The sequence below is a fragment of the Gossypium arboreum genome, chromosome 5, assembly GCF_025698485.1.
Source record: "Gossypium arboreum isolate Shixiya-1 chromosome 5, ASM2569848v2, whole genome shotgun sequence".
NCBI lineage: Eukaryota > Viridiplantae > Streptophyta > Magnoliopsida > Malvales > Malvaceae > Gossypium > Gossypium arboreum.
Genome location: NC_069074.1, coordinates 18,526,233 through 18,669,277, shown reverse-complemented (window position 1 = coordinate 18,669,277; position 143,045 = coordinate 18,526,233). Strand labels below are relative to the sequence as shown.

Below are 143,045 nucleotides of genomic sequence, written 5' to 3'. Positions count from 1 at the left end.
CTATCGATATAATGGAGACAGGCACTCCATGTAACGACAATCTCGAGATATGTACAGTTCAGCTAGTTTATCTAAAGAATAATCCATACGTACCGGAATAAAGTGAGCTGACTTTGTTAATCGATCAACAATCACCCAAATAGCATCTTTTTCCTCGGAGACAAAGGTAGCCCGATACAAAATCCATAGTGATTCTTTCCCATTTCCATTCCGTATAGTAATTGGTGAAGTAACCTCAAGGTACCGATGTTCACTTTAACTTGTTGACATATTAAACACCTTGATACAAACTCGGAGATATCACGTTTCATTCCGACCACGGTACATCTTTTTCAGATCATTATACATTTTATTACTCCCGGATGTACAGACATGTACTCACGTGGGCCTCGCGTAGAATCTTTCAGATGAGCTCAATTCGAGGTACACATACCCTACCTCGAATAATAAACAATCATCGAACCAATCAAATTCGAATCATTACCGACTCACACTGTGCCCGTTTAACTGTAACTTCTCATCATTTTTCCGAGCTTCACATATTTCTTTGTAAAAATGTCGGTTTAGCTCTCAATTCAGCTAGGATTGAACCATCATCATCAATGATAACCGGTATTCATAGCTCGTAAAGCAAACAGAGATTTCCTACTCAAAGCATCAGCTACAACATTAGCCTTACCGGATGGTAATCAATAATCAAATCATAGTCCTTTATCGTTCAAGCCACTGCTATTGTCTCAAATTCAAATCTTTCTGTGTCATCAAATATTTCAACCTTTTATGATCAGTATAAATATGACATTTCTCACTGTACAAGTAATGCCGCCATATCTTTAGCGCAAATACAATAACAACTAATTCAAGATCATGTACTGGGTAATTTCTTTCATGTGGTTTAAGTTGTCTTGAAGCATAGGCTATTACTTTACCTTCTTGCATCAAAACACAACCTAAACTATTTAATGAGGCATCACTGTAAATAACAAATTCCTTACCCGGTTCAGGCTGCACTAATACAGGTGCTTTCGTTAATAGGTCTTTCAATCGGTTGAAACTTTGTTGACATTCATTAGTCCACTCGAACTTTACATCTTTCTGCAATAATCGAGTCATTGGAGAAGCTATCATAGAGAATCCTGTACAAATCTCCGATAATAACCCACTAAACCCAAGAAACTTCTAACTTCGGATACATTCTTGGTGGACTCCAATTGACAATAGTGAGATTTTACTTGGATCTACCCTGATGCCTTCGGCAGATACAATGTGTCCAAGAAAACCCACTTCTCGAAGCCAAAATTTACATTTACTGAATTTAGCATACAACTGCTTCTCTCGTAGAATTTGCAACACAATTCTCAAATGTTCTGCATGTTCTTCTTCATCCCGAGAATAAACCAAAATATCATCAATGAATACTACTACAAATTTGTCTAAGTACGGTCTGAATATCTGGTTCATCAAATCCATGAATACTGCAAGTGCATTAGTTAGCCCAAACGGCATAACTAGAAACTCATAATGCCCGTACCTGGTTCTAAAGGTTGTTTTTGGCACATCTGTCTCCTTTACCCGTAACTGATAATAACCTGATCGAAGATCAATCTTTGAAAACATAGTAGCACATTTCAGCTGATCAAATAAATCATCAATCCGGGGTAACGGGTACTTATTCTTTATGGTTACTTTATTAAGCTGCCGGTAGTCGATTCACAATCTCAAAGACCCATCTTTCTTTTTCACAAATAGAACCGGAGCACCCCAAGGTGAATGACTCGGTCGGACAAAACCCCTGTCAACAAGCTCTTGCAACTGTGTCTTTAACTCTTTTAATTCTATAGGAGCCATCCGGTACAGAGCTATGGAGATCGGAGTAGTTCCCGGAATCAAATCTATAGAAAATTCCACTTCTCTTTCTGGTGGCAATCCTGGTAATTCTTTTGGAAATACATCGGAAAATTCACATACCACTGGAACTGCCTGTATCTTTGACTCAGATACCTTGGTGTCGAGTACATAAGCCAAGTAAGCATCATACCCCTTTTTGACATACCTCATGCTTGCCATTATGAAATCATATCGATAACCCTCCGTCGATCGATTTAACCCGGAGCAATTCACCATTCTGACATTTTAGCACAATATATTTTTGTTTACAATTTACTACCGCATCATGCTGGGTTAACCAATCCATACCCAATATCACGTCAAATTCATCAAATGGCAATAACATCAAATTAGTCGGGAAACAATAACCTCTTACCATCAGTGGACAATTTTTACAAATTTTATCCACTAACACAGACTGGCCTAGGGGGTTCGAGACTTTAACCACAAATTCAGTAAGTTCAACAGATAAATTTTTAACAATTGCAAGTTTAACACGTATATATGAATGCGTAGAACCGGGATCAATCAATGCATAATATCGATTATCAAGTAAAGAAAATGTACCAATAATAACATCGGTGTGAAGCATCTTCTCTCGCACGAATGGCATATGTCCTAGCAGGTGCTCGTACCTCAGGCCTACCTATAGTATCTTTTGTAGCTCCTTGACTACCACTGACATTACCGGATGGTCGAGGTGGTCTGCCCCTCAAAACTAGATTACTCGGCTTCGATATATGTTCAACTTCTTTTTCAACCCTTTTTGGACAATCTCTGAGGAAATGGTCAAAAGAACCACATCGGTAACAAGCCCCACTCTTAAATCGGCATTCACCAAAATGAGCTTTATTACAGTACTGGCATCTCGGTTTAGGAGTGCCAACACTGCCAACACTGGTCACTGATGGAGTAAAAGGCCTTGGATTAGTGCGTTGAGAACCTCGCTCTTTGCTCGAATACCCAATGGCTGAAGTAGAACGATCCTGATATTTCTTCAATTTCTTTGAAGCAGAAAACTGGGATTTTCCCATCGGTTTTTTACTAAAAATTCGAGCTTCCCTCTCAGCCTGTTTCTTTTCTTTGTTCAATTTTTCTGCTTTATAAGCTCTCTCTGCCAATGTAGCAAACTCTCGAATTTCAAGAATTCCGATCAGTAACTTAATGTCTTCATTCAACCCTTCCTCGAATCGTTTGCACATTTCAGCTTCTGACTGTACCCATTCTCGAGCATATTTACTCAATCGAACAAATTCTCTTTCATATTCAGATACTGATCTATTGCCCTGTTTCAGCTCAATAAATTCTTTTCTTTTCTGGTCAAGGAACCTCTGGCTGATATATTTTTTTCTAAACTCGGTCTGAAAGAATTCCCATGTAATTTCTACTTTGAACAAGCTGAAGCTTTAGTATTCCACCAATGGTAAGTTGTATCTTTTAGCGATGAGACGGCACATTTGGACATTCTTCTGGTGTACAAGATAATTCTTTCAGAACCCGAGTAGTGTTTTCTAACCAGAATTCAGCCCGTTCGGAATCATCATCAACTGTTGCTCGAAATTCTTCGGCCCCATATTTTTGAATTTTATCTACTGGAGCTTTTCCTTTTCGATGATTCGAGACTGTACCTTGTGGGATCTCGGGAACCGGTCGAGGAGCAGGAGGGGGAGCTTGAACTTGCTGCACTACAGGGTTAGTTCTTAAGTATTGATTAAACCATTCATTCATCATTTGAAAGAAGGCTGTTTTTGCCTCCTCCCCTCGACCCTCTGTCTCAGGCCTTCTACTGCTAGTTTCTTCTCTTTGTACTAAAGCCGGAGCATGACTCCCAGCTTCCTCAGATTGAGCTCGGTCGGATGACATTACTATAAGAAAAACACATTTTAAATGGTCAGGAGATATCACACTATCAATAATAATTTAAATGGCATGTATAGCTAATCCCGAATTTGCTACATCGGTCTTAGAACCGGCTAAACCGTAGCTCTGATACCAATAAATGTAATACCCCTACCCGTATTCATTGCCGGAATAGGGTACGAGGCATTACCGGAGTTTACGAATTAAATTTTTTTTTATATTCAATATAGCCCTTTTATAAATATCTAACCTTCCTTGTAATATTAAATCGAGACCAATCCACATCAACCAAATCAATTCAACATATTTTCATGATAGATTCATGCATTTATATAAGATAACGTCATCACATATCTATAACCAGGTTTGTTAACCATACTAATGGCTAACTTTACATTCATTTCACGTTAACATTTGCTTTGTTAGCTTATACATGCCATTGATTTCCAAAATAAAGTTTCTTTATATACCGAAATCCTGAGGTTGACAGTGTGATGTGTCTCCGACCAAATCCGACCTCCGAGTTCTTAACACTACAAAACAGGGAAAAAGGAAACAGGGTAAGCACTTTGTGCTTAGTAAGCTCATGTAACAAGAATTATACTTACCTAATATTTTCAATACAATACAATAAATATCCATATATCCATTCAATGCATTATTACCCTAATATGCACAAACTCAACATTCAAGTTAGTACAATAATTTCCATGTACCAATAATATATACCATGATTGATGAGCTCATCAATATCATAATTTCCATTTCCTTGTTATTTTTTTATACTTATCCCGTTGAATTTATCGAAATTTCGATGGATTTTCAGAGGTACACATCTAGTGTACAATTCCGGGTCCGTCAATTCATATCCATGTGCGCACATTTCCATTTCAGAGAGCACACTCCTGCGAACCTCAACCTTGCAGCGGGATTACCAGTCCAGGCTAAATCCCCTGCAATATAAACTCATAGAGTATTTTCGGGATTACCAGTCAAAGCTAAATCCTCGCAACGACAATTACTCTAATGAGCTTGGATCCGAATTACCAGTCCGAGCTAAATTCAGACCCTAATTCGGATTACCCATCTGGCTAAATCCATTTTACACATATTCTTCGGAGGGCTATATCAGATAGGATCGCCTGTTCGGCTAGATCCTTTTACCGTCAATTCCTTTTCAGAGATCCATCAAATTTTCCTTTCATTCAAAGCAGGATTTCTTCCCATTTTATCAAATATATCAATGTTTCATAAATTTCCATATAATGAACATTCAAATCATATTCATATCAAAACATGCATTTCAAGCATTTAAGAATATAATTCAAGTTACACGAACTTACCTTGATACTTGTTTGTAAACAGTAAAAATCTACTAATCCCGAACTTTTCCTTTCCTCGATCTAGCTTCAGTATTTGAATCTTATAGATCTAAATAAATAAATTTAATTATAAATTTAATACATTTCATGTTCATATGCAACATTCTCTATAATTCAATTATTATTTATAGTTCATTCAAAGTTGTCTACTTGAGTTATAGTCACTAAATTATTTATAACTTGAGCTACGGAACTCCAAATTAAGATCCGTTAATTTTCCCTGAAACTAGACTCATATATATTTTTACCATAAAATTTTTAGAATTTTTGGTTTAGCCAATCAGTACAGTTTATTCTTCAAAGTCACCCCTGTTCTGTTGTCTAACAGTTCTGACCCTTTTTCACTAAAAATAAATTATCTCTTTATACAGAATTCAAATGATGTTCTCGTTTGTTTCTATTAAAAATAGACTCATTCATAATTCTATACATATAAATTTAAGTCCCTAATTATTTTTATTCAATTTTTTATAATTTTTAAAGTCAGAATAGGGGAACCAGAATTCATTCTGACCTTGTCTCACAAAATTCATTATATCTCAAAATTTACAAATCCATTGCATACAATATTTATTCTATGAGAAACTAGACTCAATAAGCTTTAATTTCATATTTTTTTCATCTTCTAATTCAATTCCTACAATTTATTATGATTTTTCAAAGTTAGTCTACTGCTGCTGTCCAAACTGTTTTAGTGCAAGCTGTTTATTACCATTTTTCCCCTAAGCTTTTAATAAATGATAATTTCGTCCCTACTCAATTAGCCTCTCAATTGAGCTGATTTTTCTAAATTAACATTTTATTCTATCACCTTAAACTAGTTTACAACCTTTAGGAATCATAATTTCAGCAATAGACTTTAATTCCAAACATTTTCACAATTAGGTCCTAAAAATCAATTTCCATTGAAATTGCCTAATAAAATCATCTCATAAACAAATTAAAGATTTAATTTCATTCTATTTCATCATAAACTTACAACACTCAACCATGGTGACTTTCAATTTCATCCATGAAATCAAAAACTAATGAATTTAATAGTAGGACCTAGTTGTAACAGTCTTAGAAACACAAAAATTACAAGAAAAAGGCAAGGATTAACTCACTTGGTGCAAAAATTATGAAATACCAGCTTAGAGAACCCTCCTATGGCATTTTTAGCTGCTGGAATTGAAGAGAAATGAAGAGAAATCTAGATATTTCCTATTTAGTCCTAGTTTATTTAGTTAATTTTGCAATATTTCAATTTTACCCTTAATTTATCAATTTTTCTGCTGATTTCATACCCTTTCCGTCCAGCCCAAATAAATTTTGGGTCTAATTGCCTTTTAAATCCTTTCTCATTAGACTCTTAAGCTATTTAATCACTCTAGCAACTTTTACACCTATTACAATTTAGTCCTTTTCATTTAATTGACTACCCAAACATTAAAATTTCCTAACGAAATTTTAATACCACATTAATAAAATTTCATAAATATTTATAAAATTATTTTTGACTCGGTTTTACGAGATAGAGGTCCCGATACCTTATTTTACCCAATTTCTTCAATAATTTCTTTTTCTAACTAATCACTAAATCGATAAAATTTTCCTATCAATATTTTCATACGATTTTCCTATCATATCAATTTTCAAGTAAAAATATTGAAATAAATTTCTCTTTAAATCGGATCTATGGTTACGAAACCATTGTTCCGATAACCTTGAATTTAGGCCATTACAAACATGCCAGTGTGCAAGCCGTGTGTCTCACACGGTCTGATCACACGCCCGTGTGCCAGGCCGTGTGGACTCAAAATGAACCTTATAGTTCAAGTTTACCAACCCTGCAAACCTTGAATAACAAGCAATTTAAAATCCAATCTTTCAACCAGTCCAAAACACATTCAAATGGCTAATTTAAACATCCAACCAATATACATTCATTGTTACTACCATTTATATCAACAAAACTTTATACTATTATGCTAATTAAACTTATATATATACATATACTCAAAATATGCATGTTCCATACTATCATCAGCATTTTATGGCAACATTCTCACTAACATACCAAAATGATTACATTTACAACCTAGGTACATGCCATTTCTCAAAATAAGATACATCACCAAGTATTTGAGTTCGGGGGTTGGTTTGGATGTTGAGACATTAGTCGCTTCTGTACCTAACCTGCACACGGAAACAAACTGTACGCTGAGTATAAACTCAGTGGTATTTCTATAAACCAATACTTAAATGATACATCTATACTTAATTCATAGATTCTAACAAATAAGTACACCATGAATTTTCAATCAATTGTCTTTATTTCATATTAACATTTATCAATAGAATCAAAACCAGTAAGATTTTCAGTTCAGTCAGTATCATTCAGTCTTTAGTACAGTAATTTACCCCTATTAATATAACTCAGACCTGGACGGATACATGGATCCAACCCACACACCAGTATATCACATAGTGCTTCATCGGCCAAAGTCGGAATAAACAGTAACAGTACGGTACAAAGTACCTCATTGGAATTAATCCAAAACAGTAATAGCAACAGTACGAGACACGAGATGTTTTATCGACTCAAGGTCGAATATCCCTGAACACTTCCAATCCTATGGTATGCCAATTACATCCAACTATCTCGACACTGTTAATAGGGTTTTTCAGTTTTTTTTTTTAAATTTAAACATTCACATTTCAAATCAGTACTATAAGATAACGATACTTACCTTATCTTCATTTTCCATACAATTTAAATAATAAATACAATAAATAACTATTAAATTCGGTTTATAGAAATACAAACCGTAATTCTTGAAGTACTCTTCGCTCACTTTCTCTTTTCCTTTCTTTGTCAATGTTTCCGATACTACATTAGCTACGAAAAATTAAACAATCAAAAATTATTAATGTACCGTTTAACATTATACAATTCAATTTCTACATAGCTTTTACCTAAATTCCAATTTAGTCCTTAAACCATAGCTACTCTTTTTCTTCAAAACAAATCCCATATTTTCATTCTAATCCATCTTTTACAAGTTTTAACACTTAACTTCCTCCATAAAACATCAATTCTACAATCTTTTAAGTTTAGTCCCTACTATAACAAAACTTGTATCTCTTTTTACAATTCAATCTTTCTCCCACTTCTAACTTGGATTTCTATCACTTTATCTCATAATTCATTTAATTGTTCAACTTAATCAACATCTAAAAATTCACTAACTTTCTAAATTTCAACATAATTCAAGTAGGGCTTTGTTCTAGGATTCTAAAAACATGAAAATCACAAGAAAAGGGACTAAATTAACTTGCCAATTAAGCTTCAAACTTCAAAACTCTAATTTTCCCATTTCTTTTTCTTTCCCTTTCTTTCTTTCCTATTCTGTTTTCAGTCTTTGTTCCTTTTTCTATTTTGTTTCTTTATTTTCTTTTATTTACTTTAACTATTATATTATATTATTATTATATTTTAGTAATTATTATTATTTACTTAAATAATAAGTAAATACATACATATATTATAAATGTATGTATAATACTTTTTACACTTGTATTTAGTTTTTACCATACATTTGTCACTTAAGGTTTAATTGCTAATTTAGTCCTTTGACTTTTTATTCTACAATTCAACTTTTACCCTTTATTCAATCTAATTCTTTCACTAAATTAACTTTAATTCAGGCTAATTTACTTAACCAAAGTCTAATTAACCATACTACTAGCTTCGTAACTATTTCTAATAAATATTTACGAATTTATTTTATAGAAATGATAACCCAAAAGTATAATTTTCTGATACTCGTAAACTTTAGATCGTTACAAGTTGAATCATCCCATTTAACTCATATATCATATTTTTTTATTATATGCTTCCAACATTAGCGTCTAAAAGAGTGTGAAAGTGGTTGCAAGATGTCATGCCCAACATTGTTGTGCCACAATGTCGAATAGGTGGTTTGGACAAGACTTGAGCTCTAGGATAGGAAATCCCCCTAAATGGTGACCCCAAAAGTCAAGCAACGAACAAATAACATGGTGGTGAGCTATAAGTGGAAGAGACCAAGGGGATAGTAATCTCATGCAACGAGATGAGGCAATGAACGGCTCAAGTGTGGGTCAGGTGTACTTGGAGAATACCTTAAAATGGCCTTGGAAAGCTAGGTAAGAAAAAGTGTTCATATTTCAAACATTTTAATATTCCCTAGGAGCAAAGCTATAAAAGCTATCATACTTTTTAAGGGTAGTGATAGGTGTCAGCTCTACACCTCCCAATCACCTTGGCTGGTTGAAGGATCTTCCTTAATGCAAATGAGCTACTTTATGTTATGTTATCTGCTATGGTGCGCGAATATCGAACAGGTGAAGCATTTGACTTCTCATTGGTTCTACCAAAAAATACTCTTTTCTATTTCAAATAAGGATTTATTTATTATATAATTTTTTAAAAATCAATCCTTGAGAAAAAAGATTTTTAAACAAGTACTTTTTACTTGCTTCTCTCTTCTCTCCTTATTTTCATATCTAAGTTAAAACCTAATTTTACTTTTCCATTAAAAAAAATTGTACAAATTTAAGTATCAAACAATAAATGGAGTCACCAACTTAAAAGCTTCCAAACTTTGTTTGTCTTATAAAAAGTCTAGAAATATCTTAGCCCATTCAACTTTCTTTGAAAAATATTGTTGAAAATATACAAACATACATCATAAAATTTGTTAAGTATTTCAGTGTGTGTGGTTTTTAAAACATACATCTAGTATATATGAGTTGGATATCAGAATCCAGGATAGAATCTATAGTGGAATCTCGAAAAATAAGTAATTTCTGTAGGGTTTTTATCTTTTTTTTTTGGTTCATTAAAGTTTTTATTAGTTGAACTTCTTGGTAGGAATTTGACATCCTATCACCATTGAATTATCATTCAGATTTTGTTGCAAAAGATACTTGTATAAGCATCATTTAGGAGTTACAATTGCTGAAACAGCATTGTTATTATTCTCAAGGGAAGGTCAATTCTTTTGCCATTTTCTCAAGGGAAGGTCAATTCTTTTGCCATTTACAATCTGTACAAGCTGCTATAGTGTTCTATGTTACCAGATTATGATTGAAGCTAATGTATCAAGATGCTTTAGGAGGACTTTTCATATGTACAAGCTGCTGCAGTGGGGAATTATCTACACAGCCAACTGATCCAGAAATCAATGCTTCAGCTTTCAATTTTGTATAGTTTTTCATGACACTGAAGATAGTTGGAGGCGAGCCTATTAAAGGAAAAGCTCATTTCCCCACTTCTTTTTCCCGTTTCCCTGATAAGAGTACAAGGCGTTAATGTTCCCTACCCCGGCCCCTATGCAACTCAACTGCGGCTATATTGTTTACTCCTTATACGATTTAAAGCACTGACTTCTTCACAACCGGCCATTGTTGAATAAAGTTTCCACTAATTTTATATGCTCTTTGGTTAATCTATGATATCTTCTTCTTCTTTAAGTGAAAAGATACAAATACTTGCTGCCAATGCCTCACTGTTTTATCGTGAGATTACTTGATTCTCTTTTATAAATATATATAAGAAAAAAAAAATTAATCACGAGTAAAATATAATAATTATTGAGATGAATGGCCATAAATTTGAAAGGATTTTTCTTCACCATTTTAAAATAAATATGAAGATACCTTAGATTCCAAAAAAAATCAAATTAAACTGAATTGAAGTGGATGAACCCAGCAACCATGCCAACATTTTAGGATAAAAGATAAATTATGGCAGCAATTTGGAAATTAAAAAGAAAATGGAAAAGTGATGAGTAGCATGGCCCACTGCTCCTATGGTCAACATTTTCAAAACAATTTGATGAAGTCATTTGAAGCTCTCTTCTATAGAAAGTATAAATAGCTATTGGTAGTCTGTCATCCCCAAAAAGAAAATATTAAATATAAAACCAAGCATGTGATTCTCATTCTAGTATAATAAGACATACATAAATTAGTGTTTGTAACTGGTGAAACATCATTAGCATAGATATTTAAATCATGAAAATGACCTACTTACATCCAACCCTTGTAAGAAAATGCAAATCCCATATGAATGACACAGTTGACAAACATGGAACATTGGAATAAAAGACAAGAAAACCAAGAGGAAAACCCTAAACCAAGCAACCAACCATTATCTTTGCTTTGAACATGGTTCTGCTTCCTCAGTCATAAATAGATTGAGAGACGGAAAGATCAACCTCCCTTTTTGCCACACTACGCCGCAAACTCTCTCTCTCTCTCAGTCTGATGCTTTCCTTCATTGCCTTGGCTCTTCTGGCTTACGCCTTACCAATCGAATGTCAAAATCTACTTAAACATAAATTGAACATAATTATCCTGGCCGGACAAAGCAACATGGCCGGTCGTGGAGGTGTAGCCAACGAAACATCGACCGGCATTGGGACATGGGACGGTGTTGTTCCTCCACAGTGTCAACCTAACCCTTCCATCTTCCGGTTGAGTGCGGACCTGGCGTGGGTCAAAGCCCGTGAGCCAATCCATGCTGACATTGACGCCAGGAAGACAGATGGGGTTGGACCTGGGATGTCTTTTGCCAATGCGGTGCTGACCAAGGACCCCAACTTTGGGGTGGTGGGGTTGGTGCCTTGTGCGGTTGGAGGGACTACTATCAGCCAATGGCAGAAAGGGGAGTTTCTTTATGAGCAGTTGGTAAAGAGAGCTGATATGGCGCAGCAGAGCGGAGGAGTTTATAGAGCAATGCTTTGGTATCAAGGCGAGGCCGATACAGTCAATGAAGAAGATGTTGAATTGTATAAAGGTAGATTGAAGACATTTTTCGACAATTTAAGTTCTGATCTGCACGCACCTTTGCTCCCAATATTCCAGGTACGTACCATTTGTTTGATTGATTTTTATTCATCAAATGTTTTTATTTTAAAACCATGAATAGATCATAATCATCTGAATATAAGCGACTTTTAAATATGTACACAAATTTGGTGGAATCGAATTGACTTAACTGGACCTTACTATTGAATCATGAGTTGTCCTTTGTCCTAGAACAAGTATTTCAGATTTAAGGTTCAAAGAACTAAGCTTTGCTGACAAAGATGGACACATTAGATTACTGGAGAGAAACCCATTATTCAAATGCTTCAAAAGATTACAACTGTACAGTCTAGTTGGGAGGCACATGTTAATTTATTTATCATTACTATTTGCCCATACTTTTGAAAGTAAAAACAGTTTACAATGTTAAATGTGTAAAAAATTTTGGGTTTTGTCATTGAAATCATCATTTTACCAAATCAAACAAAATTTTTCTTCAAAGAAATTTTCTTTTTCAATAGCCCTAAATAATGGTAAATTTAATTGGTAGGTGATTCTAGCATCAGGAGAGGGACCTTACGTTGAGGAAGTGAGAGAAGCCCAGTTAAATATAGGCCTGCCAAATGTGAAATGCGTGGACGCAAAGGGACTACCATTGGAACCAGATGACCTACATCTTACCACTCAAGCCCAAGTGAGACTTGGGGAGATGTTGGCTGACGCATACCTTCGGTTCAAGCCCAGGTCGTTGCAAAGTAACAATGTCCCAACCCCTTGTTCTAATTTTGTTCCTTTCTTTATAATAACTGCTCAATTTCTCTGGATCATTCTCACCTAGAGAGAGGGTTTTAAATATTGGAGTGTTTCTCATAGGTATAAGAGTTTAAAATTTTTTATTATATAAAACAAAATTGAAAGATTTGATGATTAAAATGATTCTAACTTCAATACTAACAGTGGTATTACGATGTGAATAACAAGTCAATTCCAGTTCAATCTTTGGCTGAAGCTTTGCCAACATTACTCAAAACAACTTGACTTATATACCAAGTTAGGTTTCGTCTAACTCCTTGATGAAAAGGTCAATTAAATCCACTTAAATAAAGGGAAGTTGATGCTGGTGGAATTATATTTTCCTTTTTCCTGGTAAGCATTGCATGTTAAAAAAGTAATAATAATATAGTTAGTCCATGGGAAATGCTCCTTCTCAAGCTCAAAGTTTTCTCAAGGTGCGAAATTGTGTCACACAACTGGTCTTTTTTTGCTTTAGGGGATAACCCCTGCTGCTTCCATGATAGCAAATATGGTATTTTTAGCCGCTGTGCTGCATCCGATGTAGTATCAGTGACTCCGGTGTTCCAATATGTCGAGCTGGGGTTTTGTTAGGGGCCACACCATGATTGCTGTTGGTATACACATAATTTGTAGTCTTGCAGATTTCTCTTTTGAGACTATAAATTTTAGTATCTGCGATATCACGTAAGTTTAAATTCCATTTCCCAATATTTGAAAATTTTAGTCTAAAACCAACTCAAACAGAAGTTGTAGGATAGATGGTTACTGGAAAACTACAAAATCAAATATTTGAAGATACTAAATATTTATTCGACATCTCAATTACATGGATGAAACCCAAAAAAGAAAACACGTGCGTGAAGCACATGACTGAAATCACGAAAAAAGCAAACCCTTTTGGGGGAACACCACAAGAAAAAATTGTAATGCAATCCTAATAATAACATTTTATTTTACCAGACACCAACCTCCATAAACCCACCCTCGGTGGCGCAGCCCCTAAACATCCCAGTGGTGTTAAACCCACAAGCCACCTCACCATTCTTCGACACAGCAATTAGGCCTGCTTTACCTTCGTTCAACCTGTTCTTTATCACATAATCCACTGCCTCATGAAGATTCAACCCTTTGTACTCCATAACCGCAGCTACATCCCTTGCCAGGGTGCTTCGGATGATTGCTTCTCCTTCCCCTGTGCACGACACCCCGCACAACTCACATGCGTAGGTCCCTGCACCTATAATGGGCGAGTCACCGATCCTTCCTGACATCTTGTTCATGAGCCCACCAGTTGAAGTGCCTGCAGCGCACCGACCCTCCTTGTCAACCACCACACACCCAACTGTCTCCGGTGCGTAGACGCTGATCGGGAGCCCGTTCATCTGCAAATGGCTGTCCACAGCTGCACCGCAGGTGCCAACTGTCGGGATACGGTAATCAAACTGCTCAAATTTCAAAACTAGAAAAGGTTAGGCATGGATAATCCCACACCAGGTGATTAGTGCGCGGCTGCATCAATCAAATTAATCAATGTCGTTTCAGGTAAAAGTAGATCAAAATCAAACGTACCAGGATTGAGTTTGCTTCTTTAGCCAACTTAAGCATCCCCACGTTATCTTCTGTGATGAAGTAATCATTGTCCACCATCTCCACGCCCTGAACAAAAGTACAAGCCATTACATTAAATTCAAATTTTATTTTATTTTTTTAAAAAAAAAGGAAACAAAGAGCCTTACGTAACTGAAGATTATAAACTCTCACATCACGTGTAGGTCATGAAAGCAGAATCAAAGATCCAAGACAATGAAGGTTTTAAACAGGTAAAAGAACAAACCTGTTTCTTGGCAAACTCTTCGGCTCCCGGGGTGGTCAAATAAGAATGCGGTGATTTCTCCATGACGAGACGGGCGAGGGAGATTGGGTTCTTAACCGTGGTTAAGCCAGAAACGGCACCGCATCTCCTTTTAGGCCCGTCCATAATGCTGGCTTCCATTTCTACTGTTCCTTTCTCCGTAAGAGCAGACCCACGCCCGGAGTTGAACAGCGGGTCTGTTTCCAGTTCTCTCACCTATCAAATCAATTTTCAAATTTTTATTAAAAAAATGAAAAACCAAATAAAAACTCCCCATTGTATCCAAAATAGTTAAAATTCGAATGATCTAAATTAAGAACAATCAACGATACGAATCAAGTTTCCAGAGCGTTTTCAATGATGTCTGCATATTCATTATTAAAAGATGTTATCTTTACTTAGTTACTATATTATGAATAGGCAAACAAGATTAAAATTGTTGTTTCTGGCGACATTGGCATTTGGTTAATGGGAAGGAAAGGAAAGGAAGGAAGAAAGCAAAATGGACATACAACAAGTTCAACGACGTCAATGGCGGGGACATTAGAGCGGAGAGCAGAGATGCCAATATCAAGGCAACGAGTGAGGAGTCTCTTAGCCTCGTCTTGTCTTTCCTTAGGGAGATTAGGGTCGACACCAGCGCCACCATGTACAGCGATAGCCCAGGCTCCCATTCTTCCCTTTTCCGCCTCTCACTCTCGCTCTCGCCTAGCGCCTCGCTTTAAGCCCTCTTCGTTAGTTGAAGTTGTCACGTGAACAAAATACTCGATCCTTCGGGCTCCTTTTATAGACTTCGTCAAATCTCCATTTCTGTTGTACTCTCTCTCTTCCTCTGAGGACACCATTGTCATTTCTTATTACACGGTAAAATTAAAATCACAGCGGTGTGACTCACGCTTTCTTCCTTAAATATTTTTGAAAAGAATTGAAGGAATATTTACGGTCGACCACTTGGCGACATTACGTACTTGCCTCTTATGTCTCACTATAGTATTATTTACTACAAATATCATTATTTTAAAATTTAAAAACTAAATAACTACTTTTTTAGTAATAATTTTTATTACTATAGATTTAAAAAACCTTAATAGTAGATTTTTTCAATGATTTTAATTTTTACCCTATTTTACAAGTTTATTATAATTAAATTTTATTTTATTTTTGTTATTTTTCCCGTTGAGTTGGTTTTAGTCGGTTATTACGTCGATTAAGATTAAACATTGTTAAAAGATTTATAATAATATAGATTAATTTAGTAAAATTTTAGATCAATTTTAAATTTATAATAGTATACATTTGAATTATAATTAAAATTTTATATATACGATTAGATATTAAAATTAAAGTTCATGTATACTTTTTAAATTTATCCCTATATGCTTCTCCAAGGGCGAAGCCAAACAACAACTAAAATAAAATTTTCATCTTTAACTTTTTTATAATTTATAAAATTTTAGATTGATATAGGATAAATTTGTACTTTTAACTCAAGAAAAGAAAATTTTTATTTAATCTTTTAAAATTATAAAAATATAGACTATTAAAATAATAAAATTATATTTTTTTCTATCATAAAATATAAAATTCAATATCCACCTCTCAAAAATTTTTATAACTTCGTACAGATTTCCCCATAGTTTTTTCTAACAGGAACAACGAATAAAAGATGTGGTTCCTAATTTCCACCTCTACATTCCACAAAACACAAACAAGATTAACTTACGAACCCAACGAAATCATTGTCTTTGGTCGATAACCTCACATGAATAGTTAGCCAACCGACAAGTGAATTTTTAGGATAGTAAGATTGTCCTCAGACCATTTTCGTAACGATTTGATTTTAAAACTGTATAAAAAATCAACTTTCAGGCTATTTTTTAAAATTAAGTTGTCAAGTCAAAATTTAGAATAGAACGAGTAGATGTCAAATATGAAATTTTAGGATAGATTATTAAATAGAACTAATTAAATAAAACGATTAAGCTAATTTATATAAAAAATACATGGACTAAATTATAAGTGAAGTAAATATGAAGGTTTAATTGAAGTCTCAGGATAGGTCCATGTATTGTCAAGTCCTTAAAAATAATTATTACACAATAAATGAAGGATCAGTGGCCAACAATGTTATGAACAGTTGGATCCCACCATTGGTTAATGTTATGGATTAATAGCCATTGATTTTCGATTGATACTTTTAGTTAATTAAAGTTAATGGGTTAATTAGTGGGAGAGAAAATTATTTAATTAGAAATTTTATTTATCTAATTAAATTAAATTAATAAATAATATTTATTTTTGGAATAAAAAATGTATAGTAAGTTGGACTAAAACTCCTCATAATACATATGAAGGATGACAACCCTAGTATATTTAACTAGAGTGTGCCACTCCCTTCTTCTAGTTAGCTTAGGAAACTAGTTTTTCTATTAAATGGATATTATTTGTATTTTACTAATTCAACCAAATTCTCCTATCTCTTATTATAAATAGATGGTACTAGTAGAGCTATTACATGAGCTTCATACAACAATTTCAAATATTTTTATTCTGCCCGAAAATAGTGATAATTTATTTTCTAAATATAAATTCTATTTTATAAGAATAACAATTCTATCGGTTTCTATTGAGAGAATTACTTTCCTATTAAATGTGATTGTTTTTGGTTCTATATTTAATTAGTGATTGTTCGAGCCCACACTCGAAGTGATTTGTAGTACGAGAATAGCGAAGAAGGTTGTCCGGTTGAAAGTTGAGAGCGTTTAGGATCCTTTTTGCACTAAGCATGAGTACTTTTCAAGAAAATTTATTGCTATAAATATTACAAACCGGCTCGATTTTTCAAAATTTTAATTTTTTACTATGATAAAAAACCATTTTTAAACTAAATTTTTGCAACACAAGTCTTGTATAGATTTAGTAGATCAGGTCAGAAGCATCCAAAACTTAATAGCTCAGCTCGGACCAAATTTGTGCTTGTTTTGTATGTATATAATTATGACATGCATCTAGGTTGAGTCTTATGGTTTAATGTATATCTTGGTGGTTTTGGTATATTTTGATAACTTGATTCATGATGTTTTAAACGATGGATTTTGATGCTTGACTAGTAGATTGTTATGCATTATTATATGTGTTTCTTTACGCTATTTACCTTGTTAGGTGGTGACTTATTGAATATGTGTTAGGATGGTATTTGAAATATGTGATTATATGATATAGTGATGAAATTTGGTATGTTTGAGTTTGTCTTAGTTAAGGTTTGAATACATAGAAACCTATATTTTAGGTCATTTTACCTCTGAGTCTTGAGGCAGTAAGAATATATCTCAAGAACTCAATAACAAAATTTACCATTTATTGCATCTCATTATGTAAAATCTCGAGACTTACCAAGTAAGTCTCGAGACAAACTCACTTAGGTCTCGGGACAAAGTGGCTTGTGTCTTTAAACAGTGGCACATTGAAGCTAAACTAGTTTTGCTTTGTTCTAGGTATGGATACAATAATCTACTGTCTTGAGACATCTAAACATCAAAACTAGATTAAGAAAACATAGGAGGTCTTTCTTGAGGTTAGTCTTGCGACAGGAAGTCTCAAGACATAAACTCTAATGTAGCAAGACACTTCAACATCAAATGAGAAATAAAATTTATAATGTCTCGAGACATGAAGGTTGTGTCTCGAGACCCTCGATAGATTTTGAGTAAATGAGTTTGGATTCAAATTCTAACTATGTTTTTGACCTTATACAACTCTTAAATGCTAATAAGATGATTGATTGGCAAATAATTAAATTATATGTGTGTGTATAATAAGTATGTTTGAGAATCTAATTTCTTGAATGCCGCATTACTTGCTAATTGAGGGTGAATTAATCTGAGTTGCTCCAACAATGTAATGTAATATTACACATTTAGATTTGGTGATCGAGTTGGGTGTGGAGTGTCACATTTAGTGGTATTAAAACTAGATCTTAGTTGATTCTTAGACTAAACTGAGCATTAAAATTGAGTCTAAAGGTACACGCCATTATAATATTAAGTCTGAGCTGAGTTTGGATGTTAATTATGTTATTGTTTATTTTACTATAGTTAAAGATGTCTAACGAATCGAAAAATGAGATAAGTGATAAAATAGAGTTGAGAGCTTCTTTTGAGTAGAGAAAGGAGACGAGAATGAACATACGATGCTTGATAATGATCAACCAAGTGCGCGACATACAACTAGAACTGTGAGACCATGACGTGAAGGTCAGTGAGATTAAGCACTCTTAACATACTATCATGGATGTTCTGCATAGGGCTGTCAGAGTTGCACCCCAATCTGCTTCTTCGATTGGAGCCCGAAAAGCTCCAATTAAATAGCCAAAAAGTATGATACCACTGAATTTAAAGGTATGAAAGGCACAGAACCCGAAATTGCTGAGTATTGCTTAGAAACAGTAGAGAGACTATTAGATTAGTTAAGAGTGCAGAACTCGAAATTGCTGAGAATTGCCTAGAAACAGTAGAGGGACTACTAGATCAGTTGGAGAATACACCGCCCGAGCGTGTCATATACACAGTTTCATTGCTTAAAGAGAAAGCTTATCAGTGTTGGCTAAGAATGATTCACCATATCCTGGTAGAACAAGTCAGTCGGACCTTTTCTAGTGATTCATCATATCTCAAAATGTTTATTTTTTCATTTATTTTAGGATAATTTGACAATTAATACAAATTTAAAGATTAAAAAGAGTGGAAAATTAAAATAAAAAACTAAAATGATATTTATTATAAAGTTGGAGGGCTAAAAAAGTTGGTATGCCTAAAAGATATATAATTTTTAACTCGAATAAAAAAATACCAACTTATTGAAACCCTGTTGTATGCCTGTACAATCATTCACGAATTAATTAAGTAGACGTCATTGGTTTTATCTCAAGTAGATCCAACTTCTTGTTCGTATTTGAAGTAAATACGACAACATAATTTACTAAAACAACACCTAAACAGAACAGAACACAAAATTATAAAGAAAAGTAATAAATAAATAAATAAAAGCAGGAGAGATAATGTATTAAAAAATTCAAAGTTGGTTTTTGGATTTTTACATGCTGAATAATGTTGTTTTTTTCCTTAATTTGAATCATGTTGAATATGCATCGTATGTATAATATATTTAACTAAGATATGTATACAATTTTGATTTTTTTTATCCAAGATAAAAGTAAAGGGTTAATATGTAAATTATCTTTTAAACTTGTCTAAAAGTATTTAGTTGATACTTGATTTTTTTTTACCGAGTTAGAATTTAAATTTGTATTCCATCACTCATATTGGTACCTCTTTACTAACACATTTAGTTTGTACTGATGCGACGTTAATGACCAATCTTACAATGACGTGTGGTAACATCTCAATATGACATGTGGTGCACATAAATTAAAAATTAAAAATCTTTTTTAAAAATATAAATTAATTTTAAAAAGTATACTTTTTTTAGACAAACTCACATGCCAATTTAATACATTTTGATAATTTTAGGAGGCAAATAATATGTTAACTCTTCAAATTTTAATGTTATTAACAAATTGAGACATATGTAAGATGAAATACAAATTTAAATAGTAATTAAATAAAAAATTTAAATATTAATTAAATACTTTTAAAGAAATTCAAGGATAACCACATACAACCCTTTAAAAAGAGCAAGGACAGAAACGGCAAGGCAATTATTAGGCTTTGTCACGGGCGTGCAGATTGTGCAACTCTGATTTTGAAGTCTGCCAACAAGAAGCCCTGGTTTTAGGTTTTAAAACTTTTAAGCTCTATTTGGTAGGATGGATTAAATAAATATTAAAGTTTCATTAATTTAATAATTAAATAATGAAAATAAGATTCTTTAAAAAATTATGAGAAGAAGATTAATGTTTGTTGAATTTAGAAATATTTATGGATCGAGTCAGATCGGGTTAATGTTTAATTTCAAAATATTCTTTAATTTTAAATCCATTTTTAAGTCAAACCGTCTAAAAAATATGTTTTATTCTTAAAATTAAAAAATATTAAAAAATATTTTAATTATTATTTTATATATTTTATAATTAAATTTTAATTTAAAATATCTTTTATTCTTTAAATTGAGTTCGGGTCATCTTGCCCCAAAGTGAAAAAACATTTATCTAAACCTAATAAATTACAACAAACATATTTGACTAAACAGACTACTCGACCTTTGAACAAGTCTTAATGAATCAAACGATAAAAAGTTAGATAATTCTTTTAAGTAATATATTAAGTTTAAGTCTTATTAACTAAAAAAATTCCTTAGCAGGGTTGATAGGGCTGGCTCCGTAAAACGTGAAATTTATTTTTAGCTTTTTAAATTTTATATAATTTTATATTAATAAATAATAAAATTATATTTTTATTTTTAAGAAAATATAAAATTTTGATTTAATTTTTTAAATATAAATATTAAATATTAAATTGATAAAGTTAAATAAAAAAAATATTGATAACTTAGTTCCGCACCAAAAGATTTTCATAGTTTTGCGCAGTGCCTAATGTTGATTAATTATAATGAATGCCAAAAGTTAGATAGAGGGTAGCTGAGCACAGGCGGCGGGCAATAAAAAGATATGAACAAAAGGCTGAGGACCCCTGTGTCTGACCGGAGATTAATTTCTAATACGAAAATACATAGAAAATCTTCATCATAATCTAGTAATGGAGTTAAGGTTGCATGGAGTATATTCATAGATTGTACGTAAATGGTTACAGGTATTGAAATTGAGGCTTTGTTTTTAAATTAGAATGCACATCGAAGCTACGGCGTAAAATTGGAGAACCCTGGCCTGGCCTGGTAGCACTGCCACTCGCCTGCATTTTGCAGTAAAAGCTGTTGGGTGACTCAAAGCACACTCAAAGTTTGCTGGATGTTTGTAGTTCACGTGCTCCATTCACTCCTCAACACTGCCCCTTCATTTCTTTACAGATTTTCTCTATAAATAAAATTGTTCTACTTCTGCTTCTGCACCTATTCCGAGAGGACAGCTGTAATTTACAAGGAGATACCTGCGTTTTGCTGCATACGGATTTCAAATGTCCAATTATTCTTAAGCTTGGTTTCATTAAGCCATGACTTCAGCCATTCAAATTAGGCTCTCATTGTTTGAGATCACAATTATTAAATTTTAAACTTCAGTTTATTGGTATAGCTCTTGAAATTAAACCTACTTCTAGCAATTTAATGTTAAATTGATTCATGTTATTAAAATGAGTGCTTCACAAATTAAATTTAAAAAAAAAAATTTATTAATGTGACGTTTGATTTCAAGAATTATAAAATTCTAAAAAGGTAAAGATAATAATATAGCTATATTATAACTCCAATCATTATATAATATTTAGCTTTAAATTGAGAGTTATTGGAATATATCAATTAAATTTGATAATTTTCTCTGTACACAACTTGATTATATCATAAGTCGATTGAGTCTTAACTCAATTGACATGTGTATTATTGTCAATGAAGGAGGACGAGGTTCAAATGCACTAAACGCATTATCCTCCTAATTATAAGTTGAGGAGAGGCTATGGATATTTATAAACATTATATAAAAAAAACAAAAACAAATACAATTAAAACCTATAATGAGATTGTTCAAAAATTTTTAATTATATGATAAGAACTCAAGATAATCAAAAGTATAACTGTCAATTGCACTTCAAATATGTAATGAGAGAATAATTGAAAAGATATAACTGTTAAAATTGTAAATATAGTTTTAAATTATTAAATTAATAAATCATATTTAAATGATTAACATTATAAATAAAAATAAATTTTATTCAAACATAATATTTTATTATAATGAGAAAATATAACTTATTTTGGTCTAAATTTAGTAAAATATTTAATTAATTAATTAAAGATATGGACCTAATTGAACATGCTAAATGCTTCAAATAGAGACCTGATTGCATAATCAAAAATTGTTAGGTATCGAATCTAAAATGAAACCATTATCCAGTTCACCAAATTCCATCTCTGGGCAGGTGTTATTATGGCAATGCACATGGACTCTGAATATGGATTGTGTTAGATGATAGTCTGTATTTTATTTTTGAAACTATTAAATCACCATCACCACATTTTTATTTATTAAATTAGATAAATAGATTATTTAATTATCATTTGAAAAATAAATGATAAAGATTGTCTTCCAAAGTCTATAAATCTATTAATATTTAAATTTCCATTTGTTGGTAAAGCTCTTGAAAATAAAAGTTGTTTTTATAGAAAAAAATATTATTAGATCAATAAAATTTAATTTGTTGGTAAATATCATTATAGATTTTGGCCAGGCTCAATGCTTAGAACTAGCTATAGCCCCTCCCGAACCCATATATAGACAAATAATATGCTTCAATAGGCTCAAACCCACATCCTCCTTCATTGATAATAATGTTCATACTAATCGAATTAAAACTTTATCGACCAATAATAGCATTCCTAATTGTCTCGATTCAGTTAATTCTTTTATCCTTTCAATTCTGAATCTTGTAAAGTATATCCCTCTCCCTCCAAATTATATACAATTAAGCACATTAAACTACACACGATGATAAATGAATTATTTAAAAGGTTACTTTTAGCTTTTAAATGAAATAATTTTACATCTCTAACCCCGTATTATTTTGATTATATATATTTTAACATTTAAACTTCACAATATTTATAATTTTTTAAAGATTGTTACAAGATGTCTTATATATATATATATATATATATATATATATATATTAGTATAGTACAATGACATGAGAATGCCCTAATCTCATATGTAAAATTTTTAACTTCATTAAGGATCAACAACATAATTGTGTTTTTATAAATATATTTATATAATTGTTTCAAATTTTAAACCATTCTTTTTGTTTTTTTTTTAATAAAGAGAATAGGTAAAGATTGTACACAGATTAAACCTAAAATTGATACTAATTGACCTATAATCCAATTGATAAATTTTGTAAACAAACTTTGTTCATCAATTAAAAACATTCGTAAATTAAATTGCTTTTCTAACAGTAACAGGCCCTGTGTGATTTGTGTAGATGCGCAGAAGACATGGTGTTTGGGTGAATGCAAAAGGTCATTTTATTGTGTGATGAGGCGACGCAGAGGCACCAAACGTGGCTATTGTGAGGAGGAAGATGCATATTCAACGAATTAAATGAATTCAAATGGAAAAGGAAAACTAACAAACAAACGTAGTGGTAGACTGCTGGCCAACACAGGCGTTAAAGTTTGATAGTGATTTGTACTTAAAATTTCATGTACAGTCGTTTGAGTTAAGTCCTAATATTTCCCTCTCCGTACTCAATAAAAATTTTCCTACCATAAATAAGATTCGGGTGGCTTAATCTTATACGTGAGATTTTTCTTTTTCCATTTTCTGTCAGGAGCTAATTCCTCTTATCAAAGAGATGTTCATGAATTTCAGAAAGATAGGGTTGCCATTCCTTCCACAAAACCTCCAATATGACGGGATTTGGTTTTAATTGAATTAGCTGATAAGTTTGATTAATTGGTTAATCATAAAAAATTTAGTTTGATTAATGAAAACCATTTTTAAAAAAATATTAGTCGTTAATTTATTTTGTTGGGTTTATTGAAATTTAATATTTGATTGTTATTTTGGTTATTGAAATTATCTTGATATATTGACATAAAGAATGATAGGTAATGGAGATGGACGGTTCACTTTACTTAGATTAAGACGTAGAGTAATCTAGTAAGATAGTTATAATATAAGAAGGAGAAGATGGAGCTAGGAGTGAGATAGTAGAGGAGGATATGTAAGTTGCTTGTCTTCAACCTTAAGTCTTGATCCTTATTTATATGCCATCCCTATGTTGAGGTGCCATGTGTAAGGTCATTATTAGTGAATCAATAATAAGTAATCAAGTGGTTTGATGTCAAAAATTTTAGATAGGGTGATACTATAGAATGACGTAAATCATGGTGTGGTGTGGCAATGAATAAGTGACATCCTTGAAATATTTGCATGTGAAAATTTACTCGCAAATGAGACCTTTCAAACTGTCCTAACGAAATACAATTTAGTTAGCACTTAATAATTTTGAAACTTCAATTAATAAAAGTTGTATTCAATCATTAGTCGTAAGGACTGATTAAACAAGTCGCAGACAAGGAGAGTAAAGCGGTCAAAAAGATGAATTTTGAGAATTTGATGGGTATCCAACACTTCACCACAATTCACGGAATCTTGAAGATGCTTTGTTTCTGTGGCTGCTTTTTTCACCCCATAATACATAGCCCACAATAGAAAAGTAAGAAAGGACAGAAGGTTGTGCGCTCCAATAGATTCGCGTCACGGGTGGCTTTTCACTCGGGATCTCCACATCTCTCGCTTGTGTACATTTAAACTTTGGGATGGCTCCATCCCATCTGCCATTACTCTTCTCTTTCTACTAATTTCGTTTCAACACTTCATTCATCTCTCAACTTTCACACTTCAGTCAATAGCAAGCTCTACTTTCTTCCCATTCGTACTAATCATTTCATTAGTCACATTGCATGATGTGGTCTTCCAACCTTTAACAAGCTGCCACACAATCACCAAAACCAAGTCTTAGACAACTGATATCAACCCTTCTTATCAATTATACTAATCAGTTACCTTATGGCCAATTGGCAATCAAATGTAAACATGTCCCATCTTTTGGCTGAGCTGGCTGTAACAAATGGTAGGGTTTGCTATGTATTCTGCAGACGACCCCATGTGGATATTAAATTGGTGGATCAAAATGGCTTCGGCTAAAAAGTTAAGCCCGCCACCATTTTGTTTCAATCAGGGCGAAAGTAAGCAGTATAGCATCTTAAAAGAGGAAATTGGTTCCGAAATTATTTTTTCTTTTAATTTCATATGAAGGAAAGTTGGTGAGTGGAAGTGTTGTTTCGGAATGCTTTATATCCTTAAGGCGTGTGAAGAGAGCTCCTCCGGTTGGCATTTGATGATGAGGATTGGTTTGCATGGAATCATCCCAACAAAAGGGAGCTAACATTTGTGCTACATCTGCTTATTGATCTCACCATTACTTGTGATAGGAAGATTTTCATCTATACCTGTAAAACTTTTGTTTTATTCTATTTTTCACATGTCATTAAAACGATTTTACGTTTATTGAGGAATATGGTAGAAATAGGATTTATTCTTTTTTTAGCCTTCTTCACATCTTATATAACAATACTTCTACTTGGGTTTTTTTAGCCTAAGTGTTTGATACGTTGTCTTTTTTCATTAACATCAGTAAACTAGTTTTAAATTATTCAAGATCTGCAGAAGGGAAATTCAAAATTTAAATAAAAAGGGTTCATTGTTTATTAAAGAAATCAGACCTTCACTATTTCTGGAAAATATTCAAAACTGATTAACGTATATAAAAACTTAATTTAATAATACATGCAGTAAACATACCCTCTTTTAGCAATGGAGAAGATACACCCCCACCCTTTCAAGGTTTGGGCTTGGCTAAGGAGAATATCTATAAAAAAAAAACAAAGGGTTCGGCCGGGTCCAATAATCAACATGCATGATTTAATTTTTTTAAATATATTTTTTTATCTACTTTCTATCATATGAGTAGCATCACAATTTTTAATTTTTATTTTCTAATACAATACTTAAAACTATCCATTGTCACTCCTCAATCCTTAAGTAAGAGGATAATACACTTTAACATACTTAAGCCTACGTTCTCTCATATTAACAATAATACCGATATCAATTAAACTAAAATTCAATAAAAAAATTTAAAATATTTTTATGATTAAGGGATGTGAATAAAAAAATATTATATAAAAGATTGAAATCAAGTTAATTTTAATATATTCAGAAAATCTTTATAAAATTGTTAATAATAAACTAACCAGTAATCACCATATGAACTTCAAATCATCCAAATGTCTCTTTAATTATTGTGGTCTTGATACATAAAATTAATTAAATAATAGCTCAATTGAAAAGAAAAGAAAACTATAAAATATCTCAATATTTTTAAATTTCAGAATATTACATGCTTAAGTAAGCTTGAATTAATGACCTCCAAGTTGTTGGAATAGGGATGTGCTAACTAAATTAATGCTAATTAAAAGAAAATATTGTTTTTTATTAAAATTCTAAAATAAAGTATAATAATAACCATTAAAGAAAGGTCCATGAATCTCGGAGCATGACAGACGGAAAACATGTCCACAATGGACCACTAAGTGTACGGGCCTGATCTAAATGGATCGGCGAGGGAACAAATATTGACAATAAATGTAATTGTTAAATATTTTTCACTAATAATATTCAATAAATTTAGTAATAATAATAAGAGAAGAATACACTTATACCATTGTAAAATATAATTTAATACTCTTTCTTTAACTTTTATTATTAATATTTTAATAATTTAATTTTATATTTAATGTTCGATTCATGCTTGTCAGGTTTCAAGTATATAAAATTTTATTAAAATATATAAATATAGACAATATTTTAAATCGATAGTAAAAAATTTGATAAATTAAAACTTAGATACATAATAAATATATTTATATTAATAAATTTAATTATTAAAATATTAATTATAATATAAAATATATAAAATCATATTAATTTTATATCGATATAATAATATAGACAATAAATTCTAGCCATATATCCATTGCCGTCTACTCGCCACCATGCATCTACCTAGCATACAAAATGACTTAAATGGACTGCTCAGTGATTGATGAATCATAATTTTGGCATTACCTGAGCTAAGATGGTGACTCCGAGAAAAAGGCCCGGCCCATCTTTACTCTTCTGTTCTATTCTGCTCTTCTCTGCTAGTGCTACCCCACGCTATTTACCAACTTTATTTCACCATTTTAGACCTACAGAATCAAAATTATAATACGAGTCACGCAAGGAATGTGTATACGCTGAGGCCGAGAGGGTTCCAATCCCCCAATCCTCTTCCCAATCAAGCTGAAATTAATGTACAATCTTATATCCCCAGTGTGGGCCTCCTCCATCGATATTAATTTATACACCGCCAATCAAGGGTCCCTCTCTGTCTATATGGTGAGGCTTAATTGGTTTTATATCAGTCATTTTTGCCAAATTACTTCATTGTATAATTTTTTTGGCTAAAGTTTCGAGGTCTCCCAATTTCAACCGTATCTGTTTCGACACACTAATGCTAGCTGGTTTGAATCACCTTTGTTTTACAATAATTTATGCAAAATAACGAAATAATGAATGAGCCGTTCACTTTAACAGTGTCTTCTGTTCTATAATATAATCGACCTATATAGTCAATTATTGACTTTAACAATGAAACAGTGGCAAATATTAATTGCAACAAACAGAGGGCCAAACCTACAATTGACAAAGGCCCTTTTACTGGACTGATAACAGCAGTAGATGTTGCTTGCATGTGCTTGCAGATTTGCAGTTTCCTCCAGTGTTCTAAAGGCCGTCCATGTCAGAATCCAATTTTTCTAAGCCTTATGGAGAAAGTCCTTTTGTTTTATTATTTGAAGGGGTGGATGCCTCTGTTTTTCTCAGAACCAAATCACAGGGCCAATAAATATTATCGGAATTAACAATGTCTAACCACAATTTGTTCCTCTTTTTTTTTTTTTTCTTTTTTTTTTTGAAGTTGCCAGACTTTAAAAAATTACTTTGACAATCTAGATTCTCCACTGCTTTGCTCACTAATACTTTTTAAACTTTTCCTTTAGTACAGTTCTATTTTCCTATTAAATTTCCAGACTTTGATCTTCATTTATTTATTGGCAAGGGAAAGTAGAATAAATGAATGCCTGTAGTGTGCAGAGTTAGCCCCACTATCACAAATATGCAATGGCCTGGAAATGAAACATAATCTTTTAGGCAGGCAAATGGCAGGGGGTATGTGTGATGAGTCAATGTCAATGGCTTCGAAGAAAGGAGATGATCAATTTACGTAACCATGGGAATGAAGCTGCTTCCCCTGTTATAAGGTTTTAAACAAAATTAATTCATTCATGCTCAATGGGTCAAAACGATGAGATTGAACTTTGGGGAGTTTAAAATGATAACAGCAAATCACAATGTCCATAAAAGAAGAGAAGATGGCACCACCAATTTTCTCCCTCTTTTTCATGACAACCAAACAATATCTTTTGATTTATTTCTTCTTCTTCCTTTTTCCCTTTAACCCTTTTTTTTTCTTTTTTGGGTCGATATTAATACACCTAAAATGATTATACCATCCAAATTTCATTAAGTAAATTGTTTCATAACTGGACACTTACTGATAATCCATAAATGTGGAGATTCTCAAAATCTTCATTTCAATTAGTTTAGTTTTCATCATTTTGTTATGGTTGTTTTTAATAAAAGAAAAAGGATAAGGAATACAGTGATCCATAAGAATTAGATTAATAGACGTCGTTATTATTAGGAGTAAGAATTAATGATACGGTCAATATGGGCGGAAATGAAGCAACTTTATATTATATACTAACCCCCTTAAAAGCTTATAAAATAATTATTAAAGCTGGGGATTGAATCTTAATTCGATTAATATCGGGATTATTATTAAAGTAGGAGAATATAGTTTTGAGTGCGTTGAAATATATTATCCTCTTATATAAAAATTAAAAATAAATTATAAATAATTCTATATATTATATAAAAAACAGATATAATAACAACTTATAATTAAATTAATGTTAAAAAACAATTATTAAATCTATATTTCCGTTTAATGCCAGATTAAGAAATTTAGTAAAATAAATAAATCTAGAGACCAAGTAAATATTGTAATATAATAAGTTGTGAATAAAGCCAAGCCATGAGTCATGATTTCCCCTTTAGTAAAAAAAAAAAAAAAGGTGGTGGGAAGGAAAGCACATGCCAACCTTCTTGCACCGTCAATTTTCCTGAAATCGTCAACAACTTTGTATTATGATCCATTTAGCCCTATAGGATTTTAACTTTGACAGGTAGTGAGGAAAATTTCTTAAATTATATGGTATTTTCTAATCAAATGCCCTACTTGTTTACTCATTTCTTTTTCAAAGTTTTCGAACATCAAATTCTTATTTAAAGTCGAACTGGATCAAATATGTAAATGAATTAAAACTCTTCTACTATTTTTTCTTCCTTTATAGCACTCAAATTCGAGACCAACTTAACTTTAAGGAACCATATCATATATATATTCATTCCCTTGTCAAAGGGTAGCTCTCATTGTCTTTGCAATGACTTAAACCAGTTTCTATCTACAACGCTACTGTGATCCATGGTAAACAAGGAGAAGCATTTTTTTAATGGGGTGGTTTAGGGTTTAGATGATAAATCAAGGCAAGAAAAGAAGAGTAATTAAAAAATCATGGTTTGAAAACGCTGTTGGCTCACTCAGTTGGACACCACTCACTCAGCAGAGTAGGGGCAAAATTCAAACGAAGATGAGCTCTTCCAACGAGGTCAAAACCCAAAATTATGGTCACAAAAAATATAACCCAAAATTTGTGGGTGGCCGACAACATGTTCCTCCCTTCACATGCAAACAAAAACTCAAGTTATGTGTACACACACTTTCAACCTCCCGCTCTTTTGGTTTTTTGATCCCCCACTCCACCCCATATTTGATTTCGCTATTGTATTTCAATATATATACGTACAAAAGTATATTATTCTGCATGTATTCCGATATATATAAATACACAATTCCCTATGTATTTCAATCATGTGTAAGACAATGTGGACGTAGTATATTATAAATGTCCCATTTTTTTTAGAAGAAAATTTCAACATTATTCCTTATAAAAGATAAAACAACAAAAAGGCCTAAAGCATTAATGCTAAGGACTCTGCATTGCTATGTTCATTTTTTTTTTTCTAAAAGAAAAAAAACAAAAGAAATTTCTTCCGGATAAAATGCAAACCATCTCTGCTTGCAAATTTCAAAACCATTCAGACTAAGCAGATGGTTTTAAGCATCAGAATCTGAAGATGAGACTCAATTGGTATAGGAAAATGCAGAGATGGTAAGCAATTTAACTTGCATCATAATACAAAAAGAAGAGCAATGTTATTATTCCAAAAGACTGTTTATGGTCTAAGGAAATTGAAGATGGAAATTTAGCGAGGAATGCTGAGAAAATCTAAAGGACCGTGGCTTAGCTTTTCCAGAAGCTGTTGTTGTTGAGTTCTGCTCTTCTTGGATTGAGGCTCGGGTGAAGAGGACACGGATGATGCCACCGCCCACGAATCGTTCGAGCTGTCGGAACTAAACCACACATCCATTACGCCATTCGGGCTGCGTGGAATGGAGCTACTAAACCTACGTTTCTTTGATAGGTTCCCTTGAACTATTGTTGTTACCAGATCTGTTATCAGCTTACAGCATTCATCTACCTTCTCCTGTTCCAAAGGAAGAATGGAGATTTAAGACTAACACTTGGCACAAGGTAGAGAATTAGAATTAGTGATGAAAGAGAATAAGTGAAGATAAAACAATACCTTATCAATTCCCAGGATGCCTAATAGCTGGTTTTCGTATTCAACTCTAAGATTAGGTTCTACGCAATCCACAACGTGCAACATTGTAGCAGTGGCCATTACAGAAGGAAGGTAGCACATAAACCTAGAGTCTGCCGATGAATTAAATGAAATATGAGAATCGCAGAAAACAGATATACAACAATGGGATTCAACTTATTTATTCTTCTACACAAAAGGCATTCGATTCAATTCTTATCTGTAGTATCTGATAGATAAAGGAGAATGGTTCATGTTTTGGTGCTAACCTGAAATAACAGAGATTAAAGTGCGGTCACATCTCCTAAGGAATTCCCAACAAAGATGGTCCTTTAATCCAAGCCTCCTTGCAATGTAATCAAGAAATGAAAGTGGGGTAACAGGGTTCATCTTCCATTGAAGGGTGGAGAGTACCAAAATCTCCATTCTTTGGATGGTTTTGGGCTCAAACACATACCTGCTCTCCTCAACCTAAACAGATCGACAGCAAAACAAGATTAATAGGCCGAACCAAATGACCAATAAATAAGAAAAAGTAAAGAAAACTCAGATAACAAAGTAACATGGATAAATACTTGCAAGTCCAGCAAGAGAGGCACTTGGGTTTCCTCCACTTTGGCAGCAAGAGAAAGACAAGCTATAGCAGCTAGTTGAGACATCCACGGCTTCTCACTTTGGAACGGAAAGGTAAGCAAGAATCTATCAAGATAGTTGACGGCAAGAACAGCGGTGAGAGCAGAGAAGGAATAGTGAGCATTGACTTTTAACATCCATTCCACAGCTTCACGGCGAGCCCCAGCTAGATTCCCATTGCTTTGAAGGCTATCATACAGTAGATTCTGCTCTTCTTTTGAAAGTAAAGAGGAAAGTTCATCGCCTTCCCAGGATAAGTCTTGGTCTAACAAAGTGGGAAAAGAGTTCGACTTATTAATCCCATGATTGTAACAACTTCCTTCTTCTTCTACTTCCACAAAGTAGCCTTCTCTGGGTTCTTCCTCCCAATTCTCTTCTAAACAATAAAGTGCATCAAAAACAAAAGAAGAGTTCAAAGCCATTGTTCACCACCAAAGAAAAGCTTTTTTCCTCTCTCTTTTTTTTTTTTTCTTTTCTAAAAATGTTTATGTTGGGTTCATTATAGAACAGATAAGAAGATGAAGAACGAGAGGCCAAAAGACAGAGCTTGAGGCATCTCTCTCTAATCTCTATCTGAAACACTAGAGGATTGGGAGGGAAGTGAGCAGTGTAAGCAAAAGGACGTGTTTTGTGGGTTTGCTCAGCTCAGCTGCAGCAAACAAAGGGTTAGTACTTGGAAAGCAGGCAGAAGTAGTTGCAATTTTCGTTTATGGATTTGTTTTTGTTTATTTAATTATTGCAAGCCTATCGGACCCAGACCTGAATCATGACATGGGCCATGCATTACATTTACTCGACACGTGACATTCCGTAACTTGTATCTCTGGACCCCAACCCAACCGATCCCTTCTCCTTCCGATGCCAATTTGGACTTTACAATTTTTCTTTTTTCATTACCAAGGGATTTATATTTGAAATTTGCCTTTTTGGCATTTATATTTGGGGAGAAAGAAAAAAAGGTGAAGGATGGAGTTGGCATTTTGTACACAAAACCCAATACATGAAAGTAACCTGTGATTGCAGTGCCCCAAACCCAAAGATACAAAGCAAAACAACTGGTGAGAGGTTTGGGGCTGGGCAACTCTAATATCTAATATCTATAATAATAGCACCGGATATTTTTTGAACCCACAAGCCTGTCATTTATTCATAACATGATTTGCGAAAATTAAAAATCTCTATTGATTCATAAATTAAATGCAGTCATTGGTTTCTTGAGAATATATTAATAAAATACTGCAAGTAAAATCTTGATGCATGCACGATGATGAGCTGGATGTGTTTTGGAACTCTCAGTGGTTGGACCTGGATACAAGATACAACTTTAGAACATCGATATTAATTAAACAATCTTTTACCACTTAATCTTCTTCCTTTACTACTCTGGTTCTGGTAAAGATGTATAGAGGGATATCATTTATGCTTGCACTGTCATACTGTTTTGTTCAGTAGAAAAAAATTATTTTATTTTTAAAAAAAATCAACAATTGGAGGATTAAAAGTTCCTTCAGGAATAAAAAATTAAGTCCCCCATTTGAAGGTTGAATGAAGGGTTGTTTTCTAATTCCAAACATGAAAATAAATATATAAATAAATCATTGTCTTATCATTAACCATGCAGCACAATTTTATTCTTGAAATAAATTGGGGTATCTCTAAAGTTGGTTCTAGCTGTTTTACACATTACTACAAGTTCTTCTGAGTAGGGTTGTAAGAGCTTTTATTTTGTACCCTGTTTTATACCCAATAATACATCTCCAAGTAGGGGGTTCCTTTTGGGCTGATTAATGCGGCCTCCATTGTAAAGTGAAAGTTACTATGCAGAGTATATATACGCATACATACATACATCCATGGTTGGAGAAAATCCACAAAAAAAAATAAAGTTTGAAATTAAAACCACAGAACAGTTCCCCATGCAATTTACTGCTCTCCAGCACAACAACTCAATTCCTTTTTACCTTTTTTGTTTTTTGTTTTGGGGGTACCAACAGTGGGTTAATTCTAGAATAATGAAGAGACCCTGTTTGCGTTTTGTTTTTGTCTTCAACTTCAAGATTCTTTTTTTAAAGAAAAACTTATTGCCTTTCAGCCATGCAAAATGGAAGGTGCGTTAAATGAAATGAAAATGGCTAATCGCAAAAAATGTATCGCACTGTGGGGGTATAGGTGAGGACGCGTGTAGGATTTTGGGGCTTGAAGCGTTGCTTTCTTTGCTTCGCTTTTACTCCTACTACACCCTCACTTTCCTTCTTTACGGGCTCGATCCCCTATAAATAAAGCTATTGAGAGGACAGCAAGTAAAAAAGAGAAATCTGTGTGTTTAGTGTAAGCAGGAGAGGTATATCTTTTTTATATGTAATTTTTTAGTAAATTCTTATAACATTCTACAAAATCAATGGAGAATTTTTAGTAAATTCTTATAACATTCTACAAAATCAATGGAGAATGTGAACAGAACTGGTGGGTGTCTTTGGTCTTCACCTCATAAATTAATATTACTTATAATATTGAAACCATCATACAGAGGTAATGTCATGATTTAATATCAATATAATATATATATGTTTATAACTAAATGTAATTATTGGTTTAATTTGTTTAAATATGTGAGTTGATATTATGTTTCTTCACTAATCAGACTTAGTTACATCTTTATACGAGAATACTAAAATTCAATTAATTTTATGTCTATCTTAACATACTAGCTTTAATATTTAATTTGGTACATGAAGTCTAATTGAGTTTTACTTCAATATTTAATTTGATATTTAAGTTTTTTTCGTATCAATTAAGTATAAATATTTTTTATCGAGCATATGTGTCAAATATTCATTTAGTCATATATTATTATTTAGTTTGAATACCAAATTAAATATTGAAACTAAACTCAAATATTAAATAGTATATTAAAATTTTAAAATCTATAAATTAACCATGAAATTTTCATAAAAATGATAAGATATCCACAAATAACTTAAAAGATTCACTAAAATTAAACGTAAGCAAAGTATAAAAACAATGGATTATATTTTTTTGTTTTTAAAATATTACGAGTGGTAATTATAATCACAAATAATACATATTTAAATAATATAATCAGAATTAAGTTATTACTATGTTAGAATAAATTAGAACATAACATGCCCACACAGAGATTAAAAAAAAAATTAAAGAAAACTCATAAAAACTAGAATATATTTGAACGTAAATCAAATTAAATTTAGACATAACTTAGAGAGTAGAACTTAAACCGAATAAAAGTTTAAGAAGAAATCTGTAAAAGTTAAGAGTAAATCTTGACTAGGATGAATATAAAATCTAAAATATTTATATAAACAAGATTCAAACATAAAAGTATGAAATCCCAATAATCCACTAGAAATAATAAGTTGTAATTATTATAAATTGCTATACGTCAATGTGTAAGTTAATAAAACTTATCTATAATAAAATTTCAAGAAGTTATTTGATTTTTCTTTGAAAGTATCAAAACACTTAATGTGATACATGCAATTTTAATTTAACTCAATTATACATAAATTTTATTTTAGTTTAATATTTTGATTCAACATTTTAAAAATAATCACATCTATTTATTATGTTAGATACATATAATTATTTATGAATAAGATATGTAAACATAAAATAGTGTTACATTCATAACTGTTTTAACTATTTATGAATATTGAATCAAATCCAAAATTCACATACACAAATGTTATAGGAATCAAGCTCCATAATTCCGTGGAGTTTTGAAATTTAGTTCTTTGATATTTATTTTCTTTTTTACATATAGTATTAATTTCCTCTGAAAAATCCTAAAAACAAAAACAGAGGGTTAAAGTAAGTAGGGAAGCCTGGTCAAAGTCGGACACGGCCGCACCAACTTGGGAATCAGAAAGTATGGCTTGAGTTGTTCTGCCATCTCACTCATATCATACACCACAGAAAGCAAAGACTTCCCTTTATTGGAACTCATGAAACCCAATAGCTTGCAGCCTTTAAGGCCACCACCAAACCTTCTGTGTAAGCGCAAGCCAGCTAATTGGATCACAAAAATATTCAGGGGCTTTTAATAGAAAGAAGATGTTCCATCATCTCTCTTCCTTGACTCGAGTGTTTAGCACATATGATTGTGCTCCCATATGTACCCTGAAAACACTATAATGGGTAAGGAAGAACCCATGTGGATTTCCTCCATCCAGCGGCCATAGGGTAGCCTGTCTGAATCTAATCATCACTTTGATACCTTAATCACGATTCAAACCATAGCTTGCACCTGCTTTTAATTGTTGATGGTAACTAGTTGTCTAAATCCCAACTTCAAATCCAAATCCTAGGAGGTGGAAACGTTCTGGTTGCAAGCAGTGACCTCCATTGCCATAAAGCTTAAGGCCAACCGCGCTAAGTGCTACTCCCCATCTAAAGTCGGTCATTTATCACTACCACCAGTGAGGTGATTCAAGGTTGTTTTAACTCTCTTCTATTATGCCAAACATACTGAGCAGCGATAGTAAAAGACCCTTGTTACCATTTGATGCAATCCATCAGAAAAAAAGAACCACTAGATCATATAGTGAAGACGAAAACAAATTCATCACTTTCATCAACCACCAAAGATGGGATTTATTTCACATCAGTGTAAGAAAAACTAGCAGGAACGTTGAAGCAATTTTCTTCTAACATGTACTCTACGTCTAGGTCTTTAATATCAAGAATCAAGATACCGCACAGTTCTTGGAAAGGGATTAAACCGTCTAACAAGCTCTTGAGACAAATTCCACACGTACAATAAAGCACTTCGAAAATCCTAGCAACGTTTATATAACAGCCAATACCTGAGGATCTCAAGAAATGCTTCTTACAAAATAATCATTTTCTTTGTCCTCATTTACAACGAACATGAGGCGTCAGTCAAGGATCATCTACCACATTGACAACTACAATTCAAGGCTTATATAAGTCGCTAATACTAATTCACAATGTCTCTACTCAAATGAAATCTTAAAACATCTCCAGTGACACCAAAACCGTACTCACACACCACTATTAACATTATGTTTTCACATTTTAGCCACTACCACGCTTAAAATGTTCTCTAATAAATCTTTCTGCATGAGATGGGTATTTATCTCGAATGTACGCTCGGAGACACTTTTGGTATGAGAAATCTATCCATCCACCATCAGTTCTAACAACAAAGAGACATCTTGAGTGTCTAAATTGAGGATGTCGATCAACCTTCAAAGGAGATTAAGCACATTATTAGTTTGCTCTAGAAAACCAACATCAATTTAAGCTAGACAATCATAGAATATCTCTACACATGAAAGGCAGCACTGCCAGGTTATTTTCATCCAACCACTAGCTACTGAAAAATAAAACGGTATTCACTTTCATTGGTAAGAAAAGCCACATTAGCAGGCAGATTAAAAAGGTTTAGATGAGCATTTCATTAGAAAAATAAAAGTTTGGACGAGCAAATTCCAAAACTTTAGATAAAGAATCAGGCTAACTAATATAGTGTTAAGAAATATTTTTGACAGTAGGACATACAAAATAATCAACTTCATTCTTTTAAGCTTAAAGTAGATATTCACTATGCAAGCTCTATATTAGCCTACAAAGAAGCCTTACTATGGAAATACTGTGAAATTTACCCAGAACACATGTTTGATTATATAGCAACACGACCAAAACACTGAAAGACCCAGCAAAAGACAATGCCGTCAGAAACTCACCATAATACAATCAAATCCACATCCAATTTTATCTTCAGAATGTGGATGATGACGAAGAAGCTTCTCTACCACAGTTTCCTCGTCTGCAACAGTTAAGCGTTCCCCATCCATATACCTAACATTAGGAAATAAATAGAAGAATCATAATGACTAAGCTGACTTAAATTTAATAGTGTCGCACTGCACAGACTGATTTACTCAACTTATTAGCTTCTACTTCTAAAAAGTATCTCAAAATCATCAGTTAGCTTTCTTTCTACCAGTGATGTAAATCACAGGTTCTAAGATAGAACATATTTTCATTAGTAATTTAGAAAAGAGAAATAGTTGATCACAATTCTCGAGAATTTTTTTCCATAAGAACCTCAGAAGATGGTTAGCATAGATTACAACGTATTCGTGTCATTTAGCAACACAAGTACATTTAGAGAGTTCGATTGTTGCTTTCCAGTCTAACCACTTCTAGTAAAATGACAAGAAAACCACAGAGAGAATTCTATTATTCTTTCCCTCTGTTAAAACATGGGTAAATAGAGGAACTCCATGCACCCAATACTTCTATTTTTTTTTTCTTTAATATATACATGGGCATCTAACAATTATGGAAATTCATAAATATAATTGGATATGATGCTTGCATATCCAACCAATACCATGTCCAATTCAGTTTTTGTCTTTTCTGTCCTCGACTATAGAGGATAACGAGGGTTATTGATGGGAGCAGCGGGGCTAGGAAGGAACATACAATGTGATAACTGATAAGGTAACATCAGAGTGCTCTTTTGTTGACACCAGTAGCTCAAGGTTTCTACTAAAACAACTCTTAAATATGACCAGGAGCAGGAAGCATAATCTAATTTAAACGTATACCATCGTCAGCGGTATAAAAAAATGATTCATATAAACTGCACTTTAAGACTTCAGAAATTCAAGTTACTTTAATTACCTTTTCCTTTCTGAACCAGAAGGCAAAACTAATTCAAACGTAATTATTCCATGCAGAAATGAAATCATATTAGTGAATAGTCGAATGCATAATCCTATTATAAAAAAATTACGTAGATGGAGTCCAAAAGTAGCGATTAAAAGCACAAGGGCTAAGACCTAAGAGACTGACCTACTAGAGTGAAGAATCTCCTTAACTAGCGAAATGATAGGTTCGATGTCTCGAAGCATCTCTTCCTCCTTATCCTTCCATTTCCTGTAATCAGGATCATCCCACCTATGGTACTTCGGTGGATCCTTCACGGTCAGCACCACACTACTCTTCTCCGAAGAGGATACCTCGTCCTGGTGCCCAGTCGGATCTGCGGCGGCGCACCAAGGACGGCACGGAGAAGAAATGATTCTGGCGGAGAGACAGTTGTACCGTTGCAGCCGAAGCCGGAGGAGCGGGATGCCTTTAAGAAGCAGAGGAGCAGCCATACGTGTGAGTGAAGTGTGGTGGAGGAACCGAGGATCACTTTACTGATCACATTTTTTACCTTTTTGGAAGGGATCGAATCGAAGCGCGCCGTTTTGAGGATGTGGGGTCGCGATTGGTTCCGTAGATATTAAATTTGGATATTGTAGTAGAAACTTTTTTTTTTTAATGAAAAAACAAATGGGTTTTATTAACAGGTCAAAACCAAAAAATAAATAAAATTATGCGTAGTTTTGGGCTTAAGTCCCAACAATCCACAAAATAGTTTCAACATAAAATGGAAAACGAAAACCTAAACTAAACTAATCTCCTTGACTATTGGTATCGCAATTTGGTACGTGGCCCTCCTTAACTCCTCATAATGTTTTAATACATTTTCATTTTTAAGACTACTTTTCCCATTTTCAAGAGGTTGAATGGCCCCTCTTGAAAGATCAATCGCCTCTCTTTTTCAGTTAAGCATTTCCTGATTCGACTAGCCTCTTTTTTGCTATTTCTGCTACTCAACCCCTACTTTCTTTCTTCTTCTTTTTCTTGTGGCATTATGATTTCCTATTCGTTATCTCTATTGCTCGACCCTTATTTCTTCTTTTTTTTTTTTTTTCTAGTGGTATCATGTCTTTCCTTTGCCGCAGTCAGATCTCTCTTGTTTGGTTACTTTTCGCAACCGGTAAAAAAAATTTTCTTTTGTAGATTGATGTTGGTTGCCAACTGACCCAACAAACTTCATCTTGTCGTTGTCATTTGGTTTCATAAAGTATTCTTACCTCCGGCAAAAAGAGTTTCTTTTTGTTGAGCGATGACGACTGCCATCAAAATTTGAACAAGAATATTTTCTCACACAGGTCTGAAAATTGAACACCCCCTAGAGGGTGCCATGGATTTGCCAGCATATTCCGCAATGCTGGGAAGTGAACCACACTAGCCTTAAGAAAACACCTGACCAGACATAGATCATGGTCCGGTTGTTGCAAGCCAGAGTTCTTGTATAGCTACCATACCTTTTCTTCCCCATCCGTGATCTAGAGTCCCGCTAGTTCCTCTTCCATGATGAGTTTTTAGGCATCAATTTGTTGCGGATTATGAAGATTGGTGCAATCGGATAATGAAGATTTGTTGCGGATTATGAAAATTTGATATATTTTTCTAAGTAATATTCTAAGTATATTTTGATACATCAATAACTTTTGGTTACTTTAACCTTAGGATTATCATTTTGTCTTTAAAAATTATTGCTACCGATCAGACAATGTTACATGAAAAAAATTTAAAATATAAAATAGCCAATTCAAAAAAAAAATCATAAATATGCAATCCTTTTCTTAAAATATTAAAATTATAAAAAATACATAAAAATAATTGTAATTTTTAAATAAAAATTTAGAAACTTTTATGTCACCCCAATCCACGAAATAGACAACAAAGCCTAAAGAACAAATTGCCCAAAAGATCCAAATTCAATAATTACTCATTGTAAAACTACACTTTAACACTTTAAGATAAATATTACAAAATAATTGTAATTTTTAGACACAACCATGCTAAACAAAGTCACTTTAACCAACAAATGTAGAGTCTTGCAAAGGTGATCCTGACACTTTAATATAAAAAACAACTCATAATTAGCAAAATTAAAAATAAAAGAATTAAGAGAATGATCAAATATAAAAAATATAAAATGATTAACAAGACTCATCTTTACTATTATTATGTTTTTAGAACTCTAACAAGCTCTTACCCCAAAAGATTCATAACTCTAACATGGAAGTATCCCTGATTGTTTTTCGTGTGTTTGTAAATTACTCTAAACCTACCTACAATCCATCTATATCCATTCCTACTTACATCTAAAAAATAAAGGTGTAAACACCTTGCAGGCAATGGATTGGACTTCCACGCTCTGCCCGCCAAGAGTTGAGACTGTTCAGTCCCTCGATGGCTCAATACTACGACGAAGCATTCATATCCTCCTAATTGTTCGGCTTCTAACAATAACCTCGATGGGGTTCTGCTACCTTTGGGTGTGGGTTCTCCATGTTCTACTTCAGCGTTAGCTAATGGGATGTTTTCGCTTGCTCCCTAACATGTTAGCGTGGAAAAAACTTGCGAAAACAGCATTTTTATGGAACTAACTCTTTGGGTTGGAGGCTTTTACCTCCTAATGGCCCATAAGATACATGTTGAGGGCAGACTTGATATTTTAGGGTGCTTCAAAAGAAAATTTTGTAATTTCACCTGCTAGAAAATGCTTTTATTTTAGTCATTTAAGCGTTAAATCTCTAATAATAGCTCACTTTATATACTACATCATGTTTAGATTATCATATTGGTCACTCAACTTTTAAGTCACTTTCATTTTGATTATCGAAAAAATATTTTTTTTATGTCTTGATCTAGGTAAAAACGGTAGAAACTAAAACAACGCATTAAAAATGTTATTTTATTGTATCTCGCTTATCCCATTATTGAAAGTTCTAATCTTTTTAGTAGTAAAATTTAAATTTCAAAACATCAAAATTAATTAAATAAATTGTTGAAAATTATCATCCCTTTATTATGTTAGTCGATTGGTTTCTATAATATTGAAATTAAATAATTTAAACTCCTAAAATTTAAAATTTTATTTTATATTTCCAAATTAAAGCCAAATCAAATAACTCATTTTTAATAATTGATATTTAAACTCAAATTTTTTAATTATATGATATTGAATTTTCTATGCTAAGCTAAAAGTAAAGAAAAATATTTGCACAAAAAAAACCAAGTAATTAATTTAATTAATTGCAATTATAATTTATTGACTTTCAACTTAGTATGGAAGGTTCAATATTATATAATCAAAAGAAATTTAAGTTCATAGACGTTATTCAACATGGGTTATTTGATGTTGATTTCGTTAATGATAATTTGAAAACATAATATAAAATTAAAATTAAGAGATTAAATTAATTAATTTCAATATTATAGTAACAAATCAATTGACATTATCAAGGAATAATAATTCAATAATTTATTTAATTGATTTTGATGTATTGATATTTAAAATTTTAATATTGGAAAAAGGATAAATAAGTACAAAATGACAAGTTTTTAATACATTATTTTAATTTCGCATTTTCACTTTAATCATTATTCTTTTTAAGCCAAATCAATACTTCAAAAATTGGTGACCAAAATGAAAGCAATCTAGAGAGCAATCTAGAGGTTAAGTGATCAACATAAAAGAGTAAACATGATGTGGATATAATTTGACGTGTATAATCAGCTATTGTTAAGGATTTAACGTTAGAATGGCTAAACTGAAAAAAACATAAAAATAGAGTGTCTAAATTGCAAAATATTAATAGATGACCAAGTTGAGCGGAGAAAATATTTAATTGCATTTGAACTTTGGGCAAGGCCATGTGTAGGCTTTAACTCGAAAATTGGCCCCCTCCTAAATTGTGAAAACCCGTATAGACTTGGAATTTTGAATTTGAAAATCAAATAAAAGAAGGATAAGATGGTATTTATCAGTTATGGAGCCATACTGGATATTCTAAATTTCCTCAATTTCTTTTAACAAAACAAGATGTATTTAGGATTAAAATTAAAAATAAATGAATAGTTGAGCAATCATCCATTAATAATTCATCGTGATAATAATATGTATGTATCTTTGAACGTGAACAAAATCAACTACACGTGAAGAAGATTAATAGAAGCTTTTGAAGATTCGTGAAATCTTTACGAAACTTGTGTATTAAATCCTAACATAATTAAGGAATTAAATTTGAATAACTTCTTAAAGCGCGGCAAGTAATTGGGAGGTGAATAATTTAATAAGAGGAGCATGGTGGTTCAATGGAAAACACTAAATTGGGTGTCACTTGTGTCGTGGTTTTAGATTATTATTTTAAAATATCTGATTTGGGATATTATTATTTTCTCTTCACTAAGATTTGTGCCCCAACCCCAATACATTACCACTAATCAATTGTTTTTAAGAGTCAGGCAATTAATTTAGGTGCAAAAGGAAGCATCACCCGTGCCCAACCTCACCCTTACAACTTGTTTTCAACCGTTGATCATCTTTTGATTTTGTTTGACCCCAAAATCAGGGGTGGGGCTCAAGAAAAGTATTTATTATGCGGATGGGAAAGGCGTATAGAAACTTAAGAGTGGAGGGTAGGAATAGGATAGGGAAGGGCTATTTTGTTCAAAAAGAAAGACGAGGCCAGCCAAAGTTCACACAAAAAGCCAAATGAAATCCCATTTTGAAGTCCGTTGGTCTGGTCGTTCCCAAGGAGAACAAAACAGATGTAGAGCCTGAAACATGGTCCTCAGTTCTCTACGGTTTCTCCCAGGATACTAGCCCTCCGCCTGTCTCTTAATCTTTTGCTTCTTTAGGGTTTACTTAATTGTTGTTGTTGTTGTTGATTTTCATAAAAAAAAAAAAAGTTGTTATTGTTGATGGGCCAATCAGTTTCGACGGCCAAACTCACGAGCCGTCGGGATTGTAACCGTAGCCAACGTTCAAAGTCGAAATCAACGGCTCTGATCGGTCAGATGCAAGCTGAGGAAGCGGAAGAGGTTGAACGAAATAGCATTGATGGGTTATCGGATATCATCTCGGTTCTACCCGACGAGTGTTTGGCTTGCATTTTCCAGTCTCTAACTCCCGGTGACCGGAAACGGTGTTCTCTTGTTTGCCGGCGTTGGTTGAGGATTGAAGGACAGAGCCGTCACCGACTCTCCCTCAACGCCCAATCAGATCTGCATCCTCTCATTCCTTTCATCTTCTCTCGCTTCGATGCTGTCACGAAACTGGCCCTGAAATGCGACCGTAGATCTGTTAGCATTGGCGACGAAGCGCTTGCTCAAATCTCGGAGCACTGCAGGAACTTGACTCGTCTTAAGCTCCGAGCATGTCGTGACTTAACCGATGCAGGGATGTTGGCGTTCGCTAAAAACTGCAAGAGTCTAAAGAAACTCTCGTGTGGATCTTGCACTTTCGGAGCTAAAGGCATGAACGCCGTGCTCGACCACTGTCCAGCTCTCGAGGAACTCTCCGTGAAACGACTTCGTGGCATCACCGACGGAGCTGCAGCTGAGCCGATAGGACCAGGGGTGGCAGCGGCATCGTTGAAATCAATTTGCTTAAAAGAGCTTTACAATGGACAGTGCTTTGGTCCGCTTATTGTTGGTGCTAAGAATCTGAGATCCTTAAAACTTTTTAGGTGCTCTGGTGATTGGGATAAGCTTTTTTCTCTTATAGTGGATCGGGTCACGGCTATAGTAGAAATTCACATGGAACGTATCCAAGTAAGCGACATAGGTCTCACGGCAATTTCCAATTGTTTAAACCTAGAAATTCTTCACCTCGTTAAGACTCCAGAGTGTACGAACGTCGGACTTGGATCTGTTGCTGAGAAATGTAGATTGTTGAGGAAGCTTCACATTGATGGATGGAAGGCCAATCGAATAGGTGACCAAGGATTAATTGCTGTCGCGAAATCTTGCCTTAATTTACAAGAATTAGTTCTTATTGGTGTTAATCCGACGAAAATAAGTTTGGAAATGTTAGCTTCGAATTGTCAGAATCTAGAACGGTTAGCTTTATGCGGTAGTGATACAGTTGGTGATGCAGAGATATCTTGTATTGCTTTGAAATGCATAGCTTTAAAGAAGCTTTGTATTAAGAGTTGCCCTGTATCAGACCATGGAATGGAAGCCCTAGCTAGTGGTTGCCCGAATTTGGTTAAAGTGAAGGTGAAGAAATGTAGAGGAGTAACTTCGGAGGGGGTGGAATGGTTAAGAACGAATAGAGGATCACTCGTAATTAATTTGGACACAGGGGAACAGTTGGATGCAACTGCCAGTGATGGTGGTGGTGCACAAGATAATGGAGTCGAATTTCCTCCAATGGTAGCCAGTCAAATTGGTGCACCTAGTATTGCTTCCAGCAGCACTGGTCGATCCACATCGCATAAGTTGTTGGGGCTTTTGAGTGGGATGAGTTTAGTGGCTTGTACTCTGAGAAGGTTTGGAAACAGTAATGGCAGTTCTCAGAGTTAATTTGGATTGGAGGAGGAGGCGTATCGAACTGTTTACATTCTTTTGCGTTTGTAGTATGGGATCCAATGTTTGAAGAAATTTAAATTCAATGATTTGTGCTGTTGATTTGAATCTTCATCTTCAGAAGTGATGTTCTTTTTTTCTTATATATTCTTTTGACGACAGCACCCTAATACATTTGTTAGATCGGTATATTTGTTTAGTTTCCGATTCTTTTTATGCATATTGACTTCACATATTATGTTTTTGAAAACTTTTGCAATTTCTGGTTTTGGCTGTATATGAATTCCAGATTGCAGAGATTATCAACTCGTATGTGTCGTATTGAACTTGCCAAATGAGAATATGTTTGTTAAATCAGAGGCCCACTGATTCATTGGTTGATCACCTCTCAAAATAAGGTGTTAACAGTATCTATTAGATGATCATTTGACTCCTGAGGAAGGGCATGCCCTGGCTGTGGGAGCTGGGTGTTTAAAAGAGAACCAACAGTGGAACTTTGTTTGAAGCCCATTTGACCGTTCCAAACACTTGGTGAACACTTATCTAGGCATAGAATTCACGCTTCAAATACTTCTCCACTCCATGTGATCTATTCTATTACTTTACCATGAAATTCATTTATGTATTGAAGGAATATAAAATATGGTTAGAGAGAGTAATTAAAAATAAATGGATGGTGATAGATGATATCAAATATTCAACATAAAATGAAAATAATACTAACCAACAGGCAAATGCAGCGTGATTCATATCAACTCCTAAAGAAAGCACATAAAAGCAGAAGAATCCCATTTACTAATATCTAAAATGAATCATCTACAAGATTTGCCAATTCATAGTGTCAACTATAAGTTGATGATATTTTCTTGGTAATACATACATCCGATGATCACCAATTGCACCAATCTTAACCTCCTCCTACTTCTGACTCTGACATGGTATCAATTTACTCTGCTTTCTTCTCCTTCGGCACTTGTGAATTCCAATAGAGAATAATTTGACTCAGGACTGCGCCATTTGTTGCAATCCCAAGTACAGAGCCCAAAAGAACTTCAAGGGAGTCAAGGGCATCAAATGCATCAAACCAACGGTGTCATGCAGTTTTTCATAACATACCATGTTTACTGATGAGTCCACATGCCCCCCAAAAACAGAAGACTAAAATGACCTACAGTTAAGTTGGTCGGGTTTCTATACTTAACCGACCTAACTGATTTATTTTTTAAAATTCCTTTTAAAATTATATTTTATATTATTAATACATTTAAAACAATTAAAAAATAATATATGCTAAGTCAGTCAGTTCAGTTATGAAATCTAATAACCGATAACCGATAACTGATTTAACCAAAGGAGAATGGAGAATAGAAGAAACAATAAATCATGGAAATGTTTTAATTAAGTGTATAAAAATCTTTCAAGAATATGCGAGTACAATAGAAAAAGGATACCCATTGTTGGTGCTTTTTCCTGGAGGCTGGTAAATACTCTCACTGCAACAGAAACACATCAAATGAGCTTTGCTTCTGCCTTGCCATTGGTTACAAAAACACTACCTCTGAGAACAATATGTACTTACCAAGCGAGCCAGCAACATTCATTAAGCATGTTAAGAAACTGAGCTCCCCAGTGCTTTTGTTCTGCTCAAAAAATAATTCATTAACAAAACTACAGAATTAGCTAAAAGGATATACAGATTGCTTAAAAGTAGAACAAAGTTACAGCTGAGGGATATGAATAAGAAAGTAAGCTGAAGTGTTGTGGAAACTGACACAAATTAGCGTGATGCAACTGTGCTACAGGAACTGATATATATGATTTCCCATCATCCTACACACTATGTTTTCAAAATGAAAACAGTAGATCACTTTGAGCAAAAATAAGCAACTACTTTTTACACGTTATAACTGTTACAGCATTTAGGTTTTGCACAATATGAAGGATGGTAAGGAATGTGGACGGAGAATTTGTTAATCTAATGGCTAAGCTACAAAATAAGAATGTAACTGAATCTTATCCATTTGATTAACAAAATTTTCATCCTCACTCATTTCCATCTTTCATACCAACCCTGAGCCCCATGATGAGCAGACAAGCATGTAAATGCAAAAACGGGAATGACAAGAATCAAAGCCTTATGCATATCAAGTGACGGTTGTAAAATATATATCAGATAAAGGTTTACAGATTCCTTCTGCCTAATTGATACGGAAATTTATGGAAAAATTTGTACAGTTCAAGAGCGGGATAAAAAATCCAATATGGAATTCAAGTTATACTTACAGAAAAGTTCTTCCATATTTGTGGCACCCTGGCAAAGAAAAATATTGCATGCTGGGATGCCTGTAGCAGGTCATATCCACATTATTAGTGTTAGCCTTGCAAAGCCATATTAAAGCTTCTAAAATCTAAATATTAAGAGATGAATATGAGCTAATAATAGTATACCCATAACCATAAGTTGATGACAGAAACAAGGTAAAGGACAAAAAGGAGCACAAGACGCTACATGTTCAACAATGTTTTCAAGATACAATATGGACTGTGAAAGATGCTACTCACATATAGAGCTTCAAAAAGAATAGGATCAATTTGGCCAGCTAAGATTGTTGGTGCTACAGCACAATATCTGAAATACCATCATGTTAAGAGAACATACATATTTCCTGCAGATTAAAAAAAAAAAAAAAACAGAAGGAAAAAGGAAAATTAACAGAGAAACAAGCAGGATACAGCAGTGCCCTGATCCAGGTCGTGATGCCCACGGGTTTTGAATAGTAGTAAATAACAGCAACTAAGATTAGGGCTGTAACAGAAGAAAAATCAGATCAAACATTTTCAAGATGCAATATTGGCATTACCGAATATAAAAGGATGCATGAAGGTGAAAAAACCCAAACAAACCAAAAAAAAAATGTTTGTTATGATGTGAAGATATGAAGTCTGCTACCATATCTTTGAAATAGAATGCTTAACAAGTTCAGGAAATATACGTATTGGTTTCAATTATAATGTACGCATGGTATATTAATTTCTCAAATTCTACTTCTAATTTATCCACAAGCATGCACATGTACCACAAGACACAAAGCAGCAGGGGAAAATGGGAGTAAGGCAACATGAAACTAGTTTGTGACAGCAAGAAATTAACATGCATGTTACACAAAACAAATCAAATCAAATCATGTTTTCATTAGCATGCACCAAATGGTATCATCCAAAGCTAACAGTGAATAAGAAACATGACTCCAGTTCCCATTATCTTTTTAAAGAGATCACCATGGATATTTAAATTCTTCTACTCGCAAGCAAAGTTCACAGTAACAACAACAGAAAAAAAGAGAGGCTAGATTTACCTTGGATCAAAAGAAATACCAATTCCCCATAAGCTGAAAAGGGTAGTCCGTTGTGAAGGCAATACGCCAAAGCAATGGTATAACCAACTACTTCAAGCTCAAAGGCTATAAGACTAAGCCCTCTAACACTTTTATGGTTCACAATTTTCAATATCTGCAACGGTTACAACCATAAGAGCATTATTAGAAGTTGAAAAGATCAAGCAACGCTTTATAAGCAAAGACAGTAACTGATCTCTGTGCAGAAAGCAGATAAGATTGGTTTATTGATCTCATTCCTACATACAAGATCACTGGTTTACATGAAAACTAAACGATCTAAACAAATTTTTAGCAGTAAAAAAAAAATCCTCGGAAAGTTTAACTAAAAAATTGATCTTTAAAAAGAAAAGGAAAAACCCAAACCGGCAAGCAGAAAGAAGAGTAAGGTAAAGAAAGGAAGGGAAAAAGAGAAAGAGACCTGAGGGAGTTTGACGGTGGTGGAAGCGGCGACGATGGCGTAGCCGAGGAGCTTGGAGATGAGAGGCAACAAACAGTCCTTGGGAGGGAAATTGCCATCTTTTAGAGATCCAATGGCGCAGCTAAGATCGATTCCTAGGTAATCCATTTCTTTTTGTTTTTGCTTCTCTCCTTCGCTATGCTTTTTCAGCCTTTCTGTTTCTTCTTTGAGTTTAATGAAGGCCGCCTTAATTAATCAATACGGAAACAGAGTAGGTATCTAGTGCGAAATCCAATGTTTGCTTTTCCTTTCATTAGTAGGAAAATAAAAGGTTAAATTCTTCTACTACTCACAGTACTATGTATAAGTTTCAGATTCAATCCCTAGTTGGATTTTATTAAAATGTGCCATAATCCTTGTACTCTTCCAAAATTTATAATTTAATCCCTATAATTTAGTCCCTTAACTTTTCAGATGATTACCAAGTGAAGTTTTTTTTAAATTTTAAAATCTCACACCAACAAATTTAACATAGTTGATAGTAATACTTAAATTTTAAAATCTAAAAATAAAGTATCTAAATTCATAAAAATAAAAATATAAGAATTAAAATTTAAAATTTGAGATATAAAATAATTTAATGGTATATTTTAATTTGGGATTTATTTTAATATACGTATTTATCAAATTTCGAGAATTTAAGTTTAATTTAAATATTCGTTAACTTAACCTTCCTTTTATTTCAAAATGTTTTGTTGTAAACATATTAACTTATGTATAATGATGTCATGTAAATCTATTATTTTCATATAATTTATCTATAAAAACATTAACTTTAAAATTATAAATAATGAAAGAGGTATACACACTTGATAATTTTTGAAATAATTATTAAATATGTAATTAGTTTTATTTTATTAAATTAAATTATCAAATAATTTTATTGGTGTATGATTTCATGAAAATTATTGTTGTTGACGTTAATTTTGTTATTTTCATGTTTTAATTAAATTTAATATAATATTCATTTCACTTCAATTTTTTTCAAAATTTAAAATTTAAATTATTTGAAAAATAATTAATATATACTTCACTTTTTTGAGTTTTTTTTGTTGACATTAAAATATTCTCTTTTCAAGTTTTAATTAAAACTAATAGAATGTTCACATTATTCATTTTAAATTTTAAATATACACTTTTTATAATTAATTAATTTTTTTAATTATTCATTTTCAAGTTTTAATTAAAAATTAATATAATATTGTCACCGGACTTGCTCTAGTAGATACTTTAAAAAATTAAAATTAATATAATATTCACTTCATTTTTTAATTTAAATATTAAATTATAAAAAAAGTATTAAATTTAAAAATTAAAATACTTGAAAAATAATTAATATATACTTCACATTTTTGAGTTATTATTATTATTGTTGACGTTAAAATCTACAAAAGCAAAATTAGAGGGAAATAAAATGTAAATCGTTTTATGACTATAATGTAATGTAATACAGTGCTTACTTAAAATATTATCTGTAACAATAATAGTATAGTAAATGTAATAGTTAAAGAATTTATATAATGTAAATTGATTATTCTATAATAAATTCAAAAATGTAGATCTTGTAAAATATATGATTTTAATAAATATTAATATAAGGATGCTATTTTAGATGAATTATTGTGGTATTAATTTATACTAATAAATGATTTCCAACTTATAGAATGCCATTAATCCTTCATTTATATATTTCTTCTTTCTCATAGTGAAGCTGCAATCCATGGGCTTTTCCAACCTCTTGTTTTAATTAAGTACTTAAGAATAATCCACATGCCTATGCTTTGCTCATTCACCAATCTATAATCACTTTGAACATTCTTTGTTTGTAAAAAATAACAATAAGCAAACTTCACGTAGGAGAAAAACCAGGAAGCTCAACATCAAGTTGAGAAAACTGCTTTTTATTATCTGGAATTGCAGACAAGCAGTGAATTCAAAGAAACCAAATTTTCAGTAACAACCGAGAGATTTTTTTGAAATACAGATTTAAAAAAGGGGAATTATTTTCATACAACGCAATGGAATTCTCCGCAGAAATCAGCACAATTACAAAGCCATTGTGGCTCAACGCAATGATTTCTCTCAGCTTTGCATGACATTAGTGAAAAAAGAGCTCAATAGGGCGGCGGAGGATAGATTGCAGTCGGAGCTGCAGCAAGCAACCATAAAAAAATGAATTCAGATAAAGCAACAGACAAAAACATGAGAATGGGATAAGTTTCAAGCTCTTGAAAATATTTTTACTTTTAGGGATTCGTAGCAGCTTAGAAAGACAAAGTGCGCAAGTATTATAGCTAACAAAAATGTACCTGGTGGATAATAAGTTGATGGCTGAGGGGGAGGTGGGTATACTTGTGGAGGATAGCTCGCAGAAGGGGCCTGTGGAGGATAACCAGCGTATGGAGATGGCTGATACGTTGCTGTACTAGGCGGAGGATATGAATTGTAAGACAATGGAGGGGTTGCATATGGCATCGTACTCGGATATAGTGCTGCTGGTGGATGACTGTATGGTAAGACCTGGGTGAAGGGGGCTGATGGTGCATATTCAGGAAACGATGGAGCTCCTTTTGTCTTGAACTTTTGGGGTTGCTACAATTGAAAACCATGGTTACATGATCAGGTTTATATTTGTGTTTGCATTATTCGATAGGATTTTACAAATATATATGGAACTTACTTGGGCATTGGGGTAGTGCATTATGAGTCTGACTTCTCCTGAATGCCTGTACCAAAAGAAATCTATCAGAGATGTGAATTTGCCATGGTTATAAACCCTATACATAAGCTTCTATTTAACCTGCCGGTTTTGCTTTGAAGAGGCCAGGTGCAATCTTCAAAACCCTGGGAAAGAACTTTGTGGAGTTGAATCCTGTGAAGTGCGCAATAACTGGTTTAAGAGTTTAGGGACTTTGTATTATTTCTGAATTAAATCAGTATAGAGTGAGGTTTACCTTCCAGTGCCAATAAGATCATCAGCAACCAGAGTGTTGCTGTTCCAAACCGCCACATTCAACTCCCTTAGCCCTTCAATGAGTGTGAAAATGAACTTCTCTTGGAAAGTAGGGTTCTTCCCTCCATCTAACAACATTCGTTAACTTACGACCTTTATTACTCGAAGCAAAATGTTGACTTTGCTGTCATATGCTTAATTAGCAAGCCGAACACCAAAGAGAGACGGATTAATTTACCTGTGCAGGTTTTGGTTCGGTACCTGGCACTCCCATATTCAAGACAAACATAAGGATCCTGCCTTGATACCCATTCTTTGTCTTCCAAGTTGTAACATCCAACAACTGCAAAGTGATATGAGAATATAAGAAGCTAATAGCAATGCCGATTGGGAAACAAGGTAAATCATATGCATCATACCTGTAACCTCTAATGGCAGGCCATGGATTCCAGAGATCGACATGAATTCTAGTATGAAACTACTGTATCCTGAACTGAACTAAACCCTGCATTTTAGTATGAAAATATAAAATGTACGACTTCCTACTACTGGTATATATATTTATAGGGGTTGGAGGAAATATCCTCATTTGGCTAAGGGTTGACGAAACTGTTTTAGTCATTCATGTTAGTTGTACTAAATATTAACCAAGGGGCGCTTTGAATTTTTCTTTTCATGGGAAAAGCCAACAACTTGCAGAAAGCGTGTAGGATAAACGAGTGCTATGAGGAGAAGCATCTCCACTGCATGAAAGATTAAAAAAAGCCTAACGTAGTAAACTTTAGTATTAATAAACCCTCAACAGGAAAGTTTTAAAAAACAAGAACACCATTGAACTAACAATTACAAATATAACCATTTAATGATTAAATCCTATTGCAAGTCGCAAAGCGGGGAAAGTCAACGGGTGAAAGGGTGCAGTAGGGGGTGATTGCTTGTTATCTTCCTCCTCCAAAGTTGACAATGAAGCGTTTCGGGTAAACTCGTTTCGGGTAAACGGGGGAAGTCAATGGCCATATTGTCAAAAACAGCATGCCAGCTCAACTCAGTTTTGTTTGTCGATTGAGGGGTGTTGCTAGGCATTAACTCGTCCAAAGCTCCCTTATCTTCAGATAAAAGTTGGCATCATTGACCAAGGAAATATATTATTATTCCTGGAGAAGAACTTATTGCACTTATCATCAATTCTAAATTAACGACTACCACAAATGTTTTTTTTTTTTCAGTCTACTACCACATATGTTAAATGATACCATTTTTAGATGATAGATATTGGGGAGATTTTAATATTTACATTTTTTGTCAATTTGGTCCTTACATTTTTTTTAGCTAAATTTGATCATTAATACCTTTTAAAAAAAATAAATTTGTTTTTTTTAACGAAAATCCTACTTAAATCTTTAAATTTTTAATGATATTGGCGTGATAACTCATGTGATAGTTCACATATACTTCATGCTGACATGACATTATTTGACTTATAAGTCACGTCAACAAATAATTTAAAATTTTTAAAAAATTAGTATGAAACACATGTAGATTGCCATGTTGGTTGTCAAGTTCATAGATTTAATATTTTAGTTAGCATTTTCAATAAAAAAAATAACAATTCAACTCTTTTCGAAAGGTTAATAGCAAAATTCAACCTTTTTTTAAAAAATGTTGTGCCAAATTTAGATCGAAAAAAAAAGAGACCAAATTAATAAAAATATGTAAACATTAAGGGCTAAATTTGACATTATGCTTAAATTTTATAGGCATAATGACTGATTTGGTCCTCCAACTTTACAAAAAAAATATTTTAACCCTTTATTTAATTTTTTGTCGCTTTTAGCCTTTAACATGAATCATTAAATCACCCAAAATAGATGGAAAAGTTAACGGATATTAATTTTATTGACATGGCACCCAGGTGGTAGCCCATGTGTATGCCACGTTAACCTTTTAAAAATTAAAATTTTTTTAATAATTTTTATTTTTTAAATAATTTGTACATTTTATTAATTTTTTAATTTTAAAATTAATTAATTACTTATTTAACAATACATGTCAACAAATTAATTTTTCCATCCATTTTAAAATAAATTGATAAGCAACATAAATCTAAAAATTAAAACAAAAAATTAAATAAAAGACTAAAATATTTTTTTAATCAAGTTAAAGGACAAATAAATCATTATATTCATATACTCTAAAAATTTCCATAGTTGTGTTAAAGTCTCAACAAAAAATCCGGGCTGGAAGTTGCCATTTGGCCTAAGTTTTATCGGATATCTGTGCGGTTTCTTTCGGAGTTCGGCCATTCTTGTCTGGGCTAAAGAAAAAGCTAGAAAAGCCCGATACTTTTCTATCACTTCTCCTCAGCCTATATTGCCATTGGTTCAAGCTAGGCTGCTGTATTTCGAGGTCATAAAGAATTAAGCGGTTACCTATAGGCCATGTTCCATGATTTCTCAACCAGACAACAATGTCCTATTTTTCTGCACAAAATTTTCATTCGATTTGACATCTCGCAGCCCCTGTTACATGATTTACTAGCTGATCTTAACTATGAGGTGACATTTATGAACCATTTATAAATTTTAGATACACTGTTATAATTCTTCTGCCCCCCCCCCCCCCCTCATCCCAGTGAAAGCAAGTTCCCGAATCAACATCGTTCTAAAGTACATCATTTAATAATCCTTATCTTGCCTTTGGTGATATTTTTTTTCTTTCAAGTACTTGTAGCTGTTATAATTGCATCCTTGTACGTAGTTTCAAGTCATTGCGGTTCTTTCTCTGTTTTGAGCTGTTGTAAATTGGAGTGGAAGTGGCTCTAGTCTTATCTACCACCCAAACGGGAGGCTCCAGGACCCTGGTAGGTTACACCATTTAATGTTCAAGTCTTTAAGAATTGAGTTTTTAATACCACTTTCAATGGAATTTCTCCATGAGAGAAGCAACTTTTGTAACTATGTGATAGGTCATTTCTTTCAAAGAAAAGAAAAAACTGCTGCATGTAGGAGAAAATAAAGCACTGTACCCCATCATGAATAGCTGGAGTTTGTTATTTGATGAAATTCGAATACTCTGCAAAGCATTGTAGATACCATAAAACTACAAATTTTGGAACTTCCCCAGCATTTAATTCTACGTTTCTACTTCTTTGCTTTAACGAATGGTCGCTTTTATTGATACCCAAAGATGCTTCTTAGGCATTGGGCACAAACACAGTTTTGTCTGGTGCTGCTGAGGTTTAGTTTCTTTATTAGTATATTATTTTGGCTCTATTTGATCATATGAAGAGGTGGACCTAGGTAGGAAATTAAGCATTCATGACATTGAAAAACTTGCAGATTTTGAGTATAATTAAAAGAAACCCAAGTCCCGGTCTATATATTTTATAAAGTCAACAAAAGATTTGGGCAGGTACGCTTTAGCTGGAATCACAACCATTTCTACAGTAGGAAATGTTATTACTTATTTTGTTATGAGTACTTAAGCTTGGCATATCCTTTACATCCTGGTGCAACCTTAAACCTGTTGAAGCTTTAAATTGTGATGGTCAATTAGTGATAGTAAGCGACTAACAAATTTTTCAGTAAAGTGTGTGGCAGGGCATAGGAACATAGAGAATGAGGTTAAGAAATAGTAAAGATCTTTTTTTTTTTTGATGGAGTCATAGTTTTGATGAGATTTAGGACAGTGGGTTTGCAACAATGAGAGGTGGGTTGTTGGACTGTTCAATCCAAAGAGATAAGGAAAGGCAAGGAAAGGAGTGATAATTGTAGGAGTGGAGTGGGCAGGGCCATGGCCCTAAATGTCCTTTTAGAAAGAGTTGGGATGTTCTTTTGCCTTACTAATTGTAGCTGTCAATCTTTTTACCTGCCCCCACCGTGCATGCCACCACCCCTATTCAACTTGATCCAAATCCTCTGCAATTATTACTTCAATTTCTGAATGAAAAACCATTAACTTCCTGTCTCACTTTGAATCACTCTCTATTGTCTTTCAACCAACATATCGCAGCAGCTATATGTAAATTACAGTGGGTAAATTTTCCTTTTTGATGGAGTGCAGCAATGTGAATGGAGTCCAGTTAAACAAGTTGATGCGCTACACCAGGACATTGCAAAAGGTGAGTGGGACGTGTTCATGAAGCATGATGTAGCACTCTCAGTAATTAAAAAGGATTGCTAGAGCCTAGAGGACCACTTTTTTTTTTTTATTTACAGAAAGTTATAATAAATAAGATTTCATTCAGATTTGTTCTTTCTTTCTTTCTTTCTTTCTTCTTCTTCTTCTTCTTTTTTTTTTTTTTTTTTGCTTTAAGACGTTGAAATTGAAAGCTTTGTTAGCGTTTTGGATCATCTGTAATAATTTACCAGAGTTTTAAGAAAATGCATGAAGTGGTTTCTTGACTGCTTTACTAGCTAATAGCTATATTGATGATGCACCATGGCTAACTAAAGGAATTTGTCTTAAGTAAAACACAAATCTTCAATCGGAAACCTGCAATATTCACTATGGTCTTTGCAGATGCCATTTTGGATGACCTTGCTGAAGATGAAGATTGAAACTTTTTCGGCTCTTAGAACTAGAGAAATACTGTAGTTATGACATATAAGAACCTGGATTCCATATATCAGAACAGTGATATTTTTTTATTGTTTGAAGATCTATTAACTTGTATCATTTTCCATCCACTGGGATGTTGGGCCAGGTTCAGGTTCAGGTTCAGGTTAATGGCCATTTAACATAGCCAGCTATGAGGTTAGAAAGTTGATAGGTCAATAATCCTGTCATTAGCATTATTGATTCATAAGACCCATCAATCAAACTTTTAGGATCAATCCAACTACAACGATGGACAAACATGTATAGTGATATCGAATATTGTTAGAATAAAAGTAGGAAAAAAAAGGACACTTTAAAGATGTTTCGAAATGCTTGTTGCTACATCACTTTCTTTAACCCTTTAAATAGATTCATACTTCATCATAGCTCTAATTTCAGGGTAAGCAAGGCTTTTATAATCAAACAAACACATTATTTTCCTTGGGGTTGTTACCAAATGAAGTGCCTTTCTCAGAAAATCAATTATAAATTTCTAAGAAGAAATGTTAAAAAGTTTTCTAGCTGTTCAGTAGCATAATCTTCACATCATTTAGACTGTGGATTTATTTTTCACCTGTTAATTTGAAAATGAACATGAACTGTAATTTTTAGCTGTGAAAAGCATTTTAAGCTTTTCAGAATCAAAATATTTGGTACAATGGGGTATATTCTTGTCTTATATATTTGTGGAACAAACATTTTCAAAATGAAATTTCAAGCTATTCGAGAACACAAATGGGGAATCTTTTTCTTTGACTTTTTTGGCACTTCAATTTGAGGCTGATAAAGCATTGAGGCTCAATCCATCTGATTGAATGTTCTTGCATTCAGTTTAATTAAATAGATCCTAAATACAAGAAAATAAAAGATAGTGGTTGGTTCCCGGGAAAATGGAAAGAAAGAAGATCCCAATTCTCATATTGCCTTCATTCCTCATATTATTATTATCAGTTGCAAACTACCGGAGTTTGCATGGTGAGATAATCCCACAAAAAAACTCTTGACATTATCATTTCCTACTCAAACAGAATTATTAAAACCAACTGTTTGATGCTGTTTCATATTTGTCCATTATGCTCTCTTAAGGAAAGACACAAAATTAAAGAAGCTTCCGTGGGGAACCTGTCTGCTCAAGAAATCCCATCCCCAAGTCCTTACCCTTAGTAGGGAGAGTGTATTAAACTCGCCAACAATTTGGTTTTGAGGGTGTTGAAACCTGTCCTTTCTCTTACATTTCAAGTATTGAATCAAACCATAAATGAAACCGGTCCCTCCATCAAAATCACTTTAATTGGAGCGTGTTGCTTACACTGAACTGTCCTGCGTTTGGAATGTGGCTATGCTTTTATTTTGTTCTTGCCTTCTATATGTGCAACTTTAACTAGGACTCTTTGTCCGCTGGCAACTCTCTTCTCTTCTTTTCTCTTCTCACTCTCTAATTTTGTGAGTGACAATGGAAGCTGGACTTCCAATGCTTAACTGTCTCTTGCAGCACACGCTACGGAGCTTGTGTTCATATTCAGATTCTTCTTCTTCTTCTTCTTCATCAAAGTGGGTTTATGCAGTGTTTTGGAGGATACTGCCTCGAAATTATCCACCACCAAAGTAAGAACTTACTAGTAAATGTCAAGTGCCAACATGTTTGATCGCTTCAGCAGAGTCTTTAATGTCGAAACCAAGTGATAACCAATTTGTCTAACGTTCACTAGGTAATCAAATTGCTCTCTTGCAGGTGGGATTATGGAGGGAGTGCACTTGATCGTTCCAAAGGAAACAAAAGAAACTGGTCAACTCAGTTATTTTTCTCTTTTTTGTTGTACAAGCCATGTTTGATTTTTGTTCAATTTTAAACTCTTGAATGGCTTTGTGTTATAGGATTCTTGTATGGGAAGATGGGTTTTGTGATTTCCATGAATGTGAGCGTGCTGGAAGTGGTTATGTAAAGGGAAGGTTTGGAGCTGATATTTTCTTCAAAATGTCACATGAAGTTTATAACTATGGAGAAGGGTGAGAATTACTTTAATTATCGTTAAAATTCCTTATAGAAATTTGAAGACCTGAATGGTGAAGTTAATGGCACCTTGATTACAGATTAGTAGGGAAAATTGCAGCAGATAACAGTCACAAATGGGTGCATAAAGAAATCCCAAATGAAAATGATCCAGGCTTCATCTCCTCCTGGAATATGTCTATTGAACCTGTAAGATAACACGTCTACTAGTTTCTTTTGTCCTCATAAGTGAATGTACTTTTTCTTGTAATCTGATTTACCAGTTTCTTTTTTTATCCTTTATGCAGCAGCCAAAGGCATGGACATCACAGTTCAATTCAGGCATTCAGGTTGGTAACTACAGAAAGTAAACAATGTGAAAAGAGAATTCTAACTGTAAGAACCGCTGCCGTAGTTCCATTCAAAAGCTCATTAAAGTTTCTGTTGATTTACAGACAATTGCCATCATTTCTGTCAGAGAAGGGATCATTCAACTTGGTTCATTGGACAAGGTCTCCCTTTCTTTTTCCCTTTTTTTTCTTTGGATATATTATTTTTGGCTTTTAAGTCAGTCAATGAGTGATGGGGTTTTTCAGATGGTGGAAGATCTTAATCTGGTGATCAGCGTACAGAGGAAATTCAGCTATCTCCAGAGTATACCTGGTGTATTCGCCATTCAAAGACCATACTTGCCGATTCAACATCCGTACGCCCTTAAACCAAATAACCAGATGCCTGAACACCATGAAACAACAACCATCTGTCATGATGACAAACGCCAGTTTGGCGGAACAAAAAGATTGATCGAAGAAAGACCCGAGGATTCTCCAATCAAGTCCATCAACTTAGGTTGGAACAGCCCACAAAATGGCATTATAGGACCACCCTTTTGGTCAATTCCACCCCTTCTTCCTACTGTGTCTTGCAGTCTTGGAGCTTTGTTATCCAAGCTGCCTTCTGTCATCCCATCTTATAGCGTTAGCGAACCTCCTGAAATAAACATCATCAACCAGACCAACAATACAAACCAAAGAGGAAAGGCCGATAATGGAGGTTCGTTAGGTGAAGTTCCCATTGCTGAGACAAAAATAGAAGCTTCAAATCAATTGGAAGCTGCTGATGAGGAGAAGCCAAGAACTGTAAAAGCTAATTTAGTGCTACAAGATGATGCTGTAGTAGAACTAGGATTTGGACCTCTCAAAGACTGATGAGGAAAAAACATTCTAAAGCTTTAAGTAATTAGGATAATCAACTATATTACTATCAAAAGATATGATTGGTCTTCTTTTTGCTCACTTAGCTGTTTTTGCACCCCTTTCATGTGCCCATGTCTATAAAATATTAGAAATACTTAATAAAATGTAATAAGCTGGCTGATTATATTGTATAGACTTACCAACTAACTCAGTATGATTTTCCATTAGTTTACTACTAAAAACAACCCTTATACACACGAATGTGCAGTTGCAGGGTCAGGGTGATGAAGTTGATGATAATGGTGTTTATCCAAGCAAACCGAGATTTAAGAAGCAGAAGAAGAAGAAAAGAGAGGAACGAAAAGCAAGGAAGTGATATGAAAGAAGTTAAACAAAACAAGATTGAGCTTTTAGATCTAAAAAGCGAGCTTAGGAGTTAATATAATTTTCCGAACGTATAGCTTTCGATTGTGTGCTTTCATAATCAAGACAGATATTATATGGGTTATGCCAATTGCTGAAGGCAACGCCTCTCACAATAAGGGCATGGGTGGGGTTCAGCCACAATGGTCTAATCCTTGTCCCTTCCAGCAATGGTCCCCTAGAAATATCAAATGACGATGGATAATTGAGTTGGGGTTGGAATTGAGTTGTGTACGACATTTGGTGTCTGGCCCCTCCTCCCACCCGACACAGTGGATGGTCCCCAATCCCCTTTGCTTTTTCAATATTTTGGGTCTTATTATATAACTCTTAGGAAAAATGAGTTGTGATTTATGTTGCAAAGGGTCCCTTTTTAGTAGGTAAGATAGTAACTTAGTCTTAAAACACCATTATTTTGAGTCAAGAAAAACGTTCAGAGATTGCCTCCACTAATTGCAGACTACATTTTTTGAGGTTTTGCTAGCAGCCCTCTTAATCTTCGATTCCATTTGTGTGATAAAATGGAAGAGTTGAAATGACCTCCTCGCTTGATTAAAGGGCTGTACCATCATCTACAATGGAGACAAGTTGATTGTGAGGATTCTAGCTATAGTTGATTGTGCTCTAGGCTTTAGATTTTTATTTTTATTTTTATGTTGGTTGGCATTTGATTTTGTCCTTTTATCAACACGGTTGTGAAATTGGAATGTTCATGTTCATGATGTCCTTGTTCAGAGTTCAGACCTTTTCTGAGTCTGCAGCAAATGTGAACAATCAGTTACAATAATTTTCTTCAAGCTTGCACTGTTTGGTCTGGAAAACAGTAAGGTCAAGATCAGAATGTTTTAGAGGTGCTACCTGTAAAAAAAAATGCTTTTTGACCTGTTAACTTTTAGTTATGTCATGTTCTTTCTGTTGTTCTGTTTTATGAAGTTGCCAATTTGGCAAATTAATTTCTGTAACCGAAGATTACTCCCAGATTACAGTGTCAAAAATTAGAGAGAAAATTGTTTGAATTTTGGTTTATATATTATTGACATTTAAAGTTGTTTTATGAAAAAGATGAACTATAAAAGAGAAAGGAATGAAAACTTTTTATTAGTGCAGGTTGTGTGAACAAAGATCATACAATAATAATTTTAAGAGTCCAACGATTTAAATTAAAATTTTCAGATAATTTAATAACTATCTTGTAACTTGAATACAATTTATCTAAAAAAGAAAAAAGCCAATTACAGTATAAAAGCACAAAACCGAAAAAAATATAACAAAGCCCAAGGTTTGGCCCAACCATAACTAGTCTCAAAAGACTAACACTAGCTGCTGCCAGTCGACGCCGCCGTCACAGTATAGAGGAGATGGAGAGGGCTTCGGTAAAAAGTGAAAGGTTACCGCAATTGGCCAAACGGCATGCATGCCATTGTGAAGCCCGAAAAAGACGTCCAAATCGCCACAATGCCGACAAGGAAACCAAACATTGGCAATATAGCCCACCAGAAGAACGTCTGATTCAGTGACACTAATGCTGGTCGAGATGCGAGACCGGCAAGGTCCTGGGAGGCACCGAAATCGAACCAGCATGAGAACAAAGGCTTCAACGAAAACAGAGACAAGATCCAAGAAATTCCTATTCGAAAAAAGGAGACCAGCTCCGAAGAATTGTGGAAGACCACGAGGAGGCCCGGAGCCACGCCTCCCACCATTCCAGCAGCCAAAGCCCACAAGGAAAAAGAGAAGGGGCCTCAGTTTTTCTACGAAAAAAAGGAAAAGGGAAAAAAAAAAAAAGAGTCGGCTTGCCAAAGAAAACTTGAGAGAAGGCAGAACTTTGTAGAGAGATTGTTTGCATTGAACAAATTCTGAAGGACTGATCTTGAGTTCTTAATGTCATTACCTTTTTATAAGATGAAAAAACACAGCCTCACCTAAATATAAATTGCAGTACTTATTGCAACATAGGCGACATTGATCATGCATAAATATATTCAATGCTTCAATTGTAAGAATTATCAGTTACTTTCTCAAAGGAATACCGGTAGAACTAATGCGATCTACCGGTATCATTAAAGAACCTGCATTATACGAAACAATTGATTGAATGTGACAAGCAATTTGAGGACAAAAGTAATAAGCTTTGTTCTACTCCATGTTTCGAGGCACTATACCCTGCTCAGCCTCTAATTGTCCTCAACTTATCAATCTATACTATTATGTTATTGAAATAAAAGGATTCAACAAATTATGAGGTATGCCCTGCAACCAGGGTTCCCAATGCTGTCATATCTTCCACTTCAAATTTAAAATCATGCAGGACTATCAAAATATTGAAATGATAATGAACTAACCATAAGAGCAGGATAAGATTGACAGATCAATTCTTGCAAGTTATTGCTGAATGACATGATATACAGAAAACAATAGAAATTGGCAATGTTCTGTCTGTTTCAGAAATGCAGCATGGATTAATTAGGAAGCTATATACATAGTTGGCATCTGCGCAACATTTATAAACCATCCATCTGCCGAAATGAGAATGAAAGGAAGGATTGCAGTATGACAAAACAAAGGAGATCGGTCAAGCACTGTTCCCTTCTCCCTGTAATATCATTTTCTGCATAAAATCCCAGGCTTCTCCTTAAGCATTGTTCTTTACGCCAACACTTCCATGGGCCCAGAAAGGCGTAGCAGGAGTGCGCCTCAGTGCCTTCACTGCCATTGGGTTACCCTTGCTCTGCAAAACGAATTCAAGCAAGCAACAAAAACATTAATGACTTATAGGCCAAAAACAAATGATCATATGCTATTCAAACAACAAAATGCAGCAAAATCATCCTTTCATCATACCATCAAGCAGGTGCCTTCATTTAAGTTGCAGATAGGATAGTCATGAGGACAGCAGCTGTAGTGGTCGTCACAGCAAGTGGCAGCCTCAAGTGGGCAGCACCCCCAAGCAAAGCAGTAGCCATAGTACTCGTAGACACAGCAGCAGGTATTGCTTTCAGGACAGCTGTAATAATTATCGCAAACAGTAGGAGGCTTTATTGGAGATGGAGGAGAGGGGCCAGGATTAGGGGGATTTTGACCATTTTTTATAGGATAAGAGGCCTCAATTGCAATTCCACATTTGCCTGTTGCTGTATTGGCTAGATTTCTTTCCATCCTGATATAACCTTCCTCTCCCCATTGATTACCCCATGAGTTCCTTACGATCCAGTAATCTTTACCATTCTCTGTGCCATATCCGACAGCAACCACACCATGGTCTAGTTGTGTCCCACATAGTCCGTTAAAAATACCCTACATTAAAAGAACAGTAGAATACATTATTCAAACCCCATTTTCAAAGACATAATTGCTTTGTGATCAATTATGAAATTAACTAAATAGTCACTCAGGCTTGACAAAGTCAAGAGTAATTAGCCACAAAGCATTCGATATTGTAATCCTTGGTTTCAATAAGTGACAAGCTGGTGACGAAAAACAACATCAACTAGAGAAGATCATCATTTCTAGGTTTCATTAAGTATGACCGAATGCAAAATGGGGATCATGGGTGTTAATCTAAACATATGGCCTTTGCAGTAACTGGTAATTTTGAAGGACATTATTCTTACCGATGCATACAACTGGAAAGCCCTGCCTCCAGCTTCAATGGCAACGCTAACCGGTTGACTCGCAAGTGCCTTTTTCAATGCGCCCTCATTATTTTGTGGAACATCTTCATAAGAGTCAATTGTAACAACCTTGGCAATTTTCTGCAGGTGTAGAAAAAAAGACATGAGGAAGGGAAAGATAAATATATAGTTTGCAATCATATCCCTTCCGGATGAAACACCATCTTTGTTCCCTTTAGAACCTGAAACTAAATACCTACCTGCCGGTAGGAGTCACATCTGCCATCGTGACCTGTGTAAGGGTAATCTTCTTCAGTGTCAATACCACCATTCTTGATAATGAACTCAAAGGCATAATCCATGAGCCCTCCATTGCATCCTTCATTGTAGGATGTATCACAATCCACCAACTCCTGCTCGGAGAGTGATATGAGATCACCTGTAACGATCTGGTTTATCCCTTCCACCGCTCCAACAGTTGAGAAGGCCCAGCAACTCCCTGCATTCAAAACCGGATGGTCAGTAAATACATCTTACCAAAACATTTATGAGCAATTTAACATATACGAAATTCTCTCAATTAGAATACACTGGATTCAATTATTTCATATTTATGTACAAACTACAAACATCCAGCCAACTTATCCAAACACGATTGCTCTTCCATGACTTCAGTTTTCAGGATGGAGTAGGCCCTGAGCCTTCATGTGGACTGATCTGTTCGATCATGTCTTTTTCAGTTTTTACAGTTTCCTCGAAAGTACAACTGACACAAATAATTTCCAGTCGACAAATAAAAGGTAATAAAGATCAAAACACAAAACGATACTTGGTGTAGTTTTCATTAAACAAACAAAAATCCATCAAAGACAAAAAATAAGAATAGCATTGACCCAACTAAAATTAATGATCTGGTAATTAAAACAAAGTTCAATACTCAAAACCCAATAGGAGTTAAAGAACACGTACCGCAACTTCCCTGATCTTTGACAGGAACCACTGCCCCCTTCTCCCTCCAATCAATGGATGCCGGCAATTCCTCACCCACACGTGGCGCGTAACGATTACTCTTCTTGGAAACTTTGTTGCTGGATTTCTTAGTTCCCAAGTACATGGCTCGGTACTCATCGTTGGTCAGATCAGCGAACCGGTTCAACCCAACTTTAAAACTGTGGCTCTCATTGGCGTTATGTTCATCGATGAACCTAAGATTGTCCTTAAAAATCTTGAACCTCCTCTCTTTCTCGCCCAAGCCGTTGTACGCTTTTCCATGCTTCACAAGCCACTCCTCGTACATGACCATAACCTCGTCGTCTGTTCTCCAACTGGACTTGGACTTGTCGGGATGGCCTTCATCGTAGGATATGATCGACATGTCGAGAGCTGATGATAAAGTGAACATCATCAGCAAGAGCATCGCCATAGTAGATCGCTGTAAACCCATGTCTCTGATAAAAAGGTAAAAGAGAGGATTTTGAATGTGTGGGGAGAAGAAAGGGCAATGATGAAGGATTTATAAAGGAATGAACTTGGTAAACTCAATATAAAAATCTAAATAGAAAAGAAATACCCCAACAGGATTAGTTGGGCACTAATTTTATTTATTTGTTTATTGAGAAACGGAAGGGGGAGTGACAAGGTAGAACAGCACATCAAAGAAGCATGTGGATGAGTTAGAAACGTGATGGGTTTGAGAAAAAGACACCAGCCCACGGAAGTAGGAGCTCTTGTAATAAAATCCTGAAAGCTGCTTTGACGGAAAATTCTAAAAACAGCTGTTTTTTTAACACAAAAATTTATAATAAATATAATTAAAAAAACGTTTTTACATGATTCGTATAATATTTATGTAATAGAATAATGTTTCATATAATTATAGTATTTCATGTGATTACATTTTAAAAAAAAAAAAAAAAAACTTTTTTTGAAATGCTCGTCGTAATACTTCTGCTGCTATAACTGCGGTAAGAACATTATTTTTAACCTTGGAATGGTAATTGGCAAACTAAATGGTTCGGGTGGGAGTATTGGGCCGGGCCTTTTCTTAGTTGGTATAACCCAATACGCAAAGTTGGAGTGTTTGGAAGGGATGAGTGACTTTTGGTTTCGGCTTTAGTATTTGCGTCAATAGTTTCGGAGAGTTTGCGTCAATAATTTCGGCTCTCTGCCTCTCCATTTCCACATTTCGCTTTCAAATACAAATAGCTTCTCCCTTAAATAATAATAAGTTGTCAGTACCTATATTTTGATAAAATTAGATATTTATTTTTAAATTTATTAATTTAACATATTTTTTTATCAATTATATATTATATCATATTAAATCAATCTAATCAACATGTAAAATTGATAACTTTTGATAAAAAAATGTAAAAATATTAATAACTAGATTATATTTTTAAATTCAAAAGAAAAAAGTCTTAAGATTTGAAGCATAAAACTAAATCTAAATTTTAACAAAAGGACAAGGATTCTTTCCTTTCTTTTGTAAAAAATGTGAAGAGGAAATTCCTTTTCCAGAAAATCTGAATATGTAATTATTTAATAGAATTTTTCTCAAGTTTAAAAAAACTAAAGCTATTCCTAAGATTCATTGAATCTGTCTAAAACCATAGATATCAAGGATTAATTTTTATCACATTAATTTTTTTTAATTATAAAAGGAGGCAACTAATACTTACTTGAATCTAGATAATACTTAAAATGATGAACGTGTTAATATACGAATTATTTTCTCACATGATATTGGTTACTTCAAAAATGTGCTTATCTGAAATTTCTACCTAATAATTTTTTCATAATAACTTATAATTCTTGTGACAATGACATATTTTTGTCAACGACTAAATATCCACTATTTTAACCTAATTAACAATTTCAAAATATACAACTGGTTTTCCAACTTAACCAGAAAAATAAAAATTAATCTGCCAAGTTTCCTTCTCGTTTAAGCAACTTTTTGTAATGTCAAAAAAGGATAATGACAAAAAACTCCCTTATACTTTAATAAAATTTTATCAATTTCAATTTTTTATTTTTTGAGTTAATTTTAGCTCTCAATTTTTTAAAAACAGTTGCATTTGACAATAAACCATTTAAAAAGAAGTAATCGTTATTTTTTAACGAAAATATTGACTAAAATATTAAAATTTTAAACTTGGTATCATGCATGAAGTCCACATATATTTCATGTTAATTTTAAATTTTTTTATATTATTTATATCCTATCAAGTGTATTCCTGCCACGCAGCTCTCACAAAAATTGTAATTACGTGATGAAACCCTTAACCCAAGCATTTAGTATGTAAAAGCTTTAAATTAATGTGTCATGTAAGATAAATAATGTCATTTTAGTACAAAATACACATGAATTATCACACATGTTATCACGCTAATATTATTAAAATTAATATCTTAACTATTATTTCCGTTAAAAGAAAGCGATGACTTTTTAAAAATAATTAATAACTAAATTTAGTTAAAAATAAAAATTAAATTGATAAAAATAAATATTAAAGATTAAACTTATCCATTGGCAGAGGTAGGTGCTTATAGGCGGACCCTTTAAAATGAAAAAATTTTAATTTAGGCCCTTTATAATTTATAATTTTAAAATTAGTAATGATAAAATTATACTTTAACCCTAAAATGATAATAATTTAATTTAATCCTTTAAAAATTATAAATATGTAAAATATTAAAATAACAAAATTACATTTTTACTATCCAATTTAATTTGGCTCCCAAACCGAACTAATCATTATACCTTAATATAATTAGAATTATCAATTCTTTAATTTGAGATTAATCAACGTTAAATTTAGAAGAAGGTGATTAATCAAACTTTCACACGTAATTTCTTACATTCCTTTAAAAAAAATCAAAACTTTTAGTTTTCTTTTTCTCTAAGAAATTTGTCACACGTGCCAACTTACTTTTCTGATGTAGCCGACTACTTCCACGAAAGCACATGCGAATATTGATATTATTATAAAATCAAATATGCATTTTTGTTCAATATAATAATTTTAAAAGCAGTTTTTCTTAAATCAATTTTTTAAACAGTTTTCAAGTTACCATCTTAGAAAAATAAAAATAAAAGGCTTAAATACTCATTTGGCCCTGAATTTAATACATTCTCTCAATTTAATATTTATAGTTTTTTTATCCTAACTTGGTACCTAACTATTTTTCCATTCACTATTTTAATACTTTTTAGTTTTGCTTTTGAGGATTAAGGCTCAATCAAACTAATCGAGTTAAAATTCAATCGTCAAAAACAATATATTTTTAAGTTTTAATTTTGAGGATTATGGCTTTGAAAATTTCTGAATTAGTCCTTTGAAAACTAATTTGAATGGGAGATTAAGAAGGGATTTCGAAAATCAGGTTTTAATTTGTCTTTGAAATGTTTTCCTAAAAATTTGTTTTAGGGTTTGATTTTTGAAAACCAGTAAGGAAAAAATATTTGAATTTTATTTTTAATAAAAATTGAAGAATTTTATTTTAGAAAGAAAAATCAAGATTGATTTTCCGTGCTTTTTTAATTTAAAAGTTTATGTTTTATTTTATTTATTTGAAAAATTATTACTTACATTTTTTTAGATAACTTTAAATATTTTTAGCTGATGATGTCATTATTGTTATGTGTTGCAGTTGTAAAATGAGAGGTATCAAAATTTAACAGTGTTATAAAAAAATTAAAACGGTAAAAAAATCAAATAGACAAAAAACTATAAAGATTGAGTTGAGATAATATGTCAAATTCATGGGGAAAAAATAGTCTCTATTCTTTAAAAATAGTAATTTTGTCATCAATTATTGTATCTAACATAAATATATATTTGCAACATATTAACTAATCTACAAATGCTTTTTTTAGATATGCTTATGAAAGAAGTTGAAACATTGTTTCTGAGTTTTAAACAAAAGAATGTTTAAATGTAAACAAAAACTCTTCCTGCTAAAGTAAATAAAAATTAATTGAGTTTTTAATCGAAAGTTATTCATTAATTTAATCTTTGAAATATAATTTTCATCGAAATTTATAACAGATCGTTAAGCGGCAATGTGGCAATCGAATTAATAATTGACATGAAAAATTAATGACGTAGAGGTTAATGTGACATTAAATTATTTAATTATTTTATAAAGATTTAATTTTTAATTATTTAAAATTAAAACTTATTAAAATATTTTTGATATAAAAATATTATAAAAATTTATGATTTTGAAAAACTATAAAACTTGAAAAATATTTTTAAAAACAAAATTTATTTATGAAAATGAATTCAATATTTTAAAATTAACATGAAAAATTGGCAACTAAATCAAATCAAGCCCGACAGTGAGGATTGAAATAATCTAAAAAAATTCTCAAGATGCCAACAACGAATGACATGTTGTATAAGCTTTTATCTCCTTAGACCTACCAATAATGTCGATAAGGATATGGGCAAATAAGACCAAGACTTTATTTTTATGGCTAATGTGCCTTTGAACAATGATGATATATATAATACATTAACCATGCTTAAATATTATCGCATACTGCTAGGCAGTGGTCGGTATTTAATAATTTGCTTTCAGACATCATCATATAAATGAATTTACTTATCAACCCCCCTCCTTTTTAAAATACAGTAAGATAATTTTATTTAACATTAAAAATTATTTCATTAGTTTAAAATTAAACATATTAAATTACATTAATTTGTTTTTTCACGGAATCCGTTTATTATTATTTCGGGACAAATCAGAGAACATCATATAGTGAAAGATAAGATAATAGTAAAGAGGAGATTCCCCAACCAGCTCCAAATGCAATGCATGGTAGTCCAATTGGATAAAGGATTCCGTAAAGCTGATGATAATAATAATAGAAGTGGTGAGTGAATCTGATGCAATCAAGGAGAAGATATTTTCTGGGTTCAACCTCCATACTTCCAGCCAGTTGGCCCATGTGCTGACATATATGGGCAAGGATCTCCCCAGGGAGCTCTTTATGTCTTTTGCAAGATCTCTTTTCTTTTTTGTTTGTTTGGACTTTGATTTTTTTTTTTTCCCTTGTTGTTTATGTTTCAACATCTTATTGGTGGAAAGATGGCGTTACGGAGTTTTGTTGCCTCTCGGACTTTTTAAGTCTTAAAATTTGAAACTTGTTGATTCCGTTTCACATTTAAAGAAAAATAAACTAATACAAACTTTACTTCCTTCCCCATCTTAGTTCATTGCATAAGGCATGTTGAAATTAGTAACGGCGTGAACCCAATTAAAGAAACAAAAAGTCCATCCAACCAGCCTCTCAAATTTCCCATTTGCCCATACCAAAATCCTTGGGAATAATTTGTTAAACCATGCATAAACTGGCAGATTGTCAGTCAACAAAACTTTAAAATATTGACTTACGCAACTAGAGGTGCAAAAGTCGAATCATATCAATTAAAACGATTTTAATTGCATTGGTTAAGAGATGGGGTAAAACCAAAGTTCCTTATCTCGTCCCAACAAGTAATTTCGCCTGTCTGGTTTGTACTGAATTATCTTCATTTAGTACTGGTTAACTAAATATGGGGTTGAATCGAATCTCTTTGGATAAAAATGGACGGGTGAGTGGTGACACTTCTGCATTTGTTAGGTCATCTATGATCTAACCCCAGTCTTCAAGCGGAAGTCAGGTTGAGTGCTCTATTGCAATTGAGATTTGATCTGTGCATCATAGTTTGATTTCAGCTGTTGCTAGATGGTTCTCAAACGTGGGTTTCGCTGCCAATTATTCTTTGAATGCATTCAAGATTTTGGGAAATTCAATGCAAGTTGGGGGTGCGTATAACATGGATGCTGTTCTACGCCTTGCTTCTGCTGCATCTTCAGTTCCTTACATTTCTGCATCAAAGAGATCGGGTAAAACGATTAAATTAAGTTGAGTTCAGTTTTGGAAAATACGCTTTAACTGATTTTCAAATATGATATTATATTTTTATTTTAAAATAAATAAACCCAACCTATTACTGAAACCCAATGCTCAAAAACAATGAAATATATATATCTTTTGTTTCAAAAACAATTTTCATATTTTATTTTTAAAAATTAAAAACACCATTGATAAATAAGAATAAAAATCATTTTCAATAATTAAAACATGTTTAGTATTTATTTATTTTATAGAAACATAAGAAATAAAACACAATTTATATATTTGTTCTCGTTCCCATCACTTAGAGTTGTTCAAATAGTCGGTTTAGTTAATATCTAAATCAAATTATTATTAATTGAATTACTCAAAATGTAAAAAATTTTAACCGTTAATCGAATGAAGTATTTCATTTAATTCAACCGATTAATCGAATTAATGAAATTTATATGTTTTTGTCTTTTGGTTAAAATACATTACTAATGTTAATTACAAATATATAAATGATATTAATTTATTATATATAAATAAAATACTTATAAATAATAATTAAAGAATCTATGTAGTTAATTTCTTATGGTAAAATTATATTTTAATATATTTAATTTAATGTCCTTAATAATTATTTTACTTTCTCATTATTATTTATCTTATTGCCCACCGCCGTTATGTTTGCATCCAAACGCATATATTATAAATATTTTAATCTTCCCGCTACAATATTCATACTCATAACTCTATACAGTAACAAATCTCACCATATTCAATTTCATCATTTGAAGGGGTTAATATCTACTAAGTTACTTTTATCACCATTCAAATGTGTAGGACTCATATATCTACTAATTTCTCCATCCAATATTTTGACTACATTTGGGCATTGTTGCTATTGTATATTATTTTTTTGTTAAATTTTGTTACTAGTCCTTATACATTGCGTTAGTTTTGGATTTAGTTCATAAACTTTAATTTAATCATTTTTAGTCTATATATTTTTTGAATTAGTCAAATTTAGTCCTTATATTTTTAAAAGTTTGAAACTTTAGTCCTAATCCACATGATAGCAGTTAAATTCAATTGGTTAAATTCTACTATTAATCTTGTGCTATGCATAAAATTAAAGATTTAATTCATGCATTCTAATTGGGTCATTCTTAACCCTTATGCTTTATTAATTTTAAATTTTAATCCTTATGCAAATGGTAACATTTAAATACATTAACTGAATCTTTTTATAAATAATATGTAGAAATAATAAGTTGACATCGCATCACACATACATTTCTGTATTAAAATTTAAAAATAGCATAACCGAACTTAAAATTTTAATAACTACGGGTTATAATTTTAAATTTTAAATGTTACAAGTATGTAAAAAATAGAATAACTTATGCATATTATTAGTATAATGATTAATAGCAAAATTTAACATTTTTAAAATATTTTTCTCTAGTCCCTAGAATTCGCAGCACTTAGGGTTGGGGATTGGCATTTGGTTTTTCTTGTTATTTCTTTGTTCATTTTGGATACAAATTCTGTTTCTAAATGGGCTACTTTGACTGCTTCCAGATTAGGTTATGGGCTCTTAGCTTCTTTCCATTGTCCTTCGTTTTCTTTGTTTTTCAGGTGTTGAGAAACTACATCTATCGATCTAAAGAAGAAAAACCGTAATGCATTCCATTTTCAACTATGCATACTAATTTTAAGGTAAACTATTAAAATAGTTTTTTTTTATCAAGTTAGATTCTAGTCACTTATATTTGAGATATTATGGTTAGTACTTACGTTATCGTGTTGTAACATTTTAGCCATTGAGTCGCTAATTGTGTTGTTAACAGTATTAACGATATACTGACGTGGCACGTTAAATCATCATTTCAAATAAAATTTTTAGATTAAATTATACAATTAGTCCTTATATTTTTTCGTTTTGAGTAATTTATTTTTTTTCCTTTTTTGTTCTTTTAAACTTTCTTTTTCTTTTCTCTTTATTTTGGTTTTTTTATTAAAATAACTCAAAAATTTAATTAATTATCAAAATAACCCATTTTTTTAATTAAACACGAAAATGACCTGAAATCTACAGTAAAAGTAGGTGGAGCCAAATGATTTGGCGCCACCAACATGCCACGTCAGCTTCCATGAAAAAAAAAATTTTTAGTGGAGCCATGTAGAATGACGTCACCTGTATAAATACCAGTGAAATACTAAAATTTCTGAAAATATGAGATACTTTAAAAAAATTTACCATTTTCTGGTGAAGCCAACTAATTTGGTGCCACCAGATTCGCTCACACCTACCCTGCTGTTACTTTCTTTTCTTTTCTTTTCTTTTTTTACTTTTGTTACTTTCATCTTATTGTTTCTTTATTTTTTTTTGAAGTTTTTCTTTTTATTTTATCTTTATTTTATTTATTTATTTTATTAATTTTAAAAACTTGAAATGTATATGATAACATGTTAATTTCCATATTTTTGTGTTTAATTTGGTTTATTTTTGAACTGAAATCTACTAATTAAGTGCTTTTATGATTTAATCTTGTCAGGAATGCAATTAGTCAAGAACAAGCTAAAAATGGCCAATTTAAAAGACAATCATTGAAATGGGATCAAATCAAAAAGGTGGAGGAAGCCAAGAACACATCAAATATTTTAACTTTGTAAAAGCCAAAAATAGGAAAATCTTATTTTATTTATTTTTATTTTTATTTTATATTAAATTAGTTTAGACTAAATTTTGTAAACCCCATATATATATATAAATAAGGGCTTTATGTTCTTAAAAAATCATCCATTAATTCTGTATTCCTACTTCAAATTGGAATAGAATTGTTCTTCTCTTTTCTTTCAAGTGGATGTGAGCTACTGCCATTTTCATTTGAATTTTGCTTGCTTTTATAAAATTGGGCTAATTGCCTTCCAAGTTCTTTTCATTCCCCAAATTCCTCAATTATCATCAACCTACCTTTCTAAACATACAAAGCATGATTAATTGCATGCTTGACTAAATTTCATATTAGGTTTAGGCCGGTGTTCTTTCCGGTCGGGAATCTGAGATACGAATTCGTGCTAGAATTCGTCTAATCGGTATTCATTCTTTTCCTAAGTATCGGGATTGACAACTCATCCCTTAAGGTTAACTAGATTACAAGTCAAAAAGTGCACGTTGGGTTGAAGTCGTGTTAGATGACAGTTGGAGAAACGAGTCGGTCGTGTTGTATTGTAATGACCTAAAATTCACGGGCACCGGAAAAGTGAGTATAGGGCCTCCGTCTTAGTGAAATAAGTTCAAAAATAATTATTAAAAAAAAATATTTATGAGCCTAGGGGTGTGTCTAATTAGGATTTAATTAGGTGAAATTAGCTTAATTTAGAATAATTAGCAAAAAGAACTAAATTGAAAAATGGGTAAAAGTTTAATTCTAAAGTAATAGAAAATAAAAAGGATCAAAATGGCAATTAAGCCATTTACATAAATTGAGGCGGCATATTGAAATAAAATCAAAGATTTTATTTAGGTTTTATATATATATATATATATATATTATAATGATTATTATTATAATTAATAATATATTATAAATAAATTAAATAGAAGACAATTGTATGGTAATAAAATATACATGTGTAAGAATTGTATTGGTACATTTGTAATTTAAATACTAAATTACTTATAATTTAAGTAAAAAGATATTTGTTTATTAAATAATTAAATTATTAAATTATGAGATTTTTTGTTTAAGAAACAAATTAAATAATGACAATTGTAATAAAATTATTGGTACAAATGTAAAATTAAATATGTATCTAATTGTAATATTAGTATTTGTTATTAAAATAGATATTTATTAAATTAATTAAATATAAAATATAACATAAAAGAATTAAAGAAACATAACAAAAGAAACAGAGAAGAAACGAAACAGGGAGAAAGAAGGAGAAAAGAAAGGAAAGAAAGGAAATAGGGAAATAGGGATTTTAAAGCTTAGAAGTTTAATAGGTAAGTCAATTTAGCCCTTTTACTTAATTTTGATGTTTTAAAAGCTTTAGAACAAAGTTTTGATGAAATTAAGTTGATATTTTGAAAGTTATTAGATTTCTAAATATTGTTCATGTTGAATAAAAAGATGAATTAGGGTTAAATTGATAGGAATTCAAGTTAGAAATGAAATAAGGATTGAATTGCAAAGTAAGCTATAAGTTTTGTGTTTTAGGGACTAAATTGAGGAAAATTCGGAATTAAGAAAATATGTTGAAAATTTAATAGTTAAATTTGAGTTTAAATGAAATTTGAATAGGAATAAGGTGTGAATTGGTGTTATAAATTTGGTTATTAACATTTTACATCAAAACAGTTTTGGGAAGTAGCTGACTTTGAAAATTCACTAAAAATTTTATAAATTGAACTAGAGGATGAAAAAAATATGGAATTAAAGCTTATTGAGTCTAGTTTCTTATAGTAGAAACAGTGTAAGCAATTAATTGATGAATCAAGAGATATTTGAAGTTTTGTAATACTGGTTCGGGGTGATTTCGAGATGCCCTGTTTTAACTTTGGAAAATCATTAAAAATTGTACAAAAATTATTATGGAGTGTAATTTATATATTGAACTCCTTAATGAATCTAGTTTCAAAATAAATAAACAAGAACCTTATTCGAGTTCTGTACAATGAGATAATTTATTTTTAGTAGAGAGAGGTCAGAACTGTCAAATGAAATAACAGGGGAGTATTTAATGAATAAACTGTACTAAATGGCTAGACCAAAAATTCTGGAAATTTTATGGTTAGAAGATATATGAGTCTAGTTTTAAGGAAAATTTACGGATATTAATTTTGAGTTTCGTAGCTCAAGATATAAATAATTTAGTAACAATAACTCAAGTAGACAGCTTAATGGTGAAATTATATATATACATTAAAAATGGTTAAATTTGCATGTTTAGGCTCATGAATTAAATTGAATCATGTTGTATTGATGATTATAAATTATTATTTTCGTAGCCAACAAAGAACCTGAAGCATCAGCATCGAAAGGAAAGGAGAAAGTCATCGAGGACTAAAACGGGAGAATTACGGTGTGTATTACTATAATTCGAATTTTAATTATTATTGATTGCTGAAATTTTAATTGTTATGTATGGTAAATAAGACTTGAGGTAAGTATGTGAAATTGAAATTAGAAAAAGTAAAATAATACCCTATTAACTTGTCGGACTAGATTCGATACAAATGGCATGCCATTGGATTTGTGATGTGATGAAGAGATTGTAGTTCGGCCGAGAAGATGTTTCTGTTATTATATACTTCGGTTTATCTGAATAGGCATTTAATGCCTTATTGGTGTGTTTGGGAAGATATATTATACCGGTGTGTTATGGAGGATTTACAATATTCCGGGTGTGTTTGGGCTGGATATTCTGGTGTGTTTGGGTGGAAATCCGCGTATCTATCATAGTCCTAGTTTTGTTAATAGGGTAAATAATTGAAATGAAATTTTGAAAATGAGATTATTTGTTTTAGTACTATTGAAAAGTACGAGAAAGAATGTATGAACTAAATTATGAATTGAGTTAGTATGAGAAAAATGAATTATGAATTTAAGATTTTATGAAGTAAAATAAATATATATAAAAGTAGTTTAAATAATTATAAAATTTATGGTTGATGTTTGTAATTTATTAATATTAAATAGTCTTGATTTATAGTAATACCACTGAGTATATTCATACTCAGCGTACGGTTGTCTCCGTGCGCAGGTTAGTAGAAGTCAAGTATTCCGGCTCAGCATCCAGAACAATCCCGACTCCAACACAAACTTGGTAATGTATATTTTTCTTTTGGGTAAAGTGGCATGTACATAGGTGTTGTTTAGTCACCTAAATATGTATATTGTTTTGAGTAGTGAAGGATGAATTATAAGATTTAGATGGTTAAATGAAATAGTAAGAAAAGTACATGATAATTTGATACAGGAACATTAAGTTATTAAATGAATGAAGTTTTTAATCAATTTTAAAAAAAAAAAAATTGGAATACGCGAACAAGTTACGTTCTTCTTTTAATACGTGTTGAACTTCGAAAGTCCAAGATAGTGACTTAATTATTATATTATACTATGAAAGTTATATTAATTGTAAATTATTCGTAAGTTGTCTGATATGTCCGGTAATGCCTCATAACCTCGTTCCGGCGACGGTTTGGGGTTAGGGGGTGTTACATGTATTCAAATCTTTGAGAACAAATAGAGGAAGAAGTGATCGAATTTAAACGACCCACGTGGTAGATGCCGTTAATTTGAGTTGGGTTCTTCAGAATGCAAGGCTGCCAGATCTTGAACAGGGAACATGTGTATCTCGGTTAGATAATCGGTAAGGGTTGGTTTGCAGGTTGTACCGGAACCAGCTACGTGAGGAAAAATTGGTGGTTAAGACGTTCTTAATTGCTAAAATTCACTTATCGTTTAAAGGAGAAGAAAAATTTTCAAGGATCGATTCTTGATACGAAATTTACCAAGTCTAAGGCTAAGGCTTGTTTTATATGTTTACACAAGTCTTAATTTATTTCCAGTTTACATTTATTTTTAATAGTAGTCAATCATTTATTTAAGCTGACTAGATTATTTACTTTCTTAAATATTTTTAATAGCACTACTTTGCTCAACGTGTTTTGATTACATGAAACCGGTCTCTGTTTAGTTATTATTATTCTTTTTAACTATTTTATTGTATTAAATTAATCTCTACGTGTTAGTTATAATTTTTTAATTTTAGTACACATTCATAAATTTGTATATTAATTTTTAATTTTATTACAAATTCATAGATTTATACACTTAATATATATTTTAATAGGGTTTAGGAAATATATTTAAAATTTTAAAAACTTAAAAAAATTAAATATATTAAAAATGTTAAGTATAACCAATTTTAAAATTTTAATATATTTAATATATTTTAAAAATTAAATATATTAAAAATGTTAAGTATAACCAATTTTAAAATTTTAATATATTCAATATATTTTTAAAAATATATTTTAAAATGTTAATATATTTAATTTTTTAATAGGAAAGGAGAAAAAGATTTTTAATATATTTAAAATTTTTAAAAATTAAAAAATTAAATATATTAAAATTTAAAATGATAAAAGAAAATGTTGAGTATAACCAATTATAAATTTTAATAACTGAATATACTTAAATATATTAAAATCCGTGAGCATTGAAAAAGTACATTATCGTGCCCTCGCCTTAGTAAACCGAGTCCGTAAATATTTATTAGGAATATTTTTTAGTCTAGTTGTGTGTCTAAATTTGCTTTAATTAAGTGAATTTAGCTTAATTTAAAGTAATTGGGAAAAAGAATCAAATTGAATAAAGAGTGAAAGTCTAATTATAGATTAAAAGAAAGTAAAAGGGCTAAAATGGCAATTAAGCCATTTAGCATAAGTTGCAACAAATATGTTAAAATCTAAGATATTTTAGATTTTAATTATGTAAATATATATAATTTAATTATAAAATATATTATTAAATTAATTAATTATAAATATCATATTATGAATTAAATTAAATTAAAGCCAAGTATACGATGAAAAAAATATACAAATGTAATAATAGTATGCATACATTTGTAAGATATTTATTTAATTATTTTTATTTAAGTAAATAGATATTTATTATTTATCATTATTATTATTATTCTATTAAATTATAATTTATATTATTAAATTATTATTATTATTATTATTAAAATAAAATAAAATAAAGACAAATGTATGGTGATTAAATTATACAAGTTTAATGCATATATTTATACATTTGTAATATATTTGTTTAATTACTTTTTATTTAAGTAAAAGATTTTTATTATATTAAAATATTAAATTATATAAAATAAGGACAATTGGATGGTGATGATAATAGGCAAGTGTAAAATATATGTGTGTCCTATTGTAATATATATATATATATATATATATATATTTGTTATTAAATAAGATATTTATTATAATTATTGTTATTATTATTAAGTTAATAAAATAAAATAATAAAAGAAATGAAATAAAATAAAGAAACAAAACAAAGTAAAGAAGAAATAGAATAGCTATTCGAAAACGGAGCAGGGAAAGGAGAAAAAGAAAAGAAAGAAAAATAGAAGGAAAGACTAGAGTTTTAAGGTTTGAAGTTTTAATAGGTAAGTCAATTAAGCCATTTTCTTTTAATTTTGATGTTTTAAAAGCTCTAGAATAAAGTTTTGTTGAATTTAAGTTGAAATTTTGAAAGTTAATAGATTTTTTAGTAGGGTTTATGTTGAACAAATGATGGAATTGGGGAGTTTATTTGTTAGAAATTTTGATTAGAATTGAATAAAGGATTGAATTGTAAACTAAGCTATAAGTTTTGAGTTTTAGGGATTAACTTGAAATAAAATTGAAATTATGAAAATATGATAAAAATTAAATAGTTAAATGTGAGTTTGGCAAGAAATTGAGTAGCAAAAAGGTATGACTTGAGAAAGAAAAATATATAGGTTTAGTTAGGATTAAATTTGAAATTAAAGTAAAAGTTAGATAAAAATTTCAGCAATTAAATTGTGTTGTGTTAATGATTGTGAAATTATTTTAATTGTTTGTAGCTAATATCGAGCCTGAAGCATCAGCCCAAAAAGGAAAAGAAAAGATTGTCGAGGATTAAATCCGAAGAGAATTCTGGTTTGTATCACTATAATTCAAACTTTATCATTATTATGTGTTTAATTTACTAATTATGTGTGGTAAGTATTTTAATGTAAGTGTTTAGTAAAATGATAAATTTTTGATTGGGTACTGAAATTGAGATTGATACTGAACTGAATATTGTTTTGAATACTGAATTGAATTGTGAAGTTACTGAATATTGTTATGTGTACTGCATTGAACTGTGAAATTACTGAAGTAATGAATTACTGCAATACTGTGAAACTGATTGAAATAAGGAATTATATTTGATACCGAACTTAGATGGAAATTGTACTGAAAAGTGAATTATATACCCTATTAACTAATCGGGCTAGTCGGATATAGTTGGCATGCCATAGGATATGGAAGAGTACGGGTTTTTGCCTGCTTACTGATCAGGCACTTATGTGCTGACTACTATTATTGTTACTGATTCCACACTTTGTGTGTCGAATACTGTTACCGTTACTGTTACAGATTCAGTGCTTCGTATGTTGAATACTATTGTTGTTACCGTTACTGATTACTGTTTAGGTACTGTGTATCGTTAAGGCACAAAGTACCGTACTGGTGTGTTGGTTGGAATCGGTGTATCCGCCAAGTCCAAGTTAAGTTAATAGGACAAATGAAATAAATTTACTGATAAAATTTGAATGATATGGCATATGTGAAAGATGAGAATTGAAATAAAGAAATAAGAATGGTATATATATTCAAATGATAACATAAAAAGATCGAATTGTTCATTAAGTGATGATAATTGTAATGTAAAAGTATGTGTGTGATTTAATGTATTTAATTATAAATTGAATTATAGTGATACTACTGAGTATATGCATACTCAGTGTAGGGTTGCTTCCGTGCGCAGGTTGTAGAAGTCAAGTACTGAACCAGCATCCAAATCTGTTCTAACCAGAATAAAATGCACCGACTTAGTCAATCTGTCCACTATCACCCAAATCGAATCGTTCTTCTTCAGAATCACAGGCAACCCATATACAAAATCCATCGTCACATGTTCCCACTTCCATTCTGGAATCATTACAGGTTGTAACAAACCCGTAGGCACTTGATGTTCTGCTTTTACCTGCTAACAAATCAAGCATTTCGCTACAAATTTACAAATTTATCGCTTTATACCAGGCCACCAATACATTTTCTTCAAATCACAATACATCTTCGTACTGCCCGGATGAATCGAGTACATACTACTATGAGCCTCTAACAAGATATCATTTTTCAATCCTAGATTATTCGGGACACAAATTTTATTGCGATAGTATAACATACCACTATCATTAATGGAGTACTCTAAGTTCAAGTTGTCTTGAACCATCTGTCGTTTCAACACCAACTTCGGATCTTTATCTTGCAACTCCCGAATTTGTTGGAAGAATACTGGTTTTGCCTTTAATTCTGTTAACATCGAACCATCTTCAATAACAGACAAATGAGCATTTAATGCCCGAAAAGCAAATAATGATAATTTTGGATTAAGTGCATCTGCCACTACATTTGCCTTCCCCGGATGATAATCAATGACAAGATCGTAATTTTTCAATAGCTCTAACCATCGCCTCTGTCTCAAATTCAGCTCTTTCTGCGACGTTAAATACTTCAAACTTTTATGGTTTGTATATACATAACATTTCTCCCCATATAAGTAATGTCTCCAAATTTTTAAAGCAAAAACTATGGCAACTAGCTCAAGATCATGTGTAAGGTAGTTCCTCTTATGTGGTTTTCAATTGCCGAGATGTATATGTTACAACTCTACATGGTTGCATCAGTACACAACCTAAACCATTCAAAGATGCATCACTATATACCACATATGGCACACCTGATTCGAGCTGAGTTAACACTGGAGCCTCTGTCAACATTTTCCTCAACTGATCAAAACTTTGTTGGCATTCATCAGACCATATAGATTCAATATTCTTCTGTAGTAATCAGGTAATCGGTGAAGCAATCATTAAAAGTCTTTCACAAGTCGACGGTAATAACCAACTAACCTTAGAAAACTTCGTACTTCTGTAACATACTTCAGAGTTTTCCAATTAATCACCACTGACACCTTGTTTGGATATACTCGTATACCATCTACCGACACAATGTGACCCAAAAATCCCACTTCGTGAAGCCAAAATTCACATTTGCTAAATTTTGCATATAACTGTTTTTCCCTCAAAATCTGTAACATAACTCTCAAGTGCTGAGCATGCTCGGATTCAATCTTTAAATAGATCAATATATCGTCAATGAACACAACTACAAATCTATCCAGATAAGGCTGAAAAATCCAATTCATGAAATCCATAAAAGCAGCTGGAGCATTGGTCAAACCAAATGGCATGACTAAAAACTCATAATAGCCATACCGAGTTCTAAAAGTTGTTTTCGGCACATCACATTCTTTTACTTTTAATTGATAATACCCGGATCTGAGATCTATCTTTGAAAATACTACTACACCCTTCAACTGTTCAAATAAATCATCAATACGAGGCAAAGGATATTTATTCTTAATCATTATCTTATTCAACTGCCTGTAATCTATACACAATCTCAGTGAACCGTCCTTCTTTTTCATGAATAAAATAGGTGCACCCCATGGCGACATACTCGGTCTGATAAACCCTTTTTCTAACAACTCTTGTAACATCGTCTTCAACTTTTTTAACTCTGCTGGGGCCATTCTATACAGTGTCACTAATATGGAGCTGTTTCCGGAAGCACGTCTATCACAAATTCAACTTCTTTATCGGGTGGTAAACCCGACAATTCTTCAGGAAACACATCATTGAATTCATTCACAATAGGTAATTGCTCTAATTTTGATTTAGAACTCCGAGTGTCAAGAATATATGCTAAGTATGCCTCATTTCCTTTACGTAATAATTTCTGGGCGAAAAAAGATGAAATCATTTTAACAGTATCGTCCAAATTCCCAGACTCAACCAAAATGATATCTCCTGTCTAGCATTTCAAACTGATTCATTTTTCTCGAAAATTTACTACCGCGTCATGTTTCATTAACCAGTCCATGCCCAAGATTACATCAAATTCCCGAAAGGGTAATAACATCAAATCAGTAAGGAAATCACAACCCTTAACTTTCAGTGGACAATTACAACATATTAAATTAATTATCACACTTTGGCCTAACAGATTTATAACTTGTACATCATAATTATTAGGCTCAACAAATAAATTCTTTTCAGATGCTAATGCAGTGCAAATATATGAATGTGTACATACAGGGTCTATTAAAGCGCATACAGGAACATCATAAAGATAGAAAGTACCAGCAATTATTTTCGGAGCTGTCGCTTCTTCTCTTGCTCGAATGGCATAGATACGAGCAGGGGCCCTAGCTTTTGATCAACTAGAAGTATCTTTCACACCCGAACGAGTTGCCCCTGTAGCAGCACTACTCCGACTAGAACATTTCCTTTTTGAGGAGTTTTCTGTTTCTCTTTCTGTTCCACTTCTTCTATTCGTAGGTGGGGACAATCTCGAATAAAGTGGTCAGTGGCCCCACATTTATAACAAGCCCCTAATTTACCTCTACATTCACCAGGGTGACTTCTTCCATAATATTGGTGTAATACCCCATACCCGTACCTGAGACTGGGATAGGATACAAGGCATTATCGAGATTTTCAGAATAATTTCAATTAATTTATATTATTTAGTATTCATTTTCATGTTTCGTGTAACATCCTTTTCATATATTCAATTCAAACATCATATAAAATATGATACAATATTTAAACTGTCATATTTACATGCTCATTCAAAATATACGAACCTACCTGACTAAATTGTAGAAATACCAAGTTTTAGGGGCATATTGGTAATTTACCAATTTCCCAAATTTCACCCAATCTTAAATTGATAATTTCATTCAATTTATTAATTTAGATAATAGAACAATTCATTCATTTCAATTTAGTCATTTTTGACATTTTTACAAAATTGCCCCTTAAAGTTTTACTTTTATTCAATTTAGTCCATGAGCTTAAAACATGCAAATTAGCCATGCTAACTGAATATTCATATATATTTTCCTCCTCCCCCTCTCCATTCCACATCCTTAATGTATATAACACACTTGTAAGTAACATCATCTATAATTTTTATTATTTACTTTTATGAATATTCAAGCTGTCCATTTGTGTTGTAGTCACTAAATTATTTATATCTGGATCTATAGAACTCTAAATTAAGATCCACTAATTTTCCCTGAAACTAGACTCATATATCTTCTAAGCATAAAATTTTCAGAATTTTTGGTTTAGCCAATAAGTACATTTTATTCTTTAAAGTTACCCTTATTCTGCTGTCTGACAGTTCTGACACTTCTTCACTAAAAATTAATTATCTCCTCGTAAAGAATTCAAATGATATTCATGTTTATTTCTCTTGAAAATAGACTCATTCAAAATTCTAAACTTATAAATTTAAGCCCCTAATTATTTTTATCCAATTTTTGATGATTTTCCAAAGTCAGAACAGGAGAACCCAAATTCATTCTGAAATTGTCTCACAAAATTTATTATATCTCATGATTTACAATTCCATTGCTTACACTGTTTCTTCTATGAGAACCTAGACTCAATAAGCTTTAATTTCATATTTTTTTCATCTTCTAATTAGATTTATACAATTTATGGTGATTTTTCAAAGTTAGTCTACTGTTGCTGTCCAATATTGTTTTAGTGCAAGTTGTTTATTACCATTCTTCCCACGAACTTTAATAATTAATAATTTCATCCCTACTCAATTAGCCTCTCAATTGAGCTGATTTTTCTCAATTAACACTTTATTCTATCACCTTAAACTACTTTACAACTTTTGGAAATCATAATTTTGGCACTAGACTTTAATTCCAAACATTTTCACAATTAGGTCCTAAAATCAATTTCCGTCAATTTTATTTAATAAAATTATCTTATATCAAAATTAAAGCTTCAATTGTATGTTTATTCATCATATGCTTCCAGCACTCATTCATAATAACTTTAGAAATTATCCCTTCAACATAAAACTTATGAATTACTTTACAATTCAATCATTATTTCATTTCTAACTTGAATTTCTATCAATTAAACCCTTATTTCATCACTTTACTCAACATGAACATCATCTAGAAATCTAATAACTTTCAAAATATCAACTTAATTTTATCAAAATCTTGTTCTAAAGCTTCTAAAACATCAAAATTAAGTAAAAATTGCTAAATTGACTTACCTATTAAACTTCCAAACCTTGAAATCCTAATTTTTCCTTTTCTCCCTTTCTTTCTTTTCTTTCCTTCCCCAGCTCTCTGTTTCGTTTGGCTTTCTGTTTCTATTTCTATTCTTTCTTTTTGTTTTGTTATATATATATAATAACAATAATAACTATAATAAAAATCTATTTAATAACAAATATTTATTTAACATTTGTACTAATTATTTTTATACACTTGTTTTTCTTTTCTTTTATATATATATAATAACTTAATAATATACTTATTATATAAGTAAATATACATGTATTTTACAATTGTATGTATATTAGTATTACACATGTCACCATATGCACCATACATTTGTCTTATTTGTATTTATTTATTTCATAAAAATATTATAATATAATTATTTAATTAATAAATATCCTTTATGAATAATAAATATTTACTAATAATTAAATATACACATTACAAATTTATGTATTCAATTTGTTACACATGTATTTTATAATTACCACATATTTGTCACTATTTTAATTTATTTCATAATATAATATTAATAATAATTAATATTTAATATATATAAAATCTAAGAAAAATCTTAGATTTTTCAATCTAATTGCCGCCTCAACTATATTAAATGACATATTTGCCATTTTGGTCCCCTTTTTTTATTAATCTATAATTAAATTTTCACACTTTATTCAATTTAATCTTTTTATCAATTATCCTTAATTAAGCTAAATTCACTTAATTAAACTCTAATTAACCACTCAATTAACTTTTTAAATATTTTTGATAATTATTTACGGATCCAATTTTCAGTAACGGAGACTCAAAAATACACTTTTTTCGATAACCATAAAATTTGGGTTATTACAATTGGCATTTAGGCCTTGGGGTATTTTGCACACTACCCACGCTAACAACAGGTCTGTCAGATGCCCTAAAATCAGATTGTCTTGATCTACTCCTTCCTGATCTTCCGGTGCTAAAGTAGCTCAACTAAATTCCTCTTTAGATTTCTTCACCGGTATAGTTGAAAACGACTTAGATGCACTTCTTTTGAAAGATTCTTTACTCCTTCTATCATTGGCATCTTTCTATTATATACTTCTTCAAGTGTCTGTGCACGATCTGATAGAACAACAAATTCCCATATTTCAGTGCCCCCTATCATCATTCTGATCTCATCGTTAAGCCATTCTTCAAATCTGATACACATTTACTTTTCAGCAGGTACAATATCTCGAGCATACTTGCTGAGATAAACAAATTCTCTTTCATATTCAGCCACTGACTTTGTAACAGCCTAATTTTCAGTGGTGTCGGAACAGTGATTCGAGATCACTAAATCCGACAAATAAGTAGGAAATATTATTAATTTAGTGAGTATAAGTTTAATGTGAAGTTAGGAAAAATTTTGAAATAGTGAATAGTGTACTAAAAATAAATATTAAAATAATTATAATTGAAAAAGAAGTATCGAGAACTCAGGAATTTTAAATGGAGCCATAAATATTTTTATAAATATTTATGGAGTGTTAATAAGTTATTATTAAAGTTTCGTCAGGAAATTTTAAAGTTCTGATAGTTAATTGAACAAAAAGGACTAAATTGTATCAAATGTAAAATTGTGGGAAACGATTAAATAGCTTAAATGATAAAAGAAAGAGGGTTTAAAAGGTAAATAGACCCAAGGTCTCTTTGGGCTGGACGGCTAGGGCATGAAATCAGCAAGAAAATAAGGAGAATTAAGGGTAAAATTGGAAAATTGTAAAATTTACTTAATAAAGCTAGGACTAAAGTGGAATTATCTAGATTTCTCTTTATTTTTCTGCATTCTCATCAGAAAAAATGCCATGGAAGAGTTCCCTTAAGCTGGTTTTTCATATTTTTACTTCAATTAAGCTCAATTCTTGATTATGTCTTAAATTTTTTGTGTTTTTGTGACTTTTACAACTAGGTCCACTTGTTGAATTCATTAGTTTTTTATTCTATGAAAGAAATTGAAAGTTTATATGAATATGTTCTGGAAGTATATTATGATTTGGCATGGAATTAGAGCTTTAAATTATTTATATGCTGATTTTATTGAAAGAATTGTATAGAAAGTGAATATTTGGGACCTAATTGTAAAAGAGTTTGAAGTTAGAGATTTATGTGGAAATTCGAATTTCAATAGTTATGAAATAACTTATAATGTCTAGTAAAAGTATCAATTGAGAAAATTATCTTAATTGAGGGATTAACTGAGCAAGGACTGAGGGTTATGGAGCATTACCGGAGTTTACAGAATAATTACACACAATTCCATTACTTTCTTATGTTCATGTTAAAACTGTCTTCTTGAGCAATAGTCACTAAAATATTTATATCTGGAGCTACGAAACTCCAAATTAAGTTCCATTAATTTTCCTTAAAACTAGACTCATATACCTTTCTACCATAAAATTTTCAGAATTTTTGATTTAGCCAATTAGTACAGTTTACTTCTAAAAGTTTTCCCTATTTCGCTGTCCAATAGTTCTGACCTCTCTTCACTAAAAATTATTTATCTCATAATTCGAGACTCGGATGATGTTCCTATCTATCCCTCTTGAAAATAGACTCGATAAGGATTTTAACTATATAAATTAAAACTCATAATTATTTTTGTATAATTTCTAATGATTTTCTAAAATCAGAACAGAGGATCTCGAAGTCATTCAGATTCTGTCTCACAACAATTTAAATATCGCATAACATAAAATCCAATTGCATGCACCGTTTCCTCTATATGAAACTAGACTTGTAACAGCCTAATTTTCAGTGGTGTTAGAACAGTGATTTGAGATCACTAAATCCGACAAATGAGTAGGAAATATTATTAATTTAGTGAGTATAAGTTAAATGTGAAGTTAGGAAAAAAAATTGAAATAGTGAATAGCGTACTAAAAATAAATATTAAAATAATTAGAATCGAAAAACGAGGTATTGAGACCTCGAATTTTAATCGAGCCATAAATATTTTTATAAATATTTATGGAGCGTTAATAAGTTAGTATTAAAGTTTCACAAGAAATTTTAAAGTTCGATAGTTAATTGAACAAAAGGACTAAATTGTATCAAATGTAAAATTGTGGGAAATGATTAAATAGCTTAAATGATAAAAGAAAGAGGGTTTAAAGGCAAATAGACCCAAAGTCTCTTTGGGCTGGACGGCAAGGCATGAAATCAGCAAGAAAATAAGGAGAATTAAGGGCAAAATTGGAAAATTGCAAAATTTACTTAATAAGGTTAGGACTAAAGTGGAATTATCTAGATTTCTCTTTATTTTCTGTATTCTCATCAGTAAAAACACCATGGAAGAGTTTCTTCAAGCTGGTTTTTCATATTTTTACTGCAAGTAAGCTCAATTCTTGATTATTTCTTGAAATTTTGTGTTTTTATGACTTATACAACTAGGTCCACTTGTTGAATTCATTAGTTTTAATTCTATGAAAGAAATTGAAAGTTGCTATGAATATGTGCTGGAACTATATGATGATTTGGCATGGAATTAGAGCTTTAAATTGTTTATATGCTGATTTTATTGAAAGAATTGAATAGAAAGTGAATGTTTAGGACCTAATTGTAAAAGAGTTTGAAGTTAAAGTTTCATGTGGAAATTCTGAATTTCAATAGTTATGAAATAACTTTTAATGTCTAGGAAAAGTATTAATTGAGAAAATTATCTTAATTGAGGGGTTAATTGAGTAAGGACTGAATTGTATGAATTGTGAAATTTGGGAAAAAATAGAAATCAACACTTTGCACTAAAACTGTTTTAGACAGCAGCAGTAGTGTAACTTTGAAAAATCACCAAAAATTGTAGAAATGGAATTAGAGGGTGAATAAAATATGAAATTAAAGCTTATTGAGTCTAGTATCTTATAGAAGAAATTATGTAAGCAATGGAATTGTAAATCATGAGATATGATAAATTTTGTGAGATAAGGTCAGAATGATTTCGGGTTTCCCTGTTCTGAATTTGAAAAATCACCAAAAATTGGATTAAAACAATTAGGGGCTTAAATTTATATGTTAAGAATCCTGAATGAGTTTATTTTTAAGAGAAACAAACGGGAACATTATTCAAATCCTGTACGATGAGATAATTAATTTTTAGCGAACAAGGGTCAGAACTGTCAGACAGCAGAACAGGGGAGACTTCAATGAATAAACTGTATTAATTGGCCCAACCAAAAATTATGAAATTTTTATGGCAAGAAAACATATGAGTCTAGTTTCTGGGAAAATTTATGGATCTTAATTTCGAGTTCTGTAGCTCAAGATAAAAATGATTTAGTGACTATGACACGGATGGACAGCTTGAATATTCGCATAAGTAAATAGTGAAATTTATGGATGATGTTACTTACAAGTGTGTTATTTATACTAAGGATGTGGATGGAGAGGAGGAGGAGGAAAAGTAAATATATATATATATGAATGACTTGATCAAATACCCGATTATAATCGATAAATGTTGAATTAGAAATGATATAATGTTTTATTTGGAATATTTATTATGAAATTATGAATATCGTTATAATACAAAAATCGTACTTGTGAGTTTGTATAACTAAATTTTAGTGACCATTTGTTAATTTTATGAATTTCATGATGTGTTATTTTATATGTATTGATGATAAAATCGCGAATAATGTAAAAACATGAAAATTGAATAAATGATCAAATTGAGCATTACAATTCAGTGACAAGATGAATTGAAGGAAAAGACCATGGTTGGACCATGGCAACAAGTGATAAGTGATAGCTTCGGCTACACTTATCTGATCAATGACAAGTGAAAGTGATAAGTGATAGCTTCGGCTACACTTATCTGATCAAGGACAAATGAAAGTGATAAGTGATAGCTTCGGCAACACTTATCTGATCAAGGACAAATGAAAGTGATAAGTGATAGCTTCGACTACACTTATCTGATCAAGGACAAATGAAAGTGATAAGTGATAGCTTCAGCTACACTTATCTGATCAAGGACAAATGACAAGTAAAAAGTGGTAGCTTCGGCTACCTGATCAATGAAAAATGGTAGCTCCGGCTACCTGATCAGTGAATAGTGATAGCTTCGGCTACAAGTGACAAGTGAATTCTGTGTACGACCATATCTGGGAAAAGACATCGGTGTGATATGTGTATAAAATGTAAGACCATAGCTGAGCTATGGCATTCTAGTGAAAAGACCATAGCTATGCTATGGCATCAGTGATTGTCAGTGAAATTTAGTGCATACCGGTGCGCACCAATTCGTAAGATGTTCACTAATTTGAAAAAGTTTGGTAAGTATTACATGGAACTATGTGACATAAGGAAATACGAGTTGATGAGACATGAGCATAAAACTCGATTGATGAATGAGTTCATTTGTGATTATATATTTCTACGCCTTGAGTGTATTATCCGTATGAATTGGTATTCCAAATGAGTTAATGAGAAAACTTCTAGTATGAAATAATTTGAGTTCGAAATGAAATATCATGAAAACGTACCTGAAATACATTGGTATGTCTTGTATATGCTATTTGAATTCATGAATGTGCAAAGTAAATGTATGTGGAAATAAGAGATGATGATATCTCGTACATGGAATTTATTGATGAATACGTACATCCAAATTTATATGATAGATTTTAGTGTACATTGAAATTGGGCTCAATAAATGATTTGGCAATTTAAATCGTGATTGGCGGGAAGAGTTAGTGAATTGCATATTTATGAATTGTTACACGATTTGTCTGAAATACGAGGAAGTGATGGTAATTGATACATGTAAATTTGAGACTATGATATATATATAAAAACATGGAATATGTTTGATAAATGTGTTCATTTATAACTACGGAATTATGTACCTCATGTGTGTTATTTGCATAAAGATGATATTTCAAAGACTTTAGTGAATAAATCTTAAATACGAAATAGTATGAAATCGAGACAAGTTGTTATGAAAATGTATTTAAATTATCTATAAGTGTTTCGTGCTTCTCGGTAATGCCTCGTACTCTATTCCAGCGACAGATACGGGTAGGGGTTGTTACAAGACTCATCAAGATTTAATCTCATATTTTATTCAGCCCTTAATTCAATTTCCACAATTTATGGTGAATTTCAAAAGTTACACTACTAAAGGCCATATTTATTCATTTACCACTATTATTCACTAAATTCGTACAATATCATTTCATCCTTACATTTACAATTTCAAAATGACACACACATAAGACATCTAGGTACATGCCATTACCAATAATTAACACACTTTACCTTAATGAATTCGGGATCGAACTGGGATGCTGATTCAACGTTCTATCTTTACTAAACTCTGCAGACGAAACAAACCGTACGCTAAGTATGGTATACTCAGTGGTATTTCCATAAGTTTAACACTTAATAATATAACAATTAAACTTAAAATCACAATAACAATTATAAGTATTCATTTATTTGTTTTATAGATAAATTTCATTTACTTACCATAAAAATTCTATACAAGTCATATAACAAACACAATAACATATTTGTTCAATTCTTTTCATTTACTTACCGTATAAATTATATACAATATATTCACAATTTACTTGTATTCACACTTTACTTCTTAACAATATACCATTTTAATTCATTCTAACATCAATCATCATCCATTTGAACTTCACTCATTTCATGAACCTTTTGGTTCATGTTTTCAATCTCATATCTCAATTTCAATTCTCAATTCAATTTCTCATTTCATTCCAATAGCTCAATCAATCAAATTCACTCGACTTATCTTTTCACTTATTTACCCTTATTAACAAGACTCGGACTCTGATAGATACGACAATTCCTCCCAAACACACCAGAATATCCAACCCAAACACACCAGAATATCCAACCCAAACCCAAACACACCAGAATATTCAACCCAAACACACCAGAATATCCAACCCAAACACACCCGGAATATTATAAATCCTCCATAACACACCAGTATATCATATCCCCCAAACACACCCATAAGGCATTAAATGCCTATTCGGATAAACCGAAGTATGTAATAACAGAAACATCTTCTCGGCCGAACTACAAATCTCCTCATCACATCACAAACCCAATGACATGCCATTTGTATCCAATATGGTCCGATACTGTTAATAGGGTATTTGATTCACTTTCTTAATTTAATAAATCTTTCCTCAATATACCATTCTAATAATCACATATTTTCACACATTTTCACAATTTCATACATTTTCATTCAATTCAACAAATATATTTCAATTATTCACATTAATTCATAATCCAACATAACTCAATTCACTTTTCAATATCAAATATTCAATTATCACAAATCTCATATATTCATATCAATTCCCTCATATTTCCAATCAATATAATTTTTAATATAACATTCATTCAATATTCAAATTTTACATAAATCATATATATATTATATATATATATATTATAATTTCAATCAATATAAATTCAATCAAAATGATTTCAATCAATATAAATTTAATAAATTCATCACATACCAAAATCAATCCATTTCAATAGTAAAATATCATAATTCTAACACTAACAATTGTCATATGTATATAAATATAACAAATAATAACTAGGTTAGGATTATAAAAATACAAACCGTATTTTCCGAGTTTTTCCAAGCTTTTCCTCGTCGACTTTGCCATTTCCTTACTTAGCCGAAACTTCTCAAGACAACATTAGCTATGGGAATTAAAACAATTCATATTCGTTAATTAACTACTAATTTATATCTAATTAATACAATTTTTATTCAATTTCTACTTTAATTTCAATTTAATCTTAACTAGATTCACTTACTTTTTCTATCTCAATTCATACTTCATTTCTATTCAATTTTAACCAAACTTAGACATAATTATCTATTTTTCATCATAAAACTATAATTTCAAAATTCTTTCAATTTAGTCCTTAAAGCATAAAACTTATGAATCACTTTACAATTTAATCCTTATTTCATTTCTAACTTGAATTTCTATCAATTTAGCCATTAATTCATCTTTTTATTCAAAAAGAACAATATCTAAAAAGCTAACAACTTTCAAAATTTTCACTTAAATCAAGTAGTATTCATCTCTAGGATTCCATAAACTCAAAATTGACAAGAAAAACGGGCTAAATTGACTTACCAATTTAACTTTAAACCTTGAAACCCCAAATTTTCCTTTTCCTTTTTCTTTTTCTTTCTTTCTTTCTCCCCTGTTTCTTCTCTGTTTCGTTTCCACATTCTGTTTCTTTTCATTCTGTTTCTTTCCTTTATTTCCTTTTTATTTACTTTACTTTTAATAATATATAATATACTTATATAATAAGCAAACATATATGTGTATTACAAGTGTATGTATATCATTGGTACACATATAAATTTTTTTTTACCACACACTAGTCTTACTTTTATTCATTTTATAATATAATATCAATTTAAATAATAATAACAATAACAATAATAATTAAATATAAAACTATAATAAATAATAATAATAATTTAATATATATTTTAACACATAAAATCTCATATTTTTATGTTTATGTCACTCACTTAGGACAAATGACATAATTGTCATTTTGGTCCTCTTCATTTTCTTTAAATCTACAATTCAACTTTCATCCTTTATTCAATTTAGTCATTTTTCCTAATTACTCTTAATTAAGCTAAATTTACTTAATTAAACTCTAATTAACCACTCATTTTACTTCGTAAATATTTTTAATAAATATTTACGAATTCGTTTTTCAGAAATGGAAACCCGAAAATACACTGTTTCGGTAACGGAAGAATTTGAGTTATTACATTATTTGTTAATTTTATGAATTTCATGATGTGTTATTTCATATGTATTGATGATAAAATCGTGAATAATGTAAAAGTATGAAAATTAAATAAATGATCAAATTGAGCATTTCAGTTCAGTGACAAGATGAATTGGAGGAAAAGACCGTGGTTGGACCATGGCAACAAGTGATAAGTAATAGCTTCGGCTACACTTATCTGATCAAGGACAAATGAAAGTGATAAGTAATAGCTTCGGCTACACTTATCTGATAAAGGACAAGTGAAAGTGATAAGTGATAGCTTCGGCTACACTTATCTGATCAAGGACAAATGACAAGTGAAAAGTGATAGCTTCGGCTACCTGATCAGTGAAAAGTGGTAACTTCTGCTACCAGATCAGTGAAAAGTGGTAGCTCACCGACCAAATGAAAATGATAACCCGGCCACCGATCGGTGAATAGTGGTAGCTTTGGCTACAAGTGACAAGTGATTTCAGATAAGACCATATCCGAGATATGGCATCGGTGTGATATATGTGTCAGATAAGACCATATCCGGATATGACATCGATGAGATATGTGATTCGTAAGACCATAGTCGGGCTATGGCATCGATATATGAATATGTGTAAGACCATAGTGGGCTATGACATCATTATGTGAAGATGTAAGACCATAGTTGGACTATGGCATCGAGAAAACGAAGTACTCAATTCCGTAAGACGTTCACTAATTTCACAAAGTTTGGTAAGTGTTACATGGAGTTATGTGATACAAGGAAGTACGAGTTGATAAGATATAAGTATAGAACTTGGTTGATAAATGAATTCATTTGTGATTATATAATTGTTCATCTTGAATATACTGTCCATATGTATTGATAATTCAAATGTTTTAATGAATAAAGTTCCGGCATGGAATAAATTGAACATGAGACAAATAATTATGAAATTGAACTCGGAATTCATGAAAATGACGGTTGTTGATATATGGACACATGAGACATTGATATATGAATATGGAAAATGTTTGATAAATGTGTTTATTCATAATTATGGAATTATATACCTCATGTGTACAATTTGCATAAAGATGATATTTCAAATACTTTGATTATTTAAGCTTAAATATGAAATAGTATGAAATCAAGATAGGTTGTTATGAAAATATATTTAGATTACGTAGATATGGTGATATATGTTGAATGGTTACATAACGTGAAATTGTGTATATATATGATAAATTTAATGAGAATTGAGCCCATACACGTTTATTGTTATTTATATGGAGTGTACGACGACAAGGGTGATGAAGTTATAAAAGAGAGTTACGGGTTGAAAACACAGGCGTGTGACTCTCCAAAGTGTGATAATTTTCTAAGTGTTGCAAAGTTTCATATGTTTACGCTTGGTCCCGAACCACCACGAATGTATGTTTTGGGCCCGTGAGGCCCATATAAGGGACGTTAAACATATGTATGAAAGTTTTAATTTAGAAGAAAATTTATGGCTGATTTTTACATGATTGATCATATTAAGTTCGGTAATGCCTCGTACCCTATTCTAGGCTCGGAATACGGGTAGGGGGTGTTACAGACTTGTTTCCCTGCCGTAAGTTAAGGAATTCTCTTTTCTTCTTATCAAAATATCTTCTACCAACATATTTCTTCTTAATTTCATTATGGAAAAATTCCCAAGTGGCTTTTTCAGCCGGTACCACGGCTTCAATTGTTTCCCACCAGTTATAAGCTTATTCTTTCAATAGTGACATATCACATTTTAAGCAATCATCTGGTGAGCATACCATTTGTTTAAAAACCCTTATTATACTTTACAATCAATGCTCAACTTTGATGGGGTCATCATCTGCTCTTCCCCAAAATTCTTCAGCCCCATGTTTTCTGAGCTTTTCAAACGAAGAACGTTTACTGGATTCCGTTGTTGGAGGGGGTAGAGTAGCAATCGGGGGTACTACAGATGTTGAAAAAGGGGGAGGAGGTTGCTGAGTCTTAATTCTTTCTCGCACATTCTTATTATACCACTGATTCAGAAATCCATAAATTATATTTTTGAGTTCTTGTTCTCGAATCAAGGAAATTGGAACCTCACTACTTGTTCTTTGTTTAGAGGTCTGTACTCTACTGTTAACTTCTTCTTACTCAGTATGTTTTGATCTATTTGACATTTTTTTAATTCGAAGATAATATATAATAAAAACAGAGATTAGATCGGATCATACACATCACACTATCACAGATTTATATGGCATGTATTTCTAAGCACCGTACACATCACACACATTTCGAGAATCAGCTAAACCGAAGCTCTGATACCCCTAAATGTAACACCCAAAATCAAATTATAAAACTTCATTTCAAATTGATTATTATTCAAACGCATGCTTAAAGTTCTTTATACAAGCCTACGAGGCCCAAAATATACGTTGGAGTTAGATCGGGACCAAACTAAGAACTTTTAGTACTTTTAGAAAACTTAATTTTTTTTAAGTGAAATAGGGCCACACGCCCGTGTGGATAGGGACACGCCCGTGTGGGTAGGCTCGTGGTCGCGCACGCTGGTGGCCCAAACCCTTGGAGCTCTTTGACTTTTATTTTTAAGAAGAAACTTAGGTCATACGGTCTAAGCACATACTCGTGTTGCTAGGCCGTGTGATAATTAAATTTCACAATTAAGGTGCAGATTTCACATGGCTACATCACACGGCCATGTTGGAACCAGTGTGAGTCACACGGCCAAGCCACAGGCCCGTATGCTAGGCTGTGTGCCCAAACCTGGACATTCTATTTCTCACACGACCTTATCACATGCCCATGAGGTAGGCAGTGTGTGACACACGCTCGTGAGTCTACCCGTGTGGTCGAAAATAGGCCATTTAAGACCACATTTCTCACCCTTTTTAATATCACCTGCACAAAATCACATTTATACACTAATAGAGTCCAACCAATCAATTATTTCAAGACAAAACATGTATATTTCATTTTCAAACACAAACATTACATTCAACTTACTTATATACTTAATCATTCATACAATTATATTATCAAATCAATCCCTATAAATGCCATATAAATTAAAAAGTTGTTTAACAAAATCTACCAGAATAAATCTGGATAGTGTGATCCTTGATGTAGATCCGATCCTCCGTATGTATATAAGTCAATCTACAAAACAAATAACATACACAAGTAAGCTTATAGAAGCTTAGTAAGCTCATAGGCATAAAAACATAAATCTTACTGAACATTGTACACAATCATATAACTTTTAATTTAACTAATTCTTCCTGTAAATCACAAAATCATTAATAACCTTATTTGAATAATTTCCATGTTTCTATTCACGAATTTAACTCCTATGGGCCCATTTCTCATTTACTTCCATAGTTAAATTAGGGAACAATAATGGAATTGAGTGTTTCATTATCACATTGCCATAGTAAAACATGGGCTTGCACATAGTCACATATCACATACCGAAGCCATAGCCCTACCATGGTCTTACATGGATCACATATCATACCGATGCCATATCCCAGATATGGTATTATATGGAGGCACGTTATCACATCATACCGAAGCCATAACCCAACCATGGTCTTATACGGGAGTACATATCACAATACACCGATGCCATAGCCCAGCTATGGTCTTATCGGGTGCACTTAGCACATCTAATCCGTCAATTCATCATGTTCATTAAATGAAAGCACTCAAAACTATTGTTCCGACTAATTTGCACTTTTAGTTAAATATCATTTGGTAATTAATACAATTTGATAGTGTTCATCTACAATAAGATACCTTATTAATCATAATATTTTCATAATAAAACATTAAAGTTTTCCATATGAACTTACCTGGGCTGATTTGCAAAAGTCGTAGAATTTTCAAGGACTATTCTTGTAATTTCTTCTTTCCACGATTCACTTCGTTTTCTTGATCTATAATTATAAAATCATTCCCTCATTCGCATCTAATTCAATCCTATTATACTTCACAATTCATGTCCTTTAATTTTTGAAATTACACTATTACCCAAACTTTTTAGTTTCTACAATTTAGTCCCTACTCAATTTATTCATCAATTGAGCTAATTCTTCTCAAATAACATTTTATCAAGACACTATAAACTACTTCAAAACCTTTAACATTCAAAATTTCAACAAAAAAATTTTAATTTCAACAACTTTCACAATTAGATCCTAAAAATCAATTCTTATAAAATCTCTTCATAAAATCATCATATAATAAACTTAGAACCCCAATTACATACTAAATCATCATAAAATTTCAGAACTTATTCATGGAAACTTTCAAAATTACTCATGAAATTAAAAACTAATGAATTAAACAAGTGGACCTAGTTGTAAAAGTCTCAAAAACACAAAAATTACAAGAAATAATAAAAAATTGAGCTTACATGTTGTAAAAATATGACAGACCAGCTTAAAAGAGCCCTTCAATGGTGTTTTTTCTGAAGAGGATGAAGAAAAATGAAGAAAACTCTAGATTTCCCAATTTAATCCAATTTTTAACTATTCAATTTCAACTAAATTACCAATTTACCCTTAGTTCACACTATTTCTCAGCTAATATTTACCTAACCGTCCAGCCCATTTTATTTTGGTCAAATTACTCTTTAAGTCCCTCTTATTTATTATTAAAGCTATTTAATCACTTCCCTTAGTTTTACATCTTATTCGATTTAGTCCTTTTTATTCAATTGACTACCGAAATGTTAAAATTTCTTAACAAAACTTTAATACTAACTTAGTAACATTCCATAAATATTTCTAAAAATATTTATGGCTCGATTTAGGAATTAGAGGTCCCGATACCTCGTTTTTATCTAATTTTATCTAAAAATTTCCTTTAATTCATAATTTCTCTAATTCAAAAACATTTCTAAAATCACACTTAACTTTTACTTACTAATATCTAAACTCATATGTCGGATTTAGTGATCTCACATCACTATTTCGACACCAGTGAAATTTGGGCCGTTACATCTCAAAACAATATTGTTTCACAGATTTTTCAAATGAGTTCTATACTTTTAATGAGTAAAACGACCACCATACAAAACTTACCTTCAACTTATCCAAAACCAGTTTCGTTTCATGCTCCCTTACTCTCTTCGATTCATCCATGCTTGGCTTCTAATCAAACTTGTTTGAGAACATCCAAGAAGGTTTAGATCATATTAGGTTTTGAGTGAAATTCAATTTAGGAATCATGTGAATAAAACACAAACTTAGTTTATTTGATGGGCAAAGATTATATTTTTGCAGTGAAGAATATGATAAGAAAGAAAAATAGAGGGGAAGAAGAAAAAGAAAATAAAAAAATAAAAAAAAAATTAAATTGTTCCAAAAAATAAAAGTATAGGGACTAGTTTTAACAAATGGAAAACATTGAGAAAATTATGTTAAAAGAAACGGAGAAGGAAGTAAAACAGAGGGAGAAACAGAAGAGAATAGAAAAAAAATAGGAAAGTTAAAAGAACACAAAAAAAAAAAAAACTAAATTGCTTAAATGAAAGAATATAGGGACCAATTGTATAATGTAATCTAAAATGTTCATTTGGAACGAGGATTTAACGTGTCATGTTAGCTTACCGTTATACCATTAACGACAATTAACGGCTTAGTGACAATTAACATTTTAGTGGAAAAAATTAATGCATGTTTTATTCGATATGGATATAGATCTGGGTTTGGGGTTATCAAAGTGAGGGATCTTACAAAATGAAAGAGAGTAAATCATGGGGCGTCAGAGTTAACACTCCAATTATTCTTTGATATTTAAGTTAAACCAAAGTCATTTTGTAGGTATAAAACAAGATGGTGTATAGTGAAAAAACTTAATCTGTAAAGATTCTTGGAGGCCTTTCATGGTTGCCTCCCATCTGCTTCTCATGTATTAGTGCCCAGAACTCATTTTTTTGTTTAGGCCATTTTGTTTCCTCTGTTTTACATTTCTCAAACCTTTCGCTAGCTGGGTCATTTGTGATCTGATACCTGTCCTCGGCTTGTTGGCAATTCATGGTTCGTTGCCATTTATTGGGTATACTCTGAGGTAATTGTCTTGGGCTGCTTGGGCTTTTGTTTCTTAGATTTTATAGTGATGTGACCCAACAGGGCCGATATCTATTAAGTTGGTACTAAAAAAACGAACTCTTCTTCTACTATCATTTTAATAATAGAACTAAAAACTGTTTGATTATTGAGAAAGAATAAAAGAATCCAATGTGACTTGTGGGACGAGAGTTTGACGTTGCTTTCGGTTTCAGGTACAAGAAGGTGGGGCCATTCCTACTGGAGCCCATACTGACTTTTCCTACATTTATTTTTGAAAACCTGCAAATGGTCAACTCTACCTCACTGTCTCCAACTCACGATTTAAATCCAACGGCTAATCACAACCTTTTGACCTTATGTCCCCTCTCTTTCTCTTTTTTCTTTTCATCATTTCGACACGGTCTTCCAAACCGGTTTAGCCCGTTGTTAGTGGACCCCACTTTTAAAACCGCTTGTCAACGTGCTGACAAATTTTTGTATACGTGGGGGTATCTGATTGGTGGGTAAGGTTGACGGGCAATACGTAACAGAAGCAACAGGTCAGTGACCCAACCAATGCCCTTGCATTAGGGAGGGCATCTGTTTGACTTCATTTCCCTTCCCTTTTATGCAACATTATCATCTTTCACGTTCTTTTGTTTGCCTTTTCAGTTCTTTTTCATCGTTATTTCAATTCAGTTTCCCTCTTCTTCTCTATCAAGTATTATTCACTTCTTTCTATCTATAAAACTGTGTTAGCTTTTGAGTTTGTCGAAATTGTGGGGTGCTGGGAATTTTGTTTTCTTCTTGGATGAACAGAGATGGCTGTGGAATTGATGATGGGGTACGATGGTGGTAATAGTTTTGTAAGGAAAATAGAGGAAACTGCCTTGAATGAAGCTAAAACTGCTGGGATTCAAGGTGTTGAAGAATTGATAAGGTTGATGTCCAAAAGTCAACAGCTTTACAATCAAGATGCTTCTTCTAAAACTTCTTCTCCGTCGGGTTCAGAGCCGGCGATGGAACTCCAAGCTATTACAGATAAGACTGTTAAGTCCTTCAAGAAGGTTATTTCTTTATTGGGGCAGCCCAGAACCGGACATGCTCGATTTAGACGTGCTCCTCTTAGTCATCTCGAACAAGAGGTGAAACACCAGCAACAAGATGCACGACAACCTGGGCAAAAGATACCAGAGTCAGGGGATTCTTCTCTTCAAGTAGCCAAAAATCAGGTGTCTGCTTTTAAGCCTTTTTGTTCAAGTCTGGGTCATAGGTTGCCTCCTCTGCCTCACAATCACCACCAGAGTAAAAGCAGTTCTCTTTTGGTGCCAAAGACTGGTCTTTTGGAGAGAAATGAAACGGCCAGTGCTATCAATTTTTCATCTTCGCCGCCTTTGTCTGATGGGAATTCTTTTATGTCTTCATTAACAGGGGACACTGATAGCATGCATCCATCTTTGTCTTCTGGTTTTCAATTCACTAGTCCTTTCCATATCCCTTGTTCTGGTAAACCTCAGTTTTCTTCCTCTTTGAAGAGAAAGTGTAATTCCAAGGACGATGCTGCTCTCAAGTGTGGATCTTCCTCTAGCCGGTGCCACTGCTCCAAAAAAAGGTTGGTTTTCCATCTTTGTTATCCATACAAGTTCTTCATGTAAACTAATTTGGATGGTTTAATCGATTCCCTTCTCAAGTTTTAACTTTGCGATTGAATTCCTGGTATATATATATATAGGAAATCAAGAGTGAAGAGAGTCGTTAGAGTTCCAGCTATTAGCAGCAAGATGGCTGATATTCCTCCTGATGACTATTCCTGGAGAAAGTATGGCCAGAAACCAATCAAAGGTTCTCCTCATCCAAGGTGTGTAAATTTTTGTTCTTTTTGTTTAACCAAAGAACTAACATCTTCTCTTTTTGCATTCAATTTTTTTCCTTTCAAGTTTTTATTTATTTATTTTATTTTTTTTTATCGTGGGCTATTAACTGATATTTCACCTATTTGCGTCATGACCAAAAGCCTCCAAACAATAATTCAAGTTTGCATTGAATGTTTTTGTTTTCAACTGCAATTGTCATATTGTGGGTGGCCTTAAATCTCATTTGACTTTTTTGCATTGTACGTTGAATTGCCCACTGAGTTAGTTCATTTAGTTAGGCTTTTGAGTCCACTTAACTCAGACCCGAGTTTCCCCTTACCCGTTTCTTTGGGCAATTTCAGGGGCTATTATAAGTGTAGCAGCGTAAGAGGCTGCCCTGCAAGGAAACATGTAGAGCGAGCTATGGACGACCCAATGATGCTGATTGTAACCTATGAAGGAGATCACAATCATAGCCACATCTCGGATTCCCCAGCACCTTTGGTCCTTGAGTCTTCTTAGTCCCGTCTCGATCCATCGGACGCACCCCCCCCCTCCTTTTCAATGGTCATCTAAATCGAGCCAGCCCCCTGAAGTAGGGTTGTTCAGATAGTCAACTGTCCAACAAGACAATTAGATTGATTAGTGGGGGAATATTAGTTGTTTAAAAGGACAATATAGGATTCCCCATTCTTGGTTTTGCCAAAAGACAATGTTAAGTAGGACTAGTAGGGGGTGGGTTCTTTTCATCGTTCTACTTATTAAAGTTGTTATACTCGATTACCAGAATTTTTGTTCATTTCATATATAATATTATTCAAATATGGTGGTGGATCTTGTCGAGGATGGTATCACTTTAATTTGCTCCAATGACCACCAAAGCTCTGAATTCTGATAACTTTATTTTTATATTTGAAGGCAAATGAGTGTTGCAGTCAATAAACAAATAAAGAATCTTTCATTACTTTATTAACAATGGATGGTGTCTTACATATCAAGGTTGACTCTTGATGCTGATTTTAATTAGTGTTGAGTGGAGTTTGATTTGATGAGGATAATAAAAAAGAGAATGGTGTGGGTGGTTCTTTTGTCAGCTTGTGATTGTTCCCCAAGCTACATTTCGGTTCGTTTTGTAGACTCAAGTTGCAATCATGGGATTTTATAGTCAGATTTAGTAGTGGTAGAGAATCTAGATTGTTCGGGATATGTGTCCATTTTCAATTTGGAGAATAATAATAAGTCAAACTAGCTGGTCTGGCATGTTGATTATTGTCCCCGCCCCCCTCCTCTTTTTGCTCTCAATTATCATCATCTAGTGTCTAAATTCTTTGCTTTTCCAAGCTTTTCAGATGAGGAAATTCAGATAGCATTTCTTTTATTCTTGTTATTACATGCTTCAAACTATTTAGGTCAAACTTCTACTATTTATTCACAAAAACTGCCCTTTGCTTACCTATGCTCCAAGGAGGGATCTAAGTTTTAACGTTACAACTAATCTTTTGAAATTTACGTTGGCATTTAGTCAAAATTAGAAATGGGATGTTGAATTTCTTCATTTATAGCTGTATCAAATTATTTGACGATATTTATTTTGAACGTAATTTTACCATATTTAGATTGCTTGACTAAGGGTACTTTGCCATTGCTATCTTTTTAAACCATATAAGGACCATTTCCTCGAAGTTGGCGTATTTTCACTTCTAATAAGAGCTTTCCTTGTACTATTTTCTTCATTTGGTACGATTGAATCATTGATTTAATTGGTTTTAAGTCAACTTTCCCCCCTTTTTTCCATCATTATTCCTACTGAAATGAAAATCTCCACTCACCAACAACACAACCTTAAGTGGAAATTGTGTTAATCTGTCACAAGCTAAAAGCCAAAGAAGATAAGTTCAAAAGTAAAATTCTTGAGGCTTAGGTTTGCCATTATGATTTGAGCTGTTAAGCTGTCAATTATGATTATGGTGAAAGGGTTCATTTTGAAAACTCAAAGTAGAGTTGTTCAACGTTTAAAACTTTGACATTACAATTGCAATTCAAACACCAGTTTTGTCAGAAAAATGATGCACACAATATCAATTTGAAGTTATTCTTGTTCTAGGTTGGGTTATGATTTTGCAAACGACTTCAGATATATGGTCTACCAAGTAATTAGAATGTCAAAGACAAAAATATTACTTTGAAACCAAGGAAATAAAGAAAGAGTAAAGTGCTGCAAACAGAGCACTTTGATTTCTTTTTGTTAGGGTATCACTTGTACGTAAACTATTCCTTATTCCTAAAGCTAGCACCATCGTGTTTTCAAACCAAATTGTAAAAGTGAAGAGACGTTGTAGCTAAGGTACATTGTTCACATGAACTTCAAACCTTAATTGTTTCAATAATAGAAGGATGGAGTAAAGCTAGCGGCTCTCTTCCTCTTTATCTAAACTTGTCCCCTTCCTCCAGCTTCAGCACCACCACACCATTCGGAGCTTGTCACCCGTCCACTAGGACGGAACTACATTAATGGCGGGGTTTTCCTTTAAAAATGTAAGCAAACTTTAAGCTATGAAAATATTTGATGTTGAGAGTCAATGAGATAAGGTGTAATTTCAATTTATTTCCTAGTTACGTGCTTATCATCTACCATACAATTTATCACTTTGTTTCCAAGGTTCAAGAAAATTTTAATGTAAATGCTCTCTCAATTTGATTAAACAAAATTGAATGAATGAATACAAATGAAAAAAATACCTTTATTTATAGTTGAGCTGTCCTACATCTAATGGTACTGTTCAAATTACATCAATGGCTAAAATTAAAGTCTATCTACAAATTTATCATGATAATTATGAATTACTAGAGTTTTTCACTAGATCACCAGATTTCAAGTAGATAGGTTTCCCATAATGTTTCAAATATCATGCAAATCCTGGTGAATTATGTAAGTTCAATTGAATTAATTGACCTTTTTAGATTATTTTTACTTTGAAAATGAATATGTCCCGCTTTGAAAGGATATGGTGCGCTTTTGAACTTGTATCATTTGCATGTCTGCATTATTCTAATAGAATATATTATTATGATCATATAGGCACATCTATAAGATGTTTTATCGATCATAGTTTACACTTGTTTTTAACTCATCATTAGGTACTATGGTTCAATATGACGGGGCAATGCAGTTTACTGTATTGCTCTTTGTATCAGAAAAAATATGTTCATCCTTTGGAAGGATGCACGTAACACAAGGTGAGCTTTTAAATACTTCCATTAAAGTTCCTTCTCTCATTTCTTATTTTCCATTTATTACGTTTATCAACTAACCTTAACAGCCCATTCGAATTTATGGGCTGAAATAACAGTTGCCCCGGCCATGGCCTACGGCCATTCATGATTTATGCAGCATTAACTTTTAGCCGTGCATTCTCCTGTTTGGGTCCTTTTCTAATTTAAGACCATATATTTCTTTCGTCTCACACAAGCAGAATAGTTTTGATTGCTGCAATAAATCTTCTTCGCCTCGCCCTAGCTAGCTACCTACGCTTTAATGTTGACGAAGCGTTCATCTACCCTTTTGGATAAGCGTTATTTTGATGTTGCACTGCATTTACCATTCAAGATTGTGACGTTGGATCGGCTCTTTGTATTATTTTTTCTTCTTCGTAAATTAATGCATTTATTACTGCAGCAGAACTTGGTTGGATCATATTTAAGTGGTACTTGTACCGAGTCACACACACCATTGCCACACTTTAGTTAAAACTATAGAGATGATCTATACGGGAAGTAATGATTTGAAATTCTGTAGGAAAAAGGTGAACCCATCTCACATTTTGTTTCGATGAACTTTGGAGTATGCGCAAAAGGAGACGACAGTTGTTCAAAGATGAAAAAATAGGAGAAAACACATCACTCGATCTCACAGATAAACTGTTGCGGAACTTTCATGGCGGTTGAAATATGCTAATCAAGGTTTGGGGCCTTGGGCCCTCTCTCTGTTCTATTGTGTGCTAATTGGGGTCATTCAACAGCTACATTTATTTGGGCTCTGCATTCATGTTGAATGTACCTTCCACTATTATCAGAAACCATAAAAGGCTTTTAACTTCCTAGTTAACGTGTTAGCCCAAATTATAATTAGGCTAAACCCGTCTGGTGAGTTTTATATAATCATTTTACGCATATGGGTGAAACTTTTTGAAAAAAAATAATTGACTGTTATTATTAATATTATTATTGAATTGATTACTTGAACTTTTAAAATGTGTTAAAAAAGGCTCTCAAACTTTTTTAAAAAAAGTAATTAAGCTCCTGTTTTTTTTTTACATTCAATCGGGTACTTGAACTATCAAAATGTATCAAAAAAGCCCTCCTATCATTAACTTTAACAGTTGACCGTTAAAGTTAATTGCTCTAGTTTTTTTCAGTTAAAACCACCTTGTGTCACAACCACGACGTGACATGTGACAAAAAAATTAAAAGATAAAAATCAATAAAAGTTATAAAAATTATTAAATTTTAAAAAATATTTAAAAGTATTTAAAATGATTAATCATCATAAAAAATTATAAAATCAACCGAGTCTTTTTAATACATTTTGAAAGTTTAAGTATCTAATTGAGTGAAAAAAGGCTTAATTACTTTTTTTTGAAAAATTTGAGGAATTTTTACACTCTTAAACTTAAAATCAAATTGGTTTAATACTTGCATAAAATTTGCATAAAATTATTTTGCCCTCCTATAATATCTAATTTGCATAAAATTTTACTTTATACAATTCAATTATTAAAAAATTTATTTAAAACAATAATTAAAGCTTTGGTTTAATACTTAAATAATATGGGTTTAAATTTTAAGTGAACTATCCTAAACAGATTGAATTACTCGTGATTAAGAAAAACCAGGCTAAATAACGAATAAAAAAACAAAAAAAAAAACAGGAGAGGTCGAAGCTGATTACTGAAACATGATCTTGATTAAGACTAAAAGAATCCACAACCTTAAATGATTTTGTTTTTTTGCTAAGAAATGTTTCTTATGTGAAAAAAAAGGAAATGTTTCCCCATAAATCATAATCCCCGATAACAGTAAAAAGTACCTTTCTTCCATGAGAGGCAATCCAGTAAGGCGAAGGCCTGTGTTAAGAATGTGACAAAATAACTTTATATAACCCCAAGATCACACATGACAATCTTTTTTTGACCTTAAAAAGCTCGATCAAATCCCCCATCGGCCATCACAAAGATTACAGAACTGTGAATTCACGTGGCAGCTGTATGGCACCACAACATGTAAAAAAAAAAAGTTGAACCCGATATTGAATACACAATTACAGACATTTGAATGTTAATGAACTCACTGGGAAGACTTGTATGGAAAGTTATAGTTTACTTGTTTACTTGGAGTGGAAGTGGTTAGTTTTGTTTTTTGATCGAAGTGGAAGTGGCTTGTTAAGAGGGCAAATAAAGAGCCAGTTTTCAACCGTACAGAAATATATATTACTGACACAATATGAAATTAGAGATGCCTAGATAGCTTTCATTTATTAATATTTTTTTAGCCCATATCTCCCTATTCTTTCCCCTGCCTTCACGTGATTCTGAGCTTGCAGTCGGACAGCTGCCCCGCTACCTATATTACATGCTTTTGTCACGTTCTGCTTGCTCCTATTGCCATCTCAAAGTACTCTTCTCTATCTCTCTCCGCACACTTTGCCCTATCAGATTCTTCAGGGGAATGAGGCAGTTTAATCAAACAAGCTTATTGCTTTTGGAAAAGACATAGTGAGATTCACCAAGGGTAGAAACCACCGAGAGAGAGCTAACAAGTATCCCAAGAAATGCTGAACGAAAGACTTCGTCTTCTTCTTATTCTTCAAAGGCTCTTCTCCATTTTGTTGTTGGTATTATGCGGTGAAGCTGCAAAGCTATTGACATCACCTGAGGCTACTGCTCTTCTGGGTTTTCAGTCTAAAGCCGATCTGAGAAACCATCTCGGGTTCTCACGGAATGCAAGCATTCCCTTTTGTGATTGGCAGGGAGTTACATGTTACCAGCAAAAAGTGGTACGTCTCATTTTGGAAGATCTAAGTCTCGGTGGCGTTTTTGCTCCCAACACATTGTCCCAACTTGGCCAGCTCCGGGTTTTGAGTCTCCAAAACAACTCTCTCACTGGTCCGATTCCTGATCTTTCAGCCCTCGTCAACCTCAAAACCCTCTTTCTCGATCATAATTTCTTCACTGGTTCCTTCCCTGTTTCGACTCTTTCCTTTCACAGATTAAGAACCCTTGATTTATCCTACAACAACCTCACTGGCAACATACCAAACTCATTAACTTATTTAGACCGGTTATACTACCTTCGGTTGGACCGGAACTGGTTTAATGGAACGATTCCTCCGTTTAACCAGTCTTCCCTTAAAACCTTTAACATTTCAGGGAACAACCTTACTGGTGCAATTCCAGTGACCCCAACGTTGCAACGATTTGAGTTCTCTTCATTTTCATGGAACCCTGGTCTTTGTGGAGAGATTATTCACAAAGAATGTCATCCAAGGCCCCACTTCTTCGGTCCCACAGCCGCAGTTGTGGCGCCTCCGCCTACGGTGGCTCTTGGTCAAAGTGCAGAAGAGCATGGGGTGGAGTTGGCTCAGCCTCAGCCAAGTTCAAAGCAACACAAAAGGACCGCGATTATTATAGGTTTTTCTACCGGGGTCTTTGTTCTTATTGGTTCACTTCTTTGCTTCGTCTTGGCAGTAAGGAAACAGACAGATAAAAAACAATCAACTGCTGCGGCTGAATCCGATGATGGGGCGGCTGCAGCACAAGCTGCGGCGGTGATTCAAATGGAACAAGAAACCGTGTTAGAAGAGAAAGTAAAGAGAGTGCAAGGAATGCAAGTTGCCAAGAGCGGAAACTTGATATTCTGTGCGGGTGAGGCGCAGTTGTATTCGCTGGACCAGCTGATGAGAGCGTCAGCTGAGTTGCTTGGGAGGGGAACCGTAGGGACGACGTACAAGGCAGTGCTTGATAATCGTACGGTGGTGACGGTCAAGAGGCTGGATGCCGGGAAATTAGCAGCCACGACGAAGGAAATGTTCGAGCAACACATGGAATCAGTTGGCGGTTTAAGGCATCCCAATTTGGTCCCCCTCAGGGCTTATTTCCAAGCCAAAGAAGAGAGGCTTCTTATCTATGATTTTCAGTCCAATGGCAGTCTTTTCTCCCTCATTCACGGTAATAACTCTATGCTTTCATTTTCTTCAATTATTGAACGATTTGCATTGTTTCGGAGATAGGCAGCGATTTCAGTCGGTGTTAACTCGGGTTGCCAGCCATTCAGGGAAAGGCACACGTGTAAGAGAAAATGCTTTGCTTAATCTTAGTAATAAATTTTCCTAAATCGTAGATTCCTTGGGTTTGTAGTAAAAAAAGCATAAAGATACATGCTTTGGTCAGTTACATAATTTTCATTTATGAGGTATCTAAGTATCCTGCAAACACCGAGAATCTAGCTGACCCCCACTACATGGGGAATTGATATGATTTTGATGTCAATTAATTAGTGTTAATATTATTAGTTAGAGTTAATTTAATAATAGAGCTCTTTTTTTTTCTATTCTAATGGTTTGTCCTTTTTGTCTCTACGTGAAGCACTGTTACTGTAACACGATAGTCGGATCATATTGACATTTTGTAGGACCGCATACGGAGTCGTATTGTCAGAGTCCAAAGTCCCGAGTGTCTCAATTCCGATTGGCTACTATTTAATAAGAACCCCACTTGGATTTTCGATTGAGTTCTGAAATTTTCTCAAAAACATCATGGGGACTAAAATTAAATGATTAGAAATTCAAAGGCTCAATTTGTTAACTTAAAACTGCACGTGCAGGATCGAAATCAACAAGGGCAAAGCCACTCCACTGGACGTCCTGCTTGAAGATAGCCGAGGACGTAGCGCAAGGTCTCTCCTATATTCACCAAGCATGGAGGCTTGTCCACGGCAATCTCAAGTCCACTAACGTCCTTCTCGGCCCTGACTTTGAGGCCTGTCTTGCCGACTACTGCCTGGCAGCCCTAGTTACTTCTGTACACGAAGAAGATCCCGATGGCATCGCACGTAAACCTCCGGAAATTCGCAATTCGAATCACCAGGCGACATCGAAATCCGACGTTTTTACATATGGAGTTTTATTGTTGGAGCTTCTGTCAGGGAAACCTCCTTCCCAGCAGCCGCCGTTGGCGCCGGATGAGATGATGCATTGGCTTAGGTCCTGTCGAGAAGACGATGGAGGGGATGATGAAAGGTTAGGGATGCTGCTTGGAGTGGCCATATCCTGTAGTTTGAGCTCTCCTGAACAAAGGCCCACGATGTGGCAAGTCCTGAAGATGTTACAGGAGATTAAAGAAGCTGTATTAATGGAGAACGGTGAATTGGACCCACTTTCTAGGACGTGCTAATTAATTAATTTATGATTTTAATAGCATGTAATTGTAGGGACTATAGTTTCAGTGATGTGCAATAGAGAAATGAAAAACCACCTTATATATACTGCATGCAATTGCTGCTACTTGCTACATTTGGATCTTCATTGCCGACATTATATGTTTCATAGTGTTGGCCCCTTCATGGATACCTTTTTTGAGCCTCATGTCCACGTTTTCCTTCTCGATATCTCATATGCAAGAACTTCATTATCACCGTCATCATTCTGCCAGTTGCAGCTGATGTTAATGGGCTAATGACCGGTCACCGTTGTGTAAGTTTTTTTGTGAAATAATTAAATGGTTGTCGGTCCATCAGCTGGAAAGTGTATCTAACTCGCTGCCTCTGCCAATTCGTTTTCATGCTTGGCTGCTTTGCGGTGTCAATTTCCATTTTCCAAGCTTAAAATAGGTACCCTACTTAATTCCTCTTTCATTAAGTCCCATAGAGCAGAAAAGGAAAAGGAGATTGGTATCTCTCTCCTTTTCCAAATAAATTTTTTTTTCCTAAATTCCTTCAAATGAATAGAAGTGGAAATAGAAATTTACCCAACAATTCATAGTTTCTTGACTTTCTTCCTCGCACTTTGCATGCCATTGGTAGAGAAATTTAAAACATTATGGCCCAATCCATTGATTGAGCTTAGTTAAACCCATGGAGGATTGGCCCGATAGAAGAATCCCAAAAGCTGACTCAAAAAGTGCAGTCTTCATTTTGCCAAAATCCTCCAGTGAATTAAAGACAAGTAAGAATAAAGCCGAATTTCACCCCTGATTAGCGGACAGATTATTTTATCGACGGAGAACGGAAAGGTTAAATGCCACCTGCTATAAGTTCCGACATGCCGCCGCCGCCGCCCCATGGCAGCAAGTACAACACTATGTAAGGACGGAAGGTAACTTCTCACAGTGGTTCGTAATCTTATCGTTCAAGGCAAGCCTTCTTAGGCTTTTATTTAGCCAGTTCATCACTGTTTGTTACACAAGAAGCTGCTTCTTTGTTTGAAATGTTGATGTGGGCAAAAAATTAATTTCATTTTTATCCGCAGTGCCTCTTAGTTTCTTCATAATAGAGTTTCTGGGGTCCCTGCTTTGTCAGTTTATTTACCGTTTGGCTGTGGGTTATAAAGAAATGCTGTGCCTATCTCTTAATTGGCTCACATTAATAAAAAAAAAAAAAAAAGAGAGCTCAAAACCAGTTTCCATGAGAAGCAAAATGACTAGGAGAATTTTCCTTGCATAACAAATGAAAATGCTACAGAGTTTAATCTTTCAACAAAACTAACAAGCAGCTTGCACACATGCTGAAATATATGAACCAAGAAATTATAAATTTGGGTAAAAAAATTGGAAAACTGAAAAAGAAAAATACAATTAGACTATAGCTTTCATACAAATTTCTATGACTTACAAACAGTTTCTTCCCTAAAAGTGTGTTATTGATGGAACATACACCAAAACCTTAGAGACAGCTCAAGCAAGATCCAATATACTTATTTTTATCACCGTTGAAACAATCTCATGCTAATGTCTTCAACGTATTTGGCACCCCATTGGCAGCATCAACACTTCTTTACAAGATGCTCCGCATGCAGTAATAAGAGCCCCCCAAAAAATTGGAATATTACAAACCTATACTTTGACATTCTCAAAAAAATCAACTAAACCAACTCGGCATATGCAGGTTCCAACAGCCAGTTCCAGTACACTGCATTAACTAATAAAAAGATACTGTAAAGCTCATTGATGAATGGCAAACAGGGTTTTGCTAACTCAATTCCCTCAAGTCAGATGAAAATATGGTTCAACCAAGCAGTTCATCAACTAGGACATTTGGTATTAGAGTTGGCTACCCTGTGGACAACTTAGCAGTCCATCAGTTTACTTTGTTAATTGTTCTTTAAGTATTGTCTCATTGTTTCAGTCATGACTGGCTTTGTTAATGGTTCTTTACTCAACAACTTAGAAACCATGCTAATTAAAAGAAACTGTAATAAGGGCATCAATAGCACATGATTTGAGGTTATACCAACATGAAAATACAAAGGCAGAAGAAATTACCTGCATTCTTTTCTAGGCTGCACCCGCACCTTGGATTAGGAACATACATATAACCAAGATTACTATGGCCAATGTAATCTGGTGACCATCAAATATCAGCCTCTATGTGTTAGAGCTTGAGAACGAGGCCTTGCCCTTATCATTGTTTCATCACTGTGTCTGATCCATTCTGAAAGTCTCCATGGCTTCTGCCATTTCCATTTGAATTGTAGGAGCCATTGGTGATGGCTTCTTTTCCACCTCCACAGTTTGCCATTGCCAGCTTGTCCTATAGCTACCAACTTCTTCATTGGTAACTGCCCAAGCGGTAACATCTGGACAAGCAGCAAATCCAATTTTCCTTAGTTAAGCATGAAAGCAGATTGCGTCACTATGATTAAAATTGGAGAATGACATTACCTTTCGTGTTTGACCTATGAATGCTGCAGACTCTCTGGCTGGGCCATTAACAATACCTGGGCTATATTTCAGCTGTTTCTGTGCTGGCACAGACATTGGAGATAATGAACCGTTCATGTCATCAGCAACATGTTTCAATGAATTTGGAGAGTTCCCCTGCTCATAGACACATTCAGTCAAAAGCAATGCTAGGAGTTGCAATGATGTCGAAACAGGCAACAGTACTAACAAGTAGATCCAGGACAATAAACTTAAATTTCTATTTATCTTGCTTCAAATGAAAATCCTATTTTAGTTGGAATTCCTTTTTAGAGATTCCACCAATAAGTTTAGATTGCTATAGTATGCTTTAGATGAAAACGTAAATAAAGCCACACTGTAAAACCTTAATAAAGTTTGAATAAAACTAACCGTAGCTGCCGTAGCCAATGCAATGGCATCAGCTTGCTCTCTTAGCTCATTCTCAACTTCTTTTCTTCGTAGCTCGCTCTGCCGCAACAGACCTACAAGTTCTTTAAGTTGTTCTTTCATTTCTTTGATTTCCATGTCTTTTTCCCATAATTGACACCTGTTCATATCAGATAAACATCAGAGACTCTTTTGAGCCATAATTTATTTGCTTTCATTTTCCTCTTGTCGAACTCAAGGACTAGGCCATTACATTTTACCTACTTTCATGTATATTTATACAACATTAGGTGAGTGAAAGCACCTTGTATCTCCAAGAGAATTGAACATATACTGAAGCAGGTTCTTTGCATCTCCCATGGAGCGCAACTGATTCCAACGTCCACGATTAGTGAAGGCGCGCTCCCGTTCTTCTGCTTCTGAAAGTTGCGAAGCCATTGCTACAAGTGAATTAGAGGATATGCTGAGCATATTCTCAAGTGAAGATATTCTGGCCACTCTTGCATTTGGTGACATGGAGGATGCCCTGTGAAGCAGAAAAACGTATACAAGGAATGTTAGGAGAGGTTGGAGCACTTTATACAAAGGAGAAAGTATCATATCTACAACCGCATTTAAGTATTTAACTAGTCTCCTCAAACTTCCAACCACGGATGACCTATTAATGCGGGAAAGGAAAAGCATGTTGAGTACAAATGTTGGTTATATGCCAAGCATACTTTATGCAAGCTTCTTTACTAAATACCAGGCCATAGAACCATATTATGGAAGGCAGGAAGGGTAAGAAAAGAAGTAAATTGCTACTAATGAAGTACAGTGCTTTTAGACAACTAATACCTGGCAAATCCATTCTTTCCTCTTGGAGGGCTCAGCCCCTTTGAAGCAAACTCATCTACTTGCTTCAGGACAGCTAACTCTTCTGCTAGTGCAGCTCTCCTGGAGGTAATGCATGATAAGTGAAAGTTACATAAGAATAGTCTATATATTCTGCACCAGGTTTATTATACAAATAAGATTTTGTTACATACACTTGGCTTTGCTTCTCATATTCAAAGCGAACTTCATGCACATTCACCATTACTTCTAACTCATGATCTAGCCAACGTTGTAGCGCTTTCTCATTGGTCTGCAGAAGTAAAGATACATTAACTGGTTGAAAGGCGTGAATATTGAAAACTACCCCCCCCCCCACAAAAAAAAAAACAAAAGGAAGAGAACATTACCTGACCATTTGTTCCATTCCCATTGGCAATAGCTGGAAGATACCAAAACATTAATAATTTGAACAAATAACAGTGACTGAAGGCATGAATATGAATACTTTATGTTTCCCTCAATAAAAAACTAGACTATCTGGCGTAAGGCATTACAGAAGGACCTTTAAAAGAAAAAACCTACCCGTGTTATCACGGGCAGAAGATTTACGAGCTTCCAGCAATTCTTTTAGCCTCTTGGTGGCCATGGCAGCCTCCTCAGTTTTCCTTTGGAGAACCTGAAAGTTAGAATAGCTGCAAATTATTTCTCTACAAACAAATCAGTCGGAGATACTCATCACACAAGAAACAAAAATATGCTTACCATTTTCTGGCGCTGATTTAAAGCTTGCAGCTTATGCCTTTCATACTCATTTCTCCGGCCCTCTTTCCGTAACTGAATGCGCATGCAATATCAAGCCAGTTAAGCATATTATACAAACAATGGATGCAAATACCAGTGTTGAATCCAAGATATAATTCAAGCAGTAAATGACTGTCGCTCATGTAATATCACAATAATATGTGCAATGGTTAATAATCTGACAGATTATTATAAATTGCGTAAGTTGATAGAAAGAAAAAAGAAGGCACCTGCAACAGTTCCTTTTCTCGAGAGGCTTTCCACTGACGGAATTGCTCTGCCTCTTGTTTTATCCTATGTTGCAACTGAACCTACAACCACAGAATAGGCAAGGGAAGAAAAGAAAAAAAAGGGCAGGGGGGAAGGTGAGGAGATTCAGCACAATGAATATATAATCATATGAACAATATAACACAAACATAAGATTTAACCTTTTGCGCCTTTATGGATTGAATTTCATCTTGCAGTCGTTTTGCAGCTTCATCACTCTTCTGTTTCTGCTTTAAAAGTTGAACTTGGTTCTCTTGTTTCTTCTTAAGATCCAGAATCTGGAGCAAATAAGTTTTACACAATAACAATGAAATCAGAATTAGCCCTTTTCTCCAGTCAAACAATGAATGCCATTTAACTTAAATGTCACCTGTGCTTCAAGGGATTTTAGTTTCTGAGCATGGATATCTTGTACTTTTTGTTTTTGTCCATCAGAACCGGCAGAAAGATTTTCAATTTCGGCCAATAAGCGATCCCTTTCTTGCTGAAGGGAGGAAATAGGTTAAGAAATGTTAGAATGCATTTTTTTCTTCGAGTAAAGTCTGAGAATTAAAAGATGTCTGTTTAAACCTGCACAGCTCTTTTCTCGTCCTCTAATTCCTGAATTTTCTTCCCAAAATGATGCTTAAGTGCAATTGTGTCACCTCCAAAAAGTTTCATCTCGGACTGCTCAAACATAAAATAGGAGAATTAGCTAGCGTTGGATAAGTTGCCAAGTCTGCTAAAACCAGACATGCTATATACTTATCAAGAATAGAGACCCCTAAGAATATGACTTGTGAATAATAACTATGAACAATATTGCATAAGTGTTGAAGACATAAAAATATACCTCTTTCTCTTCCAAGCGTCTATTCAACTCGTGCAACTCTTTGTCCATAGTATTTTGTAGAAGTGTGTGCTCCCACTCTTTTGCTGCCGCTTCATCAACTTCTCTAGAATCAGCTGCTAAAATAGCCATGATTTTAAAGTCAAGAAAACACCTTGAGAAAAAAAAAAATCATGAAGACAAATGCTATACAGCTTGCGTAGACTGGTTAAGCCTGTACCTATCATGGTTTCACCCATTTGATAGTCAGAAGACTCTATACTGTGCAAGTTCCTTTTAAGCCCATCACTTTTGACAGAACAAGGACTTCCATCCTGCAGTAGGAACTTTTTCATTAATAAACATTTGAAAACACAATTCATGATAAAAACTTGTAAGTAAATCAACCAAGAAATTTCAAATAAGGGTCCCCTTCACGTACTTGAGCATCGGTTTCACGTTGATCCACAATGGTGCATCTGCTACGGAACTCCTGAAGCTCTTGGCAAAGATCCTCATTAGCAGCTTCAAGCCAAGCAATCCTTTCCTTGAGAACCTACAAAATCAGTCCTATTAAAAGACCCGTGGGACTAATCCTATATAACTTATCTCCAAGAAGAAACTCAGGACCAAACTAATCTTTGAGACATATATAACAAGTGTTCTACCATATAACTTAAGATTCCAAGAAACAATCATTATTAATTGTTAAGTTTATTTAAGTAGTTATGAGTACCATGATACCTGTACTTCATCAGAACCCCCACGTGCACAAAGTTCTGCTTGCAGATGCTCTAATTGTTGACGCATCTTTAGCATCTCATTGGACATAGGATCTCGGTTAACCTATTTAAATCGGAACAAGAGTGAAAATTCTGTATGGAAGCTACCTTTTATATCATCTAACATTCAAATCTGCAGAGGAGTGAAAAGAAAGAGGAAACTTTTGAAAGTAATGAAAATTTTTGTCTTCAACTTACAACGGGCTTGTTTTGGATGTTGCGAGCACGATTTGCATACTTTAGAGTATTAAGGGTTTCCTCTGCATTGATGTCAGCAGGACTAATGCAGGCTGCTCATAAAGAAAGAGTTAAGGACAATGATTAAAGTGCACAAAATGGGAAGGAACTAGAACATGAATATGCCAAATTATTATCTTTTTAAAAAAAAGGAAATAATTGAGCAGGTTAAATAATTAGAAAAAATGGCAGTACCTATCATCACAGTTCTGCTGTTGCCACCAAGTGAATCCTGCCCAAAGAAATAAGCTTTTATTACACCTGGGCATAACTATGATCAAACAACTAAATGCAGGAACAGTCCTTGACCAATTGAGGAGATAATTTTCTGTAACAAGTCTTAGTTGAGCTTTGAGATAAAATAGGAGGCACAAAATATACAACATGTTCAAGACTGAATAATAGCATCTCTCTTCTCTTGGCTAGGCTACTTTAAGTGTTCAAATATCTTGTAAAATGTTTAATGTATCTCAATTTTCCAATGCAATCAAGCTTTAGACAGTTTCCAACAAAATAAACATTCAATTTTACATTCTTAACACTTTTGCGCAAAATAAGGATAAATAATGCCTGGCAAAAAGATACCTGCAAAAGCCGAGTAAGTTTACTATCTCGATATGGAACATGAACACCTTCTTTTCGCTTTTTTTCATCACCAAGTGCACTGATGACATTACCAAGTGCAAGCAGACCCTTGTTGATATGAACTCCTGTTTAGATGAAAAAGATGGAAATTATTATGTTTGATTTGGAGAATAATACTTTCATGACATAAAGACAGGATAAGCAGTGTCACTAACCTTCTTTAAAACGCATACCATCGGAACCCGTTCTTTTTGCTCGCTCCGATCCAGCAAGATCAACCAAATGTAACTTGGCACAAAGATATTCTTCACTCATAATGTCATTAGGACTTCCATCTCCAGAAACAGGATTGAGTTTACGCATTTGCTCTAAGGTGATGGTGAAGATTGCATGTGAGCGACTATACAACCACAAATAGATTATCAAAATTTTGTATTTAGAAAAGCATATAAAATAAGAAAGAGGTAAAACCAAAACAAGTCAAGAAAGCATTAACATTTCCAGAGTTTTTATTTCTTTTGAAGACTATTAACTACAAACATCAGATAAAGAATTTCATAAAAATAAATTTAGGACAAGCCTTGTTCTAAAAGCATCTATAAATTTAGAGATTTTCATGGAAAAACTTTACCATTGTAGAAATATATGACCCTTTCGTCATAAACTAAGGTAATGACATTACCTTAGCATAGCAGGGCATCAATAGTTTACAGGTTTAACAAATAATGATCCTAGGCAGATAATGTTTTCCCATATTTAAAGAACTAGGAATGACCGGATAGCATCTCCACAGTTCTGAAGAAATTAAAACGCATAAATACTAAAGAATAGAACATGAATTTAACCTTGACTGGTTGTTCATGTTTGTACTCCCTGTTGCCCTACTCAATGATCCCTGTTCTAGGCAAGCAGCCATTTCTTTTAATGTACTGACACTAACTTCCGTAGATCCTGCAAGTGTAATAACACCATTTGATGATTCACGAATCTGTATTGGTGGTTTGCCAGGGACATGTACTTTCCCCGTATTCGGACTTGCAGCATCTGATTTGTTCAAAGAAGTAGGATCCAGCAAATCTCGCACTTCTTCTTTCAAAATCTTTCACACCAAAATTACATATTTCAGAACAACAAACTATAAATAGACACTCAAAACAAGTACTCAAAACAAGTATGATATTTGTATTCATTTGAAGGAGAATTCAGGATAACATAAACCAGAAGATACATTCATAACATGTATATTTGATCTGGGAATTAGATTTATTTTTGGCAAATGTGTTACAGTTTCCTTAATGGTGTTTTAGATTCCAGCATTCAATGCTTAGATTAATTTAACCAAAACATAAAGACCAGACTAAAAGCTTGTTGGAAAACAAGTCCTACAGGAGATGCATTCCCAAAATTATGCTTGCAAACAATTGGACCGCTCATTACGTTGCAAATAGCATAACTGAAAACTGAAACAAAAAGAAATGATTGGTTATTTAACAAACCTCGATGAAGGAAACGTGCAATTGAAATTCTATTTGATGTTTTAGGCTTTCAATCTTGCCAAACAAAGCATTCATTACTTGAGGAATGATTCCTGTTTGGCAACCATCTTTGAAGCCTGTGCCCATAGTATACGTTTTACCCGATCCGGTCTGCAAATTTATAGGAACTTCAATCATAAGAAAACAAAAATGCAAATATTTAGTGGTGTCTTGTGGGAGATTCAACTGTACCTGTCCATAAGCAAGAACAGTAGCATTGTATCCTTGGAATAAGCCATCGACAAGGGGAACAATGCATTCCTCAAACATGGAAGATGAGGGAGAACCGGTGCTTCCATAGACATGATCAAATGTAAAAGAATGTGTCCCAATTTGTACCTGCAATGTACAACCAACATGAAACTTCATAAGCAAAACGATTTTTTTTTTCTAATTTGGTTCCTCCTTCCTTTAAAATTGATTACTTCACCTAAACAGAAGTTTCAGAGCAAATAAAATCCAGCATCAACTAGTTCCACTTAAGAACTCATAAGCTTACTTACAATAGGTTCATAAAGTCATAACCCCAAAAATGGAAATAAAAAAATAGAACCATCACAGAAACCAACTGAATTCAGCTTAATTTTACATATTTTAACTTCCAGGGTAAAAGAAACCAACCCAATAGCATCCCAATTATAGAAATAGTAAGCGATGACAAAAATTCTGATCCAAAAACCAGACAGTGAATTTCTCACTGATCAAGCATTCAAGCATCCGAAGATCCAGATCTCCATATACTTAAAATTAACCCAATAAATCACCCATTGAACAAGAACTCAACAGTGAAACACCGACATTCTCTACCTGTGGCTTTCCTGAGGTGACAGTAACACAATCTTTACAACCTTGAAGCTTTTCATCACCAATAAGCGGTCTTACATGAACCGCAACCTTAACACAACAGTCCTCAGAAGCTGCAGCAGCTTCCATAGGAAGCAGCTAAGAAACAAAGGAAAAAATGTTTCCACAATTTCCAAACACGAAGAGAGAAGGAGAAAAAAAAAAAAACCCAAAAACAAAGAGAAAGTGATTATTTTTTTTTTGGGGGGGGGTAAGTTTATTTTAGTTTATGTTAAAGAGTTAAAAAAGATCAATTCTTTATTTTCTTTATTTTCCCTTCTAAAATACCGTTCTCATTGTCTGAAAATACAGATGTTTCAGGACAAAGAAAGTGATGCAACAACTAACGATGAAAAAAAAAATTAGAAAGCTGAGTGAGTTCCAGACAAAGGGTTGCTGCTGTTCTCGTTGTGGGAAAACAAAAGAGAGAGAGAGAATGGGAGATAGAGAGAAAATGAAAGTAAAGAGAAGGGTAGTTGAGGAATTAGAGGCAGTGGGGTGGCACTAGCATACAAGAATACACAGCCAATAAGTTAACTGCAGTGACAACCACCACTATCATTTTCCTTAGCCTTCACTACAAAATCTTTCTGTAAAAAATATAAATTAATTTAACTTTCATAACACTCTTTCCTTTTTTACCCTTTCCCTTACTCTCTCTGCCTCTCTGGTCCTTACCATCCTTGTTCATGGAGTTTTCTTTTTGACCCTCTCTACGTTTTTTTTGTTCTTAGTTTCCAAGTATATCCTTTTCACCACCAATCTTTTCTGGGTTTTCTTTTTTAATCCCCCCACCCCTAACGAAAAGAAAAAGAAGATAGGTAAGTGTTCCTAAAACCACATATTATGATGCTGAACAGTTCATGATTATGCCCAGAATATGGTAGAAAAAAGGGATGGCACAGCACATAAGCCACGTGATTAGGAATCATCTACGATTTTCTGGGAAAAAAATGGATCATACATATTTTTGTACACTAACAATACATGTACTTTTTGATTAATCTTTTGCATGTGATCATATATAAATACTGTATTAATATAGTGTTACTTTTCTTTGCCACTAGTTTTGATTTTTAAAAGATCACGTTGTATTAAAATAATAAATTGATGTATAAATGATAAAACAAATGAAATCAAATTACCACCATCCACCTCCATTATATGTTAATAATTAAAATTAAGTGAAGAAATAAACTTGATCATGAAAAAACAAAAACAAAAAGCTAGTCTCTTTCAAGGACAAAAAATGAAAGAAAAATATTTATGTGTTTTTTTTTTTTTTTTTGCATTTTGAGAGCTAACCCGTGAATGGTGAAGAAGAAAAAATAAGGAAAAATAAATTTAAAAAAGAAAGGAAAAAGACCCACAAAATAGACATAGCCAGCTGGTGGTCTCCCACACTCACATGGCCTTTTTTTTGGTCTGTATAAATATAAATAATAATCCTTTAAAGTGGACCCCACCTTCACTTGGTCAGACTTATGTATGGTCCTACCTTTTACTGATTCTGTGGCAGTTAATTAATTCTTCTTTTCTTTTGGGTGTTTTTGTTTTGCATTAGCCTTTCCTGAGGGGTGTGGCTCATGTTGCCACCTGGTCACTATATTTATGAAATTAAGAGGTTATTATTATTATTATTAAGATGGTGGTGAGATTTTATTATACTAAGATCTTGTGGAATTTTTCTAAATTAATTATTGTAGTTGAAAAATAAAATGAAGAGACTGTAATTATTTAATTAAGTCACATCATATATTAGAAAATTTTATCAATAACCTAGAACATTTAAATCAATTATAGAATATATTGTTTTTCTAGATATTAATTTATTCATTTCTTTAATGCTAAAATAAATTAAATTGGTTAAAAGACAAACCCAAAATTTTCAATGTAAATTCTATGTGGTATGATCAACAATTGATTGATATATATTTTTATTTTAATTTCAATCGTTGATTTAAAATGATCTCATAATTTTACTAATAAAGAGATCTTTATTTAGATGCCACCATATTTTGGGTTTTTTTTTAAAGGTAACATCTAAGTTGAAATTTTATTGTGGTGTAATCCATTTTAATTTAAAGATTGAAGTTAAAAGACATAAATGAAAAAACTATAACCATTTAATCAAATTATTTCATAAACTAGGAAATTGTGCTAGTGACTTAAAACTTGTTAAATCCGTTATTTTTCTCCTTTTCTATTGAAACCGATTAATTAATGGTTAATTGGTATTTCTTTTTCTCTCTTTATTTTAACTGTGGATTTTAAAAAATCTTCCAAAATCCTAATATAATAAAATCTTACAAAAGGAAATGATTTTTATTTTTTAATGTTAAATTTAGACATATTAGTCCCTCATGGATAGTTATGAAACTAAATTTATGTTAAATTTAGACATGATTTAGAATATTCAGCTAAATTGAGTTTCTATCTATCAATCTATATAATTAATTAGCATTATGTATATGAAAAGGAACTTCAAATTAAAAGTCAAAACTTAAATCATGGTGAAACTCTTGGTTCTTTTTTTTTTTCTTTTCATATTAACATAAATTTTAAAATATATAAGTATTCATTATTTTAATTATATTTCTTGTTTCGTGTATAATACGTATACCTTCTGAGCTACCAAATTAGAGTGAAACATCATTAACACAACAAAACAACCAGAAATTAGCTTTTTATTCCTAATAACCAATGTTTGAAAACGAAAGGACACAAACAAAAAGTCCATCACCCCTTTGATTTGTAGGGCTTAATTAGAAGGTATATGTCATTACTGTTGGGCGTCTTTGGCGAGCTGAAGCCGTCCTAGTTTAAAACGGTACATACAGTACCACACCAAATGCCGGTGGTTGTTACATCGCTGAGTCGTTAAATAATTAAAGGCACTGCCTAATTAATAATTATATTTCACAAATTTGTAGATAAACAAGTGTTGTCAACAATACCAATATAACGTCAAAATTAAGGGGCTTATATAATTAGGTTGACAGCAACGTTTGGATTGAAAGGTTCCCCTTGCAAGGCATGCATTCTTGGCTACTTCTTTATTTACAAATTTCAAGTTGGAGTACTATGAATTTAAAGGATTATCTATAACGGGTTCTTTACAAAAAATTAAAAAAAGAAAAGGGTTCTTCCCATCAAGTTGAGAAAGGGTTGGTGTTTATACAAGGGCGAAGCCAGAATAAATATTTAGGGGGGGCCGAATAAAATTTTAATTTTTTATAGTTTATACCTTTATAATTTGTAAAGGATTAAATCAAATTTTTATAATTTTAAGAAGGTCAAAGTGAAATTTTACCTTTACTAATTTAAAATTTTTAAAAATTTTTAGGAGCCAAAAAGAATAAATTTATATCTTAGAGGGGCCGGGGCCCATGCCAGCCCCCGGCTTCGCCCCTGTGTTTATACCCAATAACGAAAGTGTTGCTGTAATAATTTCCCCTGTTTTACTGTTGTAAGTGCTTGCTTCATAAAATGTGTATGCAAAATAAGGCAATTGATAAGGGACTGATAAGATTTCCCCACCATCCCAAAGGTAGCGTGCTACTGCGCAGTCCTCCTTTTGTGGGCCTTAGCTGAAAATTCATGTCGACAATATATTTATTCTTATTTCAATGTTTAATTCAGTTTCTCATAAGATAATTAATTTTGAAAATTGATTATTTAGAAGTTGAAATCTTTTTAAATTATGACATCCCAAAAGATACATGAATAACTAGGCACAAACTAATCCAGTTGAAGGAACATTTCCCATCAGTTTTGCTGGCAAAAGAAAAGTGGTTTGACAATGAATTTCTATCAAAAGGGTGTTCAAATGAACCTATTTAGTTGTAGTTGGACTTTTAATTTTATAAGATTAGGTTATAACAAATGGCATTTAGCTAAGGCTTAACAACTGAGACAAATTATTATCATTAGTTCAAAACAGAAAACAAACACATACCAGTTCGCTTTGCTTGCTTGCCTTTTTATTGATGCGGTAGACTGTAAGTTAAAGCAAACTTGTCATCGAACCAATTCTTTGAGGCACATGTCGAACACCTTCATTTACAAGGAATGACCCAGGGAAAAACAGCACTCCCAATATCAAAAGCTGATGCAAAAACCCTAACCCCAAGTTTCCTTTTCCTCAACCTAACTCACCATATCGCTGGATTTTTTTTTTCTTTTCTTTTTCCAATTCGACCGTTTAGATTGGACACATACCAAGCAACTAAAGCAAACCCCACTTCTTTTTTGTCCCCTTTTGTTGGGTGCTTAGTGCTTACTTATTTTATCATAAAAAAAAATGGCGTGACATTGAGTAAAACTTGCTGTTACTCTTTGAGATTTTTTCCCCCTATATTTTAAATCGATAACCCCATCTTACCAACCTTGAAAAGGGTTCAAAAAATGCAGTTATGAATACTAATAATTTAACATCTTAACTATAAAAAAAGGGCAATATCTTGGAACAAGCCAATATGATTGGAACAGTTTCTACTTCTAGATGGTTTATATGTTTTAATATCCGACCAATTATTTTTAGGTTTTCCTCTGTACGTATGTTGTGTTGCTATCGCACTTTTGTATGTCTTGTCATAAGCTGATCACAAGCTAGCTGAATACACATATATGTAACAACCGTTCATTGGTGATTGGACACTTGGTACATTATCCATTGTAGACTTATACACTTACGTAGGTTTAGCACTTATGCTGAAAATCGAGTGATGCACACGTACAATTGTTTGAACAATACACGAATTCCTCCCGCAAAGATAGTTTTTTTTTTTTTGGTGCAAGATAAGAACACAAAATTAATGCCACGTAAAACTAATAAGAGTTTTTGAAGAAGTTCTAGCCTAATAGGAAGTTTCTTTCTCCACGTGATAATTGCGTGATGGTTGTAACACAATCTTGATCTCTTGGAGGAGTTTGATGTCTTCAAAGGCACGTTGTAGTTTCCACTCAAGTTTGGAGCGTCCTATGATGATGTTCCTCCATTTGAATAACCAACCTGTAGTGTTTAATACCAAAGTATTTGAAGAGTAAGAGAGCAAACAAGTAAATTGTTGCCGGTTCTGAAGCTGTGCACATTTATGATTTGCGATCCCTTAGAGGTATGAGCCATAGCAACTCCTCCAATAAGGTTATTCAGCCTGTTTTTTATAATGCAAAGGGTGAGGGACCATTGAAGTGGGGTGGAGGTAAACACCAGGGAGGTGGTCATAGTTCTTTCATTAAGAAAGGGCGGGGTGTTGTTTGAGAAAGAGTTGAGAATTGTTTGAGTCACCTCTAAGCTTATTTATTGCCTTCAAAGGGATGGATTGGAGCCTCTGAAGATGAGGTTGTTTCTTGCTTTCCAAATGGTCCATAGGGTACAAGACATGGTCGTATATATAGTACTTCTTGAGAAGACCGCAGAGATATAGTTTTCCTGAAACCATTGGAGAATCCATCTTGAAATGAGGACACCTTTTAAAGATTTAGTTTGAAGGGCAAGAGGGGATCCAAACCAAACTCTTGCGAGCGAAGTAACAGTTAAGGAAGAGATGATCCTAAGAATTATATATCAAAACCAAAAAGTTTTGTTCCCCATCTTGCAGGTAGAGGAAATCTCATACAACCAATGAACACCAGCAACATCCAAAAAGGACACAAATCTTGCATTTGTTTTCTTCTTTGCCTTTATTCTACTTATAATAATATAATGAATGATTACATTTATAAATAATAGAATCGGTACCAATTGGTCCTTCCAATCTGCTTCCAACTATGTAAGTTCTCACATATGTTTATCCTTTGAAAAAAAAAAAAAACTTCATTATTTAATAATTAATTTCAGGAATGCTTAGCTAGATAGCTGCAATTGTGCAGATAGCATTCATTATTCTTTAATTAATATTCCCACCCTTCCAAGTCCCACCCTTCTCCAGTCTCCAGCACCAACTTTTTTTTTTTTCTTTTTAATTTCTTTTCATTCTACCCCATGTGGAGCTTTGCATCACATGCTCCCACCTCCTTTACATCACTAAAAAATTATTCTCAAGCTTTTACTTTATATTTTCCTTTTCTTTTTCTTTTTTTTTTATCTAAGCACCAATCTTTCTGTCTCCTTTCATCCTATCATTCTCACAACCAAACTCTATAAATCTTTACCCTTTATGAACTAGAATCATTAACACAGTCATTAACCTAATTTGGACTATCCTCCTACTGTCTAATCACTTAGTTTTTTTTTTTTTTTGCTAATCAGTGCACTAGGTTTTAAATATTCCAAGTACACTTTTAACATGATCTAAGGTTTCATAGAAAAGTTATGATTCTTGAGGGCATAATTATTACAGTCAAGACACTAGTGTCAACCAGAAAGCCAATAATCAAATCTAAATTGTGTGTTTCTTTTCTTATCTTTTTTTGGTTTTTCTTGTCCACTCCATCATGATTTTGTCCCTAATAAAACACCAAAACTAATGCTAAAGATCTTTGTTGTGCTCTAGTATTGTAAAAACACTTTGATGATGAAATTAAAAAGCTTTTTTGTTTTCGTTTTTATTATTTTCAATGTGTTGGAGACAGAAACATGTGCAGGGTCTTGGCCTTCATCATGCGCATGCATGCCTTCAATGTTTTGCAATTAGATTGTGGGGTTTTGGGCCTCTGGAGGGGTATATTCATCTTCAGAAAGATGCTCCATTTGTTAATATCTAGTCATAAATCACAATCAAATGCATTGATGATTGGCTCTGCCAAGACTCATTACAAAGTAGACAGTTTTTCCAGCCAGATTGAGGGCCAGCCCTATTTTATCTCTTATCTTTTCTATTCATCTCTCAGTGTTTTTCTTTTCTTGGGCTTGAAAATGAGTTGGGTTCAACTAAACAGCTTTTTACAATGAAAATATTGATAATAATGTTACTACAATGATTTAATTGGGAAATAAGTTTTGATTTGTCTAGTAGAAAAGGGATCATGCTTATCCATTAACTCCAAACTTTTAGCATTCTTTCATCTGTCAATTATCCAAAAAGTTGGAATTGAATGAATCTAAATTATCCTTTTATGTTTATCAAAATTATTATTTTCTCGGAAAAACATAGCGGAAAATAAATAAAGATTGGGTTGTTCCATAAGGCCCGGCTAAAACGGGCCCTTAAAGCAATTACACCCTCGGCTGGGAAACAGGAGATCGGCCGTCTATGCTTTACAAAATTTTATACAGGTCAAGCCCGCCTAGAATTATTACCCCGTCCTATAATTTGTGTATGGCTATGTTTTTAAATTACAATTTTTAAAAAATAAATATCAAAATTATACATCAATTTTGGTCTAATGCATACATAAAATTTTGATTTTACTATATTTGTAAATGTTTAAATAAATACATACATTTATTTTCACATTGAATCAATATAATTGTTCATGTATGCAATATATTAACATAAAATGATGTTAGTGATTTATTGAATTTGAATAAAATCAAATTTTCATTTATAAATCGCACAAAATTGAAATTTTGTATCGCATTATATAGGGGCAAAGTCAGAAACTTTTTTAGCAGAATTAAATTGTAGTTTTACATAGTAAAAATATAATTTCAATATTTATTTTAATTTTAACATTTTAATAGTCTATATATTTATAATTTTAAATGATTAAATTATTTTTTAATATTTTTAGAGTCAAAATATAATTTTACTATTATTAATTTAATATTTTATAAATTATAGCTATACTCATTATAACATTTCTTAACCTAATATATTAATTATTTTATATAAAATTTAAAATAGCGAGAATTCGAGATAGGACAAACCGAGCATTATCAAATTAAAGGGAAAGCTAAAATGTCACTTGGATTTTAATGTATTTTTCACTCAAACCTGGTACCTACAAGCATATTAAATTATTATTAATAGTAAGGGATTTAAACTTCGGTTAAAATTAAATTAATCCATCGAATCAATTTAATTCGGTTAATCGATCGATTAACTGGTTTAGTTCGGTTGGAGGTGAGTTAAAATCCTTTTAGAATTTTGATTAATGATTAATTCAGTTCAATTTGGATAATTAATTGAATTAACTGAACTTAATAAATGATTTTATATATTATATGTATTAGGTTATTACTAATTCGATTAATTCGGTCAAATAAACATTGTCAATTTATTTTTATATGTTTTATATTTCTTTTAACAAAAAAATATAAAAATTTAGTTAATTCGATATTTTGATTCAATTAATTTTTATTGAAAAATTTTCGACTTTCAATGATTAAAAGATTAAAATTTTAATTAATTTGATCCAATTAATCATTTGAACACCGTTAATTGATAATTGTATAAAAAATTATGATTGTACCGAAAAAATTATTATTAATCGTTAATTAAATCTAAAACCCTGCCAATACAAATATTATAACTTACATCATAATTTATATTTTTTCGTATTAATTACCTTAAACAAAAAAGGGTCCCGTGACATTTGAGGTCGGTTTGGGAAATAGAGGGTCACAACTCACAAGTCAGCTTTAAAAGACCAAATTCAGTCCAATGTCTACATCCAACAAAAATTTGTATAGACTATAGAGATAGATTGCTGGACAAGACGCAGATCTTCTTAAAAGTCTCAAGTAACACAAAGAAACAAAGTAACAATCGCACCCCCCCCCCCGCCAAAAAAAAAAAAAATCATGTCCGACGGTATCGCGCGTAGCCGTCTTGCGGAGGAACGAAAAGCCTGGCGCAAAAATCATCCCCATGTATAAACATTATTCTCTTCTGCCACTCTTTTTTTTTTTGTTCTATATTGTCGCTTTCACTCTTTCTTTTCCCCCCTATATTATAGTTTTTTTTTTTTGTTGGTGGTGATTCTGAAGGGTTTTGTGGCTAAGCCTATGTCAGCGCCAGATGGGTCTGTTAATTTGTTGGTTTGGCATTGTGTTATCCCCGGCAAAGTAGGGGTCAGTCTTTACTTTTTAAACTATAAAATTCTCTCTCTTTTCTATTAAGCAAAGTTTGGACCTTTGAACTTTTCGATTGTTGGCTTTTGACGTTTTGTTTTCTTATGTTGTATGTAAGCCTGCGATTTATTTGAACTGAAATTGATATGATCGTTTATTAGTTAATCACAATGTTCAAATATCTGATTGAAGCACACGTAGTGTAAATCTTAGTATAAATAATTTCTGCCCCGTTTTCTTCTTCTTTTTTCCTTCTTGATCAAGGGTTGTGTGGTTTTAATCGCTTTATGCATTAAAACATGTATATTCTGCACTGGAAGACTAGCCAATACATTCGATTCAGCTACTGAGGAATAACTTGATGCTTCAACTTAACTAAGAACCATTGAAAGAGAATTTACATGGCTTGAAAGTAGTTAAATATTTTGCACTAATGGATTCTCTTGTTTACTTTTCAACATTTTTATCATAGTTTATTTAGTAGAACAACTCACTGTTTCCAAAAGACAAAATCTCATCAAGTTAACTTTTAAACTGCTCTTTTATCCATTAACAGCTTATATATAGTCCATTCATGTTCCTTTTTTCTTTTTCTTTTCTTTTTTTTTTTTTTTTTTGAACTTTTCAGACTGATTGGGAAGGTGGCTACTTTCCTCTTACTATCAACTTCAGTGAGGACTACCCTAGCAAACCCCCTATATGCAAGTTTCCAAATGGTTTCTTCCACCCTAATGTTTATCCTTCAGGAAATGTGTGCTTATCTATCCTCAGCGAGCGCCGTGTAAGTAGCTTCACGCCAACCTTTGATTTAAAATGCATGTTATTTTGCTAAAGCAAAACCTTGTCTTCCTCCCAAGGGGTGGAGACCCTCCATTACAGTGACGCAAATCCTTGTGGGCATTCAAGATTTGCTTGATCAACCTAATGCTAGCGACTATGCACAAACAGAGGGATATCGGCTTTACGTATCTGTAAGTAGCATCACCCTTTAAAGGAAAAAAAACAACAAAAGTTTACCCTTTAATCATTTCTGTTGCTGTTGGTAGCATGTTATATTGTTTTGTTTTCGTTGTACTGACCTGCTACCTAGGCTAATACAGAACCCAGATTTGTACCGGGAAAGAGTTCAACAGCAAGTCCTGCAATATCCACCGTCTCTCTAGTTATATGCTAGATCTGATTGAACTGTTATAACTCATATTACTTTTTCGACTTCACTTTTGTTACCTATAATTTTATCGACAATCCAGGCTATGCTTAATTTACAGACAGTGTGATGTATGCATTACGTTTTTGAAATTAGATCCATGCTTTTCTACCTAACAAATCCTAGCTGAAAATGTCTTCCATATTTTAAATGGCAATTGTTTGCTTTTATAATAAGCAAATGCCCCTCGACTTTGATCCTGAGCCACACCTTTTCAGCCTTTGTATTTGATCTAACAGGAGCTTGATGCACCCAATTTTGAGAATGACAATTGTACTTGGTTTAATCTTATATAAGAGCTTCGTCCACTTTTTCTAATGTTTATTTGTTTATATTTATAGATTAGTGTCTAATATGAAAAAAGGCACGGTAGAAGCAAGGAAATATAAAAGAGGCAATAAGTAGAATTGAGCTGATGCAAATTTTGCTTGATTTATGTATTAATTGCTCTTTTTTTTTTTTATGGGTCAGAAAAGGAATTCAATATATTATGAGTGTGTCCCATGAATCAAGTTAATCATAAAGATAGTCGGTCCCTTAATCCTAGTCCTATCATTCAAGTCAACCCCAGTATATTTCCTTCAATTCATGTCCGTGGCAAATATTATGCTTATAGATATGTATCCCAAGTCAAACACATTAATTTTTATTTTAGTATTTTTATCTAAAAATTCTGTAGCACGATTCTTTTTACTATGACAATTCCAACATAAAATTCATTGACCATGGTCTTACATTTCAAGTTCTAGAAGAAAGCAGTAAAACGTGCAGCGTTCCAAATTTTAATCTAAAGTTCCTTTGCTTTGTTTCAACCTGTTTAAGTCTAAATACATAAAATATTCAGCAGCCAAATATTGCTGGCTTAGACTTAATTTTCAAACAATGATAGTGTGAATGGTGTGTTTTGACATTCTCCACCAAGCAACCTTTGATGTTGTTAACTCTTTTTTATGTGCAGACTTTTCTCAACTTGTTGATATTATTGTCTATTTGAGGATTCCATGACTTTGTGAAGGACCGTAATTGATGTGCAATCCTTCACACCAAGTTTTTGTTCGATTACCAACCATTTATATACATCATAATATTAAAATTGCATGAAATTTTATCTAACACTAATTTTGTTAGGATTTGGGAATTTTGCGATTGGGAGCATCAAGTTAGAAGCATTTCCAACGATCGTATTGGGAAGCATCTAATCTAGAAAATTGACCCCTTCACCAACAAAAACTTGACGCGACTGTCGACACTTGTTTTTGTTGCTGAATCCAATCCATTGACAAATATATATTCAACATCCCCCCACCCTTTTTTTTAAGCATATTGAATGGTGACTAAGATTTGGCATTTGGCATCTCACCTTTTTGTCTTTTCTATTACAGGGTATTTCTTTGTTTTCTTCCTTCCCTTTTTCTATCTTTGTTCTTCTTTTGACTTTTTTCCTGGTGGTCTTGATTTTGATAATTCAACTGTTAAACGATAGCGTACGTTAGGTTTTTTTTGTCTAAACCAAAAGGCAAAACCGTTAAGAAAGGATCAAGTGTTATTTGATTCTATACAGTGTAAATTACATATAGTTGAGAAGGCAATATACATTGCATAAGCCCAATTGTCAGTCAACATTGTAAATTTTTAAAATTATTTTCGGCACTCAATTTCTCATATAGTTTCATGTATCTGTATTTTCGAAGATGAACAAGCTGCTAAAAATATTGCAGAGGTTCAACCATTCAAGTTAAAATAAATCAACCTCCTATTGAAACTCTAATCCTTCCAATGGCAAACGATGTCACTCTCACGAGAAACCTTTGATTCAACGCCAAAACCAGACAACTTGGAGAGAAACAAAATTGTCAGTCTTGTAGGCTACAAAACCGAGTTGGGGGATCTTCCATTACTGTCCAAGATGATTTCGAATAAATCGGCCTCAGATTCCTCATCGAATTCCGACGTTGAATAGTAGTTAATTCCATTGTTGTGGCTGCCTTTTGTTGTGCTTCTGTTAAACCATTGGGAATCAATTCTTCCCATCGAAAACAGTTCTTTGCTGTCTTCATAGCCGAGAGCAGCGGCAGGGGAGTTTACGAGAGGGCCAATGAAGCATGGATTTGGTGTCCGTTGTCCATTTGCGGGGCCATATGCGAAGGCACTTTGTCCGAAATTAACAAGGACCAGAACATCGTCGTTTGCAGCAAGAGTTGGATAAAGGGGTGATCCAAATTCCTCAGTCTTGCAATTTATCACACGTACCAGCTCCGAATCTAATGTGAAATACACTTTCTTTTGCCTAGGATCGAACCCGCAACCTATCACCTTCTCTATTTTCCCCCACTCTTCTTTCTCTGATTCAAACACTAGTTTAATCCCTGGAATATTAGAAAAAATTGCATCAGTTCAGTTCAGGTGCTCATCAGAAATCAAAATTAAAAAATAGTAATAATAATAAAAGCTTAATGAAGAAGTGGCATGTGACTAAGAAAGTTGAACTGCTTAGCCTAATGTTTTGTAGTTACAGATAATACAGCAATAAATTAGAGGAAAATGATGCATCTTTTGGGGCTAATAGTTTACACCTACTCAAGATACAGTGAAGGGTGACACCATTAACTAATTAAGTGGTCTTTAGCCTAAATAATAAAATAATACTTCTCTATACATATATGATGACAATGTGGCAGAGTGGGCCTTTCTCTCAACTACTTCAGGGTCAGGCTAATTTTGGAGACCTTTTAGTTGAGAGATTTGTTCATTGGTGGAGAGTTGCCAGTTTTCTTTCTATTGATAAACACAAAGGCTAGCTTCTGAGCTACTATTTTATCTGTAAATGGAGTGTGTTTAATCGCCATTAATCTTTATAAAAAAATGGATTTCTCATGTATAAAATGTATTGAAAATTAAAAAATTGAGTTACCATCTAGATAGACAGAACCATCCGAATTGAAACCAATGGATCCTGGATAACTACCAGGAAGCTTCAAAGGAAGAGAGTCTCCTGCAGTTAGTCCCACTGATAACATTACTGCTTCACCTTTCCCACCATCTATAGTAGCAAGCTTTAATTCGTCAATCGTGTTAAAATCATGACTTCCGATAGCATGGACCAAAGATTCTGAACTTGCTTTCGAGTTCGAGTTTTCTTGGATGAGTTTTGTCTTCTCACCTTCGCTTAGTTTGCCGCTTGACTCACGATTATCTCCAGGACAGTATAAAATCGTGATCTCGAAATAGGCCTCTTGAGGGAAGGCAGAGTTCCCCAAAGAAGGCCCTGGCAAAGGCAAAGCTGTTCTAATAACAGATGCTGCCTCCATAGAATGATGGCTTAAAGTCCCTTTCTTTGACCCGGAATTTAGCCTAATCTTCTGCATGAAATCTGCCGATCCTTGGCATACTTCCCAGTTCACCTCTACATCGTTCCCTCTTCCATAGTCACCAGCTGCACATAATCCCAACAGGCTAGACCTCGTAGATGGAGACGACGTGTATTTTGTGAAGCCAAAACGAGACCATCCGTTTTCAACTGCATCGGTGATGAGAGATGGATGATCAGCCCAATTAAACAAAGGCTTTGCCGAAACCCCACGTCGGAAAACATAGTAATTCCCTCTTCTCTTGATATCTAAATCAACGTGATGATGATGCAGACTCGGCTGGTGAAGTCTAGAAATCCCGTCTTGCAAATTTCCAGTCCCAACAACAGCCCTGTTGTCGTCAATATTATCTTTACGGTAACAACACCGAAGTATAAACACAACCAAAAGCATCAAAAGGATTCCGACGCCCACTGCTGCTACCGTTATTTGAACCCATTCAGGCATCTCTCTGTAGTATTTCCTCAACCTATTTACAAATGAACAAAGTTTCTCCCTTTTTTTTCCTGAAAATGTATTTGGTGAAGAAAAGGGTGATGAAGAAACAAGTAAAAGAAAAAAAGAAACGTCAAGGAAAGGAAAGAGTGGACCAAGACTGGTTCAAGAAAGGCAGGAGGCAATGGTAATAAGCAAATATGGTATAGTAGTAAAGAGGGAACCATTTCGTGGGGAGGGGGGATATGGGCAATTAACGTTTTTTATTTTTCCTTTATTTATGGTCCATTCTTTAATTAATATAAACCGACAATCCTTCTTCATTAAAAAACGCGTTTATTAATTCACTTTCATATTTTGTTTATTCAAAGGAGAGAGAAAGAAGGGGTGTGTTTATTGCTTGTTTCGACGTCAGCAAAATTGTAAACCCCTTCTAGAAAACCAACCATTGAAAATCTCAAAACTTTTTCTATAGGAGACAATTAAGCATTCGGGAGTCGAGCAAACGCCAAAGCGGGGAATATTGTAAGGACGAAGTGGCCAAGAAAATAAGGCTACCTGTCGAGTGACTGTTAATGCCATGTAAAATCTGTTCTATAATACAGATCTTTGGAGAACCACATTCCAAAAATTAGTTATTAAAATTGGAGAGTCTAAATTCATTAGAAAATTCTTATATGGGATTAAGTCTCATATCTTATAATTTACACACCTCAAAAAAGAACTCTATCTCATGTACGAAAGAAATAATATTATCTAATCAAACAAAAATGTATGTATATGGTCCTGAGAAAGAAAATACATGACACTTGCACATTGAATATTTGTCTCATTTAAGGCATCATCTCTGGCCATGGAAAACAAAAGGCTATTTCCATGGTGGGGACTTCAGATTTCTGTATAGGATTATATGTTTTGAGGGCCAAACCTTTTTTAAATGAGGTAGGGAATTGGTTTAGGCATATTAGGTGTCAATATAGGAACCCATATATGTATTTAATTAATAATGAGTATTTTCGGGAATGTTTAAATGGGATTCTGATTTTATGTGATTTCCCTGTCATTTTGCCAGCCAAATTAAATATGTTTCGTTTTGCAAAGTAGTGGAAGGCCTCCATTTTCCTGGAAAACCATTAAAATACCAACTGTTTTTTTCCCCTTACCTTTTGAAGCCAAATGAAAAAGAAAATCTATGTTGACCCTTTTGTACTTATCATATTTTAATAGAAAAACAAGAATTTAATATCATTAATTTAGCCACAATTATAGATGTATGGTTTTACTCTCCATTCAAGTTTAATGGTAAGTTTGAAATTTTGGAAATCTTTGATATTTTAGATTGTAATTTTTTATTAGTTAATTATTTAATTTAATATTTATAATGATTGATTTTACAAAATTGTTATAACTTCAATTTTTTTTAAAAAAAACTTTAAGAAATTAAGACTTACAAGATGGAATTCAAATTTAAAATCTCTAAACTTTCAAAATGTCTGTCTTACTATTAAGCAAGAAATATTTTATTTTTTAACATTATACATTTAATATTGTATTATTATTTGTATTTAAAATTTTGATATATTTAATCATTTTATAATTTTATTTTATGTTTATATTTAAATTAGAGGATATTAGTTTATATTTTGGTGCATTGCATGAGTCAATTGTGTATATTATCATTATAATATTTTTATAACATTATTTTTATTTAACATCATTAATTAATTTCCTAAAAATGGAGAAATTAATGTAATTCAAAATATTTTCAAAAATATATAACAAATTTAGAATTAGTTATGTTAAATTTGTTTAATGTTAAAAATATTTAATATTAAAAAATACAGAAAATCATTATGGCTTGAATATTAATATTAATGTATTGTAATTTAAATAATGTTATTAATATTTTTATAAGTTATTTATTATATATTGTTAAATTAATTTATTTTAATGTTAATTTTATTTATATTAATTTTTATAATATTATATTTACCTTTGCTCTACTCTAAACAATGATTGAAATAAACATTGTAAAATAAACTCGTACTCTTTATGAAAATTTATGTAATCTTCGATTACTGTGGCTTAATCTTTCTATTTCTTTTTTACCTTTTATTTTAATAAATATTATAATATTAGTGTAACAGCCAAATTTTTCAGTGATGTCGGAAATAGTGATTCGAGATCACTAAATCAGACGAGTAAGTTTAGAAATTTTAACAAATAATAATTATAGGCCAAGCGCGAACTTAAAAGAATTATTTTTAATTAGTGAATTTTACGATTTTAAAAGAATTAATCAGGTAAATTTGGTTGAAAACGAGGTATCGAGACCTCGGATTTATAAACCGAGTCATAAATATTTTTATAAATATTTATGGAGTGTTATTAAGTTAGTATTAAAGTTTAGTTAGAAAATTTTAACGTTTGGTTAGTCAATTAATTAAAAAGGACTAAATTGAAAATAGTGCGAAATTTATTAAATTGTGATTAAATAGTTTAAGTGATTAAAAAGGAGGGATTTAAAAGGGAATTGGACCCAAATTGTATGGGCTGGAACAAGGGCAAGAAAATCAGCAAAAAAGACAAGGAGAAACAAGGGCAAAATGGGAAATTTTATAAATTAAACATATAAAACAAGACAAATTTGAAAAATCTAGAGATATCATCATTTTTCTTCAGCAAAAACGCCATGGGAGGTTTGAAAGCTGCTGGTTTTTCATACTTTGACATATGTGAGTTCAATTCTTACCCTTTTCTTTGAGATTTTTATGTTTTTGTGACTTTTACAATTAGGTCCAAGTATTTAATTCATTAGTTTTTGATTTTATGAACAAAATTAAAAGCTATCATTGATAAGTGTTAGCTGTTTATGATGAAATAAAATGAATTTGAAGCTTTGATTTTGTTTTTTGATGATTTTATCAAGTAATTTCAATAGAAATTGATTTTAGGACCTAATTGTGAAAAAGCTGTGAATTAAGGTTTAGTGTTAAAATTCTAATTTTTAAAGATTGTGTAATAGTTTAGAATGATGGAATAAAATATTAATTGAGAAAAATTAGCTTAATAGATGGGCTAATTGAGCAAGAACTGAATTGTATGACCTTTGAAATTTAGAGGAAAAATGGTAATAAACATCTTGAACTAAAACAATATTGGACAGCAGAAGTAGACTAACTTTTAAAAATCACCATAAATTGTATAAATTGAATTAGAAGATGAATAAAATATGAAATTAAAGCTTATTGAGTCTAGTTTTTCATAGAAGAAATAGTGTAAGCAATGGATTTGTAAATTATGAGATATAATGAATTTTGTGAGACAATATTAGAATGAATTCGGGTTCCCCTGTTTTGACTTTGGAAAATCACCAAAAATTGGATAAAATTAATTACAGTCTCAAATTTATATGCTTAGAATCCTTAATGAGTCTATTTTCAATAGAAATCAATGGGAACATTATCCGAGCTGTCTACTGTGATATAATTAATTTTTAGTGAAGAGAGGTCAGAACTGTTGGATAGTGAAACAGGGGAAACTTAAATGAATAAACTGTAGTAATTGGCTAAACCAAAAATTCTTAAAATTTTATGGTGGAATGATATGTGAGTCTAGTTTTAGGAAAAACTTACGGATCTTAATTTTGAGCTCTGTAGCTCGAATTATAAATAATTGAGTGACTATGACTCGTGTGAACAGATTGATATGAGCATTAATAAGTAAATTGTGAAATCGTACTTACAAGAATGTTATATACATTAAGGATGTGGAATGGAGAGGAGGATGAGGAGGAAAATATATATGAATATTCAGTTAGCATGGCTAATTTGCATGTTTTAAGCTCATGGACTAAATTAAATAAAAGTAAAACTTTAGGAGTAATTTTGTAAAAATGTCAAAAATGACTAAATTGAAGGGAATAAATTGTTTTATTATCTAAATTAATAAATTGAATGAAATTATCAATTTAAGATTGGGTGAAATTTGGGAAAATGGTAAATTACCAATATGCCCCTAAATCTTGGTATTTCTGCAATTTAGTCAGATAGGTTTGGATACCCTGAATGAGCATGTAAATATAACAATTTAAGTATTGTACTGTATTTTATAAGATATTTTGAATTGAATATATGAAAAGGATGTTACATGAAACATGAATACTAAATAATATAAATTAATTGAAATTATTCTGAAAATTTTGGTAATGCCTCGTATCCTATCCCGGTCTCAGGTACGGGTATGGGGTATTACAATTAGACTAAAATTTTCTATTTCAATATGAAAACTTGCCTTTATGATAACCTATAAATTTTTTAATGAAATTATTAATTACAATTGTCATCATATTAATGTGTCGAACTGTGCCACATAAATTTTATTTTATTCTATAACCTCAAATTCCTATAGTTTATATATATATATATATATATATATATATATATATATTACACATTTAAATATCCTTCACCCAACCTACAATCTTCATATTATTGCAATATGAATAATATTGACTAACAAAATTAACTAAGTGTTGAGTGTAGATAATACATTGCATTCTTAAGGGATTAAAGGAGAATGCATAATCCAACTTTATAGATAATATTGTTGGGAGGATAATCATAAATTTCAAACATTGATAATGAGATGCACATGAAGAATACAAAAAAAAAGAAGTTAAAAATGGTAGTATTCTATGTACTTTATGAAAATTATGGATTTAATCATTGTATTTTAATTTGGTCATTTGTAGCCCCTGTACTTTTTAAGTTAAATTTTCAATCCCCCTAAAATTTTAGTTAATGAAACAATGATTATAATTTGTGTCAAGACTGAAATTACAAAGTTTAAAAAGTACAAAGACTTAGAATGATTCAATTGGAGAATATTGACTAAATTTATAATTTTACGCATAGTACAAGACTAGTAATTGAATTTAACCGTTATTATTTTGGGTCGAATTGAATTTTCAAAATTCAAAAATATAGGACTAAAATTGACTAATTCGAAAAAATAAAGATACTAAAATTAATCAAATTAAAACTTAAAAATTAAATCTACAACTTTTATAAAACACAGATCTAACAAGTAATTTTTAATAAAAATAAAAATAAAATTACATCAAGTCAATCACTCAATAGCCCACATTGGTCTAACAAGTGAATTTAAAAATAAATAAATAAATAAATAAAAATAACTGAGACAGTAGTCAATGCAAAAAAATTGGTTTCTTAATTCTTCATTTTTTCATTTATTTCATTCCTGTATCAGAATAAAACATAAAAGCAATCATCATTTTAATAATCATCATGTGTTGGTAATAGTAGGCAAAAGGTAAAGATCATAATTCTAAAGATAATTGCCATAATTCAAGGGATAAATCATTACGGAGGAACCATAAATATTTTGGAAATATTTTTTTTGGAAAAAAATTATCAAAATAAAATTAAAATTTTAATTACTCGAATAATATAAATTGAGTATGAAAATCTCAAATTAGCATAACAATTGATAATTTGGAGTGACAATAATGAATTTATTTTGTCAAAATTAAATATGATAGCATTATAAACTTAAATAGTTAACCGTCACATTAATTTGATTTTTATGCTCAGTTCATATAAAATATATATATATATATATTAAAAAAAATAGCAAGTCAAATCACCTCGAAAAGTACAAGGAAAATAGAGAAAATTTTCTATTTAGTCATTGTACACTTCTTTTACAATAATATTTAAATTGTGAATAAAAAAATTAACATGATGATTGACGATTTGCGTTTATGATGTAATTATATTTAATTCTCACAAAATAATTGCATCATTATTATCCTAAATCGTCGGCTGCCATGCTCAACCCATATTAAAAAGTTTTCATATTTTTCGGGTAACAGGGAAATAAAATAAAAAGAAGGATGCTGATTCCATTTTAGGGTAGTACTTGAAGCTTAAGAATTGGTAGAATTTTGGCTTGGATTTTGATTTTTTTTTTTTTGTAAGAATTTCTCACAAATGATAAAAGCTCGTATATATATATAGATATTATAGCTGAAAAGAAAAATCTGAAATAAAGGGATGAAGAAAATATAAAGCCAGCATGGTGATTATAAACTGCAAAATAATTTTTTTAAAAAGGAAAGCTTTTTCTTTGGCAGGATTGTCATGATTGATGAGGCAAAACCATTTAAGTAAGAGCTTCTTTCCATCTTATCTGTCTATGATGTCGCAGACAGTCATGCACACTGAGAATGATCGGTTGAAGGGGTTGCTTTGGGGGGGATATCCTGGGACCTCACAAACAAAAGTTGACATGTCCCAGTATCTAGTTTTGCATCAGGCACAAAATCCAACATTCTTTAAGCAAGAATTTCGAAAAATCGACATGTTTATTCACTTTGATTGGTTTTAGTTAAATGATAAAAAGGCCAGACAAGCATGTATTCCTTCCTTCAACAGTTCAACTTGAAGTTGAATGTTTTGATTTTGTCGAATATGTAGGCCCAAATCTATCGTTCACAAATTACGGAGGCCTAAAGACTATCATACTTTGAGCTGCAATTTTTTGAAAAGCCTTAACATATAAGCTCTCCAATAGATGGCCCGTAGCTCACTTGTTGTTGATATTTAGACCTTCGGCTTTTGTTGTCCAAATGTCTTGGGCTAGCTATATCAGTACAGTTCCTACCAAAGCCTACAAATGAATGAGGCAATGAATCCTCTAAAACCCCTCTGACAGAAACTCTATTCCTCTCCAGAGAAAGCCAGAACCCTCTTTTTCTCTCTCCCACTTTTGCCACTCTCCAAAACGGAATCCCCACCACGCCAATGGCACCTGACCATCAAATCCGACGCCAACGCCAACGCCATAGAAATCGACTTGTTGAGAAGCAGTTGAGAACAGTGGGACGAACATTTGGGGTATGGTTGACATGTCAGCATACGCTAACCGTCACGCGTTTATCCTCTTACCTCAGTGGTCTTACAAGAAGGTCGGGAGAGGAAAAGCCTCGACATACTCGAACGCAAAGGAGCCGTAGCTCCTTCTGAACCTTACACATGTGGAGTTTGCGGTCTGAAATGCAAGAGAAATTTGGATTTGTAAATAACATTTCAAGCAATTACATAAAAGGGAAACGGAAAGAATTTGTTGAAAGGCAAGAAACCAAAGCGGTGTTAGGAAAGGTATACAATGTGGTCCTCCATTGTCTTAAGATTTGCAAGTGGGTATATATATCTGCCTCATATTGCCTCTGTATCATTTGCTTTTGGTGGTTTAGGGGCATGTAATATGGGTATTAACAAGAGGGAAACTGCAGCACAATAATGGGTTTAGAATCATTTTCTCTTTCATCAACAATATAGTACTATACTGTATGTGTGGCTCATCTATGTTGGTGAACAAGCCGCTTTGTATGTGTATCTTGAACTTGATCAATGGACAGTAGTGGAATATGGTTGCTGACTTATTTTTTATTTTAATTGATTGGATTAGTTTATGGAGGCTTCAAATTATCTAATGGCCACTTTGAATTAGTGCTTCTCTAGGGTGTTAGATCGAATTTCTGTTGCCTTGCTACGTTGAAGGACTATCCCCATTGTTGTTTACCTGAATGAAGTTGCTTCATTACTGTTTTATGTGTATCATTTGGCTGATGGAAATGATTGTGCAGTAGCCATAGAGTTGAACTAGAAATACAGTTATTAGAAGGTGTTAAAAAAGAAAGAAAACAGAGGTGCTGAGAATAAGAAGATATTGATTCTTGATTGAATTATCTAGTTCTTGTTCTTAGAGGCCCGTTTGTGCTTGTCTCTATTTCAATGCGCAAGAAGCATGTCGACTACAGTTCTGGTAGTGTGAATTTAAGATGCAATGTGGAGAAGGTTTTGAGGTTGATTTTGTGAGATTCAACTTACGAGAAACAGCAAATGAGGAGATTTAATGGGATGAAAAGTTTGTACTGCTCCAATAGTCCTTGAAAACTAGATTGCTATTAATGCGTCCCGGGAGTTCAAAGCCCCTGACTGGTAAAGGTTTTTTATATTCTCTGTAGCTCATCCAGTTGATGTTATTAAGGTCAGGTCCAATGACTCAGTGAACTTCCTCCAATCATAGCTTATGTAGGACAAGTATGGGGGGATGGGTTTTACCTCAAATCGACAAGAACTTGGTAGTTATTTTGTCCAAGCAAGAAATTAGGTCTGTATGATTTATTAATTTGACAAGAATTAGGGCCTTTAAAGAGATTTTTTTGTCGCTAATATCTGTTGGAAAAGCTTTTTAGGTGATGCCGCAGCCTTGTTCTAGTACCTGTTGCTTAGGGGTTATGGTTGCAATTTGATAGTTTTGGCGTGTGTGTTTTATTTGAAGCTCGGGTGATGGATATTATGTGGTTTAAAGCATAGTATGGAGATAGTTTTGTTAGAACAAAACAAGAAGAAAACATTAGGTTTAGGCTTCTAATATTCCAACCTAAACAAAGGCCCTAAACCACTCACGGATCAAATATAGACCTCAATTCCTGATGATATTCAATCTTTGATTTGACAGCTTTGCAATTGGGACCAATAGGAATCTCTTGCTTTGAAGAAGTAGCATGCTTAATAATTAGTCTAGTCCCCAATCATGATCCAAAATATCATGGCATAGTGGGACATTGTCATGGCGTCTTTACCTGAAACTATAGGATGAGACCTCAGATTTCCACTGATGACCTATCAATTGAACTGTCAAAAATTATTTGATCTCTGGTTCTGTTGCATGATTTAAAGATGTCCTATATTTGAATATGCCTGTTATTTTCTTTACGACTTTTTATTAACACCATGTTTGAAGTCAGTCTTAAGTTTGAACAGTTGAATATATCTTTTTTGGGACCAACACAGCTGCTATGGGGTGTACCGCTCCGTATGAGAATTTAAATAAAAAAAAAAAAAAACCAAGGTTGCAGCTCTGCTCGTAGAATGATTTTTGATGGTAGAAATGTAAAGGTAAGGTTGGGATCACAAACCTGAAAGAATTACTCCTAGATCTTCTTTTAATACATAAACCATTATTATTTTGGGGCTGACAAGTAGAGTTGGTAAGACTATGGGAATGTTTTCATTTTATTGTATGATATCTGCAAGTGAAAAAAGATGAATGAAAATGACATATTTGGACTCAAAATTCAATAGACCTAAATGAGCTGTATATTTCTAATGATAGTTTCTACATACATACATAATAAAAACAGAAACAGTAATAAAAGAAAATTAAATGGGTGGAATCGATAATAACTTTGTGATGTGTTGACTCAGTATTGGGTTTTTAATTCTAATAATTAGATCAAAATCTGATATACCAAATCTTGTTTTGGTTTATTGCATTGTAATTGCATCCACGTATATAAATAATTTGCCGACTAAATATATAAAAAGATCTAGTTTTGGGTGAGTTTAAGCACACATGATAAGAATGTTTTATTAAAACGATGCAAATTCTAGTATGTTATTATAAAGATTGTACAATCTCTTTGGAAAAATCTATTATTATTTAAAAAAGAAAGCAGCAGTCTTTGATAAAGGTAAAGATTCAACCGGGGGAAATGAGCTGTAGAAGCCAAGTGGAAGAAGCTAACGATGCCTTGCCTACCCCTGAATTTTCCCCTCCTTTTGCACTGTGTATATTTTTAATTTGGAGTTTGGAGCCAAAATAGCTGATGGTTCCACTTTTTGTTTCATTGTA

The 143,045-nt window shown here is 32.8% G+C and overlaps 14 protein-coding genes and 4 long non-coding RNA genes across 24 annotated transcripts; 9 read left to right on the top strand and 9 right to left on the bottom strand.

The window, feature by feature from the left end:
- The first annotated feature begins 11,223 nt into the window (after positions 1-11,223).
- Positions 11,224-12,899, top strand: LOC108452207 (probable carbohydrate esterase At4g34215). Its single transcript, XM_017749974.2, has 2 exons — positions 11,224-12,023; positions 12,517-12,899. The coding sequence occupies exons 1-2, from the start codon at positions 11,424-11,426 to the stop codon at positions 12,802-12,804; spliced, it is 888 nt and encodes a 295-aa protein (XP_017605463.1). The 5' UTR covers positions 11,224-11,423; the 3' UTR covers positions 12,805-12,899.
- Positions 12,900-13,547: 648 nt separating this feature from the next.
- Positions 13,548-15,404, bottom strand: LOC108450174 (probable isoaspartyl peptidase/L-asparaginase 2). The gene is made up of 4 exons (XM_017747684.2): positions 15,126-15,404; positions 14,596-14,829; positions 14,331-14,417; positions 13,548-14,203 (listed from the first exon to the last, which is right to left on the bottom strand). The coding sequence occupies exons 1-4, from the start codon at positions 15,285-15,287 to the stop codon at positions 13,715-13,717; spliced, it is 972 nt and encodes a 323-aa protein (XP_017603173.1). The 5' UTR covers positions 15,288-15,404; the 3' UTR covers positions 13,548-13,714.
- Positions 15,405-30,507: 15,103 nt separating this feature from the next.
- Positions 30,508-32,536, bottom strand: LOC108489894 (cyclin-D3-1-like). The gene is made up of 4 exons (XM_017794619.2): positions 31,768-32,536; positions 31,462-31,663; positions 31,175-31,305; positions 30,508-31,075 (listed from the first exon to the last, which is right to left on the bottom strand). The coding sequence occupies exons 1-4, from the start codon at positions 32,245-32,247 to the stop codon at positions 30,794-30,796; spliced, it is 1,095 nt and encodes a 364-aa protein (XP_017650108.1). The 5' UTR covers positions 32,248-32,536; the 3' UTR covers positions 30,508-30,793.
- Positions 32,537-36,500: 3,964 nt separating this feature from the next.
- On the bottom strand, positions 36,501-39,118 carry LOC108450199 (protein DCL homolog, chloroplastic-like). Its single transcript, XM_017747715.2, has 3 exons — positions 38,687-39,118; positions 37,570-37,684; positions 36,501-37,069 (listed from the first exon to the last, which is right to left on the bottom strand). Exons 1-3 carry the CDS (start codon positions 38,992-38,994, stop codon positions 36,899-36,901), a joined length of 594 nt encoding a protein of 197 aa, XP_017603204.1. The 5' UTR covers positions 38,995-39,118; the 3' UTR covers positions 36,501-36,898.
- A 3,996-nt stretch (positions 39,119-43,114) lies between these two features.
- LOC108450010 (F-box protein At1g47056-like) lies at positions 43,115-45,302 on the top strand. The gene has a single exon (XM_017747424.2). The coding sequence runs from the start codon at positions 43,445-43,447 to the stop codon at positions 45,047-45,049; it is 1,605 nt and encodes a 534-aa protein (XP_017602913.1). The 5' UTR covers positions 43,115-43,444; the 3' UTR covers positions 45,050-45,302.
- A 409-nt stretch (positions 45,303-45,711) lies between these two features.
- LOC108450316 (mannose-P-dolichol utilization defect 1 protein homolog 2) lies at positions 45,712-49,152 on the bottom strand. The gene is made up of 8 exons (XM_017747879.2): positions 48,869-49,152; positions 48,409-48,562; positions 47,786-47,858; positions 47,615-47,681; positions 47,336-47,395; positions 46,632-46,692; positions 46,504-46,545; positions 45,712-46,102 (listed from the first exon to the last, which is right to left on the bottom strand). The coding sequence occupies exons 1-8, from the start codon at positions 49,013-49,015 to the stop codon at positions 45,999-46,001; spliced, it is 708 nt and encodes a 235-aa protein (XP_017603368.1). The 5' UTR covers positions 49,016-49,152; the 3' UTR covers positions 45,712-45,998.
- A 1,646-nt stretch (positions 49,153-50,798) lies between these two features.
- On the bottom strand, positions 50,799-52,396 carry LOC108452444 (extensin-like). Its single transcript, XM_017750234.2, has 7 exons — positions 52,280-52,396; positions 52,099-52,203; positions 51,862-51,988; positions 51,708-51,779; positions 51,588-51,633; positions 51,217-51,499; positions 50,799-51,056 (listed from the first exon to the last, which is right to left on the bottom strand). Exons 1-7 carry the CDS (start codon positions 52,320-52,322, stop codon positions 51,022-51,024), a joined length of 711 nt encoding a protein of 236 aa, XP_017605723.1. The 5' UTR covers positions 52,323-52,396; the 3' UTR covers positions 50,799-51,021.
- A 2,095-nt stretch (positions 52,397-54,491) lies between these two features.
- Positions 54,492-56,105, top strand: LOC128293294 (uncharacterized). The gene is made up of 2 exons (XR_008283464.1): positions 54,492-54,720; positions 55,923-56,105. It is a non-coding gene; the product is annotated as an uncharacterized LOC128293294 (long non-coding RNA).
- A 1,569-nt stretch (positions 56,106-57,674) lies between these two features.
- Positions 57,675-60,855, top strand: LOC108450787 (uncharacterized). The gene is made up of 7 exons (XM_017748554.2): positions 57,675-58,064; positions 58,192-58,245; positions 58,335-58,466; positions 58,551-58,659; positions 58,758-58,799; positions 58,905-58,961; positions 59,046-60,855. The coding sequence occupies exons 1-7, from the start codon at positions 57,913-57,915 to the stop codon at positions 59,655-59,657; spliced, it is 1,158 nt and encodes a 385-aa protein (XP_017604043.1). The 5' UTR covers positions 57,675-57,912; the 3' UTR covers positions 59,658-60,855.
- Positions 60,856-62,387: 1,532 nt separating this feature from the next.
- LOC108453363 (cysteine proteinase mucunain-like) lies at positions 62,388-65,458 on the bottom strand. Its single transcript, XM_017751428.2, has 5 exons — positions 64,649-65,458; positions 63,940-64,178; positions 63,680-63,820; positions 62,910-63,362; positions 62,388-62,796 (listed from the first exon to the last, which is right to left on the bottom strand). The coding sequence occupies exons 1-5, from the start codon at positions 65,121-65,123 to the stop codon at positions 62,701-62,703; spliced, it is 1,404 nt and encodes a 467-aa protein (XP_017606917.1). The 5' UTR covers positions 65,124-65,458; the 3' UTR covers positions 62,388-62,700.
- A 4,698-nt stretch (positions 65,459-70,156) lies between these two features.
- On the top strand, positions 70,157-73,385 carry LOC128292656 (uncharacterized). Its single transcript, XR_008282617.1, has 3 exons — positions 70,157-70,582; positions 72,219-72,299; positions 73,139-73,385. It is a non-coding gene; the product is annotated as an uncharacterized LOC128292656 (long non-coding RNA).
- Positions 73,386-82,454: 9,069 nt separating this feature from the next.
- Positions 82,455-84,680, bottom strand: LOC128292868 (uncharacterized). Its single transcript, XR_008282831.1, has 2 exons — positions 84,571-84,680; positions 82,455-82,947 (listed from the first exon to the last, which is right to left on the bottom strand). It is a non-coding gene; the product is annotated as an uncharacterized LOC128292868 (long non-coding RNA).
- A 15,299-nt stretch (positions 84,681-99,979) lies between these two features.
- On the top strand, positions 99,980-102,123 carry LOC108450151 (probable WRKY transcription factor 7). Its single transcript, XM_017747648.2, has 3 exons — positions 99,980-101,093; positions 101,214-101,339; positions 101,697-102,123. Exons 1-3 carry the CDS (start codon positions 100,303-100,305, stop codon positions 101,854-101,856), a joined length of 1,077 nt encoding a protein of 358 aa, XP_017603137.1. The 5' UTR covers positions 99,980-100,302; the 3' UTR covers positions 101,857-102,123.
- A 1,541-nt stretch (positions 102,124-103,664) lies between these two features.
- LOC128292776 (uncharacterized) lies at positions 103,665-105,504 on the top strand. Its single transcript, XR_008282688.1, has 2 exons — positions 103,665-103,869; positions 105,131-105,504. It is a non-coding gene; the product is annotated as an uncharacterized LOC128292776 (long non-coding RNA).
- A 1,321-nt stretch (positions 105,505-106,825) lies between these two features.
- LOC108453007 (probable inactive receptor kinase At5g67200) lies at positions 106,826-109,870 on the top strand. Its single transcript, XM_017750873.2, has 2 exons — positions 106,826-108,557; positions 109,213-109,870. The coding sequence occupies exons 1-2, from the start codon at positions 107,162-107,164 to the stop codon at positions 109,779-109,781; spliced, it is 1,965 nt and encodes a 654-aa protein (XP_017606362.1). The 5' UTR covers positions 106,826-107,161; the 3' UTR covers positions 109,782-109,870.
- Positions 109,871-111,004: 1,134 nt separating this feature from the next.
- Positions 111,005-120,431, bottom strand: LOC108453006 (kinesin-like protein KIN-4A). Of its 4 annotated transcripts, none has more exons than XM_017750871.2 (26): positions 119,315-120,431; positions 118,700-118,846; positions 118,469-118,618; positions 117,818-118,071; positions 117,188-117,372; positions 116,973-117,097; positions 116,583-116,619; positions 116,349-116,440; positions 116,113-116,214; positions 115,811-115,924; positions 115,610-115,703; positions 115,393-115,508; positions 115,131-115,226; positions 114,931-115,044; positions 114,722-114,838; positions 114,521-114,601; positions 114,252-114,323; positions 114,072-114,165; positions 113,897-113,928; positions 113,702-113,799; positions 113,511-113,609; positions 112,978-113,199; positions 112,677-112,833; positions 112,266-112,421; positions 111,867-112,180; positions 111,005-111,513 (listed from the first exon to the last, which is right to left on the bottom strand). In XM_017750871.2, the coding sequence occupies exons 1-25, from the start codon at positions 119,438-119,440 to the stop codon at positions 111,962-111,964; spliced, it is 3,099 nt and encodes a 1,032-aa protein (XP_017606360.1). In that variant the 5' UTR covers positions 119,441-120,431; the 3' UTR covers positions 111,005-111,513; positions 111,867-111,961. The 4 variants fall into 4 exon arrangements, with proteins under 4 accessions (XP_017606360.1, XP_017606359.1, XP_052884634.1 ...); XM_017750870.2 differs by having other exon boundaries at positions 111,005-111,522; positions 119,315-120,427; XM_053028674.1 differs by having other exon boundaries at positions 115,393-115,505; positions 119,315-120,427.
- Positions 120,432-127,907: 7,476 nt separating this feature from the next.
- Positions 127,908-129,636, top strand: LOC108452370 (SUMO-conjugating enzyme SCE1-like). 4 transcript variants are annotated; one of them, XM_017750149.2, is made up of 5 exons: positions 127,908-128,108; positions 128,226-128,309; positions 128,938-129,090; positions 129,167-129,280; positions 129,410-129,636. In XM_017750149.2, the coding sequence occupies exons 1-5, from the start codon at positions 128,040-128,042 to the stop codon at positions 129,470-129,472; spliced, it is 483 nt and encodes a 160-aa protein (XP_017605638.1). In that variant the 5' UTR covers positions 127,908-128,039; the 3' UTR covers positions 129,473-129,636. The 4 variants fall into 4 exon arrangements, with proteins under 4 accessions (XP_017605638.1, XP_052884859.1, XP_017605637.1 ...); XM_053028899.1 differs by having other exon boundaries at positions 128,021-128,108; positions 128,226-128,303; positions 129,400-129,636; XM_017750148.2 differs by having other exon boundaries at positions 128,021-128,108; positions 129,400-129,636.
- Positions 129,637-131,041: 1,405 nt separating this feature from the next.
- Positions 131,042-133,589, bottom strand: LOC108450736 (uncharacterized). The gene is made up of 2 exons (XM_017748487.2): positions 132,428-133,589; positions 131,042-131,882 (listed from the first exon to the last, which is right to left on the bottom strand). The coding sequence occupies exons 1-2, from the start codon at positions 133,329-133,331 to the stop codon at positions 131,383-131,385; spliced, it is 1,404 nt and encodes a 467-aa protein (XP_017603976.1). The 5' UTR covers positions 133,332-133,589; the 3' UTR covers positions 131,042-131,382.
- Between the last annotated feature and the right edge of the window lie 9,456 nt (positions 133,590-143,045).

Coding starts and splice junctions, on each gene's coding strand:
- LOC108452207 (XM_017749974.2), top strand. CDS start 11,424: ATGCTTTCCTTCATTGCCTTGGCTCTTCTGGCTTACGCCTTACCAATC. Junction 12,024..12,516: donor CTTTGCTCCCAATATTCCAG/GTACGTACCATT, acceptor TTTAATTGGTAG/GTGATTCTAGCATCAGGAGA.
- LOC108450174 (XM_017747684.2), bottom strand. CDS start 15,287: ATGGGAGCCTGGGCTATCGCTGTACATGGTGGCGCTGGTGTCGACCCT. Junction 14,830..15,125: donor TTGACGTCGTTGAACTTGTT/GTATGTCCATTT, acceptor TTGATTTGATAG/GTGAGAGAACTGGAAACAGA. Junction 14,204..14,330: donor AAGAAGCAAACTCAATCCTG/GTACGTTTGATT, acceptor AAATTTGAGCAG/TTTGATTACCGTATCCCGAC.
- LOC108489894 (XM_017794619.2), bottom strand. CDS start 32,247: ATGGCTTTGAACTCTTCTTTTGTTTTTGATGCACTTTATTGTTTAGAA. Junction 31,306..31,461: donor TTTAATCTCTGTTATTTCAG/GTTAGCACCAAA, acceptor ATTCATCGGCAG/ACTCTAGGTTTATGTGCTAC. Junction 31,076..31,174: donor GCATCCTGGGAATTGATAAG/GTATTGTTTTAT, acceptor CCTTTGGAACAG/GAGAAGGTAGATGAATGCTG.
- LOC108450199 (XM_017747715.2), bottom strand. CDS start 38,994: ATGGCTGCTCCTCTGCTTCTTAAAGGCATCCCGCTCCTCCGGCTTCGG. Junction 37,685..38,686: donor GAGATTCTTCACTCTAGTAG/GTCAGTCTCTTA, acceptor TCCTAATGTTAG/GTATATGGATGGGGAACGCT. Junction 37,070..37,569: donor GTGGATTTGATTGTATTATG/GTGAGTTTCTGA, acceptor TCTCCTTTGAAG/GTTGATCGACATCCTCAATT.
- LOC108450010 (XM_017747424.2), top strand. CDS start 43,445: ATGGGCCAATCAGTTTCGACGGCCAAACTCACGAGCCGTCGGGATTGT.
- LOC108450316 (XM_017747879.2), bottom strand. CDS start 49,015: ATGGATTACCTAGGAATCGATCTTAGCTGCGCCATTGGATCTCTAAAA. Junction 48,563..48,868: donor CCACCGTCAAACTCCCTCAG/GTCTCTTTCTCT, acceptor TAACCGTTGCAG/ATATTGAAAATTGTGAACCA. Junction 47,859..48,408: donor GGTATTTCTTTTGATCCAAG/GTAAATCTAGCC, acceptor CTTCTGTTACAG/CCCTAATCTTAGTTGCTGTT.
- LOC108452444 (XM_017750234.2), bottom strand. CDS start 52,322: ATGTCGATCTCTGGAATCCATGGCCTGCCATTAGAGGTTACAG. Junction 52,204..52,279: donor CCTGCCATTAGAGGTTACAG/GTATGATGCATA, acceptor ATCACTTTGCAG/TTGTTGGATGTTACAACTTG. Junction 51,057..51,216: donor ATCAACTTATTATCCACCAG/GTACATTTTTGT, acceptor TGCTTGCTGCAG/CTCCGACTGCAATCTATCCT.
- LOC108450787 (XM_017748554.2), top strand. CDS start 57,913: ATGGAAGCTGGACTTCCAATGCTTAACTGTCTCTTGCAGCACACGCTA. Junction 58,246..58,334: donor AAAGGAAACAAAAGAAACTG/GTCAACTCAGTT, acceptor TTTGTGTTATAG/GATTCTTGTATGGGAAGATG. Junction 58,962..59,045: donor AACTTGGTTCATTGGACAAG/GTCTCCCTTTCT, acceptor GGGGTTTTTCAG/ATGGTGGAAGATCTTAATCT.
- LOC108453363 (XM_017751428.2), bottom strand. CDS start 65,123: ATGGGTTTACAGCGATCTACTATGGCGATGCTCTTGCTGATGATGTTC. Junction 64,179..64,648: donor CAAAGATCAGGGAAGTTGCG/GTACGTGTTCTT, acceptor TTTTGAATGCAG/GGAGTTGCTGGGCCTTCTCA. Junction 63,821..63,939: donor GATGTGACTCCTACCGGCAG/GTAGGTATTTAG, acceptor CTACACCTGCAG/AAAATTGCCAAGGTTGTTAC.
- LOC108450151 (XM_017747648.2), top strand. CDS start 100,303: ATGGCTGTGGAATTGATGATGGGGTACGATGGTGGTAATAGTTTTGTA. Junction 101,094..101,213: donor TGCCACTGCTCCAAAAAAAG/GTTGGTTTTCCA, acceptor ATATATATATAG/GAAATCAAGAGTGAAGAGAG. Junction 101,340..101,696: donor AAAGGTTCTCCTCATCCAAG/GTGTGTAAATTT, acceptor GGGCAATTTCAG/GGGCTATTATAAGTGTAGCA.
- LOC108453007 (XM_017750873.2), top strand. CDS start 107,162: ATGCTGAACGAAAGACTTCGTCTTCTTCTTATTCTTCAAAGGCTCTTC. Junction 108,558..109,212: donor TCTTTTCTCCCTCATTCACG/GTAATAACTCTA, acceptor CTGCACGTGCAG/GATCGAAATCAACAAGGGCA.
- LOC108453006 (XM_017750871.2), bottom strand. CDS start 119,440: ATGGAAGCTGCTGCAGCTTCTGAGGACTGTTGTGTTAAGGTTGCGGTT. Junction 115,704..115,810: donor AACGTGAAACCGATGCTCAA/GTACGTGAAGGG, acceptor TTCCTACTGCAG/GATGGAAGTCCTTGTTCTGT. Junction 112,834..112,977: donor AATTCTCTTGGAGATACAAG/GTGCTTTCACTC, acceptor TGATATGAACAG/GTGTCAATTATGGGAAAAAG.
- LOC108452370 (XM_017750148.2), top strand. CDS start 128,040: ATGTCCGACGGTATCGCGCGTAGCCGTCTTGCGGAGGAACGAAAAGCC. Junction 128,109..128,225: donor GGCGCAAAAATCATCCCCAT/GTATAAACATTA, acceptor GTGATTCTGAAG/GGTTTTGTGGCTAAGCCTAT. Junction 128,310..128,937: donor TTATCCCCGGCAAAGTAGGG/GTCAGTCTTTAC, acceptor TGAACTTTTCAG/ACTGATTGGGAAGGTGGCTA.
- LOC108450736 (XM_017748487.2), bottom strand. CDS start 133,331: ATGCCTGAATGGGTTCAAATAACGGTAGCAGCAGTGGGCGTCGGAATC. Junction 131,883..132,427: donor TGGTTCTGTCTATCTAGATG/GTAACTCAATTT, acceptor CTAATATTCCAG/GGATTAAACTAGTGTTTGAA.